This window comes from Mangifera indica, chromosome 7 (assembly GCF_011075055.1).
Source record: "Mangifera indica cultivar Alphonso chromosome 7, CATAS_Mindica_2.1, whole genome shotgun sequence".
Lineage (NCBI taxonomy): Eukaryota > Viridiplantae > Streptophyta > Magnoliopsida > Sapindales > Anacardiaceae > Mangifera > Mangifera indica.
Window position 1 is genome coordinate 2,942,887 of NC_058143.1, and position 144,179 is coordinate 3,087,065.

General features: G+C 31.6%; 12 protein-coding genes across 24 annotated transcripts; 5 read left to right on the top strand and 7 right to left on the bottom strand.

The window, feature by feature from the left end:
• Positions 1-4,644: 4,644 nt before the first annotated feature.
• Positions 4,645-9,540, top strand: LOC123220451 (F-box protein SKIP16-like). 5 transcript variants are annotated; one of them, XM_044642673.1, is made up of 6 exons: positions 4,645-4,663; positions 4,829-5,080; positions 5,930-6,643; positions 7,500-7,718; positions 8,348-8,454; positions 8,997-9,540. In XM_044642673.1, exons 2-6 carry the CDS (start codon positions 4,877-4,879, stop codon positions 9,073-9,075), a joined length of 1,323 nt encoding a protein of 440 aa, XP_044498608.1. In that variant the 5' UTR covers positions 4,645-4,663; positions 4,829-4,876; the 3' UTR covers positions 9,076-9,540. The 5 variants fall into 5 exon arrangements, with proteins under 5 accessions (XP_044498608.1, XP_044498604.1, XP_044498609.1 ...); XM_044642669.1 differs by having other exon boundaries at positions 4,653-4,724; XM_044642674.1 differs by lacking the exon at positions 4,645-4,663 and having other exon boundaries at positions 4,740-5,080; positions 8,997-9,104; positions 9,271-9,540.
• A 5,784-nt stretch (positions 9,541-15,324) lies between these two features.
• On the top strand, positions 15,325-22,112 carry LOC123220013 (probable transcription factor PosF21). 2 transcript variants are annotated; one of them, XM_044642001.1, is made up of 5 exons: positions 15,325-15,656; positions 15,998-16,743; positions 18,564-18,696; positions 18,905-18,989; positions 21,504-22,112. In XM_044642001.1, the coding sequence occupies exons 2-5, from the start codon at positions 16,034-16,036 to the stop codon at positions 21,875-21,877; spliced, it is 1,302 nt and encodes a 433-aa protein (XP_044497936.1). In that variant the 5' UTR covers positions 15,325-15,656; positions 15,998-16,033; the 3' UTR covers positions 21,878-22,112. The 2 variants fall into 2 exon arrangements, with proteins under 2 accessions (XP_044497936.1, XP_044497935.1); XM_044642000.1 differs by having other exon boundaries at positions 15,325-16,743.
• A 1,618-nt stretch (positions 22,113-23,730) lies between these two features.
• On the bottom strand, positions 23,731-35,879 carry LOC123220012 (electron transfer flavoprotein-ubiquinone oxidoreductase, mitochondrial). The gene is made up of 18 exons (XM_044641999.1): positions 35,239-35,879; positions 33,399-33,475; positions 32,812-32,918; positions 32,047-32,128; positions 31,864-31,972; positions 31,090-31,136; positions 30,898-30,972; positions 30,216-30,332; positions 29,786-29,854; positions 28,988-29,080; positions 28,576-28,678; positions 27,399-27,523; positions 26,881-26,930; positions 26,667-26,733; positions 26,151-26,230; positions 25,653-25,781; positions 25,494-25,560; positions 23,731-24,026 (listed from the first exon to the last, which is right to left on the bottom strand). The coding sequence occupies exons 1-18, from the start codon at positions 35,693-35,695 to the stop codon at positions 23,943-23,945; spliced, it is 1,938 nt and encodes a 645-aa protein (XP_044497934.1). The 5' UTR covers positions 35,696-35,879; the 3' UTR covers positions 23,731-23,942.
• Positions 35,880-36,682: 803 nt separating this feature from the next.
• LOC123221188 (protein STRICTOSIDINE SYNTHASE-LIKE 13) lies at positions 36,683-42,411 on the bottom strand. The gene is made up of 5 exons (XM_044643945.1): positions 42,342-42,411; positions 37,979-38,361; positions 37,605-37,889; positions 37,274-37,441; positions 36,683-37,205 (listed from the first exon to the last, which is right to left on the bottom strand). The coding sequence occupies exons 2-5, from the start codon at positions 38,347-38,349 to the stop codon at positions 36,806-36,808; spliced, it is 1,224 nt and encodes a 407-aa protein (XP_044499880.1). The 5' UTR covers positions 38,350-38,361; positions 42,342-42,411; the 3' UTR covers positions 36,683-36,805.
• Positions 40,614-42,391, bottom strand: LOC123221189 (RHOMBOID-like protein 13). Its single transcript, XM_044643946.1, has one exon. The coding sequence runs from the start codon at positions 41,887-41,889 to the stop codon at positions 41,080-41,082; it is 810 nt and encodes a 269-aa protein (XP_044499881.1). The 5' UTR covers positions 41,890-42,391; the 3' UTR covers positions 40,614-41,079.
• A 6,902-nt stretch (positions 42,412-49,313) lies between the features above and the next one.
• LOC123219929 (B-box zinc finger protein 25-like) lies at positions 49,314-52,059 on the top strand. Its single transcript, XM_044641897.1, has 3 exons — positions 49,314-49,689; positions 50,680-50,979; positions 51,528-52,059. The coding sequence occupies exons 1-3, from the start codon at positions 49,507-49,509 to the stop codon at positions 51,756-51,758; spliced, it is 714 nt and encodes a 237-aa protein (XP_044497832.1). The 5' UTR covers positions 49,314-49,506; the 3' UTR covers positions 51,759-52,059.
• A 7,555-nt stretch (positions 52,060-59,614) lies between these two features.
• Positions 59,615-60,871, top strand: LOC123220878 (LRR receptor-like serine/threonine-protein kinase GSO1). The gene is made up of 2 exons (XM_044643465.1): positions 59,615-60,034; positions 60,230-60,871. The coding sequence occupies exons 1-2, from the start codon at positions 59,615-59,617 to the stop codon at positions 60,869-60,871; spliced, it is 1,062 nt and encodes a 353-aa protein (XP_044499400.1).
• A 204-nt stretch (positions 60,872-61,075) lies between these two features.
• On the bottom strand, positions 61,076-65,020 carry LOC123221845 (protein YIF1B-A). Of its 2 annotated transcripts, XM_044644774.1 has the most exons (6): positions 64,863-65,020; positions 63,690-63,786; positions 63,170-63,342; positions 62,442-62,540; positions 62,198-62,349; positions 61,076-61,635 (listed from the first exon to the last, which is right to left on the bottom strand). In XM_044644774.1, the coding sequence occupies exons 3-6, from the start codon at positions 63,338-63,340 to the stop codon at positions 61,248-61,250; spliced, it is 810 nt and encodes a 269-aa protein (XP_044500709.1). In that variant the 5' UTR covers positions 63,341-63,342; positions 63,690-63,786; positions 64,863-65,020; the 3' UTR covers positions 61,076-61,247. The 2 variants fall into 2 exon arrangements, with proteins under 2 accessions (XP_044500709.1, XP_044500710.1); XM_044644775.1 differs by lacking the exon at positions 63,690-63,786 and having other exon boundaries at positions 64,863-65,015.
• Positions 65,021-67,763: 2,743 nt separating this feature from the next.
• Positions 67,764-71,867, top strand: LOC123220379. Its single transcript, XM_044642581.1, has 7 exons — positions 67,764-67,914; positions 68,914-69,023; positions 69,532-69,681; positions 69,789-70,024; positions 70,558-70,668; positions 70,860-70,904; positions 71,545-71,867. The coding sequence occupies exons 1-7, from the start codon at positions 67,821-67,823 to the stop codon at positions 71,702-71,704; spliced, it is 906 nt and encodes a 301-aa protein (XP_044498516.1). The 5' UTR covers positions 67,764-67,820; the 3' UTR covers positions 71,705-71,867.
• A 1,940-nt stretch (positions 71,868-73,807) lies between these two features.
• LOC123221640 (probable fructokinase-4) lies at positions 73,808-77,328 on the bottom strand. The gene is made up of 4 exons (XM_044644510.1): positions 76,845-77,328; positions 75,533-75,865; positions 74,253-74,369; positions 73,808-74,168 (listed from the first exon to the last, which is right to left on the bottom strand). Exons 1-4 carry the CDS (start codon positions 77,250-77,252, stop codon positions 74,037-74,039), a joined length of 990 nt encoding a protein of 329 aa, XP_044500445.1. The 5' UTR covers positions 77,253-77,328; the 3' UTR covers positions 73,808-74,036.
• Positions 77,329-121,116: 43,788 nt separating this feature from the next.
• Positions 121,117-127,693, bottom strand: LOC123220300. Of its 3 annotated transcripts, XM_044642420.1 has the most exons (7): positions 124,371-127,693; positions 123,756-124,262; positions 122,944-123,657; positions 122,011-122,826; positions 121,814-121,900; positions 121,496-121,674; positions 121,117-121,378 (listed from the first exon to the last, which is right to left on the bottom strand). In XM_044642420.1, the coding sequence occupies exons 1-5, from the start codon at positions 127,572-127,574 to the stop codon at positions 121,874-121,876; spliced, it is 5,268 nt and encodes a 1,755-aa protein (XP_044498355.1). In that variant the 5' UTR covers positions 127,575-127,693; the 3' UTR covers positions 121,117-121,378; positions 121,496-121,674; positions 121,814-121,873. The 3 variants fall into 3 exon arrangements, with proteins under 3 accessions (XP_044498355.1, XP_044498356.1, XP_044498354.1); XM_044642421.1 differs by having other exon boundaries at positions 121,117-121,665; XM_044642419.1 differs by having other exon boundaries at positions 121,117-121,674.
• A 2,717-nt stretch (positions 127,694-130,410) lies between these two features.
• LOC123220442 (probable disease resistance protein At4g27220) lies at positions 130,411-136,463 on the bottom strand. 5 transcript variants are annotated; one of them, XM_044642660.1, is made up of 6 exons: positions 136,086-136,463; positions 133,144-135,990; positions 132,563-133,045; positions 131,256-132,071; positions 131,118-131,167; positions 130,411-130,872 (listed from the first exon to the last, which is right to left on the bottom strand). In XM_044642660.1, the coding sequence occupies exons 2-5, from the start codon at positions 135,919-135,921 to the stop codon at positions 131,153-131,155; spliced, it is 4,092 nt and encodes a 1,363-aa protein (XP_044498595.1). In that variant the 5' UTR covers positions 135,922-135,990; positions 136,086-136,463; the 3' UTR covers positions 130,411-130,872; positions 131,118-131,152. The 5 variants fall into 5 exon arrangements, with proteins under 5 accessions (XP_044498595.1, XP_044498596.1, XP_044498597.1 ...); XM_044642661.1 differs by lacking the exon at positions 131,118-131,167; XM_044642662.1 differs by lacking the exon at positions 130,411-130,872 and having other exon boundaries at positions 130,884-131,167; positions 132,563-133,039.
• Between the last annotated feature and the right edge of the window lie 7,716 nt (positions 136,464-144,179).

Sequence of the window (144,179 nt, forward strand, 5' to 3'; positions counted from 1 at the left end):
GAGATGTTTTCGAAAATTATGACATATTGATTAGATTTTTCTATTATTTTATTAATACGATACTTGATATATGATACATAAAATTAAATTTTCAATATACGATATGTGATTCGGTTACTATTCTTATTTTATGAAATAATTTCTTGATTTCAAATTATTTTTTCATTTTTCTTTTAATTTAAGGTGAATTCAAACTGAGTTTATTTAGTTCAAATCTATTATTATATTTTAATTAGTCAAACTCAATATTGAACTCTTATTTGTAAGTGCGATTGACTTCCTAGTGTTTAATAACACTATTAACTTTATTGATAACATTGTTCATCTTATCAACAGTCTTTTGATAATACTATTTCTGATAACTATGAATCTAAATCACAAATTCGAGTCATAGATTCAAATAATAGACTGAAATTGAATTTAAATCAGACTCGAATTGAATTTAAATCAAACTTAAATTGAATCATTTTTATTCAAGCTAAACTTGAAATATCTTTAATTTAGACTAGATTAACTTGAGTTAAATTTGCACCAAATAATTTTTTATCGGAAGTAAACTCAGTCGAAAGGGTGTTCAAGTTCGAATTCGATTGGTATCTATCTCTATTTACTCTTATTATATTGATAATATTTCATAAAACTCTTTTAGAGGAGAGGTGTTTTGTGTGAAAAAGAGAAAAGAAGATTAAGTCAACAAGGGTTCTTAATAGCTGATTAGAGCATCCCTTATGACAAGATGAAACCAATGAACCTCACACCAGTATATGATGTATGTTATGGCTTGCACAGCTCGAAGGGTGAAGTCCGGCTATTGCCCAAGTCGTTAACTATATGCATGTCATATGTGTTACCAACGATAGATTTAAGTCAAATTAATTTAAGTTTGGTTCGTTGGTTTGCTCGAACAAATTGAATTCAAACTAAAGTGATTTTAGTTTGTTAAGCTCAAGTTTGGCTCGTGATTGATGTTGATGTCGAAACTCATTTTGTTGACGATTTTTTCTTCTTCTCCATTAATTCTTCCTCTTCTTCTTCAACAAATTCTTTTATTTTTTAACAATTTTCTTTTTTTTGTAATGATTTTTCTTGTTCTCCAATGGTATTGTTGTTCACTAGTTCGAGCTAGTGCTTATTTAGGTTCTCAACTTGAATTTTCCCTTACGTGCTATGATTCCTAATTAGTTGATTGTGTTATTAATTTTTTTTCCTTTTCGTTAATTATGAAAATGAAAATACTCATGGCTTTTAATATATTATCAAATTCTTAAATAAATTTAACCATTAACTTAATAATAAATATTTTTTTTCCAAATTGATAAAAATAATTTTAAACCTTTATTTAAATTACTTTACACTTATTATGATGGGCGTTACATAAAACGTATAATAATGCATTATTATTAATACCTAAATTAAATATATATAGTTTTATTAATAAAAAAAATACCTAAGAATTTATTTGTCTATTTTTGCAAATACAGTCAAGCAAAATTTTATATTAATTTTAATCTAAATTGTTTTTTCTTATTTATTTTTATAGTTATTAATATCTTACTATATATGATACGTATCTTATGATATGATATAATATAAATAAAAAAATGATACATATTATAAGATATGTCAAATTAATACGATACAGTAGATATATCATACAATATAATAAATATATCATATAATACAATATATATTATCGATACATTTTTTAGAGAAAATAATGATCTGGTAGCAGTGTATATGAGTAATTTTAAATTTTCAAAAGTGTTTGAGATATTTTTGAAAATTATAACATGTTAATTAGATTTTCCTATTATTTTATTAATACGATACTCGATATACGATACATAACATTAGGTTTTTAATATACAATATGATATATGATTCAACTACTATTCTTATTTTATGAAATAATTTCCTCATATCAAATTAATTTTTCATCTTCTTTTTAATTTGGGGTGAATTTAAATCAATTTTATTTGGTTCAATTTTATTGTTGGATTTTAATGTATATGGGGGAAGCAATGAATCTATACTTGCTAGGCTCTTGTGCAAGTGGTGAGACATGTTAAAGTTGGTGGAAACAATAAATCAACTAAAATGAAACTTGTTAACGACATATCTAAGTGAGAAGTGCACAAAAAATTTAAGTGAGATATAACAAATTTAAATCGAATCAACGATGAATAGAGATAACAGTACCAAAAAGGTGTGCACATGATTGAAGATGTGATAAAAGTGAAATAGCCTTGTCACATAAAGTTAGGAAGTTGAAAGACAGAGTGACAACGATGCACGAGTAGCAATATTAAGAGGAAAACAGGGTGGTAAAAAATTTATAAATTTTTTTTGCGATAATTATTATTTAGCTTCAGTAAATATAGAGGGTAACTTTGTCTTTTAAAAGATTTTATAAAATAATCAATAAAATTTGTTAACGAATTTAACAGATCTGGGGCCGGGAAAGGATGAACTTTTGTCTTGTCATCAAATTTGGGGTAGGAAACGGTCATTCGGCCCTTTGTAGGACAAAGAGCTAATTGGCGAAACGGCCACATCGCTGTGTGTGGTGCCAATAATTGAACATGGGGCTGGAATTTCGACTATCACTTTTATATTAATAATTTGTCATGGGGCTGCCAGTCTGGTGGGGTTTCTTCCTCACCTATTAAATGTTAATCTTCATCTCTTTCCTCCTTGAGAGATTAAATATAACCATTTGACGATGACACACACGTTATAAAGTTAAGATTAAGGGTAAAATCATCATTTAATAATAATATTTAATATTTATATCATTTTATCTCTTTAATTTAAAAAACTAATAATTTCACCTAAATTTAATTTTTGAAAAGTGACATTTTTCTCTCTACCTAAGGTTTCCAATTTCACCGGCAAATTTTACACCAACAATGACCGATCTTTCTCCTTCTCGGTGTCGTCTCTCTCTCCGATGTTCAATATTGAGTCGATAACTTTTGAATTTGATAAAATCCAGACGAAGAGTCAAAACTCTTCATCTGGATCTTCATCGTTCAGATGAAGTCAGCTTCGTTTAGACGATGACGACAGTCCAGAAGAGATCGATCTCCTCATCTGGACTATCGTCATCATCTAAACAAAGCCGACTTCGTCTGGATGACGAAGAGTCAATTTCGTTTGGATTTCGTTGAATCCAAACATCATCGATCTAATATTGAACACCGGAGAGAGAGATGACACTAGGAGAGAGAGAGATCGACCATTGTTGGCCGAAAATTCACCAGTAAAATTGGAAACCCTAGGTAGGGAGAAAATATCACTTTTTAAAACTTAATTTTGGGTGAAATTGTTAGTTTTTCAAATTAAGGAGGTAAAATGATATAAATGTTAAATATTATTGTTAAATGGTGATTTTACCCTTAATCTTAACTTAATTTTGGAGGGTAAGTGTTAGTTTTCTAAACCATAGGTGAGTGTTTAAGTTTTTGAAAGTTGACAGGTGAGAATTTCGGAATTGACTATACCTTGTGTGGGAATAAGTCTTTTGGCCTTTAATTTTTAAGCATGGTGCCCCACATAGCATTTCAAGTCTTATTGCATTTAATGTTCCTTAGTAGGCAAGCATTTTCAAGCCTCTCCATAAAAATTTTCTAACTTCATGAATAATTTTGTTAATTTATTAATATTTAATGAAATTTATTACTAATTTTTAATTACTATTAAAATATAATTTAATCATATAATGACATTTTAAAAACATATAAAGTCGACTAAATGTATTTCCCAACTAATGTTTTGATAAATTAATATATTCTTATTTTTTAAGATTTAAAAAATCAAATTTTTATTTATCTATCAAATTCAAGGTTAGTTTTAATACTCATGGACTATTTATGTCATTTTATTCAAATGTTATAATATCAGTGTAATTGATTTTCAAATTGTCTTTAAAGGTTTAGAATATTACAATAATACATCTACTGAATTAAACTATGAATAATATTTTGGGGTGTAAATATCATTTTTCAAAATTTATTAAGAGCAAATGAATATTTTCTCTATATTATTTAGGAAATTATCACATTCATTCTTTATATTCTAAATATGTTTAGCCCTAATAGTTATAATATAACATCTACATCTTTAATTTATTGTGTATCGTTCGTTTTTTTAATGATAATTACAATGTTGTAAACTAATGAGGGTTATGTTAAAATTTTAGAATTTCAATATACCCCTCATTAGTTTTAAAAAATTCAAAAACATCCTCACACTTTTTTTGAATTCCAAAAACCTCTTGAAAATTTTTTAACACCCCTAATATATTCAAAAATTATGTTTGCCTCCCAAATATAAATTAATTACAAAAATTATTTAATAAAAATTTGGGGGTAAAGTGTTTTTAAGTTTGAGGGTGTCTTTTTTCTCCTCGATAATTTTAAAAAAATATAATAGATTTTTTAAACAAATCTAAATGATGTGTGGGAAATTAGCTTTTTCAAACTTAATAATAAAAATTTAGCGTTTCGTCAAACTTTGGTTGGGACAAAAGCATGTATAAATGGGTAGTACTCTATAGAAAAAGAAAAACAAGTCTAGAGGGGTATTCTAGTTCAAATTGTACAACACCATAACAACATACTTTATTGCAGCCTCGTTGTCCACTGAGTTGACTTTGCTGCAGGTGAGTTCATTAATCCTGCACATAGTTATTATTGTCAGTCTCAACATATTGGTATTCTGTGGTATGGATGTCATGACATAACTTTTTTTTCTTCAATCTTTTTTTTCAATTTTGTTTGGGTTATGGTTTTGCTCAATTAATTTTTCAATTTTCTTCAATCTTCAGATTACAGTGAAAAAAGTAATACAAAACCCTAATCCGGGACACAGAGATATGGGTTTGGAGAGTGTTGGAGATCTACCTTTGAAGGAAATTTTATCAAAATTAGGCCCAAAACACACCGCTATTGTTGCTTGTTTTAACAGAGGGTTGAGGAATATTGCCTCTGAAGATTCTCTCTGGCGCAAATTCTGCAACGATGAGCTTGGTCTACATTCCCCTGTTAATCTTTATGGCAACTCTCTTCCCTCCTTTAAGGTTTTGTTTTTATTGAATTGAATTTAATTCTTATTGGGTTTGTTTTTGTTAGTATAGGTGATATATCAAGTGGGTTCTGTTTATTATTGTTTGTTTATTGTTTATTTGTTTTGATTTTTATTGTTTTGGGTAAGAGAATGGAAGAAATTGAAAAGGAAGAGATTTTTGGTGGAAATGTTGATGTGGGTCTTTCTGTTTTGCCAGTGTGTGCTCTTAGGAAGAATTAGATTGTTACCAGATGTGAAAATTCCAGTAAAATTACCGGAATAATGGTTTTTAGTGACGTGCTGCAACTCGTTTGTATCCTGTGATACTAGTAATATTCATGTTTATTGGTAACTCAGCAATGTGTTGCTTGTTGACGATGGGAGTAGAAGTCCCGTTGATGTTAATGCATAATGACTTTAAGTGATTTGAGGCATTGCATTATTATCCTCCAATGTGATATTAGTAGTATCAATGTGTGTTGGTTGCTCAACAATGTGTTACTTTGTTAAGGTGAGTAACAACCCTGATAACACAATTGGAAATTTGTTTTTGGTGACAAGCAATATTGCGCATTTGTATCCTTTTACTAGATATTAGTGACACTCAATGTGTATTGGTAACTCAACAATGTATGATCAGGTTCCATTAATGTTATTGTGTTGCTATCCTGCTAGTGTGACATTGTTCATTACAAAAAAAATTTATCTTTGCAGTTATTGCTTGTTTTGATGTGCTTTGCACCTATGGGATTTGTTTGATATGAAAAGCTTGTCTATCAACTTAAGCTTTTAGTACTTTTCCCACCAAGTTGTGTAGTAACAGTGTATCTTCACTGACTGCTCTCTTACTCTCTTTCCTCAGGAGACTTACCAGGCATGGCGGGAATCTTTTAATAGGTATCCCTGGCCTCTTGTTATACGTGTTAAAAGATGTTGCGATAGACTTAAAAACTGGTTGACCATCAACCTTCCAGAGGCAAAGGCTACACTTCGAAAGGGTGCATCAGAAGCAGATATCCAAAAGTTAGAGGAAATTTTGAAAGTGAAGTTGCCTCTCCCTACGAGGATTCTGTACCGCTTATGTGATGGTCAGGAATGCTCAGCTTATGATTCTGATTGTCCAGTTGGTTTGGGTCTTATTGGTGGCTACTGTTTTAATGATCGTTCAGTTAATGTGTGCCTGTTTCCTTTAAGGCAAATAATCAAGGGAACAATGGAGATTGCACGACATGGCTTATCTTTTAACAGCAGATCTAAGTATATCGTTGTGGCAGGTTCTTTGATACCTGGCTATAAGTTTTTCTTCCTCAACTGTACCGATGGCCAACTCTATGTTGGTACTAGTAATTTTCTTCCAGATGGAGAAATGCTTCCATGCGTTCCAAATAATCTGATAAATTTGCAAAATGCTAGCAGTGATCAGCAGCAGGATGCCATGCTACTATGGTTAGAAGAGCATGCCCGGCGCTTAGAAAATGGGATCATCAAAATTCGCAAAGAAGGAAATATCCGAAGTATTAACCTCTTTCCTGAAAAACCTCCCCTCTGTTCCACTGCTATAACCAATGGTGTGAGGGTATGTACTGTATTGCCTCTCAGATGTAGCTATTTTGACCTTAAGATTTTATAGAGCTGCATTATTATGTGTACCATGACACAGTTGTCTTAGATAATTCAAAGTGACATCAAAGAACCTTACTTAACTGAAGCCTTTTCTTTCTCAAAGTTAGCAGAATGTATTTATCATGTGTAAGGTCTAGTCATGTTGAGCTTCTTGCATTGTATCTAATCATATGGAAAATTTTTGTTGAGTTATTCATTTTCTGAAGAAACATACTGTTATCGGTTCTAGACTGCTGTGTTGTCACTGCTTTCTGATGCATGTATTGCAATAATGTACACACAGTTGACGATGAGTCTGATGAGCATATACAACCAAATTGATGGATCGGATGCATTCTTTTGAACTTTTGAAAAAACTGTTAAAAGATCATGTTTTTTCTATGAGTGGTGTGGACTGTAGACTCTGTTTAAATTATTTTGTGAATTAATTTTCCTAAGAAGAAGCATTAACTGTAGTCAAGCAAGCTAATTCTTGCTATGTTTTTACAGGGTTATACCTCTTTGACTTCAAGAGCAATTGTTGTTTTTTTAATGAGCAAATATTATCTTTTTCACATTTTGCATGATTGAGGAGTTTTGGATGAAATGCATTTTTTGTTCATTTGAGCATTAATTGTAATGTTTATCATCCTAGCTATTTTAAGCTAGGACAGGATAGGATATTTGCACACTCTAGCAGCTCCTATGTATTAAATCTATGGCATACGGAGGGCATTTCTTTGTTGAAAGTTCTATTAGTGATATAAATAAAAAAATTTTCTAAGTCATCTTTTTGGAATAAAACTAGTAAAAATTATTATCTACTACAGGTTCGTGCCTCTTCTGTATTTATTCCGGAGGCAGCTAACCTTCAAGATCATTCTGAGAAGTACTTGTTTGCATATTCAATCCGCATGTCCCTCATGCCTGAAGGATGCATCACTGGTGGCATGAATATCAGCTCCTGTCAGCTGCACCGGAGGCACTGGGTTATTTGTGCTAATGATGTTGTAGTTTCAGACATTAATGGAGAGGGTGTGATTGGAATGGTATGATTTACTTGCTATTTTTTCTCTGTGTATGTTCAGCGGAAGTTCCGTGCCACTTGTGTGTCTTCTTTTGAAAAAAATTAAGTGGGCTTAGTTATTACATTTATATTTTCATTTTATTTATAGGGCCACCCTTATTTTGAAGTCTAAATGATTTTCTTTTTGGTGATCAAATCATGTTAGATTTTTTCCTTACCGAGTAGAATTTGAATTTTTTCAAATCTGCAAAATAGTTCTGCCTTTGGCACATGTATTTTTAGGTTGTACTGTCAAAATTTCACAAAATGTATTGAGTAATTCAAATCACATGACTCACCGTAATCAAACGTCATTTCAAAGTATTTAACTTAATTCTATTGCCATACAGTAACACACTTGACAAACTACATATGGTTTTTGACAAACTAACAACGGACTTAATTCCTTGGTCAGTAGTCACTTAGAGTTGTTTGTAAGAGAGAGAAAAAATTAATAAAAAAGAAAATGATCAAATATTTCCTGAATATGCTGGCAAGTTTTTCATATCTTCAGTTTCTTGATAGTAAATTCATAATCGTACATTGACCATCTTAAAGATTGGCTTCCACGAGAAGCCTGGGATATCTCATTCTTCTCTTATATGTTTGCAGTCTCCCCTCCTGCGTCCAGGTGAGGAAGAATTTGTTTATGAGAGCTGCACACCTCTACCAACTTCATCAGGTTCTGTCAGAGGTTCTTTTACGTTTGTCCCTGGCAGGTAATTTATATAAATTCTTTATTTATTGAAGCAATTTTCATTAATTGAACTCTTATTATTGGTATAACACATAAAACATTAGTCCCATTAATATGTACCAACTGCTACCTCCCAGTTCTTGTTCAGAAGCAGTTAGAAAGAACTTGTATGTATATTCAGTAAAAAGTATTTGTGAAGAGAATTTTGTTCGGAAAATGAATAGGTCTATGATTTGTTGCGCAAAAAACTTATTCAGGCTTGTCCATTGCTCAGTCAAAGCAAGCCTGGGTTAATCGCTCGCATTTGTTGGCATATTGAAGAAGAGAATGTGTAACCTCCCCGGATTTTACTGTTAAACTGGTCGAGCTGGGGAGGCAAACTATCAAAGTTTTCATATTGTTAAGACCAAACCTTTAACCTCGGACATCATATCATATATACTATTGCCATTTTGGTTTTTGTCATTAATCTATATACTTTTGCTTTTGAACTGTTTGTCTCTGTAAATGCTCTAGTTTCCTTTATTGCTGTTCCCTAATGTGTCAATATTACTGTGCTTCCAGATTGGGAGACCCAAAAGATGGTCCATTTGAAGCCGAGGTGGCGGAGTTCTCCCTCTCTCGGCCAGACTACATCTTCTAAGAACCATGGACATATATATATGTATGTATGTATGTATGTATGTATGTTAATAAATAAGCAAATACAATTATTTGCATTCGTATATTTGACTTGCTTAGCCTGGTGGCTGTGGGAAGGTAGCTCCGTAGACGGAAACCTCATATGTAACCTGTTTACTTGTAATGCCTTACTTTGGTTACCACACCGTGATTTCGGATTGGCTGAACCTGCGGATCAGTCAGTGGAATGAAGGTCCAGGAGACATCGTTTGTGTGGCATGTATGCAGCTGACCACCTTCTGGATATATTGTGCAAATGTAACTGGGCAAGTAGTCCCTTCTCATGAACCTGGATGGTCCTTTCTATTTTCTTTCCAGATTTGCCAGATTGAGTGTTGTGAAGTATTAGTAACTTGTTGCTGCTTATTTGGACTGAAAAGCTCTTTGTGTTTCATGAAGTGGTTTGTTTGAAGTAATTTGGGAATCATTTTAAGTGCACTTTTATTTTTTGGTCTAGGTATTTTGGTGAGTTAATGGTAAGTGCCTATTGGCTTCGGATTATGGTTTAAGGGTAAGTAAAGAATTAGGATGCCTTTAACTTGGCCAGTTTGATGTATAATTTAGGATGCCTTTAATTTATTATTATTATTATTTTTGGTAAATGAAGATAATACATAAGATAATTCTGTTAGGATGCCTTTGACTTGGTCATGGCCCGGGCCTTATTGTTGATACGAGCCCATCTTTTGTTGGGCCTTGGTATGGCAAGACCCGTGGCATGGCATATTATGCCAAATTAGACACAAGCCGGCCTTGTCCTGTCTAGTCTAGCGTAATTATGAACATTTTTCATGTTTATTTTGATTAATTTTCTGATTTGCATGATCCTTAATGAGTTTGTGTGATTGCTCAAGTTTTGTGATTTGCATGTTTCAATGCAAATGTTTTCCCTAATCATGGAGAAAGTTATTTTACACCATTAATTTATGGAACATGTGCATCATTAATGCTGACATTTTTTGATATGTTTACCATTTTATTTGGTAATGTTGTGCTTAAGATCAAGAAATGTGAAGAGCGTACAACATTGTGTGTTTTCGTGAATCATTCAAATGAGGTATGACAATTAAGATGTGAGTTGTGTTTTCTTTCAAAGTTGGATTTGAGTTGAGTTGGTTCGGACTCGAAATATGATTTGATTTGATAGTCAATTTGAGTTTATATATCTTGGATTTGAGTTGAGTTTAAATCAAGAGATTTTGAATCTTTTTTAGTTGAATTCGAGCTAATCAGTTTGACTCACATCGGTTCACGAGTTCGGTGAATGACTCAATTTGATTTGAATTTAACCTGTGGTTTGATTTAAATTATGTTAAACAGTTGGTAAAATGATGTCATTTTGTTTATTGTTAAATAAAACAATATCGTTTTTATTAATGCATTATGGACTTGAATTATAAATCTGAATTATAAATTTGAGTAATAAATTTAAATTATAAACTCGAATCGAATTTAAATCAAATTTAAATTGAATTATTTTTATTTAAGATAAACTTGGAATATCTTTAATTTTGATTAGATTAATTTGAGTTGAATTTGAATAAAATAATTTTTTATTCAAAGTAAACTCAATTGAAGGGGTGTTCAAGTTCGAATTCAATTGGTATCTATCTCTATTTACTCTTATTATATCGACAATGTTTCATAAAACTCTTTAGAGGAGAGGTGTTTTGTGTGAAAAGAGAGTAGGAGACAAAGTCAGCTGATTAATTGGCAGTTGGTACCATTTCCTTGGTGAACCTACGTCAAGACAAAACCAATGAACCCCAAACCAATGTATGATGTATCTGATGGCTTGCACAACTCAAGGGGTAAGGGCGGGCTACTGCACAAGTCATTCCAGGTTTGTAAGTTGTGTCATATGTGTTACCGTGGGTGGATTTGAGTGGGACCGATTCAAGTTTGATTTGTTATTTTGCTTGAATAAATTGAATTTGAGCTAAAATAATTTTAGTTTGTTAAAATCAAATTTGGCTTGTGATTGTTGTTGACGTCAAAACTCATTTTGTCGATAATTTTTTCTTCTTCTCCGTTAATTCTTCCTCTTTTCTTCTTTTTTTTAAAACAAATCTTCTTATTCTTTAACAATTTTTTTTTTAACGATTTTTCTTGTTCTCTAATAATACTATTGTTTATCAGTTTGAATTGATGTTTATTCAAATTTTCAATTTGAATTTGCCCTTACATGCTATGATTCCTAATTAGTTGATTGTATTATTAATTTTTTTTTTCAATTTATTATGAAAATGAAAATACTCGTCACTTTTACTATATTATCAAATTCTCAAATAGATTTAACCATTAAGTTAATAAATATATTTTTTCCAAATTGATAAAAATAATTTTAAACCTTTATGTCAATTATTTTAAAGTGAAAATACAAAAAGAGAAATCTTATTTACACTTATTATGATGGGTGCCTCACAAAACACACGATAATGTATTATTATTAATATCTAAATTAAATGTATATAGTTTTATTAATAAAAAAATAAATAAGAATTTTTTTTATCTATTTGTGTAAATATTGTCGAGCAAAATTTTATATTAATTTTAATCTAAATTGTTTTCTCTTATTTTTATAGTTATCGATATCCTACTATATAGGATACATATTCTATGATATGATATGATATAATATAAATTAAAAATGACACATATCATGAAGTGTATCGAATTAATACGATATAGTTGATGTATCGTATAATATAATATATATTGTTGATATACTTCAAAAAAAAATAATGATCTAGTAGGGATATATATTAAAATTTTAAATTTTCAAGAGTGTTTGAGATATTTTCGAAAATTATGACATATTGATTAGATTTTTCTATTATTTTATTAATAAAATATTTGATATATGATACATAAAATTAAATTTTTAATATACGATATGTGATTCGGTTGCTATTCTTATTTTATGAAATAATTTCTTAATGTCAAATTATTTTTTCATTTTTCTTTTAATTTAAGGTGAATTCAAACTGAGTTTATTTAGTTTAAATATATTATTATATTTTAATTAGTCGAACTCAATATTGAACTCTTATCTGTAAGTGCGATTGACTTCCTAGTATTTAATAACACTATTAACTTTATTGATAACATTATTCATCTTAGCAACAGTCTTTTGATAATACTATTTCTGATAACTATGAATCTAAATCACAAATTCAAGTCATAGATTCAAATTATAGACTGAAATTGAATTTAAATCAGACTCGAATTGAATTTAAATCAAATTGAAATTAAATCATTTTTATTCAAGCTAAACTTGAAATATCTTTACTTTAGACTAGAGTAACTTGAGTTGAATTTGCACCAAATAATTTTTTATTAGGAGTAAACTCAGTTGAAAGGGTGTTCAAGTTCGAATTCGATCGGTACCCATCTCTATTTACTGTTATTATATTGACGATATTTCATAAAACTCTTTCAGAGGAGAGGTGTTTTGTGTGAAAAAGAGAGAAGATTAAGTCAACAAGGGTTCTTAATAGCTTATTAGAGCATCCCTTATGACAAGACGGAACCAATGAGCCTCACCCTCGGATATGATGTATGTTATGGCTTGCACAGCTCGAAGGGTGTCATTCCAGTCTTGTAAGTTGTTAGCGATATGTATGTCATATGTGTTAACAACAATAGATTCAAGTCAAACTAATTTGAGTTTGGTTCGTTATTTTGTTTGAACAAATTGAATTCAAACTAAAGTAATTTTAGCTTGTTAAGCTCAAGTTTGGCTCGTGATTGATGTTGATGATTTTTTCTTCTTCTCCATTAATTCTTCCTTTTTTTCTTCAACAAATCTTTTTATTTTTTAACAATTTTCTTTTCTACTTAACGATTTTTTTTGTTCTGCAATGTTATTGTTGTTCACTAGTTCGAACTAGTGTTTATTTAGGTTCTCAACTTGAATTTGCCCTTACGTGTTATGATTCCTAATTAGTTGAATGTGTTATTAAATTTTTTTTTCTTTCCGTTAATTATAAAAATGAAAATACTCGTCACTTTTAATATATTATCAAATTCTCAAATAAATTTAACCGTTAACTTAATAATAAATATCTTTTTTCCAAATTGATAAAAATAATTTTAAACATTTATGTCAATTACTTTACACTTATTATGATGGGTGTCGCACAAAACATATGATAATGTATTATTATTAATACTTAAATTAAATATTTATAGTTTTATTAATAAAAAAATAAATAGGAATTTTTTTGTCTATTTTTGTAAATACAATCAAGCAAAATTTTATATTAATTTTAATCTAAATTGTTTTTTCTTATTTTTATAGTTATTAATATCCTACTATATATGATACATATCCTATGATATGATATAATATAGATAGAAAATAATACGTATCATAAGGTGTATCGAATTAATACGATACAATACATATATCATACAATATAATAATATATCATACGATATAATATATATTATTGATACATTTTTAGAGGAAATAATGATCTAATAGTGGTGTATACAAGTAATTTTAAATTTTCAAGGGTGTTTGAGATATTTTTAAAAATTTTAATGTGTTAATTAGTTTTTTCTATTATTTTATTAATATAATACTCAATATACGATACATAAAATTATATTTTTAATATATAATATGATATATTATTCAACTACTGTTCTTATTTTATAAAATAATTTCTTCATATCAAATTATTTTTTCATCTTTTTAAGGAATGAACTTAAATTGATTTTATTTGGTTTAAATTTATCGTTAGATTTTAATTACTCAAACTCAATGTTGAGCTCTTATTTGTAAGTAAAATTGTTTTTCTAATGTTCAATGACACTATTGACCTTGTTAATAATATTATTTATCTTATAAACAATCTTCCGAATCTTCGGATGATATCATCTACCGCAATTTCTAATACAATATCGAGTGGATATAAGAAAAAGTAATCTTCCTAAGAGTACAATAGAATTGCCCACGACCCATCACTAAGTATGAGGGCATTTAGTCCTAAAAGTACAACAAGAGCAGGATATTTTATGTGTATGTTTTCCCCCTTGCCCTTTTAAGTAATTTACTTAATTTTTAAGCATGGTGCCCCACATACCAATTCAAGTCTTATTGCATTTAATGTTCCTTTGTAGGCAAGCATTTTTAAGCCTCTCCATGAAAATTTTCTACCATCATGTATAATTTTGCTAATATATTAATATTTAATAAAATTTATTTCTAATTTTTAATTATTATTAAAATATATTTTATTCATATAATGGCACTTCAAAAACACATAAAGTAGGTCAAATGTATTTCCCACCCAATGTTTTGATAAAATAATTTTTTCATTCTTTAAGATTGAAAAGTCAAATTTTTATCCATCTGTCAAAGTCAACCATTAATTTTAATGATAAAAAACTATTTATATTATTTTATTCAAATATTATAATATTGATGCAATTAACTTTTAAATTGTTTTTAAGGGTTCAAAATACTATAGTAATACATCTATTGAATTGAACTATGACCAATATTTTTTTTGGTATAAATACAATTTTTCAAAACTTATTAAGAGCAAATGAATATTTTCTCTATATTATTTAGGAAATTGTTCTATTCATTCCTTATATTCTAAATATATTATAATCCTAAAAGCTGTGATATAACATTTATACTCTTAATTTATTGTGTATCATTTATTTTTTTATCATAACTATAATTTTTTAAACTAATGAGGGGTACCTTAAAATTTTAGAAATTCAATATACCCCTTATTAGTTTAAAAAATTTAAAAACACCTTCAACCTTTTTTTGAATTCCAAAAACCTCTTGAAAAATTTTTTAACACCCCTAATATATTCAAAAATTATGTTCACCTCCCAAATATAAGATTAATTACAAAAATTATTTAATAAAAATTTGGGGGTAAAGTGTTTTTAAGTTTGAGGGTGTTTTTTTCTTTTTGATAGTTTTATAAAAGTATGATAGATTTTTTAACCAAATCTAAACAATGGGCGGGAAATTAGCTTTTTCAAACTTATTAAAAAAAATTAGGCCTTTCATGAAACTTCTGTTGGGATATAGTCATATATGCATGGATAGTATTTTATAGAAGGAAAAACAAGCCTAGAGCGGCATTCTAGTCCAAATTGTACAACACCATAACAACATACTTTTCTACACAGTGCTTACCATATTTTAAGCGTTACAGGCAGTACTTATTAAGAACTAAAAATCACAGCAAAATAATAATTAAAAAAAAAACCAAAAAATGTTCCATTTGTTCTCTCTCTGTATGAAGTAATCTTTCTCAGTTTCTCAGATCTTTAAATTATTTATTTTTAATTTCCTTTTTTCAAAAAGCCGTGTAGATTCTCTCTTTTACCATTTCATTTTTCACTTTAATGAAAAAGAAAAAAGAAATCATTTTTATAATTCCAAGAAGATCTTGCTAGAAAGAAATTCGCCTCGGATTTTCCCGGAAAGTTACCAAATTTCCTCGAAAGTTTTGGTTTTTCCTGCAGCCCGGATTGAGATTTCACTTGGGTCTAAGAGCTTCTAGGGTTTGCTCCTTCTTTGAATCTTCATTGCTCTGTTGTATTGTAGTTAGTTTTGTTCTGTGATTTGATAGATCTTTTTCGTTTGAAGTTTACTTGTTTAGGGTTTGGGTTTCTGTGATCTGTTTATACATTGTAGTTGAATTGAAATTTGTATTGTCAGTTTTTCTGGGTTTTCATTGAATACTTCATTTAATTTGGTTGTTCGTTGTCGTGTTGAATTGGGTTGAATTATATATCGGTTTGTACGTGTTGTTCTGTGTCAATATTGTGGCTTGATTAGATTTGTTGAGAAAGATAACGATTACTGATTAGGATTTTGTTCATATAATTGACATTGTTATTAGGAGGGTTTGTGGAATTTTTTTTCCTTGGGTGTCTAGATGGATAAGGACAAATCTCCAGGTCATGTTGGTGGTTTGCCGCCTCCATCAGGTCGTTTCTCAGGCATTTCTTCAACTGGGAACCCAAATTTTAATGTGAAACCTGAGCCAACTACGCCTTCACCGTTCCCACCACTAGCTCTAGGTGGTTCTAGCTCTGATGGGGGACATTTTGGTCATCAGTCTGATTCTAACCATTTTAGCCATGATATTAGCCGAATGCCTGATAATCCACCAAAGAATGTGGGCCACCGTCGGGCTCATTCTGAAATCCTCACTCTGCCTGATGATATCAACTTTGACAGTGATCTTGGTGTGGTTGGCGGTGCGGATGGGCCATCTTTTTCGGATGAGACTGATGACTTGTTGTCGATGTATTTCAATATGGATAAGTTCAATTCTTCAACAGCAACATCTGGTTTTGAAATGGGTGAGCCATTGGCAGCTCCATTTCCAGCTCCAGCACCGGCACAGGCACAGGCTACGGCTGCTGCTGGTGGAATTTCCTCTGTGGAGAGTGCAGGCGTTGGGTCGACTGAGAGGCCCAGGATTAGGCATCAGCATAGCCAATCAATGGATGGTTCGACAAGTATTAAGCCAGAGATGCTCATCGGGGGTTCAGAAGAGGCGCATGGTGCTGATACAAAGAAAGCTATGTCTGCTGGCAAGCTTGCTGAGCTTGCTCTTCTTGATCCAAAGCGTGCAAAAAGGTATGCTTTATTTGTTAGTTTTAATTTTACCTTTTCAAGCATGAAATACTTTTTTATGTGTTTGTGCTACTATCCTCTTGTTTATATGTAAAAGAAAAATAATCGTGAACTCTTTTCTCGAATTTTAGTGGTAAGCAATCATAAATGGATAGTTTTCTGCGGCTTTTCAAACATATCTGCTCTTTTTAGAGAAATGATGTTATCTTTTACCTCTGTTCTTTTACAAGAAACTGACTGATAAATGCAAAACTCTTTGATTATAGCTAATTGAACTGTAAAGTATTTCTGCATTATGTTAGATGGAATTCTATTTTCCTATAGGCACCTTTGGAATTATCCTAAGAGTATCAAAACTTAGATGACACTTAATCAGTAAAGCACTGTGTATTATTGGTGTGATCGGAAAGTAGGTGAATATGGATTCTGTTAGATTCCAAACCAAGCAACCCAATTTTGTGATAGAAATGAAGAAACCAACTCAACCTGTGCAATGCAATTAAGATTGTGCACAGGGACTGCTTTCATGAACTTTATGTTCAAATTCTAACACATTGAAGAATCTTAAGGAAAAATAGTGATTACACTTTTTATCTCTATCTATACTATTAATTAACCACTTAGCCAAAGCCAGATGTCCAATAGTTTTAATAATTAGCCAACTATTAGCCAGATCAACCATTTAAGTTTACAACATACCAATGTTTGTGCACGTAGTTTAGTAATAGAGATAGATCAATTATACTGAAGCACATATGTAGAAAGGGGCTAATAATTATTAAAAAATTTCAAGAAATGCATACTTCTGTGAAACCTGCAAATTAATTTATTTTTTATTAGAAACCGGCGGAAGTTAGATCTATACATTATCTGAGACTTCTATACTAGAACAAAGATCTTACCTGGCACTATATGCAATTATGCGTAGAAACACATTTTATAATATTATATATTTTGATCTTCATAAAAATTCAAATAGAATTATTTGGGTTCAATTTTGATAGCTAAGGCAATGTTTAGATACCATAAATTGAGAACGGTAACTTTTTTATTTTGGTTAATTGTATAGTTTCTAATTTCCAAACAATCAAATTGCAAGCTCATAACCTCCCATATATATTACTGCGAAGACCATGAGGCTTCAAAACTATTTGGACATGTAAGCTTTCCCTGTAAACAAAATTTCTGGTATTTTGATTTTGATGGCAATCTCTGCCTAGTATGTGCCCTGCATTTACTCTATCCTATTGCATGCCTTTTTTTTTGGTTATATGAAACAAAAGGTTTGTATTATCTTATAGGAAATAAAGTAGTGGACCAGGTGTACGCATTGTAAAAAACAAAATCAGCTGTATGATTTTGTATCTTTGGCAGTGTGACTAGCAAGTGAAAATAGATAAAAGAGTAATCCTTGCTTCCTAACAAATTCTTTCCAATTGAGTTGAATAAAGAAGAGATGAGTTTTGGAAATTCTTAGAATCCAACGACCAAGAAGTTGCTGGAAACCAGAGCTTGCCATATAAATTGCTGATTTTTATGTTATTGCTATAGGGAAGTGAGTAGTGAATCTATTCCATCGGTTCATGGCTCACTTTTATGCGTATCTTCTTTTAAATAATGATGCCTTAAGCAAGAACTGTAGGATGTGGTATGATAGAGTGCTTTTATCTTTCTTCATGAAGATGAAGATTCTTCTCATTCCTCTTTGTTTTTCTTTGCCCATTCCATGAACCATTTTATATGAGTGAAATAAGCATTCTGCAACATTACTATTTTACATCTTTCACATTGACATCACAATCTTGTTTTATGCAATGTGATAGGATCTGGGCAAACAGGCAGTCTGCTGCTAGGTCAAAGGAAAGGAAGATGAGATACATAGCTGAGCTTGAACGGAAAGTACAGACACTGCAAACTGAAGCAACCTCATTGTCTGCTCAATTGACTTTATTGCAGGTGAGTTCATTAATCCTGCACATAGTTATTATTGTCAGTCTTTAACATATTGGTTTTCTGTGGTATGGATGTCATGACTTATCTTTTTTCCTTTCAATCCTTTTTTTCAATTTTATTTGGGTTATGGGTTTACTCAATTATAATATTATGTTGAATATATTTTGCTTGCAATGAAAGTAATGGATAAAAATGTTCATCTTGTGAGCAGAGAGATACCAATGGTCTGACTGCAGAAAACAGTGAATTGAAACTGCGATTGCAAACAATGGAGCAACAAGTTCACCTGCAAGATGGTGAGGGTCTCTTGGGAACTCTTTTATAAAGACTAATATCCAGTTCCAGTTGACTTTTCTTATTGTTTTTCTTTCATCTTATTTCTGGTTTTAGTAAACATAGTGAAATCAATTGTATAAGTTAATAATTTGTATTATTTTTCCACGAGAATTCTAACTGAGGCAAGAACATTGAAAATACAAACACTTTGATGGTTTTTATTTGGAAACAGCTGAGGGTAACTTTTGTAGTCAATTATGTGGTTATATGCACACATACACACACATTCTATGTGAATGTCAGAGCGAGAGAGAGAGAGAGAGGATCTCTTTAGTAGAGGGTTTGAATCTTGACATGGTTCTATTTCATCCTCTAAGGTTTGACAATTTGCAACAGAACCTTTTATTATTTTGTTTCTCTCTAAGGTTTGACAATTTGCAACAGAACCTTTTATTATTTTGTTTCTATGTTTTATTTCCTGTTGTTGCCTATTAATCACTCTATTTTTGTGGGAGATTCTATTGCTAGAGTTTTTGGTTGCTTGTTGAGCATTCACACGAGCATGTGATTATTTTGTTTAACATTTTCTGTCTGTCTTCTGTTGCTGCCTTTATTGCTTCCATGTTAGCACCTTAACTTTATTGTACCTTTTCTTGATGTGGCCATGTGACATCATGTATTTGAAAGCCTTATTCCCCTTTAGGTGAGCTAATTTTTATCTAGAATTGACTTTGCTTATGATCCTATTATATTAGGATGATAAAATAATAGTCATAGTAATTGACTTGAGAGGTTCCTTAATTGTTTGTGGTGGTTATTTAGAAGTTTGATATACTTACTATAATTAATAGCTCACATGCTGTTTGTGGTGTTTATATTATGTGTGTATCATTATTATTTTCTTACATTGTATGCAAAACATTTTAACAACTTTTTACGGAATTATCTATTGTAAACCAATGGAATTTGTCTTTCATAAATTCTTCACACTTGCAAAAAGCTCTCTTTGATTGGAATTCGGAATCGTGCATCAGAATGTGGCTCTAAACCGTGAAATTTAATTTTATAATATAACATAATAGTTACAAAGAGATATATTCTCCTCGATTCTTAAACTATTTCTTTCTGTGTAAACATACAATTTCTTTTCTTTACAAGTTTCTGTCCTTTCTGTATGTTATACAACTGTTTTCATTGATAATCCGTTAAGGAGAGATGCATTAAATCTACATCTATACAATTTTGCTGTTTTACTAATGATTTTGTTTTAGTTGATTAATGTATTATTATGTCATTGCAATAATTTTGTACCAAACCAACTGTTGAATAAAGTTTCAGTGCCAAATTAGAAGGTGTTAATAAACAATCTTTTTGTGATTTGTGTTTTCATTTAGCTTTTCTGGTTGATAAACATTGTAGACTTTGAAATTTTGAACCTGTGAAGATATAAAATTACATACATTGTTTCATGTATGGATTGTTGGAATTGACTCATACATTATTTCAATCTTAACAATCTTTGCCTTTTTTCTATTAATGCTAATTTTTTTAGCTGCTATGACCAATTCAGTTTTTTATAATATGTGAATAAGATCAATTAGTTTGAGCGCATAAGTTAGAATTTATGTTCGACAAGGTGTCATTGCTTACCAGATTACAATTTTGTGGCTACTGCTCGCCCTTTTAACTGTAGTAACATAATGAAATATATTTTATCCTTTTTTTCTTTTGTTATAATTTTTTTCATCTGGAACTTATATATCCTTTGGTGTCTTTCTAATGACACGCTTCAGTGGTTTGTAATGACACGATAATTAATGCTTTCCAGTGTGGCTGACAATAAGCTGGTTTTTTTACTGTAAATGCAAAAATAACTTTCACATATTAAAGGTGTGCAGCTAATTTTTCCAGTTGATTTGCATAATACGTAGGGTTAACTTTTAGCGAATTTTCCCCCCGTGGAATAGCCTAGTTTAGATTTCTCATGAGGAAACAAAAGGTCTGGGCATTGATCTCCCTCACCATGACCTTGCTGGGGAAATGAATTTAAGTTGTGTATTTTTGTGGAGTGTGGTGGGGTGAGGTGCGCGGTTAAATATTTTCATATGCTAATGGTTTTCGTTGGCTGTGTGTGCCTCTATTTTAAGAAATTAGTCTCATTATTTTTGTCGTTTACTTCTTGTTTGTAATTATTTGATAAGAAGTTAGTTTTCTTGTGTTGTCATTTACTTGGTAGTTTCTGTAGATATGTTACATTTTGTCGCAGTTGCTTGTTATGGTTATGATTTTACCGGAACTTTTTCTGTATCCATAAAGATACTGCTATAAAACTGAATGGTATTCTGAATTTCCATATTTGGGGGCTTCTTAGTTGCTCGTTATGATTTTACCTTATAGTCTTATATTATTACCAGATACAGAAATATAATTGCTTTCCTTTCCACTCATTAACACAGCATTTATATTTAAATGTCTCAGTTTTATTAATGACTGCGTGCCATAACATTGTTTTTACCTTTTTCTGTTTTTGACAGCATTAAATGATGCGCTGAAGGAGGAAATCCAGCATCTGAAAGTATTGACTGGCCAAAATATGCCAAATGGTGGATCCATGATGAACTTTGCGTCTTTTGGAGCTGGCCAGCAATTTTACCCAAAAAATCAAGCTATGCACACTCTTCTAACCGCTCAGCAGTTCCAGCAGCTTCAGATTCACTCTCAGAAGCAGCAGCAGCAGCAACATCAGTTCCAACAACACCAACTGCATCAACTTCAACAGCAACAGTTGCAGCAGCAGTTGCAGGAACAGCAACAACAATCTGGGGACTTGAAAATGAGAGGGCCAGTTCCTTCTCCAAACCACAAAGATAACGCCTCAGATGTCAACCACTCTGCTGCTAAGGATTGAGTGAATTGGGCAGTTTTCAGGATCCTATTTAAATTTGTTGTCACATAGGATATTCTTACAATTTCTTTTAGTTTGCCTAGATACAACTTTATTACATTTAATTTTAGGCAGTGACTGGTTTTTAGTTGGAAACTAAATAATAAGAGTTACATATCATATTATCTGGTATAGTCTATTTAGTGACTTTGTTACAATCGTGTGTCACTGATTTATCTATTAAATCGCAATTTTGTGAGATTGCCGATCTTTCACACACATGTACAAACATGATTCAACCTCTTTGGTTGTCTTTTATTTACTTTCTCTCATCTTAGAGAGTGTGCCCTTTGTGATTATTCAAACGAAGAGCATTTTGACTGCTGATTTTCATTGTCTGTGAATATGTTGTCAGCTTTCCAAAGCAGGGTTGCAAGAGTGTTTTGATTGTTCTGAAAGGCAACTCGGCAACTGCCACAACTCTGCTAGCAGATGTTTATTCTATGGTTCCTTGTGTTCAACTGTTTTTTAGGTAACTCCCTGCCAATTTGGTGAGCTTTTCGTCATGTTTCTTTATTGGTCTAGTTCTTCTCCCAGTTGATTAAGGTTGCACAATACTTGTGCCTTTTGGATTTGTTTGGGTTACTTTCTAAGAAATTCTTTCTGGGTAAATGCTCTATGTAAAAATCCAGAGTCTTTCTTTTAAAAACATTCCGGGTATTTATTTGTTTTAGGGAAAAATTAAAAAAAGAAAAACTCTTCCTATTGCACTTTATGAAAGCACTTTGTTGACTGTTTGAAAATGTTTCTAAAGGTTTTCAAAAGCATTTCTAAACACATCTTGGTGAAAAATATTTATGCTATAGTTATTAGCCTTCTTTTTCGGGAGCCAACAATGTATATCTATATATAAAGTTTATATTTTGCTGAAGTTGAGATGCTGAAAACTGTTTGAAGAAGCTGATCTTGCATAGATTTTCTTTGGGGCTAATTCTGTCACCTCATTTTGAGCTTGAGGGAAATTCAATTGAATTTACCAGATTTAAGATGGTAATGTAATTTAACCATCAAACCTTAATGCCAGTCTAATCAAGGGCAAACGGGTATGGATGATACAATTTCTAACTTCAAAATAAGGTGGATTCGAGTTGAATCGGTTTTGGCTGAAAAAAGTGTCAGTAGTGCTCAATTCGGGGAAATCTTTGAATTAGATTGTGCTACTTCGGAATCTGATGGTGTTTTTGGTAGCACTCCAAGGAGTTGGTTTACTTTAGGACATGCTTCGTTTGTTTGCTCTACTCTTCTTCTTCGCAGACATTTGGCATGATGCTGGAACCCTGGTTAGAGATATTTTTGTTGGTATTGACTGAGATTTAGATGCTCAAGTGGACTTTGGAGCATTCCAAAAACTTGGAGATCCATTTTCTGTTCGTGATTTTGCATAAGGTACTGAAGAAATCTGGATTTAAGTCACAACCCTTTCTTTGATTCTTCTTTTTAAATCGGGAGATAATCCCAAATAAACTGGTATGGAAGCCGCTGAGCTTATGGAAACAGTTGACAAAACAAGCTCCAATGCCGACGACAATTTCAAACCGAGCTCCAGCGAATTGAAGCCACAACTGATAGTCTTCTATCAATTCAATAAATATTAATGACAACACAACAAACCCATTTTACTTTCAACATGCAAGAATGTTTATGTCGATATAGTTCGATATTTTTATTAGTAAATAGTAAAATTTGAATTTTTCAATAAAAAAATTGAAAAGTTCGATCCTTCGATTGAAAAATGGATAAAACAAAGTTCAAGAGAAAAAAAAAAGGATAATTTAAAATATGCAAGTGGTGTTATCTCCTAGCATGAATGTCTTCACTACTATAAATCAATCAATTGTATTTTATTTTTTTCATTTCTTTCTCCAAACAAAATCTTGTGCTTCTAGTGCCAGCAGATTCTAATTTTATTATTGCTGCAATGCAAATGAGCTCGTTACATGTAAAGTCTGCATTGAGATTGACTTTTTATTTCTGTGAAAGCTGAAGTTCTTATATTAGATCTTCATTTGCATTGGCATTTGCTATACATTTACATGACTGAGTAGCCTGGACCACCACCTCCCTCTGGCACTGTCCACTCTATGTTTTGCTTTGGATCTTTTATGTCACAAGCCTGAAATCATCCAAGTTAATGAAAAGTTAATTACAATGTGCAAAATAATGTAACTTTTGTGACATATGAAACATTACAAGGAAAATATGTTTCCAAATATAAAGTTGATTCTAGGAGATTCCGAAATTATTGCAGTATTTTTAGGTAAATCCCACATCGACAAAATGCGAGAGATAGTGAATATGTATGAACATCTCATATTGCTTAGGGACTATAACAATAAATTAGTTAAATAGTCTGTAAACTTATAAACATGCAAACAAAATCAAAATAGAATGTGTATTCAAAGCGAACAATATCTTAACACTGGATCAAAGTATTAGACCTTGATGTTACAATTATAACAACCTTTCTCCATTTTCAAAAATTTTTTGTAAACCCCTCTGGCAGAAGCAATCTTTACATATTCTTAGACCAGAAGGATCTGGTTATAACTAGATCAACTTCAAAAAAGGGGAAGGGAGCTTGTATCTGGGATCAAATACTGATTGATTAGAGGGTTCGGTACTATGGAACTTCAGATCAATGCAAACTTTGAAAGAACAGAAAAGGATAGTAGGATACATCCTTGTACTTGATGAAAATGAGATGAGGAAAAACTACAGTGAAAGTTCAATACTTCAATTCTACTACTTCTCTAGGTTAATAACGTCAGATGGCACTTCTAACTATGCTGATCACCTTTATGCATCATAGCATAAATAGAATAAATGGAAAGGAAAAAGAGGTGACGATCTTTATAATAAGGACAAGATTAATGTCATATAAGGATGAGGTTTTGATCCAGCCAGTGAATTTGCAGATGGTTTTGATATGGGTAAAAAAAATGATAGTGAACCAGTCAATTATTCCATCAAAACAACGTAAAACAAAAAAATAAAATTGATTTTACTGATAAAAAAGACCACAATAGGATAAACTAACAATTCGAGGAGTTACAACCTTCCAATTTCAGTCATTCGAGTTCCAGACACCAGAAACCTCCCTAATCAACCCTAAGGCTGCCCATAGCTAAGTTGCCCAAAATTGTAATTTTCCTCATCTCCTTTTACAAGTCTAACTACACTTTATATCCTAAACCTTACCTTCTAAAATTGGGGCATGTGTCCGCATAAACCCTAGTTCCTTGTATATAACAAGGACTAAAGCAAACTAAAAATAAAGTCCAAATCTACGAACATGAAGAAAGCTGCTTTTAAAATGTTAGCAATATGTAATAAACAACTTATCTACCTTTTTGACCAAACTGGATAGCAATTTAGATCAAATTCTGTAGTGCTTGAAGCCAAATGGTAAGAAAACAGATTTTAACCCAACAACCAAACCTACACATTCTGAATACATAGTTATGTCTTGAAACTGTTAGAACAACTTTTCCCCCTATACTGAGGGGCATCTATGCAAAAGTTGGGGCTGTGATGCATTCAACAAGTAATTCGAACTAGCATATATAGCTCCAGACATTACCTTGCAATGGAGGCAATTTTGAGCATTGATATGCAGCTTCAGCTGATTCTTGTCATCTGGGACATACCTTCATTTCATATTAAGATGAAAATAGATAAATTAGAGATTGATCCTGGCAAAGAATATGTGAAGCAAAAGCTATAATAGAATGCACATTACTCGTATACACGTGCAGGACAATAATGAGACTCAGGAGCAGCATACTCCGGCAAGTTTACAAGCTCTGGTATCTTTGGGTCCCTTAAGCGAAGATGAGGTGGCTGATCATGTTCATGATTTGTGTTGCTCCTAATAGGCAAACAAAGATAAATATATTATTGCTTTAAACATCTAACAAAGAAGAAATTGGCATTTGTCATCATCAATCAAGTGGCCCATTTTTTTTTCCTCTTTTTCTTTCCCTTCACTTATTTGTTGAATTGGTTTCAATACCACTATAGCCAGTCATTGTTGATTCAAAAGAATGAATAATTCTAAAAATTTTCCACCAAATCACCAACAAGAATGGTATTCTACCGCTTGGCCCACCTGCCTAAAAGTACAAATGAAAATTTGAACTTGTAACTGAAATCTAATTTCCTTTTCAGCTTTTCTGCATCATTTTAGTAGCAAAGAGATGAATTATGACTAGTGCAGAAGAGTTTGTTTTATAAAAACCTGTGTAGAGAGGTTGGTACATCAAAAGATAACACCCCATCAGGCTTTGGATATTGAACAGGTGAGTGTAGCCGAGAAACCTGCAGATGCGAAAACAAAAAATATACTTATCGATGCTTCACACCAATTGGGAGAAACAAAATATGATGCATCACATTCAAACCACTAAATCGGGTGATCTAAGTGAGAGTACCACAAATTAATTGACAATCAAAGAGAAAATATTGCAAACTTAAACTTTGGGATTTGTGGTTTCTTTTGACATGTATGTTAATATGAACGTGTATGTTTGACATAATCATGCTCATTCATACTAAAAGGAAGGTCAATTTTCCCTAAAATATTTTTTCTTCTGCCCAAATTTATTAGTGATGTTATCTTACAAATAATTGATAGTCTACAGAATTGTCTAACTAATTTAGCTAAATCAAATGTTGCTATGACTGAATAAATAGATAAATCGGTTGGTCAGGACGAGGTAAGAATCCATGTTTGCTTAAGCGGCAGTGTCCTTACATCCATTGCTTCATGATCAGGCTTCCCATGTTTCAGCGTGATGGGGGACCTTCCTTTTAGTATGTAGCTGCCATTCACAAAATTAAGCTGAATAAGGTTTCACAAAAAAAAAAAAAAAAACATAAGAATACTGACTGCATAATCTTTACACAGAAAAGAAATATATTGATCAACAGCAACAAGAATAAATATGACAGGCGGATAAAAATCTTACTGTTCTAAAGCACTAATCGCCAAACCAGGAAAAAGACCATACTCAAATGCCTACAAGAGAAAAAGACTCTTAAGATGGATGGAAACACTTCAATTTTAACTTAAAGAAGACAGCATTCCATAGTTCCATTATCTAAAAAAATTTAGCATTAACCAACATTCAATTTCATTAGCTCTCTTCAAAAGTTCAGTCACCACTGAGACCAGTCTGAAAATATGTTTTGTTTTAATTTACTTTGGCCATCTAGCGAGTACATAAAAAGTAATATAAGCAAACTGTTCCATGACATCCAAAGAATATAATGGATTAGCATGGTTACACTATAGTGCTTCATTTGAGAGCTAACTAAAACCAGATAAGCAAAAAGTAATCACTTGAGATTGGCCTTCAACAGGAAAGCTCAGGAGAGAATTAGAGAGCTTAAATTGCATATTAAAAATAAAACAAAATTGTGGGAAATCTTTAAAAATATAAATAATGAAGTTAAAGCAATGAGACATGAGAAATGCTTCACTAACAGGTCGGTAGTTTCGAGCTCTGCGGAGTTCTTGCCACACCCATGAATTCTTTAAATTATCCCAATAGGCTTCCATAGTCAAGCCCTCATGAATAGCACCAAATGCAGCTTCTGCTGCTAGCATTCCTGTAACAAACAGACAGAAAAATTACCATGTAGTTGCAATTATAGCAATCCAAATATATACTGCTACTTTAAGCACACATTGCAAGATTCTGGAATCCAAGTAATACACCCAATAGACAATTATTTGACTGAATCAATTTTTCAGCAATCCCATTACTGAATTACATAGTGTTCAAGCATCCAAAATGCCATGCCAAAAATTTCACATTCACTGCTTATTTCTCACCATTATGATCCATAGGCACTCTTTTAAGTTTTAAAAGTTTAATACAGAGCAACAGTGGAATGACTCGAAACTTGGCACCCACAAAGATCCTATGGAGCAAATAGTATTCAAAAGTGGGATTTCCCAATTGAAAAATTCTGTAGAACATCTATTTAAGAAATTAATACAAAAAAGTTTTCCACCAAATGCAAGTTGATCCATTCTACAGACTCTATTTAAAAAGAAAAGGAAAAACCAAAATAAAACGAACATTGCTTTAGATCATGGAAATTTCAGAGCACTGCACCAATACAAATTTAGAATAGGCATTACTCCTTAGAAGTTTCCCTTTTTGAATTTGTATAGCATTAATAAATAATCTCACATGTGTAAAAGGTGCAACATCAGGAATTCCATTAACTAAATGTAAGCTTATTTCTTCTTTTGATACAAAACTATAAACTTTCTATTAACATGATAATGAGCTGAGGAGAGATACTACTGGTAGGTTACTTGAAAAACTCAACCATCATTTTCTCAAAATTATAATTCCTCCAAGAGGAAGACAACCATTTTCTTTAATTATTTCTTAATTCATTGCAAGTACTTAGTTAAAGCAGGAAAAGACTAAGAGTTGAAGGATAAATTAACCGATATATCATAAAGAAGGAAAAATGCATAACATTAGTGATCATTGAATATTTGTGTTCAGTCTGAAATATCTAGATAAAAAGAACCTACCATAATTGTCAACCTTGCAGCATAAAATGTTTGAATTAATTCAAGGCACTTATCTTCACATGTTCAAGTTCAGGCTGAACAGCCAAAGGGTTGTGCCAGTGGTTACCTGATTTCATTGCAGTATGAGTTCCCTTTATTTTTGGTACATTTAAAAAGCCAGCTGAACATCCAATAATTGCTCCTCCAGGGAAAACTGGATATGGAATAGACTGAAATTTAACTAGAATCATATTCTTATATGCATAACATGTATATTATATATAATAAAAACTACAATCATACTGAGAGAACGCAAATAAAACTCGTAAGCATGCATCTACCAAAAATTCAAATTATAGGCAGAACTTATATACACATTTATCGCATTCTCCCTTTCCCAACCAACTATATTTCATTTCCATACAAATTGGTGATGCAAAACCATATTAGACTTCAAAAAGAGAAATATTTCGGCATTTTCTTTATTCAGGTGGACATTTCCAGTACAGATGGTTGGAAACAATAGATGTCTAATTTACCTGAAAGCCACCTTCATTTAAAGTGCGAGCTCCATATTGAATCACAGACCCACCTTCTAGAAGCTCTTTAATGGCTGGATGGTGTTTAAGTTTCTATCAAATGAAAAACCAATACAATAAACTGAGTCAGATTCCAAATAATTGTGCGCCACAGATGAGTGGTGTAGAAGGCTATAGATACACATCAAGTTCCAGGAAACTTTGATTTAGCAACCAAAGGTAGCGGGGATTATAAACAAAAAGCACTGGAAAAAAACTTATTTCAAAAGTTGTAAGGGGCCAGTCCTTTTTTTTCAACTGCAGTTTTTACAGGATAGGCTGGATTTATCAGTCTCAATCATTTTATGCAAAAAATTCTCAATAATATGGGTTTCTAACTCCATTGTTATCAGCCTAAAGCTACCTGCTAAGTCACAGCTCTGTTGTTAACCTTCACTAACTTCGTATACAGATGCAAAAATGCCACGAGTTCAATATCCTAATTATGCAGATCTAATTCAATAGGCCCCAAGCAAATTATAAGGTTTGCCACAATCAAGGGAATATTATATATGAAAGTTGTGGTCAATAAGGTAAGGAACAATAAAACACCAGAGGATCTAATTAGAAGATGGCCTTCGATAAACTGTACAATTCTGGAACAGATAAGAGGACAGACAGATGCTTTTCTGAAACAGTTAGACTCAGATATGTTAAGAATTAATAATTGAAATCCAAAGAACCACACAAACATGCACCACAAACAAAAATTGTTGGAAAATGCATTAAGTATATTCACAAAATACTTCTCTAGTTCACCTGAAATTCGTCGTAAGGACTGAAGAATGGATTGTGATAATTCAAACCAACCACTAGGCCAAGTGCAACCTGTATGCCCAACCAAAGCAACAAAATAACAAATAAGCAATTGTGATGTGGATCTGGCCCATATGCTACAATCAAGCTCCAACAACTATGGCCAAGCCTATGCTCATTCTCCATGCCATTCGGCCCTAATAGGCTTTAAAAATTAAAAGCCAGAATCATTATAAAAACACCAAGAATAACATAAAATATTGATCTTTCAAGATGTGAGTAATTGATTCTATCATAACGCTGACATGGTTGAACAATCACTTGAAAAAATTACTGAATCTCTTTTTCATCTCTACTTTTTTTCACCAGATAGCAAGAGATTAAAAAAAAAAGAAAACAAGAATCAACCGGAAAGGGAAATGGTAACAAATACCTGTCTATCACTCATGTGGTACAGAAATGATCCCCCATATGTCTTGTGATCCAAAGGCCAACCCAATGTGTGAATAACCGTACCAGGTTTGTGCTTCCTCTCATCAATTTCCCAAACCTGATCAAACACACCAAACAGAACTTCAGAAAGTTACTTTGTTTAGGAGTTTTATAAAACTCACAAGCCTATAATCAGTAAGATAACTTGAAGACCAAATAACTAAATGGTACAGAACACACACACACACACAGAGAGACAAGAAAAGGCCACCTCCACAGTTGACTTGCTCTAACTCCATATATTAGAACTTTTCTCTTTCAAGTAATAACACAAAATTAAGAAAAAGAAAATTATTCAAGTATAATACAGGAAAGAAAAGCTATTATAGTTATATAGATATATAATAAGTTGGGCATGCAAAATGTAAAGGCTGCTGATAATCAAGCATGCAGAAATGAAAAAAACGCAATATCATTATTAAGACATAAATGTATCCAGACACGCCAGGGGTATGTAGCTAGCAAAAGTGAATTATGTTAGATGGCATATATGATTACTTAAAATCTTATGAACCAACAAAAGAATGCTGTAATAGGGTATAAAAAGTTCAAAATAACTTTATATTAAAATCTTATGAAGCCAAGCCCAATGAAACATGAAATTCATATCAATTGTAGATTACCTCTTTAATTCCCAAAGCATAAGTCTGATGTTGTGCATGGCTCTTCTCTCTCAATTTATAATTTTTAATTATTTTCTGTCTCAAAGAAATTGAAGCAAGTGGTTGTTGTAAGCGTATAGGTTAAGCATCAAGCATTAGAAAATTGAGAACCTTATGGCAGCTCCTGCAGCAATAAACCATTTTTCAGCATACCTCTGATAACGATCCTCGACATCCTTCAGCTAAAAGTGTTACCCGGCCTGCAATTATTAACACATTATTATCAGTATAAAATTCATCTATAACGAAGGCATACTAACCAAATCCAGTGTCATAAGGCATTCCCTCAAGTCAATGACTTTTTTAACATGAATTAAAAGTAAGAAATGGACTAGATATCCACATAAAACATATAAGCTATAAAGGAAACAAATACTAAACAAAAACAGTAAATAGCATTAAATATATCTGCTATAAACCAGATGGAATAAAACCAAAAAAAATCCTTCAATATAAAAACAGAACTCTGGCTGAAGAATTAATTCTCTGTAAGTCCGTGAATAAAGAATAGTCCTAGAATTCCCAGGAGAAGAAAGACAAAGGTCAAGAAGCCTAAGCCTACCTCACCATTACTGTTATCTTTGCTATCTTCCTCAATAATTTGTTTCTTTCAATCTTGGAACAACACCAGAAAAGGGCAGATACAACATGCTCAGAAGATTTTTGGACTTTTTCCTCCTCTCACATTCAAGTCAATGATGACTCATATAGAACCTCAATCTTTAGATAGATGCAACTCAAACTTGCAAACATAACTCAATCGAATATTCGAATTGGATGACGAGTTTGACAAAATACCATCATACAAAGACAGCATATATGCAACTTTATTTGGTTAAGAGAAAAAAGTAGGATGCTACACCAGCTTGAAGATAACATAAGGAAATGAACCTCTTCATGTGTGTGTGGAAAGAGTGAGAAACCTGCCTCTTAATTCTACACCCTGCTGAAAAGTATCCTTTTTGGAACCATCTTTGGCAATTCCCATATCATTAGTTCCAATGCCAATAACATTATTGTTTGCATCGTACAGTATCTGACCAATTATAACTTGTCAGGTAAACATCTAATTACATATTGAGCATCAATAAAAGAGTGAAGTAGGACTACCTCACTGGCAGCAAAGCCTGGATATATCTCTACTCCTAATTCTTCTGCTTTCACTCCCATCCAACGCGCTAACTGACTTAAGCTGCATCATAAAACCCAGATATAAAGATTGTTGCCATAATCTTTGACTGCTCAATGCAAAGAGGAGTTGCAAAATAAAGCAGACATTATAAGAAAACAAGCGCAGAGAAATAATAAAGGAACACATGTAAGCATAATGACTCATCAAGTTCCCATTTTAACAAGAGGGGTTTTACAGAGATGAAGACGCTCACAACTTCAATTTCTTTAAAAAAAAATAAAAATTACAAACCAGCTTTATTAGAAAGAGGAAAAGGACTAGCAGAGTTTAAGCATCATACTTCAAGCTACTTTCTGAATCCAGAAGCATGCTTTTTTTCATGGACTCCGGAATCAAACAGACAGCTTAAGAACAAGTGGATTGAACCCAGAATAAATCTGCTAATATAATTTGAATTGCTTAGATATAAATCAAGATCATGACATAGAAGATAAGCCTAAAATAGAATTGGCCAGCTTTTCAGATATATTTATGACTTCATACACCGCAAATTGGCAGCTACAAAATTCAGTATATTCTTCAGAATTTGAGTATCAACAGTACCAAACACAAAATAAGCAAATAAAAAAAATGCAAGATTCATGATTTCTATTAATAATGTTGAGATGGCAATTAAGCACCTGATTAAAATTTTACCAGAATTACCTAAAGGAATACTCCAAGCATGCACAAGACATAGTTACCTTATAACATAGTTTCCTTTGTTATTGAAAGGAGATGGAAGAGAGTGTGCATGGTCTTTTGTTAAGAACCAAAACTTGTCAGAAGAAACAGGGACTCTGATTGGTGCCTGCAAATAGTTTGGTGAAGCCATACATTGAATGAAAAATAAGACGTGGTTAAAAAGTCTTTGTTTTTCCTTATCGACCAGTGAAGCACCCACATTACTAGTATTTATTTTGCAACCACTAGAGCAGATGTCCACATCTCAAGTCAATGTACATTCTGTTGAGTTTAAAGCATGAATAATTACAAGGGGACCTTTTGACCCAACTATATTATTTTCAATATTCCATATTTATCATATACTTCAAATTAGATTTCAGAGCATGTCAGTATGTGTATATAATCAAATTAAAGGCTGAAACGGTGAATCTAACTTTTATGATATACAAAAATTAAGCAACATTAGGAATAAGCAAGCTTGTGATCTTCATGTACCGGATTTAGTGATTCTCACATGTATATAACCTAAACTACATTAGATGTTACAGTGGTCAATTGCATATTATGCGGTATAGTGAAGAAACGAAAGAACTACAGAAAGCACCTCTTCCTGTTTCCAATTTGGGAGCAGTTCATTCAATGCCCGGGGTTCAAACACATTCCCAGATATGATGTGAGCACCTATAGTCACATGGAAATCATTCAGGCAGTATCTAGAGATTATTAAACTGCTATGCTGAACTTGCAGATTCTGAAACTAACAAAATACAAGATGACTAGCCTCAATTTAAGAATTCACTAATACCAAATGTATGGTCAAATAAGTATTTATTTAAACATTCAAATTAAACGGCCATGATGAAGCCCTTGATCAAACTTCTAGAAGTCATACATTGCAAGCATGAGGTAAAGCATCAAAGAACAATTCAGCCATTAAAATGAGTAAAGCAGAAATGAAGCCCTCTTTTTAAAGTCATATTTGAGTTACATTGAGCAAACTTTGTCAATCCATGTTATTCTCTGTGGATGTGGGTCTGTCATCTCCATGCCTACTTCAAATGCTATCCCTTAACTAGACATCAGCTCCCACAAACAAAACCAAAGAAGAAAGTTTCTCGGTTGAATTTCTATGAATAAGATACATGCACATAAATAGGAGAGATCGAAAATCAGTTTTAAGAATCTAAATCTGCTCCTTAATTTATGAGTAGGGCTAACTAATTACAAATGGTAGCTAAATACAATAATTTACAACACACACCATTGCAAGTCAACCAAGATAATTAGGAGAGTAATTCCTAGAATCCTGGGTGATTGAGGGGTATCTTCAACAAAAACATAACACACTTAAAAATGCAATTTCATTGGCTCATTGCATATAACAACTATTTCTTCTAGCACTTCATCGAAGTAATACTACCTATACCTTATTAGAAATGTATAGGTTTCAAAATGTGTCTGTAATTTTATCTTTGATATCTTTGGATAGATCTTGAAGACTGAAGTTTCTTCAAAATTTCCAAAATGAACTTCAAGGGAAATGACATAAGGGAAATTTTATATTAGCATCATAAATTGCAACATACAATGACAGAGTTTTCCAGAAAACACCATTCTTTGAAATGAATAATGCAAATAAGTTCATCTAATTCATGCCAGGAAATCAAATTATGACTGGATAAAAGTCAACTCAAATCTTTCCTATTTACCAAGCATTTAACCACACAAATCATAATTTCAACCAGAAATCTTATCACATTCACCGAATTAAGCACAGAAATGTAAAAGACTGACAAGTAATCCAGTGCTAAACACATACTGATGTAATCAGATATTTTGATGAAGCTATAAACTCAACTGCAGTAAATTAAACCCAACATAATTTCAGCTATGTGCATTATAGCCTATGCACCAATTTCAAACCTGAACTTACAATTCAAAGATTTTTTTTACCCTGTAGTGAACAACCATTAAATTGGCTTCCAGTGGTTTTTACTGGATGTTAGTCCTGACCGGTAAGTTAATATTATATATTAAAAAAAAAAAAAAAAAAACCTTAACAAGCCATATGTTAAGAATTCAAATCCTACTGATATGTCACAGTTCTAACAAGCCATATTTTAAGAACTTCTAGCACAAGATAAGCAAATAAAACGTACTAAGCTTATACAAATCAAGTTAAACTTCAGATCCTATTGAAGTGTCACAGGTCCAACAAATCTATCATTTAGCAACCTCTACACAAGATAAGCAAGTGAAACACTAACTAAGCTTAAACAAAACAATCCCGTGTGAACAAAAGAATAAAACTTTCAATCCCATTGATATTATACTGGTCCAATATGATACTGGTCCAACACGCCATATTTATCAACTCTGTCACATGATAAACAACACTCACTGAACAATTTCGTATAAACAAACTTCACAAAGCAAAAACATACCTACTTCTGCACCTTTCTCAACAACACAAACCGAAAAATCAACATCCTTTTCCCGGCAAAGTTGCTTCAACCTTATAGCTGCAGCCAATCCAGCAGGTCCAGCCCCAACAATGACAACATCATACTCCATAGCCTCCCTACTACTTTCACTACAAAACCCTCTCACGAAAAGCTCCGCATTCACAACCCAACCTCCACGTCCATCAACCCTCCTTAATTTTGACCCATTTGGCACGTACCCAGTTGAGAAAAACCTCTTAAAACCAACTTGGGACCACAAAAAACAAAACTTTTGATAAAAAGGGTGATTACATGAGTATCCATTTGGAGTTCCGGATGAAACCTTGGAACCCAATTGGTTATGGGAATGGTTAGATTGATTTAGAAGAGAGATGAGTGTCTGGTGGCGCCTGATAAGAGAGTTGTATTTGGTGGAGACTGGAAGAAACTTGTGCATGATTTGAGTTGATGATGATCAAGAGAGAGACAGAGAATTGGAATGCGTATAAAAAAAATTGTGTACTTGTGTTTGAGTTTGAAGTAGGGAGTTGTTTAGATTATGATGATGTGACGTGCCGTTGATATGATTATTTGAGACTCAAAACTGACGTGCCAACCTCATCAGATATTGGATTTCTTCGATCTTCTCCTTCCGTGCTTCGCTTTTCCATTTTTTTTTATTTTATTTTTATTATGTTGGTTATTTCTCTATTAATAATTATTTTATTTTTTATATTATTAATGTGATTTTGTTAGTTATCAATATTTATATATATTATTACTAATAATTATATATAAGATAATTTAATTATAATACGATATAATATATTATGAGATATATCGAATTAATATAATATAATAAATATATTATATAATATGATATATATTATTAATATTAATTTTAAATGTTTAAATATATTTATGATATTTTTTAAATTAATAATATATCAATTAAATTTTTTATTATTTTATTTTTTAAAAATTGTATTATATAATATTTAATATATAATATAACAAAAGCTCAATGTATATGTATCATGTTCCACAAATTAGGGTGAATAGTGATTAATTTTTTTTTTTTCATCCATCTAAACAACACTTTTCCACTCAAAACTTAAAATACGGAAGACTTGCATCATACTAATGTAAAGTTAACCATGGTAAGTAAAATTATAATAAATACCAATTTGAGTATTTATGTGGATATCAATGATAATATATTATCATATGATTTAACGTTATTTTATTTTTAATTTAAAATCATCTGATTGTATACGACACATCATCTTTAATACGAAATTAATATTCATCATAATTTAAACTAAACATTATAGTTTTGATATAAAATCGAACCGGTCCAAAGCCTAGATTGAATCCACCATTATGTATAAGTAATGGTACCCCCTAAATATCACAAACTTCATAAGCAAGAAAAAACGCAACAAATACAAGTCCTCATTTCATTTAATCATCAATAGTTTTACACAATTCCAAGTCAAGAACCCTAATTTAGAAGACCAGGAAGCAGCTGCTGTTACAACAAAATGAAGCTGAATTTATTTAGTTATCAAGGGTAAGGAAGTGTAGCAATGTGGTTATGAGCCACTGTTCCAATCCACAGCTTCCCTTGAACCTCTTTTACTTCACTCACAAGCTTCATCACCACTCCCTTTTGATCCTCAAGAACTTCCAGGATCTCTCCCTTTTCATTGAACAGTGAGATAACTGTGTACATTTTCATTCCCATCATCCTTGCCAGGATGCTCATTCGGATCGGTAGCCGGAAATAGACGCTTCTAATCCATGGATTATGTGTCAAAACTTCTTGTGCTGCAGTCCTGCAACAATCTATGGCCACCCAGAATTGGCCTTTCTCATTTATTCTTACATTGTCTGGAAAACCTGGAAGGTTTGCAACGAGTTCAACAGCTCCTGCTCTTGGACCCTCCATCCAGTATTTCATTAGCCTGTTGCAATATCAAACATTGATGATCAAAATGAAAAATTTACTACAAGAGAAATATTGAGATGTTACCTGCAATTGGTAGTCTCAGTGAAAAGCAGGAAGGATTGGTCTTTAGAAAACTGTACTCCATTTGGGAAAGCCAAGCCATCTAAGACTACATGAGTTGTTTTGGAAGGAGGATCATATCTCAGAAGTCTACCAGTTGCTTCTCCTTCCAACATGATAAAGAAATGGTTCCTGCTAACATGCAAGTTCCCATTACTACCTTGAAGAAATTGTTATCGGAAAGAACTTTATGTAAACAAATTTGATGTCTTTATTATAACATTCTCTCTTTAACATTTGCTCGCACTCTATTATGAATTTCACTTGGTTTCAAGTGTAGATATTGTGTGCTTACACTCTGTTGTATCTCTTGCTAGTGTCTGTGAAGAAGATAGATCCATTTCTATGAATGTCAAGATCATTGGCAAAGAGTATGGGCTTCCCTGCAGCTTGCGTTGCTAAAGGTGTAGCAAGTCCTCCTTCAGGTCCAACTACTAGTAAGCCATAATAAGCATCAGCTATGTACAAATCTCCAGTCTCCTTGCTGAATCTCAGGCCAAGTGGGCGACCGCACCATTTCTCGTGCTTCCATTGTTTAGCTGTGGTTGAGTCTACTCCTCTAGCACACAGCTTCTCTGACCTTTTAAAAGCAGGACTTTCAATATAATCAGAATGTGACCACAAATATGCATTAACTGAATTTGCACTAGTATATCTGGCAAGACTTACCAATTTGTTGTTACAATTGCAAATGTTTCCCATCCAATGTCCTGTCCCATCCATCTAACAATCCGTCCATCAGCTAATCCTGCATAGGGGCCACGCCCGAAACTATCAAATTCCAATGATTCTGGGCCAAAAACTTGATCAACAAACTCCAACTTCCCATCCCCCAACCGGCTGTTGTTGTCCCTTGGCCACTTCATCATGACCTGCTTGTACGAAGCAATATCATGCTTCACTGGCCTGAACTCATGGCCACCTACAGGACCCATGTCAAGAGGGTCCATTATAACAAATCCTAAAGCTAGAACAAGAAGCAGCAGCAATGGGTGCTGCAACAACAGAGTTTCATCCTTGAGAAGGCTTTTCTTCTCCATGTAAGGATGCAGCTGTTTGATCAGAAAGAATGTCAAGCCTGTCAGGAGTTTTCGTTGGACTTACATATGTTAAGGGTTGAGAGGTAGCTATCATGCATTGTTTGTGAAGCTTTTTGTGGTTGGAATTAGGTCATATATAGTTTTGGTCATGTTTTCTGCATTCTTTGTTATATAAGATTGAGAAATGTAACAGAAGATAAATTACTAGTTACCTAGCTAATCATCTAGCTCCATGCAAGAAAGTGTGTGCTGATTATCTAAATTATCGTGTTTCTAAGCAAATTCTTCATAGCTCTATGAGCAGTAATGAGCATGAACCACTACACATCTAACCAAGCAAAAGCTGCGTTTGCTAACAGTACACAGTTTTATTGATATGAAGTCGAACATCAAAGTTCTATAAGTAGAGTTTGTTGATTTCCACATCACTGAATTTCTGTTTTCCTGGATATAGATGAATCAGAAATTCAGGATTGTTAGCTAGTTAAACTCCTTGATTGAAAAATATGTATCCCTCTGCTATTACAAATACATATCACAGCGCAGGTTAAATTTCTGTAAATTATTATTGTACAGGTACCATTGATGTGGGGACCAGAGTTGTTCAAAATTTGCCTTTCTGTGCCAATATCTCACCTGTTTGCCGGTGAAGAACATTTAGATTAACACACAGATGTACGATGTTATTTTTTTAGCTTTTCCTTTCTTTTAAACAATGTTTTCAGATTCAAGGCAATGACCCAATCAAAAGACCGATCCCGGTCTGACCAGTGACATCAACATACATGATTAAGATTAAAAAGATATATATTAAACATATTTATTAGATAATATTAAACAATAAATATTGTTAGTTTAGAGATGCATATAATTTCTGATCCCAAGTTCGAGTCTCGTCATCCTCAATCATCAAGTCAGTCTGACCCGATACATAACATGTTCACGAACTTGTAATTTGTGGCTCTGGTTTACTTTTTGACAAAAAATGATAAAACAAAAAACAGCTCAGAAAAACAAAAATGATCAAGAAAATTTATAAAGCAAAACTGGATGCCTGAAGTGCAAACAAACAACGGTGAATAATCAATCCTTTGAGGGGGGTGGGGGGTTTCACCAACATCTTTGTGGAGAATTAAATGTCATACACCCAAATTTCCAGCAAACTTTCACTCATTGTTGCTCTGACTTAGTGTACTTGCAGCTCGACTTCAGTATAATATAATAAACCTTTAAAGTTTAAAATATTAGACTTAAATGCCTAAAAAAAATCTTCCTCTTTGATTTTAAATATAAAGACAATTGATAAATATATAAATTATGAGGTTTATCTATAATTTCTCAAAACAAGTTCGAGTCCCCACTTTCACTTTTGAGCTCAAGTTCAAATTGGCAACACTTGAGCTCTTTAAGTTCAAGCTTGAGCCCTATAACCACTCCATTGAGCCGATCTCAAGCCAAACAATACTCAGCTTGGTTTATTTGCACTCCTATTTGTGCTCCCTTGTAGTATTTAATGAAACTGGAAACCTATTTAACAGCCTCCCAAAAGTTTTATGAGATGCAAACAATGAAAAGTAGGACACCAAGAACAGACTTCTATGAACCTGAGTCACACTAGTATGATACCAATTGTCAATGTACTTAACATTACTACAGCAGCTACATTTGAAAAATAAGTTGCAGGAAATGAACCAACACAGAAGCCAAATGCACACACACCCTAAAGCACAATGGAGCCAATTCAGGATGAGGCAGTTTTTAGGAACAAACTAGTCTACTACAAAGGCAACAGGCTTTTGATTCTTGTAATCAAATCCCACTCTCAAGTATAGATAAACCTTAAAACATTCAACAGACATTCCATGAGACAACATTAACGATGGATTAATCCCTTCAACAATATACAATAAGTGAGATATACCTAAAGACTATCTAGCAATGCAAAACAGCAGCCATCAAACATCATGCGACAATTCAAAGTGACAAATCAACCAAAATAGCATGCTTAAAACTCTAACTTGAAGTTTTTTATTTATCAACTTGCTGGAGTGGAGATTGACAATGTAATGGGCAATGGATTGATCAAGTTCAAATCATTACAGCAGGACCGTGTAAAAGAACAAAAGTCCAAACACATATTGTCACCTAAATAGAGTATATGCATCCTCATTATTTAACTCACAATGATACAACAGGAAGTGCAACTACATCCAGCATCACTGCAATTGAGCTTCAATAATAATCCAATCCAATTTCAGAAAAGAGAAAAAAAAGAGTGAAAATATTAAAAGGAAAAATACAAAAAATTCTGTGATAACATACAATTTCCACATCCGAATTTGCTCCGTGTTAACTTCAAACAAACTCATTCTATCATTTCTTAGAAAAAAAAGGAGGGACAGTATGTAGACAGCAGATAATCGAAAATAAAAGATAGACAAAGAAAAAATTTTAAAAATATTATAGAAAAGAAGACACGTCTACAATTGAACAAAGTAGAAAAGAACAATGATAACTAGTAATCTCTCAAATCACATTGTGGCAACAGCATACATTTACCAATGGAAGAAGCCAAAATTCGCACCAAGAAGCATGTATAACCGGTAACATCTCAGTAATGTCAAGGCTAACCATCTGCTTGGCATGGTAGAATCTTATAGCATCATTACCGCTAACTGTTGAATGTGTAAACCAACAGTCAAGATATAAGGGTAAGAGCTTGACCAAAAGTTAGACAATTTCAATGCCTTCAGCTGGAATTGAACTCATCTGCAAGGTTCTACCATTTCCAATAAACCGGACAGAAGGAAAGGATGGATCTGTGACAGATTCTATCTCAAGAAAATTGAAATCATACGTACCAGACCGCTTCAAACTGTACACAAACACAAGCACAATCCATCCCAACATAGAAAGTGCCCAGTAATTATTCATCCCGTGAATCAAACCCCAAGCTATAGCATACCCAACAATGATTCCCGACAAATGCCCAAGAAAACTAGCTTGTGGAACAATAATAGAAGTGAAAATCAATGACTCGAATGGTGCAAAACTGATGGGTAGTGAAAGAAATCCAAAGAGATCCAACTTTGAAGAGGGTTGTTTCACAGAAAGAATAGTCATCCACCCAAAAACAACACAAGAGTACCCAACAGCAGTCACTCTTCGAAAATATTCAAGCTTAAATCTTTGTATCAATATATGGTACATCCCCAAGACAAGAGCACCGGATAACACAACTAAAATAAGTGTGTAGTGAAGATAATATGCCACGCCAAGACCCATATGCTGCAATTGTTCTACAACACCAAGACTCCAAAGTGCACTCATATTGAAAACAAGATGCAGAACACTTATGTGCGAAAAAGCTGACGTAATTATCCTCCAATGGTGCCCTTCTACGGCAGTTTCATAACTCAAACCCACATGTGAATACCCTATATTTTTCTTCTGTATATAAAACCATATTGCACTACATATTCCAATTATACAACTTGTAGCCGGTTTCTCCACAATCTCATAAAACAATGGCCTCCCCATTTATTCAAAACCTTTTCTTCACTTTCTCACTTAAAAATCCGCACTTTTCTCCAACACCAAAACCTAGCTAAATTTAATCAACAATGCCACATATTAAACACAAATTATAGCTCCATCAAGGCTAGAACAATCATAAACTTCAAAAACATCAAAAACCCAATTTAGAAACGTCCAAATTCAAGACACCCAGATCAAGAAAAACCGTAAAATGTGATCTTAACCAAGTCTGATCATAAATCAACATAAAACAGATACGAGTTTCCCTAGAAACAGACAGAAAGATTTCCCCCAGCAAGAAAGTGCAGAAAATTCAATGTACAACAATGGAAAATCTTAATAGTAACTATATATTAAGGTTTCTAATTTCAACAAAGGAATAGAAATCGGGGTTTTGAGGGATCAATGAAAATGAGGAAATTAGGGTTTTGAAGAGAGAAACTTCCGGTTCTCACCTTTGGCTGTGAAACGATTCCAAGTAGCGTCGTTTTGGCTACCTAGATTTTCTGGGTGTTTCTGTCACCGATTTTGATTATGTGCCATTACTTGTACCGGGATTGTATTGAGATTACTAAAATACCCTTGGTATTTTTTCAGATAAATTAAAATTCTTTTAAATTGTCTTTAATTTAAATTTTAAAGAAAGAAAGGGTTTTTACATTTGCTTGAGATCAAAATATAAAAATAAATTTAATAATAATGTAAGGTTTATTAATAATTAAAAAACTTTGTTTCCACTGTGTATATCACTGTTTTTAAAACAAAGGGCAAATTAGCTCTTCGATTGTTCGATCCATATATTGTTTTGTCGAATCAATATTTAATCTGGATTTTAAAACATTGTTGTATATCTAAATATTTAATATCTCACATGTGAATGTATGAATTATATTTTAATTTATTGTCGTAGTTAAGATTAATAGTTTATATCACTTTTAATTATTCAAAGACAACGTCGTAACATATTTTTAATAATTTTTATATCAAAATTATCTTTATCCGGAAATTATATAAATTGATCTTTTAGTAATATTATGTATAATTATAAAATTAAATACAAATGATGAGCGGGTGTCGAAAGATGGTCAAGAATGAGAGACGGTGTTAGAGAGGGAGAGACTTTGTCAGGAAAGCACTGGAAAGATAGTCTTTTCCTACAAAATCTCATTGAAAAATTAAAGTTATAAGAGAAAAAATATAACTTTTTAAAATTTAAAATTTGAGAAAAATTATTAGTTTTTAGAATTTTGAGAGGAAAATGATACAGAGTTTTATTTTTTTTTAATATTTCTAATTAAATAACAATTTTACCTTTAAAACTAACGAATTTTGTTAACTTTAACAGTTTATAGATAAGTATTTAAGCTTTTTAAATTTAACAGATGATAGTTTAGGAGTTCACTAGATCTTGAGTGGGATTAAGTCCTTTGGCCTATATAAATTGTTGCAAATACATTTGACAAAGAGTAATGTTATATGCACTTATAACGTACACTGAATTGATACTGATGATAATGTGTAATCATGTTTTTAAATATACGGTTTTGGATGTAACCCAATTATATTATGACATATTATCATTAATTCTCAATTTAATACTCATTATAGATATACATAATTTTATTTTCTGAGAAATAAGTAATGTTATATACATTTATATGGAATACCGAATTGAAACTAATGATGATATATTACAATATGATTGAATGTAATTTTATTCTTAATTCAGAATCAACCAATTATGTATAAATAGGTAAACAACAATGGATAATCGATTCAAATAAATTAACGTGTTATTATATCATTTCTATTTTGAAATAAGAATAACCTAAAAAATTAGATTACTCAATTATATAACTTGTTAATACATATTATTTGTCTACATAATATTACTCGTTAGAATTCACAACAAAAATCCTAAGGGTGCGTTTGGTTAAGGGTTTTTAAGATTACCTTGGTAATCTATCTTTTATTTCCTTGTTTGGTTTGTCAGTAATAAAAGATTACAGTAATCTTCTATTACCAATGCTGACGTGGCAGGTAATATAGGTAGTAATCTGATTACCACCTTCACCTTAGGTATTTAAAGATTACTGGGGTAATCTTGAGTTTATTATAGAAAAATTATTATTTATTAATTTTTTGAGATAAAAATAAATTTATTTTTAATTAATATGACAAATAATATAAAAAATATTTAAAAATAATTATATTCAAGAGCATTTAAGTAAAATAATTTATTAGTAATCTTTTATTACCTTTAACCAAACACAATAATTATTTATACCTATCAAATTTTATCAAACATAGTAATTATTTATACCCAGTAATCTTTTAAGTAATCTATCTTCAAGGTAATATTTCTATTTTAGTAATCAAATATTATCCAAACCAAACACCCCCTAAACGTATAATAAAACAACAAAATTTCCTTTTCGAGCATGGAAAAAATAAGAAGACAAGATGGGCATGTTGAGTAGGTCATATGGGTGTAAAATTGTCAAAGAAAAAGGATAAAAATCATTAGTGAGACCAATTTTAGTTTGAATTAGGTCGAGTTTAATTTGAAATTTCTTTCACTTTAATTTAGCTAATTGGAGTAAAATAACGATTCGAGCTCAAACAAATTCACCTCTAGCCATGATTTCTTTAGGTTGAGTGGCAGAGACTGGTGAAGGAGGAAGAAAGGCTAGAAAACCATTGTGAATGATATGGCACCGTTTAGACAATGAAGGCTAAATTATATGAACAATAATTTAATTGTTAAATATTAAACATATATAATAAATTTACAAAAAATAGTTATTAATTTTTTAAAAAATAATTATAATTATTAAAAAAAAAAAGCTCTTACCCATATCCAATATAATAAATTAATTTTCTTTTTATTATTTATATATATATTTTTCATTTTTTATTACTATGATGTCATCAATTAATTTCCACCTTAATTTAACAAACCATATAAACCAATTTCTCTAATTTTGAGAAAGAGAACTAATTATTAATTTGTTGTAACAAGACTACTTTCCAACACTAATTATTAATTAATTTCTTAATTATTTTTCTATATAAACTTCATCTTCATTCACTTCTTAATTAGCTTTTAATCCTCCCCCTAAGAGTTAGCTAGCCATTAACCATGTCCTCTCATCAAAATTATTCTTAATTATCAATATAACTGTATATATCGATCATGACAAAGACTCAAGTTCATTTAGTAATCCTGTTTAACGAGTCAAAACATCACAATCACAACAATAAGTGCAACAATCCTATGGAGCATGAGGGGTTGCAACTCATTCATGGAAAGGAGGACGATTGTGAAACTAGTAATCGACGTAATCATCAATATTGGCACATCAGAAGAGAGTTTTTGAAAAGTTATAAACTTTCTTTTAAACGTAAAAATGATTTGGGGTTTAAATTTAAGAAGATTAAAAGGTCAATGAAAAAGATCAATGAAGTTAGAATAAAAATCGTTTCAAATATCCATAAAAAGGTGTTGAAGAAAAGGATCAGATTTAGGGTTTATCGGATCAAATTTGCTTTGGCAACTTTGGCTAATTCAAGTCTTAGATGTTTTAATCCATGGTTGTACAAAACTAATAATTGCTTTGCTGATTAAGCAATTAGTTACATAATGGCCTTTTATTTCTTAATGTAATCGATTGAACTGAATTTGGTTGATGTGTAAGATTGGCTTTATTTTCACATTAAAATTTCAAAGTTTTGGATATTAATTCGAAAATATTTTACAAAATATATACACTAATATTTTTTGATACAGTATTAAAACGAAAGACATAACAATGAATTATTGAGTTAGTCTCTTTGAAATTTACTAGTTTAGTGGTTAGACTTCACTTAGTGGTGTAAATGAGTCAAGTTGTGAGTGGCTCGACTCGATTATTGTTGGGTATGTTGTTACTCAATTTGATAAGCGTATTAGCTCATTGTTTAACTTGAGTAAATATCAATAAACACCTAAAAAATTCAAATCTTACATTTACAACTAAAAGTCTTAGCATTGACTTTGAATTTGGAAATGGATGATTGATAAATGTTTTGGTTTAGGATTTAATATAATTTGTTGAAAGAAAGGAATTTAAATATAATTTTTTGAGTTAAACTAGAACTGAGTTTAAGTTAACCGTTCTTGTCTTAAGTTTAAATCAATTGTTTGTATCTTAAGCTCTAACTTGAGCTTTGCCTTAATGTACCCGAGTGGAGCTCCAAACCAACTACTATTCACCTAGCTTAATTTGAATGCACATATAATATCTTTTGATATATTCATATTAAAGTGAGAGGTCTAACGATAAATTATTAGGCTAGTCTTCTTGAAGTTTACTAGTTTGATGGTCAGACTTCGTCTAATGGTGTAAATGAGTTGAATCGCAAATGGCACAACTTGATTATTATTACGCCAAGTTTAAGTTTGTTGTTAGTTGGCTTAATTAGCTCATTAACTCAGACTTTTGACTTGAGAAATATTAATAAACTCTTGAAAAATTCAAAATTTACCCCAAAAATGTTTGGGCCCCCCTAAACAAGATTCTTCATCGAAGAAAATGATTTTAATATGAAGTGTTAAACTAATGACACTACAACTTCACATATTTCAAATCACGCAAGGGGAAAGTGTTTTGTGAAGGGCAACGTGGAGGCATTTGCACATGAAGTCACCTCACGGCTCATGCCCCAGCGAGTCCAATTAGATTTTATTGAGTCAAATTTTTCAGGCCAAAGAACCATTGCCCACCCAAGTTTTAAGATAAATATAATACATACTTAAGAGTTTTAAAAACTCAAATACTCACTTATAATTCAATGCTTATTAAAAATTTTTATTATAGTTATGGGTAAAATCGTTATTTTAATAATAATATTAAAAAATATATAAATTTGTTTTATTTTCCTTCAAAATTTTAGAAACTAATAATTGTATTCTTATCTAAATATTTTCAGTTTTGAAAAGTGTCTATTTTCCCCCACACTTGGTTTTTTTTCTCCCCTCTTTGACTACTACCTGTCTCCCACAAATCCTTCTTTTTGCTTCATTCGATCAACCGTCTCTCACTGTCAAAATGGTTGGTTGGTGCACGGGATGCAAAAAAGACACACTTTGGAGATCTAGAAAGAAGCATTGCATCATCGTCAGAAGGTAGCTCGAGCACTGGACAGATGTAAAGGTTGACATCGGCTCGGTTGATAGAGAGAGAAGTCACAAGAGTAATTTGAAGTTGAAGATGGGCATTTAAACTAAAGTTTTCAAAAGTTTGAGGGGTGGTTGAAATAGGAAAAAGATGGAAACCTTAGGTTTGAGAGAAAAAATATGACTTTTCAAAGTTAAAAAACTTTAAATAGGGGTGAAGTGTTAGTTTTTAAAGTCTAAAGGAAAAAAATAATGAATTATATATATTTTTAATAATATTATTAAAATAATGATTTTACCTTTCATTCTAATTAAAAATTTAATAGAAATTGACTCATAAATGAGTGTTTAAATTTTGAAAACTCTATAAATATATATTTATCTTTACATTAAAATTTAAGTAAAAAATATTCCTCGGACTATTTTTTCATGTTTAGGTTTTTCAATCTTAGTAATTATGTGACTTTGAGCTCTATATGATTAGGGAGCTCACTATTTTTTTTTTAATATTTAAAAAAAATAAAAGGACAAAAAACTATTGAAAATGTACTAATTGTAAATATAACTTAAAATTTTATATACTATTATATAATTGAATATATATATATATATATATATATATATATATATATATATATATATATATATATGTGCGTGTGTGTGTGTGTGTGTGTATCACAAAATACTTTGACATAGAAGAACATATTATTTTAATATTGGAAAATATTTTATTAAAATAATATTTTAATATTTTTTAACTTATTTTGTAAGATAATCAATCTTAATGGTTTTATTAATGATAATAAAAAAATATTCGAATAAAAAACACTCTAAAAAATTGCAAATAGAAAACCTAAACCTTTCAATATAATAGTAATAAATTTTCAATCCTCTTCTATAGAGTTAGAAGTGATTATTCCACGATAAATCATATGATAGAAATTAGAATCATGGTTACAAAAATTAAATCGGATATGCCATTTGGATCAATGTGATTGGGAATCGATGGTCAATCCAATTTGAGTGAGTAGTCTAACGGTATTAGTTATTGGATTGCTTTAAATCACGGTTTAATCAAATGAATCATACGAATTTACAATTTAACCATTGCTTTTATCATGATTTAAGGGCATTATAGGCATGGGGAGCATCATTATACCATATCTTTTATTTGTGGTATATTAATATGTATTTATTTATATAGTCCAATCAATTATACTAAGAAAAATTTGACCCGAATCTTTAATCGAGTCAAGACTTGATCCATTGTCAAAACATTAGTCGAAATCCAAATTTTATGATTGAGCTTATTTGTTTATTAACTTAATAAAACCACGGTATAGGATAATATGAAGTGATTTTACATTTCTTTGTTGAAAGATTTTCAAAAAAAATTAAATTATTATATTATTCTTAATTATTTCAATCTTCAAAATTATCGTATCACCATAAATTAACAAAATTTTAAAATGTCATTTTAGATATTAAATTTGTATTAATATTCTCCAATTTCTCTTTCATTGTCATTATTTACTTCTCGATTGACCACCCCACCACTACTATTGCCATCGAGCTATTACCTCTTTGTCATAACAAATTACCTCACACTCCCCACCATGTCTTTCCATTAACAAAACTTTTCTTTATCGTGGTTTTAATGACCACATTGAGTCTTGCTTGATCATGGGTTTAATTAAGTTCTTTTTTGATATCTGTATTGACAATTGGACTGAAAAATTGTTTCAACACATATATTCTTAATAATATCTAAACTATAGGTTAAATAAAAAAATATAACAAAACGAAATGGTATGGTTTGATGGTACATTCCAACCAATTAGGATATTGGTTTGAGTCTTAACAATTACAAAATTTAATATATTTCTCTTATAACCTTGACCAGCCAGGCTATATTCTCCCGAACATGATCCGTGTTTATATGTACATTATACAAGCTTTTCAATGTACATTAAATTTTAATAAGATGTCCCTTCGCCGATCAAACAGTCAAAGGTTCCTCAATCTTTTGACCAGCCAGCCTATATTCCCCCGAACATGATCCGCACACGATGTCCCAGTTCCAACTCCTTAATTAATGCCAATAAATTTGCCACCGAAAGAACACTAGTTCAATGTGGCAAACAATTACTGTGAGAGAGCCACACATGGTTAGCTAGATGATGACTGATGACAAGACTTATAGACTCTTAGGCCCTACATTGCTTTGCTGTATCAACCAGATTCCTTCCTTTTGATTTTCAAAATCTAAACCCTTATCCTCACTCCTCCTCCTCGTCCATTCATTCACCTCTTCCTGTCTCTTCCTTTAGGTTTTCTTAAAAGGGTTTAAGGATTTTTCAAGAAAAAGTCCTTCCACAGTCTCAAAATTTGATCTTTGCATCCACATACATCTCTCTTGAGTCTTGAATAAAAAGGGGTTCATATTATATCTTGAAGTCAAGATGAAGATTCAGTGTGATGTGTGTGAGAAAGCTCCTGCAACACTGATTTGTTGTGCAGACGAGGCTGCACTCTGTGCAAAATGTGACGTAGAAGTTCATGCAGCTAACAAATTGGCAAGCAAGCACCAAAGGCTGCTCCTTCAGTGCTTTTCCAACAAGCTTCCTCCTTGTGATATATGCCAAGTATATTATTTTTCTTACCCTTATTAGGAACTTTTGTTTCTTTTGTTTGTTTGATTCTTTTTGTTATCTTCTTGTTGAGATTATGTATGTATAAGAAAGGATTGTTGTTTTGAAATGTAGAAATCATATAGGTTCAGGCTTCTGTGTTGTAGGATTTCTTGTAAAATTTCAACAAGTGACCAGGGTATGATTTGTGTGTGACTTATCTTTAGATTAGGGTTATGCTTTTTAATGCTTTAAATTTAGCTTAAAATGAGGGGTATTTCAGTAGACTGTAGTTTAAGATCATGGTTGTGTAGTCGCTTTGAAGATCAAGTTCGGTTCCATTTGGTTCACTATTTTTCTGTAGTTGAATTTGAAATCTTGTTAGTAACAATTTAGGGCTGTATCCGAGCTGAGCTGGCTAGTGCTCAATGTCATTCAGTCATCAGCAGATCTATCTTTTTCATCTTTTCCGGCGACTTTTCATTGAAAATGGTGGCAGATCCTTCTTCTCCGGCGATTCTGCATTTTCTTCATCTCTAGTGAACTTATTCTTCCTCTCCAGCCACTTTCTGACAGCTTGTCCGGCAACTCATTGTTACGTAAGATCAAGTTGGACTTTCTAGGTTCAAGCCGGGCTTAAGCCAGCCCTTGTTCAGGCTTGGCTTGAATCTACCCCTAAATAACATCAATACTAATTTGTTTGCAGGACCTATAACCCTTGTGGTTTCGCTATCATCGCATGCATTGATACAGTTTAATTCTCTTCAAATCATATGGATTCACAATCATTGTTTCTTAGTTTCCCTTTCTTATGCCATGGCTTTTGCCAAAAAAATGGCCTCAGTAATAGTTTTTCTATTGGCACACCTTATAATTGGTTCCACTAATAGTATGCTTAGTATTTTCTTCTTTTTGCTGTTGGATTATGATTTATGCTATATGCTTTATTTCCTAAACATATCAAGATTTTATATCATTAATTTGTCTATGTTGTGTGATGTACAGGAGAAGACTGCTTTCATTTTCTGTGTTGAAGACAGAGCCCTCTTCTGTAAGGACTGTGATGAACCGATCCATTCAGCTGGTAGCCTTTCGGCAAACCATCAGAGGTTCCTGGCCACTGGAATCCGAGTAGGTTTGAGCTCTAGTTGCACCAAGGATACTGAAAGAAGTAAATTCGATCCACCTGATCAGAGTACACAACAAACTTCTGTCGAATTGCCTGCATTGCAACCATCAAGTGTGTCATCTCCATGGGCTGTGGATGATCTACTACAATTTTCAGACTTTGCATCCTTTGAAAAGGTAAGAAAATGCATGCATCAACTGTCTTGGAAAATATGTATGTACTTAATAAGCTAATATCTTGTTTATCAAATAATTGTAGTTACGGATTACTTGCCTATAGAAGCCAAGGAATTTATCTTGGCTAATTTTAAACTAAAGGTGTTGTATAGTGGTGACCCAAATTTTATAAAGGGTTATTTGAATTCAGGAAGTGCAAATTCAAGATGTGGATTTTCTAGGAGATCTGTAATGGTGGCAGAGAGATTAGGTCCATGGTGAAATTTTTTCTATTGATTGCCTTTTTTTCCCCCCCGAATTGGGTTTTCCATGGAAATACTTGTATTTCTGTGTTGAGTATTTGTGCATTTTGCTGTTCGTTTTCCTCAAATTTGGAGTTTATTTTGGTCTTAATTCAGCATATCCTTCCAAACACCGAAATTCTGAATGCTGAGTTGTCTGGTTGATTATCATGGATAAGAAAATCAAGTCTGAAACTTTGCATTGACCTTTTGCTTTACTTTTCAAATGTAAACATCTTTCTATAATCTCTTTTCTTCTCTCTGCAGAAAGAGCAACTCGAGTTTGGAGAGCTTGAATGGCTAGCCGACACGAGACTTTTCTGTGACCAACTTCCTCATGAGGCGCTAGCAGCGGCTGAAGTTCCTCAACTTCCTATTTCCCAGCCCAGCAATGTTCCCTCTTACAGAGCGATGAAATCCAGCATGCTGCACAAGAAGCCTAGAATCGAAATCCCAGAAGACAGCGATGAGTATTTCACTGTCCCAGATCTTGGCTAAACATACACAAACAGTCTCCACGCTGCGAGTCAATAAATTGATGATCAACATATATACCCTCATAAGTACATGTACATATGCATATACTGGATATACTAATGCATTTGATGTGTTGAAAGCTTATAATACATTTTAGGAGGGACAATGTTCTCTTAGCTTAGCAGAAAGCATTAGCTGGTTGATTCAGCTTCCTCTATTCTGATCCATGAATATGTATTTTGGTTCTTCTTTTATTTCTTCTTTTGCTGAAATTTCAAATACATGACCCCATAAGACGGTGAGGGGTATACTATTCACACTATCCAGTTTAGTACTATGCCTACTGTATGACTGTAAATGTTGCCTTGCATGTGTCTTGTGGTTTTGATCAATCAGTCAGTTGTTGAGATGGTTATTGCTCTTGTATTTCCGGCTCGAGCTTAACAAACGCAAACAAGAAATTCAACTAGAGAAAAGCTCTCCCTTTTTTAAGGGTGGATTCTAGCCAGGTTGGCTCAGAGTCGGCTTTATATTTGCCTTGAATAAGTCAAACTCGAATTAAAACTCTAAATTAGCTCGAGTTTGAGGGCTCGATTATTGCCGCTCAAGAATGCTTGCAAAAGTTGTTCCCAAGTGGATTTAATCGAGTTTATATAGGAGAAAACAAAAAAAATAATTATTATGCATAAAACTAATCATTTTAAATTTCCAAAAAATACAGAATTTGGTCGATCGGATATATTTTAGTTAACCAGATATGACATGACATTTTCTTGGCAACTACGTGGCATTAGCTGTTAAAAATTTTATTGTTTAATTCGATTAACCGAATTTTCGAAGCCAAAAACATGGCTTTTGGATAATTTAATAGCCACAAATAGGAAATTTAGTATGTAAATTCGATCGATCAAATTTTATTGCATTTTACCCTCAAAAGTTTCAAAAAATTAGTTTCTTCCCTAAAACTTTAAAAAATGACAATTTAACTTATTTTAAAAAATTTTGTCAAAACTAACTTTAATATATGAAATTTTAGTCAATAGAATTTTATAATTTCAAATGAGTTATTTAAATTCGATAAAAATTTGCTTAACTCATTAAGCTTGAAAAATAACATTTTAATCCAAAAAATTGAAAGATATGAAAACAAAATTTTAATAGAGCCTTTACATATACAAAAATACTCTAATCCAGATTAATGCTTATAAAAATATCTACCTAAAATTGAGTTTTCTTTAAATCTTCAAAAGTTCTTCATTTGAGTTTTGCCTTTGATTTCTGTCTTGATACTCCTTCAAGTGCATTAGATAAATTCTTACAATCTAAAGTAAAGTGATTAGTCAATATGTTTAAAATAAAAGTATAATGACTTCTTGAGTCAATAATCTCTTCCATTTTTATGATGACAAACACATATATATTTTAAGAAATTTTAAAAAATGTCAATGAATGTATTTTTTTAAATTAAGAAACGATTAATTTTTAAGAAAAATTTGAAAAAGTTCCCTCTGAAAAATCAAGTTTCCTCTCTAAATATATGCACCATAAACAAATGTCAATGCAATTCATATCAATGTCATATATCTAATATCAAATTTCCATATCAATCACAAAAACCTCAAAATTTTCAAATCATTCTCACATCAACTATTAAAATATCCACATCCATAGTCATCTATAATTAAATATAAAATATAACATTTATAAGTTATCCCCTTTTGTCATTATCAAAAAGGAATTAACAAAATGTATAACCAATAAGACAAAGGAAAACTAGAATCTATGAACATATAGAAAGGAAATATACTCACCAAAGCATAATCCATACAAAAAAGGGTAAAATAAGCATAAACATCAAAATAAGAGCATTAAAGTCTAAATAAGATAAAACATCAAATCATGTGAAAAGTCCAAATACACCAAAAAAAAAAAAAAAGAAAAACAAAGATAAACTAAGATGGAGGAGGTAGACGATGAAGAATCTCGGCTAAGCCTCCCATGATCATAGTGCGAAGATCAGCAATACTAGCATGAACATCAGCAATACCATCTTGAACATCAGCACGAAGACTCGCAAGTTCAGAAGATAAGACAGAGATAGGATCAACAGCTGAAGCGCCAGCCAACTTAGTAGAAGAACTCGCTCTAGTAGCAATCTTAGGTCTCTTGCCCATGGCACGAGCCTGCAACATAAAAGACTCTTGATCATCTTGTCCATCTAACCGATCCTCATCCTCCTCATCGTAATCAACATCACCACCAACACCACTAGCAACAACATCATCATCAGAAGCATTAGAAGTCTGGCGCTCAATATCAAAATCAACATCGGGGCCCAAACCACCAACATCATCATCTTCACTAGGTACCATCTCTGTCAGGTGCTTCCAAACAACACCTTGTTGACGAAATCCCATAGCACGGAGGTTTACAGCAGAATATGTATCATTAATTATCTCAACATCTAACTCATCAAGAAGAGAGATCTCTGCCTCCAAAAGTATCATGGTGATAATTGGGGCATAGGGTAGATGATGGGTACGATGAGTGAGAGTGGAAACCATTAAATAAAAAATGACACAGCTTAAGTCTATGGGTGACCCTTGAATAAGATGTGAAAGAAGATAGAAGTCAACTGCACTAACTTCATTAAAGTGACCCGATTTAGGTGCAAGAGTATATCCGATTATGTTATGCAAAATACGGGTAGATGGAGTAAGATGTTGATGGGGTGGACGAACTATCACATTATGGTTGGGATTGCCCGTCATAGATCGAAAGGCAGCGAGATATAAAGGGTCGGTAAAATGCCACCCACGGGGTGGAAAATAAGGACCCTGAACGACTGGAAGACCAAGAGTGACACGAAGGCTAGCAGGAGAGAAATGAATATGACATCCTTTAATATAAGTGGTAGCTTTGTTATGAAGCCGATCAAACTCCATGTTTGCATAGAACTCACGAACAAGAGTGGGATAAACACGACCACCTAAAGTGACATACCTAGTCCACCTAAGTCTATCAAATAGAATCTTAAGATTAAATTGGGCTAAAAGATCGAAATTGACCATACGGGTTTTACATAAGGCACGACGACTATAGCGATCAGCATAAGTCGAAGCGACGTGGGCAGACCGAAAACGGGTGCAATCAAAGGGAGCCTCCGAAGACTCATCTTGATCAATAGTGGTTAAAGATCTATCATGAACATTTCTAGACAACCGAGCAGCACGTCTAGAACTCCTACGAACCCTTGAATTAGGCATAATGAAGAAATTTGAAGATACACAAACGAAATTTACAATCTAGCAACTTAAGCTACTCAAGACACAAAAATAAGGTTTGAAACAATAAAACAGAGAGTAAGAGAACACATACCAAACTGAAATGCTATGAAATGTGATGGAATGCATACAGGCTCCATATGCACGTACAAGGGTAAAATCGTAATTTCATATGAACAAACATGAATTCAAAAAGTAAATGCACACCCAAGCTAAAAATGGCGAGAGGAATCCAATGTGGTGGCTGGAATTCAAAAAGGACGATCAGAAGAGGTATTTTAGGACCAAAGCTTAAATTAGGATGATGAAATTAGGGGTTCTTGAGTTAAGACATAAATTCACAAATTGATGGTTGGGAAATGTTAGATAGATGTTGGAACGGATAAATGTGCATTCAATTTTATCAAAAACAACAAAATTTGGGCAAAAACCGATTTTTTAGGGTTTATAGTTTTTGGAGATTTTGTTGAAATTTTAGGTAAGATTTGGTGTTATTGAAAGGGCTTTTAGATTAGAATATGTAGAAAGTAAGTTTGGAATTAATTTGATTGAAAAAAAAAAGCTTTTGAAAGTGATTTGTGAAGTTGCCGAAAATATGAGGTAAAGAGCAGTAGAAAAATTGAAATTTTTGGGAAGAAGTAAATGGGTTGAAGTGAAAAATCTGTTTCCCTTATATTGCTAGATTCGAGGAAAGAATACGGTCGACCGAATTTTGACAAATTCGGTCGGCCGAATTTTTAATTTGGTCAATTGAATTCTGTAGAATTTTATACATTTTGTTGTGTTATTTTAAGTATGAACAAGCCCAAATGATCTATTTATGCAATTTTAATTCAATAACATAGTAATTCAATGTCAATTTAATGCTAAATATGATGACAATTAAATTAAACACACAAAAAAACCAATCCACAAATAATTCATACAAGATTTTCTATCAACTATGGTCAAATATAATATGATGTATAAAACATACATTAGACATTTTTAGTTCAATCAAATCACTATAACCACAATATTATGTAAGTATAATTATTAATATGACAATTACATGTTACCAAATTCATCTATAATTTTGCAATCACGAACTAGTTTTGTAAAGAAGTTTGTAAATTGATTTTTTGTGGACCAAAGTCTATAGAAATATCATCGTTTTACACATGGTTTAGAATAAAAATGATGTCCAATTTTAAAATGCTTGGGTCTAAAGTGTTGACTTAGATTTTGTATAAACTAAAAACATTTATGTTGTCACACCAGATTGAGGTTTTAGAGAAGTTAACTCTATAATCTCTAAGAATTTGTTGTTTGCACAAGGTTTGAGTATAAAAATGAGCAACCTCGTTTTGATACAAATTAAAAGATCGAATGACCTATGGTGGGGTGTGAATTAGAACTTTAAAGCTATTAATCAAATTTAAAAGATTAATACAATTTAGACTACTTAATAAATGTTGACTAATTTTTTTTAATACAATTTATAAAATATATAGTGGTTCGATGCAACATGACTTACTTCCACTCATTCAAACTATTTCCTTTGGAGTATTCTACTAATTCTTAGTTGACAAAACCCCATCTAAGTTTTTTTTCAAAATACAAATAACTTTCAAGATGTTAATCACCTTTACAAGAACTAGAATTTAATTTCTCTCACTAGAAATCTTTAATCTCACTAAAAGTGAAACTCATTCTTTTATAATACGAAATTATAAGAATATTATGTTTAAAGCCCTCTCAAAGAGTGTATATGAAAGTATTAGCTTGATACAACTCAATACAAATGTATTATAAAAAATGAATAAACAAGAGTTTTGATTTGAATGAAATATTTAAAAGTGAATAACTCAAGAATGTTTTGCTCTCAAATGTATGAAAATTTTAACTTGCAAAAGTTATTTTCAAATGGATATGATTAAATTTATGTAAGAGAATATAAGTAAAGTAGTTTTTTGCACAAAACTTGCTGCTTTAAATTAAAAAAAAAATGCAGAATTTGGTAAATCAAATATATTTGGTCAAACAAATATAATGTGACACTTTTATAGCATTTATGTGGCATTAACTGTTAAAAATTTTATCGATCAATTCATTTGACAAGAAGAAATTTAGTTGACCGAATTTTTAAAAGCTAAAACATGGCTTCAGATAATCTGGTAGCCATAAACAGGAAAATCTAATCAACCTAATTCTATTGTACTTTGTCCCTAAAGTTTTGAAAAATCACAATGCCCCTCTAAAACTTTGAAAAATGATAATTTAACCCATTTTGAAAAACTCTTTCAAAACCAACTTTGAGATGTGAAATTTTAGTCCACAAAGTTTCATAATTTCACATGAGTTATTGAAACTTGATAAAAATTGGCTTAAATCATTAAGTTTGAAAAATGACATTTTAAACCAAAAGTTTGAAAAATATGAAAACAAATTTTTAAGAGAGCTTTCACATGCAAATAAATATTCTAATAAAAACTAATACTTTGAGACAACAAAATATTTACCTAAACTTGAGCTTTTCTTTAAATTTTTACGAATTCTTCATTTGAGTCTTGTTTTTTATTTTTATCTTGATATTCTTTCAAGTACATTAGATAAATTCTTACAATTTAAACTCGCACTTAAATTAAGTCATTAGTGAAAATAAGAGTACAATAACTTTTTGAGTCAACAAGACGAGCTTGGACTAATTTAGGCTTAGATCGAATATATAATATCCAGTTCAAGCTCGAATTTGTTTGAACTGGTGCATAATGTCATTGAAGGATGGTCAATGAGAGTAAATATATCATTGGCGAGGTGAAAAGTGTTTTTAGGAGGATGAGCTTTGTCATAAAGAAAGGGAAGGAAAGATTTTAGTCATTAATCGTTGATATGGTATCACCAAATGAACAAATGAGTTATCTTAATATGAGCTATCCATCTCTATTTTAGATGATACATTTGATATTAAGTCTCCTGATGTAATCAAACTTGATCAAGAAATCTTGTTGCTACCTAAAAATAGGGATAAATTTCTAATGCTAGCATTTTGTTGATGTTGTTGAACATAAATGATATTCACTAAAGCTAGTAAACAAATGATACTCGATGAGACTGAATGGTGGAAGGCAAAAGATGTTATGGCACTAAAGATGATCATAAAGATAGATGGTGGGTGATGAAAAAGATAGTTTGACATATAAGTTGAATTCGAATTGAGTTCAGTTCAAGTTTAACTTAAATATTAAATGACTAATTTGAGTTTAAACTCATTCAAACTGGTTGGAGATATCATTGAAACTCATCAATGAGATAAATAGTATCACCAACGAAGCATTTGAACCAAACTTAAATCAAACTATTAAACTAAAACTCCTACTTAAATTCAAATCAAATAAAGCCAAATACTAACTCAAGCTAAGTTGATTTAGTTCATATTCACTCCTAATGACATATAGATGGTTACTTAGGGATGGTAATATGAGCTAGTTTTAAAATGTGTTAGTATGTCATATTCATCATACAATTAAGAGTAGTACTTTGTGTACTCATGATTGGTATAAACATGTTACTAATGTCGAATTATTATTGTATGATTAAATGTTATTTTATCTCTAATTTAAAATTATTCGATCAGATGATGATACATCAACATTTACACCGCTCTCTGCATCCATTGTTATTACATAAAGTAATATTAATTCGATTAAACCTTTGCCTATTGAGTCCTATCAAGTCAAAAGGTACCACTTGAAATGGTAGTCACTAAACATTGAATATTGTTTGGTTAAAGAGAGGTTATGCAAATAGAGGTGCAATAAAATTGACCCATATATTATTTAATTTGAGTTTGGCCGATCAAATTAAGTTAAACTCAAGCTCATCAGAATGGTAAATTTTCAACTTGAGCTCTAGATAAAGATGGACTCTAGTTCAATCTGAAAATTATTATAAATCTCCTCACTTCTATTAAATTATTTAAACCTTATGTATTCCTTATTTATCCTCGTATTTAAAGTTAAGAATTAAAATTTTAAGATTATATGTACAAAATTTATTGATATTTTACTCGAACCAAACTATAAACTCACAAACTACCACACCGACCAATACAAAGCTCAAGCTCAACTTGAGAGAAAAACTAGAGCAGCTTGACCTTGAGTCCAGGGAGTTTGAACCCCTATATGCAAATGCTTAATTAAGGATTTTGGTCTGATAAGACAAATTTTGGAATTTTTTCAATAAATTTTCAAATATGTTATTTTTCAATAAACACTCCCACCTTTATGTTTGCAAGAAACCCTTCCATACTTCATCTTTCTTATGCTATTTTAACCACCAGGAAACCTGGAAATTTTTCCTGGGGGTTCTGAAAGAAGGTTGGTTGAAGCTGCTTGCTTTGCTGCACCAAACTTTCACAATTTAACTATCCCAAAGAGTTTCACATGACCACGATATTTTGAACATTAACTCTCTTTTGCAGGTCTGCCATAAACATTTCATGCATCAATCTCCAATCTTCTCAACCCCCTTATAAGAACACCTTTTCAGAACTAAAGAAACCAACAATCTCTAAACAATCTAAATACCCTGGAACCACAAATACCTGCAGATATGCCCTTGATCTTCCCTTCTGGTTTATATTCCATTGTTTTATTAGCATTTGTAGCTATGTTTCTGACTGTCACTCATTCGATCACTCTAGAATCTGATTGTGAAGTTCTTCGTTCGCTTAAAAGTTCCATTGATCCTAACACCATTCCAAGATCTTCATTCCTTGACACTTGGAACCTCACAGCAGATCCCTGTGAAAGTACAACGCAGTTTCTGGGAATTTATTGTACATACCCTGAAGACAATTCGAGCCAAAAAGTAATAGCAATTGATCTCGACAGCTATGGATATGATGGGTTTATAACGCAATCTATAGGAAATCTCACAGAGCTCACCACCCTCAGTCTAGGCAAAAACAACTTTCGGGGACCCATACCAGATTCTATTTCTAGTCTCAGAAAGCTCACCACACTTTCTAATGTCGGGAAATTTCCTCACTGGCAGTATCCCTAAAGGAATAACCATGCTTAAGAAGCTTGAATCCCTAGACTTGTCATACAACACCCTCTCAGGTCCAATCCCTGCCAATCTTTCAGGACTAAGAAGGCTAATCCACTTGAGTTTATCACATAATCAGCTCTCGGGCAGAATTCCTGACCTTACGGTGCATGGCAGCTTGATACATTGGAACTTGACAACAATCAGCTGTTAGGAAATTTTCCAAATTTCCCAGCAAACTTGAGGACTTTGTCTCTGAGCCAGAATTCATTATCTGGGCATATCACACCACTAGGGAAGCTTAAAAATCTCAAACTAATGGACCTGAGTTATAATAGATTTACTGGTACCGTCAGTCAGCAGATTCTAACAATGCCTCAATTGCTTCACATTAATGTTTCAATGAACCTCTTCTCTGGAATAGAGGTGATCAATTTTATAGGAATAGAAACACACCTTCAAGATATTGATGCCCAGGGGAATATACTGCACGGTCGTTTGCCAGCCAACTTAGTCACCATTAGCAACTTGACCTATATCAACCTGGCTCGGAACAACTTCACAGGGCAGATTCCAAGGGAATATGGGCTGAAAGTGGGCAACTCTTGGAAAAGCTTGTTCTTAGATCATAACTTTTTAACTGGATATCTTCCACCTGAGTTCAGAAACGCCAGAATGAGGATGAAAGGAAGTCTGGCAAACAACTGTTTAAGGCGTCCTACAAATGTAACATTGTGTAATGGTGGGCAAAGGCCAACTTCAGAGTGCGTTGAGAATGATAGACTGAGTGAAGACTTCTTCACGTCCGGAGGCAATTAGGTGATTACCTGCAACAGACTTTGTGAACCTGTTTATAACAATTCACTTTCACATGAAAATAAAAAAGGTTAAAAATATAATTTTCAACAAGTAGAAATTAATAAATTCACATAACTTTTTCCCTGGTGGATTTCCTGATCATTCATGTTGGATAAAATAACACAAACCAATTTAGATCTCCACTTTTCTTATTTCCAAAACACATCCAAAGAAAACTGTTGTCATTGCTAAGTCTGAGAAGAACATTAGAGTCAGTGATATGAATATAATGAATGAAATTATAACAAGATAATCAACTAAGAGCCAAATTGCCTGAAACATTTGAAAAGTTGCTATGAACATATTAGTTTCTGACTAGAGTATAGAAGCATGTAGTTTAAAATAGCCAATTAACAGTAATGTTGCCAAGCCACAAGAAAAGTGGGAATTGAGCAAAAGCAATAAAGATCAAGAGATAATGATGTCTGCTCGAATCTTGACTTCTCATCTCTACAAAGAGGACTCTCTTCATTGTCTTCACCAAGAAGATTCCCATGCACATGCAGGTCCAAAGGATCAACAAATAGTAAGAGTAACTCAACAGGATCCTCCCAAGAACAGCCAGACACATTCCTGTGAAGGCATAGCCAGCATATGCCACAATGTCCAGCAAAGGTGCCTCCCCACTACCCAATGAAAGCAGAGTTACTTTAAGCAGCATGACTTGCATAAACCATCCGAGCAATCCCTTGACAAACAACCAGCTTAGAGCTTCTGGGCTAAACCTGGCAGCACATGAAAACTATTATTTAAAGAACAAGTTGAATTGACAAGAGTGCAAAGAAATTTTCTTGCGTGAGGATAATTTTGGTATCACGCCATTATACTGAAAAATAACCACACTATAACTAAACTAAAACAAAAAGTCAATTGGCGGAGATAATTATGGTAGACACCAAAAGGCAAGGGATCAAAGGGATCTATGTCATCTGTGCTACCCTAATTCATAATTCCTTCAGTTGCCTTTATGCCAAAAAGCAAATTGATTTACAAAAATTAACTTTAGAGATTATTCAATTTGAAACCTTAAAATCAGCATAAACTTTCAACTTTTGACAAAATGTCTATTTCACTTCTCGAAACAAACAACAAAGCCTGACCTTGGAGAGTTACTGTTTCAGTATCAATTAGCAATTTAAAAAAAAAAAACTTATGCCTTTCCTATATCTACATGACAAGAAACAACAGTTACGAGGATAAGTGCTCAAAACAGACTAAACACAAATAAATAGGGACCCAACAATAAAAGAGAATCATTTTAATATCGAGAAGCCTGATCACACTCACTTTCCTTGGAGACCCAATGACAAGCCAGCAAGAATAACATAGGTGCCGAATGCCATAAATGGAATATACAAATCTGGCGCATTAATATCATAAACTGGTGGCTTGTAAGAAAGCCTGCCTCCCACGGGCTCAGTTATTCGTGTCCAATGGCCCTGATGGAGACAAAAAATGAGCAAAAACCATTACAGCAATGCCTGAGGGGATAAAAACCAATACTAGACTGAAGAAAAGACTCAGTGCTTACCCTGTGGAGAAATGGTAAGAGAACAACCTTTATCTTGTTCCTTACATATTGATCATTCACTTGAAAGTAGTATTGAGGGTCAGAGAAGTACCTACTTATCTGTTCATTCAAAAAAGAAAATGTCAATTATAACTACAGCACCTAAAATCCTACTTCAAGACTGGAAACAACAGACTATTGCATTGTAGAATCAAAGATACAAAGATTTACTCCAGTTATAGAAACTTTAGAACACATTCTCAAGCATGCCAGCACATTCCACTGATCATATGTAATCATGTGTTTCCTTATGGCACACAAAATTAAGAGAGAAGTATCGAGTCTCACAAACTAACATAAGGTGTATAAAATAGACCCAAATTTGGCTGTTCTATACAGCATTAATAAACTTGGTCAATGCCTTGAATGGCACTATGAACTTCAGGCCACACAAAGCATACCCTATTCAAACAGTGTAAAAAATGAATCAAGTTACCCAATACAAGTGTTTTGCAACCAAAGGTCTAGTTAATAAGTTCTGTAAGCTGCAGTGAGAATATCACTCAACAACATACCAACACAGTATCAACTATTGTCTGAGCATGTTTGAGAGCAAAATGAAATTTTGAATTGTAAACCATATATAATTCAACTTCGGAGTAACATCATTCAGCTTATTAAATATCTTTTTCCACAGATAAGAACAAAATGATATTTAAAATAAACAATAGACTTGGCAAGCTGCTTACATTGCTCTGCACATACTCAGAGCTGGACCCTAATATTTTTTCTCCATACGCACCCAATCCACCTCGGATAAGCCCTGAACCAGCTCCATAAAATGCATTTCCAAATGGACTGGGCTGTGTGTTTGTTGGTGGTCTTGGCACCCCAGGTTGCGGTCCCACATTGTTATACATTTCTGTAAGAAAAGGTCAAAACAACTTGATTGATGACAAAACCTTTTGGCATCTAGTATCTGTTAGAAATTGGAAAACTATTTGAAAGAGGTTTTATAATCCCACATTTAAATTTGATGTTTAGAATGCACCACTTCTCAACATTTCTAGAATTCCTCTTATGCCATAAATTCCAAAACAAGCATAAGAATCCTTTCAGCACTACAATTTGAATTTAATAAGGATTAAAACTTGACCTTGATCCATAAAAATAACTCTAATGCTAATAGTACACTCATAGCATCGAATCAAACAAATAAAAGAGCCAATTCTTTAAAATATCATTAGCTACAGATTCAAGAGTATTCACCAAATGCTGTTGCTGCTAGGGCACCCTTTGACGTAATACTCCTTTCTTCCTTTTATATGTTTGTTTGTTTGTTCATTTTTTACCTTCAAGACTTTATCTGTACAGTGCAAATCAGTCACCTTAATTAGAAAAGAATATATCAAACTAGTAAGCAGTCAAATCCATGAATTTGGAAAGATTCTCATTATTATATGTTTCATTACACAACTTCTGAAAAATAAATGCAACATACATTATAAAAAGAAAAATGCAACATACATTATAAAAAGAAACAGAATCACACACATAAAAAAAGAGCTTTCAACTAACTGCACAAATTACAAAACAAGATTTAATCACCACATGGCATCTATCAAAAACAAGATACTGTTCTGAAACCAACCCAAAGCACAATAGATTCCAAATTATCGTCAAGCATTCTTTAATAAAATCACACCTAACTTTAGTAACTCTGCTTAGACATTTAGCAGTTCAAACAACATACAAAAATTAAATCAAGTTCATCATTGATATCACCCCTACAATTCAACAAGAAGTTCTAACGAAGTGTTATCCAATTGTAACTAAAGAACTTTGATCCTATTGTAACTCAAAAACTTCAACTCTGAAAGCAATAAGGCAAGCTCTGAACCATCCATTTACTTGAATGCAAAGTCTTAGACGTTAACCAAGTTGACAACAGTAAATCCTACCCTTTAGCTCCAATTGACTAGACTTCCCTGAAATTTTAAATTTAACTCTTATTTCAAGTTAAATTCTCAAGTTACATAAGCCTCTTAACAAATGCATAACTTATGAACACAGAAACCCACTGTCAATCTTCCAAATTTACAACTTTTTACCCTCAAAAAGCTACAGAGGCAAAACCCCACATCCAAAATATAACTCTTAACCCCCTACAACCCACAACAACAAAGCCCCACTTCATAAATCAGCCTCCAAACTTCACAAGACCTTACCAATGATGCAAAAACCTCAAATTCTGAAAACCAAAAACACAACTTTATACAAACCATACCACTAAAACATCAAGCTACCATGTCCCAATTCATAAAATTAAGTTTGCAACTAAAAAAATTCAAATTTAAATCATCAGACAACAGATCAAGATATATTCACAAATCCTAATCAAACGAAACGAAATATAGACTGATTTGGATCTGGGAAAGTGACCTTGGAGATCATGTGTGGGTGGGTTTCACGACGCAAGATCGGAGCTCCGGTGGGGTTGACTTCGTGGCGGGTTGCTTTGAAGTCGAGGAAGCCACGTCGTGATGGAGAAAGTGCAGACTGAAACAGTTACAGAGAGGAATAGAAGGATGAAGTAAAGATGATATTTAATTTTAAAAAAATAAATAAAAAAAGAGAAGTGAGAAGTGGGAATCTCACGTGAATCGCTCGTGCCATCCGCCCTAATGGCTCCATGCGAATCCATGCCATTAAAAAACTTTTGGGCCTCGGCTTTGGACTTGCTTCGGGTCTAGCTTGACCCGTTTTATAACTTTTAAAATATATAATAGTTTAAAACTTGACAAATATTGGGGCACAGACTTAAATAATGTCTGTTCAAACTCAAATGGAATAATTTAATAAACAAATTACTTTGTCCAGGTTTGTTTAGGATCTGAATTTTTTTAGCAAAAAAATAAATATTTTGAGTTGAGCAATCCGAGCTCGAGCTTACTTGATTTAATTGACAATTTTATGTTTGAATGATTCAAGCTCAATTTAGAGATTTCATTCAATAGTTAGACTCGATTTTGAGAACTCTCTGGTATCCCTACACCAAAACTTTTTTTCTCAAGCAGATTTTCTGTTTTTTCAACCATTTTTTTACTTCAATTTTTTTCTTTTTTAATAATTATCTTTCTTCTTTGACAATTTTTTTCTATCATCGTTATTATCATTTAAGTTGGTTTGATCTCAAACTTAAATTTGACAATTCAAATTTATGTCAAGCTCTAACTAGTTTTTATTTGAGTTTAGTTCGAATTCTTCTCATTCTAGAGTCTCTATGTTTCTCATCCCTGCATCATTTGACCAATCACAAATTTTTACATACAATCATTGTTTTCAAAACCGAATCGAATCGATTAATTCAACCAATTGAATCGAAAATTGACTCCACATTTAGTCCAATCGATATTAAAAAATATTTTTCGTGTGACTCGATTCAACTTGGTCAAAATAGTTAAAAATCGGTAAAATCGAGTTTAACCAAAATTTATGATATTTTTATAAAATTTAATTATTTTTGAGTAATCTGATTATTTTATATTAGATTGGATGAATTTCTAAAGATTTGTAAGGAAAACAAGACTTCAAAAATAAACTGAAAAAAGAGAAAAAAAAAAAAACATCTCATATTCATTGAAATATTTTCTATAGACAATGACTTGTAGAATTATGTTTTTTTTTTTCTGTATCATGAGATGAAAACATTTTTTTCATTTAATTATTTCATTGAAATTAGGTATATAATTATCACTTCTTATAAAAGATATATTCTAATCATCATAGGTCAGGTATCTTGATCGATTTTGTTTTTTTTTTTAATTTTTAAACAAAATTTGTCTATTATAATTTGATAATAAGTTGAATCAGGTAATTCCCGACTGAACCAATCAAACTATAAACCAGTGAAATAATCGATTTGATTACCAATTTGGTTTTAAAAACATTGCACATAATTTACTAATTTAGAAAAAAAATTTAAAATTAAATTTAAAATTCCAAATGCTGAACATTTTCAATATAAAATAAGATATGAATATAATAAATAACTCAATAAAAAAATTATGGATATATTAGAATCAATGTTTTTAAAACCACTAAATCGATGAGCTTATTGGTTCATGATTTGATTAGACAATTAATCAGTTTATTCTATGATTAAATTATTATATATTTTTTTTAATAATTCAGACATTTATTATATTTTTAAAATTAAAATATATAAAACATATAAAATATAATTTGAAATATATTAATTACATAATTGACATTTCACTACATAAATAAATAAAAAAAACTAATTACAAATTGTTAATTATTATAGTTTTTTTAGTTCAATTGGTTTATCAAGTTTGACCAAATTTCAAATAAGTTAATATTTATATATGAATCAGACTGAATTATAAAAATTGGACAAGATTATAAACTAATTCATAATTTAACTGACCGAACTGACTGATCAGATTTGGTTTTATAAACACTGAATGGGATGTAACAATAATCTATTATATTCAACACAGCTAAAATAAATCATTTAGATGAACATTCATTAAGCCAAAAATAAAAATATATACATTTATTAATTCAATTAAATTAAAAATACAAAATCAATATAAATTGAATTAGGTTGGGCATAAGTTGAGAAAACATTTGATTAGATTATTTTAGTTTAAAAGAAAAAGTAAATAATTATATTAAACAATTTCATGGTATCTCATAAAGCTGATAATAGATTAGGTATTGGACAAACAACCTAGTATTTGTTCTTGTTTCCGTTTTTGTTCCGATAGAAAAAAAAATCTTTTTTAGTCGTTATTTCATCCTATTATTGATATAGAGATAATAGAGAATTTCGTTCTCTTTCAATAAAAAAATAGAAAAATAATAAAATATTTATTAAATATCAGAATATATTTATAATAATTTAAAATTTTTAAAAGTAATTCAATATTTACGGGGTTAAGGGATATGTTGGGGAGGAGATGAATAGAAAATATATTTATTTCCATTTTTAATTGTCGGGATTTCAACTATTTATATCCTTGTCATTGTCCTATTCTTATTTTTATTAGAAAATCTCCTATCCAATGACTCGGTTTGAAAGGTTGAATTATTATCCCAGGTATCATTAAATTTGTATGAATAAATTTAGAAAATTTGATTAGGCAATCCACCATCTGTGTTTGAAATAATATTTATTTTTTAATTCATGTCCAAAAATTAGGTTATTTATTATAATTATCTTAATTTTTATGGCGATGGTGGGTAACTTAGTAAATTGATAACATTTGAAATGACATTTTTGCCCCTGAGCCTTCTGCCCATTCTTACTGTGGGGTATCCATAGGAGTTGAAATATTTTCTTTCTGCCTTCAAACTGATTGCTTTGAAGTGGAAATGGAAATTGAGGAAACACTGAAGATACTGAACAGTTCTCTATATACTATCAAGTGGCGTCTGAAATCTGCAGCCAAGCTTCGTCTGGAAATTGGTTTAGTTCATAATCTCTGCTTCTTTCAATTCTTCATAATTTCTCACCATCTTCAATCGGTTCTTATTGTTCTTCATCTGTATTCTCCCTCTTGTTGTATGGTTTTCTGGGTACCCTTCAAGTTTTGACCTTTGATTTCTTTCTAGGTGTTTCTGCTTTTAAGACATTGGAGTTCATTTTCAATGATTTTGCAGTACTATACTTGTAGTTATTCTGTGCCACTGGCATAGTAGAATTCAAATTTTCAAGCTTTATTGGATAGAGTAAGACTACGTGTATGACCTAGAAGTGTTAGAGAATTACTTTATCCTTAATTCAAAATATCAATAACACGCAAATTAGTTTCATTGTTACCACGCAAAGTTTTATTGTATTGGATAATTTATTACTCAAAAACTTAAAGGTACTGCTTGTAATATGTAGAATTACTGTTTACCAATCAAGATTTCCATGTTACAATTATACGATTTTGTTATGTTTTTTTACATAACATTTTATATGATATTAAAAGTTTGCGTCTTGGAGAAATGGCTTTTTGTAACATTGGTTTTCATTGATGTGGAAGTGAAGAAGCAAAGAAGATGTTTGATGTCATTATGATTCATGTTGCTTTGGACTCTGATATATGTGAATTAGATTCTTGTTAAGTCAAGGAATTGTGTTCTGCTGTATTGCTTGGAGGTTAGCTGTTCAGATTTCCCAATTCAGCTTTGAGCTTTCTAAATTTTACTGTTGTTATCATTCATATAGTGAATTTTTTTTTAAGAGACAGGATTACTCGATGCTTATTTTCTTTGACAGGAATACTTGTTTGTGAGTAATGAACGATTTTTGGAAAGCTATATTTGGCGTTAACTTAATAGGATTTTGATTCTAAGTTTGATAGGCACATGGCTTTCTCATACTAAGGCCTTAGAATTGTATTGTATGCTTATTATTTTGTCATATGGAAAAGTTATTTAGTTGTGTGTTTACATTATTTGATGGATTTCTTTGCAGATTTTTTAGCGTTATGCACCAGAATGAGGCCAGTTATAATGGTTGACTATGGGGGAAAGATGCCTGAACTGCAACAACATCTATGTGCACTTCTTAAACTTTGTCAAAAGGTTTCACTTCATACCTCTACACTTGATAAATTGACAGTTCAGTTAGAGTTTTTACACTGCCTTTCTTTCATCATGTGCCAAATTTGATGTTAAAGTTGGCTTTCTATATGGTTGATTGTAAAAAGAATATGAAACCATTGACAGAAAAACAAGAAAGTCCAAAAATTGAAGAAGACCCTATGTGGCATTAAACATTTCTTTAATGTTGCTGTGAAACACATGTGCTTGATTGGTGCATACCATGTATCTGTGGGTTTGTTATATTATTATAAAAGATAGCATCAATTCATGCATGTATTCTAATTTAACAGTAATTAATTGAAAATAAAAGATAGCATTTGCCATTGTCAACTTGGCAACTCCCTAAACTTTTGGATTGGTTTAGTTTGGTGGAGTCAGTGTTAATCCACAATGCAGTCATTATTCTTGTTGATAATAAGTGTCTTTCTTTTTGTTCTGTTTGTTGAGAGTTATTGTCTATTAAGGATTATTATTTCATCCATTTCAGGAGTCGCCTGTTTTTGAGGATCTAAAAGTTATGATTATAGAAGATATGATATACTTGATTCATGTTAAAGAACTTGCTGAGCATGTTAGCTTAAGCTTGAGCTCAGAAGCTGATTTGCAGTTTGTGGACCTAGAACAGGATCCCCCTAAGGTTGCTTCCTGCTGTAAGCTTTATTATTGAAACTTTATTATTTCACTTTTTATATGCGCACTTTCTTCCTTCTTTAGTGATTTTTTTTTTTTTCATTTTTATTCTAGATGATAACAATAACCGAAAAAAGCTCTGTGGGAATGCAATTAATATCAGTTCAGAAGTTGTTCTCGTCACTTTTTCCACTCAATAGATTGAACAATGATGTTCTGTCCTGTGACCGAACAGATGATATGGTTAAATCCAAATCATCTGATGAGCCTGTTGCTTCTCAATCTTCTGAAGTTATTGATCTCAGTAGCTGCTTGCACAATACTGAGGTTACAATGCCAACTTTGAATGGGTAATTTCTTGAACTCATTATTGCATGAGCATGTAATTCTCATGAGAGATGAGATCATTGAGATGTACATATTTGCCCTGATCCGGTCAGATCTTCTAATTTTTATAGGTGTTTTTTACTTTTTAGCTTTTGGGAAGTTGATATGAATCTGAAATTTCCATAACAATGTAAGTTGTTTACAGCTAGTGAAATCCACACTGGAAATAGGCATCTTAAATCCTATTATTAATCAAAGCAGGTACAGAACCTGAAATGGCTGACTGTCTGAAAGGTTGTTCATAACCATAACTAGACTTCCCTGTTTAGCTCAATATGTTACATAAAAAGCTGCTTGTTTCATTGCCATATCCCAGAGCTATGAATCCTTTGTGCATTTCTGTTTAGAAGAATGATTTATAAATCATGCAATGATACTGTTAGCTTGTTGCGCTGATAGAATAGCTAATTAATCAATGCGCTTCAGATGCTTGTAAGTTAGTTCCATACAATTTCCTGTCTTATCATAGTATATAACTGTGTCTTTTGTGCTTCAGATGGCTTCTTGGTTATCCAGTTGTCTATTTGTTTGGCATAGAGCATATTGCTGATGCTATTTATAATCTTTCGACCAAGTCTCTTCGCATCTTCAGAATTTTAGTCTGCAGGTTTGTTGATTTTCATACTTCTCACACAAATATAATTTTCATGCTACAATCCAAAATTTCAATTCAAACCACTCACTAAATGATAACTAGTGGTCTATTATCAATGTCAAGTTTTCCAGGAAATTTAACTTTTCTTTTTCAAACTTAATGCTACAATGCAGTGTTGCTAATTTCAAGTTTTACTGTTGCAGGAATGGTCCTGCAAATAAAGGTTCTTCGCCAGAGGAACTAATGAGGTAATGCTTCGTTCCAGTTCTGAAACTTAGGCATTCAAAAATAGTCCAAACTAGATATAATGGGATATTTTGATTTTTGATTGCCGCTTTGCCTCATCTTAGTTCTTTCTTATGATAATGAGCTACAATTTCAATCGGGATGTTTTTGGTGCTTTGTTTATAATGATTTACCTCCAGTTTGATGGAAATTCTTGTTCTTGTTTGTTAGGATCTAATATTTTGTGGCACATGTCCTAATTCTAGAGGATAGGACTTGTTATATAAAGGTTAGGTAGGTTGAAAAAAAAATTAGTGATTTTGGCAATCTTTGGTTGTGGGCAGTCTTATGGCTGATTTGGGAGGTTTGCGACATCTCAAATGGTTGGAATTGCGAGGTCCTAGATACTCATTTTCTTCAATTTCTTGCTTTGTTTGAGTGAGAGTGTCCGTCTTCCTAACAATGTTATAGTTACCGTATGGCTGTCAATCTGAATCTCTAGTTAAACACCATTTTCGCATGAGTAGTATTTGTTGGAGACGTCAGGGAAATCTTTGTCCAAATATGTAATGCCTTAGACATGGTGATTGGCCAAGATTTTGATATCGACTTTGATATTCTCTACATGCTGAAATCAAGTTTTCTTTGAATATTGTTCTACAGCTTCTCGGTGCCTTATGATCTAAGCATGGGAGGGAGCAAAGAACCATGGGCAGAGATGTTTCTGGCTAAGATGCAATCAAAATGGGGAAAGTGCAAGCAAACTTGGAGGACCCTAAAGATGGAAGTTAATGAATGCTTTCCACAAGCTATTGCATTATAGGTCTATGAACCAACCCCAGTCTTCTCACTAGAAAAATTATGTATAGCAAAGTTTTCAAACCCGAATTGGACATTGACCCAATGAAGGATGGGGCTAATCTAGTTCAGCCGACTATCGAATCATTATACTGTTTAAGTAAATATAAAAAAACTATTTAAAACAATATTTCTAACATAATCATTAAATATAAAATTTGAATTACATTTACTTGAAAATGAATTTGGATTGATGACACGCATTCTATATCCATTGATAAGGTGTTGGGTTCAAGTCCGAGCAAGCATGGTAGACTTTCTCAAGTCATGCGATGGTTGGGATACGATAATTAAATCATTAACCGATAGGTTTGGGTTGATTCAATCGTATTGACCCTTTGTGTTCCCAGCAGACTAATTGGTCCGATCCACTTTCTAAAAGCATGACATATAGAACTAGAGAATCATCAAACTGCATGCATAGAGTAAGAGTATTGCACTTGGCATTGGAGATGGGTAAAATGTCTCTCAATGCTTTGTTTTTATTTACTCGTATCGGTGTTAACATGATGATTAAATTGATCTAACTGGACAGTTGAATAATAACTTTATACAATTTATCTAGATCAATTTAGTTTGATGCCTAAAACTGATTTTAGTCATGATGATTTATCACTAGTTTTTTATCAGATTGGCCAATTAAAGTTTTATAATACTAGTTAAAGTCTCACTTAATAAATATGAGAATGGAAAAAAATTATAAAAGTTATATAGATATAATACGGTAAATAATAAAAAATACGTTTTTAAGAAAAGATTATAAAATTTAGATACGGAAAAAAATACGAAATATATATATATGAGTTTACTATGACATATTATTAATAATATATTTATAAAAATATAACAATATCAATATACTTTTAGCACTTTTCACGGATCTCTTGATTAAAATCAATATAACAATTCATATGTAAAATCTTTAATTGGCTATTAAAACTAATATAACAGAATCCATCATATTCAGTGATTGCACTACCAGTTGAATAAGCAACAAGATTAATAAAATATCAGTGTCTTATATCAATCCATATATTAGACATTAAAAAAATTACATATATGACAAAATTATAAACAAATAAAGAAAAAAACAATAAAAGTTTACTTTTTCGGAAAATAGTGAAAATAAAAAGTTAAACCCAACAAAAAAAAAACACGGATTTGGTGTAAAAAAATTATGTATAAAAATTTTTACTGTTGTTATGAATGTGAACTTTATGTAATAAATAGAGAGGTTAAGGATTTGAAAAAAAAAAGGATTTTTTTGACATTATGATAATTAATTAAAGATTAAAAGGACACTTTTGTACTACTTCGACATTAAAACGACATCATTTTGAGTTTTTTAAAAATTAGAAAAAACATAAAATGAATAAAACGGTTGTTTAAAATAGAAAACGTTCAAAATATATGTCTAATATGTTATAGATTTAAAAATAAATAAAACAGTTGTTTAAAAAAGAAAACGTTCAAAATATATGTTTAATACGTTTTAGATAAAATTTAGAGAGGTAGATGGAAGTTATCTCTAATTTAAAATGATTCTTTCATGTATAATATATTATTATTAATATATAAATTAATATATACAGTTTTAAAATAATATCATGTATACATAATTTTTTTATATAATTTATATATATATATATATATATTACATTATTATTTAATTAAATATTACTTTATATTTAATTAAAAAATTATCTAATTAGATAATAACACATTAGTTATGTATAAAAAATGTATTAAATCATATGATATAAATATTTGTTGAACATATATTTAATTTTAAATATATAATTAATATTTAAAAAATATATTATTATATAATTAAATATTTTTTTATTTTTATTTTAAAGTCACCCAATCATTTGATAAAATACCATTAATGAATGTGCATAGTTATATTGTTAATTATTGAACTTTGCTTAAAATCTCAAGCACTTTGGTTAAAATTTAAGATTCTAATTTAGGTGCACCTTTACTTCCAAGGCACTTCAAATGTTGGCTTTGCATGTTACCCAGCAGCCTCTTTAGGAGGCAGAAAGTGAATCTAAAATACTGAAAATGACCCAAAAAAAAGAGTTTTTTATTAAACTAAAGCCTGATAACTCAAAGACTTTTCATCACTACATGCACCAGGAAAAAAAAAAAAATTAAAATGAAAGCGAAGAGGGTGAGAAATTTTTGAAAAGTTGAATGCCCTCTTTCATTGAAATCCAAGCCATCTTCTGTGGCAAACAACAAAACAGAAGAAGAAAAATTTTAAAAAGAAAGAAATTGAGGAATTAATTTTTTTAATATGCCCCTTTGATTAAGCTGAGGACATCAGCCTCTCTGGGAAGAGCTGGAATGGCTCCCTTTTTGGTGGTGGTTATGGCTCCACATGCATTGGCATATTTAAGTACTTCTCTCAGCCTTGCTTCGTCCTGTAAAAGTGACGAGGATGACTAGTTTTAATCTACAAGTAACAGCCATTGGATTGAGTCCAGAATCAAAGAACAAGAACTTACCTCAAGAAGGGAGTGATCATCAACAATCTTGCATAGTAAAGCACCGACAAATGCATCGCCAGCACCGGTTGTATCTACTGTGTTGACATGGAAGGCTTCCACTGCTCCTTTGAAACCCTACATTTGAGCAAATTTGAAGAATGAAAAATTAATAGTCTTAGAAAGAAAATCCAACCAATGACAGTTTCAGTGCAAATTTTGCAAGTGCAAACCCCTCTACTTCTGATCGAAGAATAATCCTATCTATAAAAACTATCGTAATAACAAGTGATTGAATGATTTTAAAATTAAAAAATAAATAAATAATCATATCATCTAATTACTGATAAGTTAGTGAAATTTGTTTGTTAGTATAATTTTATCTTTTGCGGGGTAAGATCCAACTACCAGCTACCATTAGGCAAAAAATATCAAAGTTGGTTGTGGGGCTGACTACATGAGTACCCCAGTGAATTTATGCTTCCTAAAAGCTTCAACAGCCTGTCCTTGAGGACCATCTAAGGGACATTATCTAATTGTCATCTTCAATAAGAAAACCCTTCTGATATGACTTTTTCATAAAGCTGACTAGACTTCATGTCTCTCTCTCTCTCTCTCTATATATATATATATATATTTGTCATTTAGTTTACACTGATACAAAAATACCCATTAAAAAATATAATTCAAACTCAGATCCACAAAATCATTCATGCACATGCAATTTGCCAGTTGTTAGGTCTGAAAAATACAGCTGCTAACTTTTCAAAGCTAGAATTCAAAATCCTAACAGAAATGGCCTACTTGACATGTCACCTGGAACTTGCTGTTCAATACAATATTGAGGTAGCTACACATTTTTAGAGTTTAATTCAACAATAAAACTATATGTATTTATTTTGAGTATATAAATAGATACGTATTTGAGATGTGTTATTGTATGATAAGAGGATTTTAACTTAAAGATAAAATAACACTCAATTATATGATGACACAAATATATACTCATTTGTGTATTTAAAATGGGTACACATAATTTTGCTATAAATTAAATGCCCAAAATTGGGATCTAGAGTTACTTGTAAAGGAAACAAAGTATTCAGAACTTAACCTACTTGATTCATAAATTCTCAACCAATTAGCCACCTGGGTACAAGTGGCCATCTAGATATACATTCATGTCCATCTAAAATTCACAGCTACCGACCCATTACAGCTAGAAGTCAAAATTTTAGGCAGCTAACAATTATTCAAGTTTCAACTAACACAACAAACGGAATAGAGAGATTAAGATAGCTTACCTTAGTATAGTACCTACAACCCTTTTCACCAAGAGTAACCAAAAGAAGCTTCAGGTTAGGGTGCCATAGCGACAAGGCAGATTCGTCATCAATCTTGTCACTACCAGTTAGGAACTCCAGCTCCACATCACTGACCTTGATCACCTCTGCCATGTCCCAAATGCTCAGGATCTGTGTGCGCGCCTCCTCGGGAGAGGGCCACAATGGTAGTCTGAGGTTTGGGTCGTAGGAAAGGAGGGCTCCTGCATCCTTAGCAACCTCCATTGCCTTTAAGTGAGCTGATCTACATGGCTCCACGATCAAACTTATTGATCCATAATGGAAGACCTTGGCCTGCATACATCAAAGTAATTAAAAAAATATAATTAAAAAATAAGATCATAATTACTCAACTTTAAACCCAAAAAAAACATAGATCATATAAAACATGTGGGCATGATAGTAGCTGAATCTTTGCATCAAAACCTAAATTTTAATATAATAAAATTTTTATTATTTCCTGAAAATGTTTTCGAATATTTATTTATAATGTTATTAAATTCATTTCAATAATATGTATGTTATTTAAATATTTAATTAATTATTTAGATAATATTTTATTCTCTAATTAGATCACACAGTGATGTATTCCTTGTTATTTAAAGGATAGACTAAAAATTCAAAATTAAATGATAAAATAATTTAGAAAATAATCAAATTATCTATATAAATAATTATAAGTTAATTAAATATTATTTATTATTAATATAAAACTATCTAATTATACATTAATAAATAAAAATCAAAATTGGACAATAGTGGAATCCAGCAAAGCGTGGGCCCACAGATGGGCCTACTTTTCAGCATCTGACGTGTCATTGTACCGTCATATTTACCACGTGATGTCGCCTGATCATCACAAATAGACAAACTTTGATCGTGCAGGATCTCTTCGAATCACCATCACAATGCCGCGATTGGGGCCCGTAATCGCTTGCAATAATTATGGATTTTTATAAAGAAAAATTTTTTGGGACGCCATGGTGAGAGAATCTTGGACAGAGTAGATGAGCCGCCCGTGAGTTTTACATTTCTCCCAAACAGTCCAAAGTCAAGATAGTTTTTGCACGAAAAATAAAAAACGAGAAACTACTTGACGGACACGATCCATCTAAAGCGCGTGTGCGCCAGAAATAAAAGTGAATCTCCATATACCCCCAATATTTTCCATCATGTGTTATAAACAACACTGTATAAATGGCTATCGAGGGGTGTTTTGAAGTGAAAATAAACCATAGGGGACTGGAATAACGTTTTACAGATAAAGACTTACGGATTTGATAAGCTCCAGATTCAACTCGTCAGGTCTCAACAGCATATCAGCACTGGGATTCCTATAAAACATGAACTCACGCTCACCATCAGCGCGTAGAGTCACGAAGGCGAGAGCAGTCCTGGCGCCTTGGTCAAAGTTGATGCCGTCGCCGCTGACTCCATTCTCCTTCAAGATCCCGGCCAACATGTGGCCGAACTCATCGTCGCCGAGTTTGCCGACGAAGGCTGCCTTGCCTCCGAGGCGAGCCACAGCGATAGCAACGTTGGCCGGGGCGCCACCAGGAGCCTTGAGGAAGCCGGGAGCCTCGGAGAGGGAGACGCCGGATACCGTCGGCACGAAGTCGATCAGCATCTCCCCGAAGGAGACGATGAGACTGGAGCCGGAAACTGCGCCGTTTGAAGCCATTGGAAGGGACAGGATGTAGAGTGTTATTCACGTATAGAGAAAGAGCGTAATGAAAAGGGAGAGATTGTGAAATGGATTGGGGGAGAGTATTTATAGAGGTAGATGAGGGAAGTTTGGGTTTGATTATAATTACTGAGAAATAAAAGGGGTATGCAAAAATTAAATGAATTTGGTTTTCATGAGGAAGATTTTTTTTTTTTTAATTAATTTGTATCAGTTTGTGACATGACACCCATATAAGAACCTCCCGCAGAATGGCTGGTTCTACATAAAATTGAGTCAATTTGATTAATTAAAATTAAATTTAAAATAATTTAATTTTAATTTTAATTTATGGTTCTTGAATTGATTTCTTTTGTAACAAAAAATTTTATTCGAATCAAATTATCTACACTTATTGCACTTGATTATTCAAGAATATTATTTTGATATGATGTTATAAGGTCTTGAATATAAACCTTCTTTTTTTGGGGATTTTATATTTTTACCATTTAAGTTATCTCTTCGGGTATCTTGAATTAATTTTGAGTCACTTCCGATAAGTTTTGTTTTGGGTTGTTTTGGATCAAACCCAAACCTAAGTTAAGTTCGATATGACTACTTGATGCAAGAAATCCAAGAAAAATATTTTTTTCGACATGAAAACATTATTGGACTAACATTTTTTGTAACAACATTTAGCAAAGCTCGACTATCTATTTGAGATGGAATTCGATTATTAAATTAGTAAACTTTATAGAAACTAGTCGAATAATCTATCGTTGAAATATCCTACTTCTATAAGAGTGTATTAGAAAGTATTAATATGCATAATTAAATTTACGTATTTGAATAATTATAAAACTCTGTTGGGTTACTAGATTAGATTACTTTCTCATATTATTAAGATAAGATTGACACATATTTTTAAAGTAATTAAAAGATAATTAAATAATTTTAAATCAGAGAAAAATTAAATGATATATTTACAAATGTTAAGCACCAAAAAATTTAATTATTCTTAATATTTTATTTAATATTTTCCCATTATGTAACATTAATAAATATCAATTAATAATATATTTCCATATTAATATAATATAAAAATATCAAATATTAAATGGTAGAATAATAATATTTTTTTATATTTTTATTTATTTTAAGAATCCTGAGAATAATAATAATATTTCAAGATTTAGGGATAAATTTTAGGGAAGAAATAAAAAGTAAATATAATAAATATTATTAAGTAATTAGATAATTTTAAATTACTAATAAAATAAATAATTTGATTATTCAATCATACAATTATTCAATTTAATTATACTAATTATATTATTACTTTATTTTATATTAATAAAAAATATATTAATTCAATTTAGCAACAACGAAATGACCTTATTATTTCCCAAAGCATGAAAAAGTAAGTCATTAGAATGATATTTAGAGAGCAACAATTCCCTTATAACATTCTTCTTTAATTGACTAAGGGATTGGTGGGTCACTTTCATTTATGGCTTTATATGGAAGTAATATTTTAAATACTAACGATATATATACATCAATACATATTTAATATATTATTATGTAATTAAATAATTTTGATTAAAAATAAAATAAAATTTAAACACATGATAACACATCCATATTTATATTCATTGTTAATGTATATAATATTATTCTTTACTCTAAGTCATCGGGGTATTATTGCAAGAGTATCGATGCACTAACATCGTTATTATTTTAATTGGTGGAGGGATTGGTGGGTATGTCTATCAATTGTACCTATTGAATTGGGTTTGACTTGTTTAAGCTTAGGACTGTAAAAAAATTTGGGTCCCAATTTCAAGATTGTTTATTTGGGTCTCAAATTTTTTGTTTAGGTATGGTTCATTATTTTTGTGTTTTAAGCCTATTTTAGGTCTATCCTTTGTAAAAAAATTTGCAAATGAACCACTATAATTTCTTGTAGGTTTAAAAAGCTTACAAAAATACCCTCGAGCCTACTGAATTGGGTTTGATGTATTCAATCTCAGGATTGTAAAAAATTTTGGGTCTCAACCTTGAGGTTGTCTATTTGGGTCTCAAATTTTTTGATTAGGTATAGTTTATTAAAATTTGGCCAAATGACTATTTTCTACCCAATGTTTGATGCAAACCCAACATTTTACCAATTAACTATTGAAAATCCAAACATTTATCTGTATATTAAATTTTACTGTTATTTAGGAAAAATTATTATTTAACAAAAATATTTAAAAACATTAAAAATTTATCACACTTCCATCCCCTAAGTTTAAAACTAACAATTTCTCCACTTAAAGTTTGAAAAACTTATATTTTTTTCTCAAGATTTTTTGAACATGCTACTAGTGGTTAAAGATGACGGTGACGATGACATTCTCCTTTTCTCCTAGTTTCTTGCTCAATTTTTAACTGTTACCAACCTAAAAAACAGATTGAAAAAGATGGTTTTTTATCTTTTTTCAAACCTAAACTCTATAATTTAATGGATAACGTTTTTTTGAGTCTATCTAATGCGTAAATTTCATTTAGCTCGAAATTAATTTTTCAAACTGAATAATCAAGTCTAAAGCCACGTAACCCAATTGGCAAACATATAGGTGGGTCACTATCACCCGTGGTTTTGCACTTAACTGTGACGAAATAAAGCGTGCCGATCGAGCAACTTGGTGTACACATTGCAACAAATGGGGTTGGTGAACATCACATATTATATTAACAATACGTCTCATCTAACATTCCTTAGGGGTGTTGCTGCAAAAAAAAAAGAAACTTTTTTTTTGCAAACTCCCCCCTGGCTCCAACCAATTCACAACGCTCACCCCACACCAAGTGATGAATGTTACAGAACCCTCGTTTAGGCAAAATATCAAGTGACCCCCTAGTTTTTCTATTGATCACATAGGCATTCTTAATTTAGTAATTGTATTGTGCTAATTTGACATAACTAGTGAAATAACTATAAAACCCTTATTCAATACGAGGATTCTGTTAAAGTACCAATGATGCAATGTAAGTATGTAACCACCCTCTTCCTTTCGAACCATTGTATGATTACTTAATAAAGTGAATAATATTATATATATCCGGTTTTGAGTATTCAATTGACTATTTAGATAATAAAATTATATCTACAAATATTTCTTACTAATTTATACATATAAATTGAGATGATGCTATACTAGGAGATTATAATTACTCATGATCACTATTCAATCATGTGTAAGAGAGGGACGACATGATCATGTTGACATTAATTTTTGTTTTAATAAAATAAAAAAACCCGTAATTCTTTTCGACATTTTCATATATACCATAATATTTTTTTTCTCTTCCATCAAATTTCTTTATAACTATTTATTCAAGCTTTATAAATAAAAAGCCATCTATGAAATAAATTTTGGTACACCCGTTATAATTCTATTATTATTTTATTTATATTCTATAAAAGTCTCTTGAAAATGATTCATTATTGCTACAATCTTACATTGAGGAGGATAATACGAAAAAAAGGGTATGATAGGGGACTAAATGGTTGTAATAAAACTATAGTGGAGGATAATGATAATTTCCATTAATAGAATACTATAGTCTATTAATCATCATTTTCTTGTCTCCACCACTTGTCTTTCACTTAGCTTTACTATTATAATATGAACTATTTTACCCACCATGGTGTGCAGTCTCATGTTGATACATATTGATATATTTGTTTTTTAATATATTTATATTGAAGTAAAAGATTCTAATGATAAATTGTTAGACTAATTTTCTAACTTGGTGATAAAAAGGAAAATCCAATGACCCACTCCGTCGTCTTCACCTTGTAATAGCTACCAGATCACCCCTAAAGATAACTTCAGCATCTAAGGGTTGTAGGCCAACCATAAGTGGAATTGCATTAGTTGTCCACTCTCAGATTGGTTAATTAAGGGTTGGAGGACACTTACTCATTTCTAAACTAGTGGTTTCAGAAGGAACACTAATTCATTTTTAAAATAACATTAATTGGATCAAATCGACTGATCTGATCAGTTTGACTGCCACTTGCTAGCAAAAAAATTATGATGCGTTGAAAAACCACTTTTAAAGGTAGATCTGATTGAATTGAATAGTTTGTTGAAAATTCAACTATTTTTTTAATTTTAATTAATAGATTAATAGATATCTCTTAGTCAACTTTACTATTATAATATAAACTATTTTACCTACCATGGTGCGGAGTCTCATCCCAAATGTCAGGGACTCAATCAAATCTACATTTCTGTACATAAATTTGAGTGTGTATATTTGTATTTTTAATATATTCATATTGAATTGAGAGATTTTAATAATAGGTTATTGAACTAGTCTCTTTAAGGTTTATCAACTTGGTGGTAGAAAAAAAAAATCTATAGATCAACCCTATCATCTTCATCTTGTAGTCATAGAAACTATATATATGAGATTACTCCAAAGATGCCTTCAACATTTAGGGGTCGTAAATCGACCATAAGACCCTACTCAATAAGTAAAATTGTATTAGTTTGCCGACTCTCAAATTGGGAAATTAAGGGTTAGAGAAGGACTAATAATTGATCATTCTTGAGACCAACATTCTTAATACCTGAACATGTTTTTAAAAATCAAATTGAATTAACTAATATAATTGGTTTGATTGTCACCTACCAGGAGATACGATTATAATTCATTGAAAAATCATTTTTGAAATTAAATTATATTGAATTAAACAATTCAAATAATTAGATCAAATAAAAACCTGGGTTTGACTTAGTCAAAAAAAAAAATCAAATTTTCTTAAAAAATTTATCGCTAGGATTTGAATCCAAAACCTCATGTCCAATTTCGAAAACATTGCCTAAGAGTTCACATTCCACGTGTTTGCAAAATTGCCAAAAAAAATTCCTTATCACAAAAAATGCATAAACCATTTTTTAATTTTAATAAATAAGTTGTGCCGGCAGCTCACATTCCACGAGTTTGTCCTTTATAATGTAAACTATATTCAAATATTTTAAATGTTTTCTTTGATCTTCATATTAATCATATGTTGCAAGTTACAGCACCACGTGGTGCCTTTGAAATATCTAAGAAATTTTGAACCAATTCAAATCCAGTTGGCCAAACACAACTAGGATCTCTGCAAGATTAAACATACCATGTGCTCAATGAAACCATCAAAGGCTCTTGGTTTTATGGTATACATCTTGCATTCAAACAATTAGGGTTTCTTATTGTTAAAAGAATGTTGTCAAATATTTGTTTGTAGTGATCTTTGAAAAAGGATGAGAACTTGTAATTTTACGTTATACCGACCTGGTAATAATGAAGAAAATTGTAATATCGAACATAAAATTTGTGATATTGATATAAAAATAAATGAAATTTTTGATATTATAGGATTGAAGCCTTTCTTCGATCAAACTCGAAGATATAATATTCATAAAGACAACTAATAAACAAATATTACACTAGCCCACAATTTTTTTAAAAAAAAAACACAAGTAGGACATGATGTATTCATAAACTATAAATAGGAAATATAGATTTATGTTTTTCATGATTTCCGCTAGGGGTGTTCAAAACCGGTTAATTGAACCGTTTTGCCAATTTTTTGAACCAAACCGAATTTTCGGTTTTAAAAAAATCATGAACCGAAATTGAATAGATTTAAAGATTAACTGATTTTGAACTGAACCAAAAATATCAATTAACTAAATCGAAATTTTGGTTAACCGATTTTTGAACCAAATTTCAAAAAATTATCATATTTTATTATTTTTTTCTAATTTTTGAAAATATATTCAATATTTTATTAAATTTTTTAAAAACCGGTTCGGTTTAGTTAACCGGTTTTGAAAATTATGCAAACCAGTAACCGAACCAAAAATTCGGTTTATATATATTTTTGAACCAGTATCTGAACCGATTTTTTGAATAACCTATTTTTCGATTTGGTTTTCGGTTTAAAGATCGGTTCATTCGGTTTTTGAATAATTTTGAACACCCCTAATTTATGCATTCTTTCTAACATTAAATAATAGTTTCTTCTTGTTTTAGAATCACTTCCTACAACAACGTCGATCAAACCACATACTTTTTGCACTTCACATAAACAGTTATACATATAACTATGAGTAATACTATGTGTACCCATTTTGGGTACACAAATGTATACACACTCATATGTGTCATCATATGATTGGTTATTGTTTTATTTTTAATTCAAAATCATCCAATCACATGATGACATATATAAATGTGTATACATTTGTGTACTCAAAGTAGGTACACATAGTTTTATTGTATAACTATAGCCTCCGCTAATATATATTCTTAATCGTGGATAGACAAAAGAAAAGGCATTACGTAGTAACATTTTCACTGTAAAACAATTTTAAGATTATGTTACTTATATAACATCATTATCATGGACGTAGGGTTTTGGTGTATTTACTTGAATTATGTTAAAAATAGGTAATATACTTTTCATTAGTACAAATATTATCACAAGCTTATGGCACTTCATTTATCTTATATTATTAATTTTTAAAATATGTATCTTCCTTATATAATTTTATTAAGTTGTTGTGATATGGTCCTATAGTTTAGGCCATACCAACTTTGTCTCCAAATTAACTTGTCGATGTTGCTCCAACACTATTTCAAAATAATAATAATAAAAATGTGTCATCATAAGTTTAAATAGCCACTATTAATGGATATAAAGAAACTGTCATATCATCATGTAATTGAATGATTTAATTATTTATTTTATCTCTAATTCAAAATCACTCAATCACTTAATAATATGTTTGTTTATCTGTACTTGTTAGTATTAATCATCTGTAAACTTTTTTTTACTAAAGTGTTCTTATCTCAAATATTTATACATATAATAAAACTATGTGTATATATTTTTAGTATATAGATGATATGTTATCATGTGACTAAATTATTTTAAATTAAAGATAAAATAACGCTCAATTACATGTAATGATTTTAAAATTGAATTGGACCGGTTGGTTCAACTAGTTGAACTGGAAACCAGCTTTAAGTCCGGTCCGATTAGTATAAAAAACCGGTTTTGTTATTGATTAGGTTAAATCTAATAAAAAACTGGGTTTGACCAGTTGAACTAGTCAAAAATTGGGTTTGACCAAATTTGACCAAAATTTTGAATTTTTTTAAAATTTTAATTGGATAATAAGTTGAATCGGTTGGACTATGAATCAGTGAGACAATCGGTTCAATCACCAGTCTAATTTTAAAAATATTAATCATATGATAATATATTATTTATATACCTAAATTTTATACAAAAAATATGTATACGTAACATTGTTCCTATGCATCTATATCCCCTAAAATGGTTCAATGAATAAAATCCAAGCATATCTTCATTTATTCCTGAAAGAACAAACAATATGTCCCTTTTTTCTCAATTTTTTTAGAATTAGAAAGGGCACCTACCAAAATTTGCGCAAATATAGATGTGACAATTAATTATATATAATCTTCCAAAGTAAAGTTGATGTATTCTTATACCTAAATTCCCTCGTAAATTAAAAGACACTAAGAAGTTAGTTTATGTATATATATATATTGTTATTCAAAATATAATTTAGAAAAACTCACTTATCAGAAGTTAATTTAATTATTCGTTAGGGGTTGATAGTAATTCATAAATATAGGGTTTATAAATTATCTATAAAATTATTTTTCTGCAAACTAATACAACTCTATGGCATTAAACCATATTTCATGTCAAATTATTAGACTCATATAGATTTGTTTTTGGGTTTCACATAAACGTCGTTCACCCAAAACATGTATACTTAATTACGATACTCAAACCTTCATAACTAAAATTCAAACTCATTGGTCAAACAATGTGAGACTTAATATAATACGGATAAAGTTATCAATGAATCATATTATATTTGTACATATAGATATGACTTAAAACCAAAGTTGGTGAAACTTTGAATCTAATAATCAGTCTCGCTACTATTATACTAAATAAGTCAAATGTTTGTTTTAGATATGACTCCAATAATTAAGTTTCGAACTCATACCCTCTTACTTGGAAGCTATCTCTTGAGGGCATATATGGTGCTTTACTTGATAATATGATTATTTTTTTTAATGAGAAACCCTATTTGGTAGAGTCTAACCATTAAACTGGTAAAACCTAGGAAGGCCAACCTAGCATCTACAGTTGGAACCTTCCACTTCAATACGAACATATTAAAAGATGTTTATATGTACACTCAAGTTTATTTGTGAAAGTTTAAAGTTGAACCTGGGAACCTTTGACTTTACGCTTGAAATTTCAATAAATTGTACCAACAAGAGGCGTGTAATTGAAAGGAAAACCCACACGGTGGGAGTGGACCCTTTGCTATTTAGAAATTATAGACACAACTTGAAATGAAGCCGTGGGTTATGTTGGTATGAAAATGAAACTTTTTGCTTGACTTTGAAGGGAAGGTGAAACTATGGCTATTTATTTATCTACTTTACATTTGATTAAGATTGCGGACCCTCCTTTCGATTGGAGGGTCCTTCTGTGATAAATTTTATTTGTTAATTAGGTCAAAATGAGAGCTATTTGGAAGAATGAATTATGAATAAAACTATGGAAAAGAAAACATACAAATTTGTCAAATTAATGTACCATTTTGAGTGTATATATTTGAAGTTTTATTGTCAATTCTATGTAGCTTTGGATTCAAGTTGAGTCAAGCCAAAACAAGAAACAATTTTAGCTCGACTCAAATTAGGATCAACCTATTCGAGTTTTAGTTTGAGCTAACTTGGATAGTGAATAGTTATATTAAGAAAAATAATAGTTGTTGAAGAAGAAGAATTGTCAGAAAAAAAAAGGATCCAATGCGATGATGCCGAGAAGTCTTGAACTTGAGCTAAACCAAAACTTCAACTTGAGTTCAACTTATTCAATCGAATATGGATTCAAAGCCTAGTTGACTTGGCTTGAATCTATCCCTTGTTGTATGTGAGAATAAGAGTGTTTTTTTTTTTTTTAAATGTATATTATACATTACATAGTATGCATTATGTAAAATATTTTGATGCTAAAAATCACACTGACAATAAGTACATCAGAGCATGGGTATGATTCTTGATATAAGAGATTGATAACAAAGTGAAAGTGTTATTTTTATGATGGTTTAACTTACTACTGAAAAGTTTCTGCCTACCATTATGTTATTGGTATTTGAGTTTATAAATTGATAACGTAAGAATATGAATATTTAAAGTGTCGTATCATTGATATAGTTTTCAACATCAACATTTTTTTTTATATATATAATTTCGTTAAAAATCAATAAATTAATATAATATTTACATTATTTTTTCTTTTATATATTCCAAAAATCACGTATCATAATAAATAAACAATCTTGATATTTTATTTATTTTGGAATATGGAATAAAACAGAGGTAGGCTAGCTCCTTTTATTGCCATAATTGGAGAAATTATCATGTCCTTATCCTTGTAGAATAAAAAAATAAAATTCTAAGATAAAGTTAATTTTTTTCAATAATGTCATTATTTATTATATTATATTATATAAAAATATAAAAGAATCGAAAACCTAAATATTTACTCATCTAGTAAATTTTATTGTTATTGTTTGGAGTAAAATTATTATTTAATCAAAATATTTAAAAATATAAAAAATTTATCACATTTTCACTTTCAGATTTAAAACTAATAAATTCTTTCACTCAAAGTTTAAAAAAGTTTATATTTTTCTCAAAAAATTTTCCAACATATTGTCAGCAGCTGAAGACGACGATGAGAGCAGCGTTCTCCCTCTCTCTCGGCTTTTTTTTCAATCTCACTCTCAGCCATCACCAACCAAGAAAACTGATTAAATAAGATTGTTCTTCATCTTTGTTTAAACTTAAACCCTATAATTTAATGGATAACATTTTTTTGAGTCTATCTAATGCCCAAATTTCATTTAGCTCGGAATTAATTTTTCAAACTGAATGGTCAAGTCTAAAACCACGCAACCCAATTGATAAACATATAGGTGGGTCACTATCACCCGTGGTTTTACGCTTCACTATGACCAAAAAAACTTTTTTTTGCAAAGTCCCCCCTGGCTGCAACCAATTCACAACGCTCAACCCCACACCAAATAATGAATATTACAGAAGGTTCCTTTAGGGAAAATACATGTGACCCCCTACTTTTTCCATTCATCACGTTGGGATTCTTAATTTAGTAATTGTATTATTGTGCTAAAGTAAGTGTTTGACATAACTAGTGAAATACCTATAAAACCCTTATTCAATACGAGGTTCTTGTTAAAGTACCAACGATGCAATGTAAGTATTAATCACCCTCTCCCTTTCGAACCATTGTATGATCACTTAATAAAATAAATAATGTTATATGTATACAATTTTAAATACCCAATTGACTATCTAAATAATATATAATATTCAATCATATGATGACACATCATTTAAATATTTAATTAATATTTAAAATTGAGTATATATAATTTTATTATACTAAAATTATATCTTCTTACTAATTTATACATATAAACTGAGATGATACCATGTTGGGAGATTACAGTTACTCATGATCACTATTCAATCACGTGTAAGATAGGGAACTAAATGGTAATAATAAAACTATGGTGGAGGATAGTGATATTTTCCATTAATAGAATACTATAATTATTAATCATCATTTTCTTGTCTGCACCACTTGTCTTTCACTCAGCTTTACTATTATAGTATGAACTATTTTTGCACTTCACAGAAACAATTATCAGATTACATTACTTATATAACATCATTATCATGGATGTAGGGTTTTGGTGCACTTAGTTAAATTACGTTAAAAATCAATTCTCTATTTTTTTTTGTATTCTTACATCGAATTCTATAACAGTTAATATACTTTTCATTAGGCCAAAGGACTATTTCCCACCCAAAGCATGCGGCTTTTTCAAGTTTTCTCTCTTTAACTTTAAAAATCTCAAATACCCACCCAGAAGCAGTTAAAATTAATAGAACCCTAACACCTTAAAATTTTATCTCTTCCCCCCCCCCCAAATTATAAAAATTAAAAAATTTCCCCCAACTGAAATTTAAAAAAATGATAGTTTTCCCCTAGGGTTTAGTTTCTAGATCTCTGATGTCAAATCTGGCATCATTGCTGGCAGTCTCTCCCTCCTGAAGCTTTCTCTCCTTCTGACGGTCTCTTCTACCCATTTGGATGTCCAATCGATGTCAAATAAGACGTGAAAAACGAAGATCTTTGTCGAGAAAGACGAAGAACTTTATCTTAGAAGACAAAGCTGTCATCTTCCATGCCTCATTCGACGCCGATCAGACATCTAAATAGATGGAGAGAAATCACCGGAGGCAGGGGAAACTTCAGGAGGAAGAGACTGCTGGTAATGATGCCAGATTTGGCCTCAAAGATCTGAAAACTAAACTTTAGGGTGAAAATGTTATTTTTTAAAACTTTGGTTGGAAAAAAATGTTTAGTTTCTAAAGTTTACGAGAGGAAAAAGAGATTATATTTTAGTTTATTTTTAATGTTATAGATAAAATAACGATTTTGCCTATACTACTGTTAATTTTAACTAGTCATAGGTAGGTATTTAGAATTTTCAAAGTTAAATAGGAGAAACTTAGAAAAAAAACATACTTTGAGAGGGAATAAGTCGTTTGGCCTTTTCATTAATACAAATATTATGACAAACTCATGGCACTTCATTTATCTTATATTATTAATTTTTAAAATATATATCTTCCGTATATAATTTTTTTACGCAGTTGTGACATGGTCCCATAGTTTAGCCAAACTAACTTTGTCTCCAAATTAACTTGTTGACATTGCTTCAACACTGTTTTGAAATAATAATAATAATAAAAACATGTGTCATCATATATATAAATAGCCACTATTAATGGATATAAATAAACAAACATATCATCATCTGATTGAATGATATAATTGTTTATTTTATTTTTAATTTAAAATTACCTGATAACACATTAATTTATCCATACCCGTTAGTATTCAATCATCTGTAATTTTTTTTAAACTAAAGTATTCTTATCTCAAATATTTACACATATAATAAAACTATGCGTATATATTTTTGGTATACAAATGATGTGTTATTACGTGACTAAATGATTTTATATTAAAGATAAAAATAATACTCAGTCATATGATAACACATCTTCTGTATACCTAAATTAGATACAAAAAAATACGTATATGTAACATTGTTCTTATACATCTATATCCCCCGAAATTGTTCAATGAATAAAATCCAAGCATATCTTCAATCATTCCTAAAAGCACAAACAATATGTCCCTTTTTTCTCAATTTTTTCAGAATTAGAAAGAGCACCTACCAAAATTTGCACTAATCTAGATGTGACAATTAATTATATATAATCTTCCAAAGCAAAGTTTGATGTATTCTTATCCCTACATTCCCTCATAAATTAAAAACACTAAGACATTAGTTTTTATATATATATTGTTATTCAAAATATAATTTAGAAAAACTCGCTTATAAAAAATTAATTTAATTATTCGTTAGGGGTTGATAGTAATTCATAAATATAGGGTTTATAAATTATCCGTAAAATTATTTTTCTGCAAACTAATATGACAACTCTATGGTATTGAATCATGTTTCATGTCAAATTTTAGTCAATATTATACGATTTAGACTTATATAGATTTGTTTTTGGGTTTTACATAAATGTCGTTCACCCAAAACATGTATACTTAATTATGAAACTCAAACCTTCATAAACTAAAATTCAAACTCATTGGTCAAACAATGTAAGACTCAACATAATATGAATAAAGTTATTAATGAATCATGTTATAGATATGACTTAACATCAAAGCTAGTGAAACTTTGGATTTAATGGTCAATCTCACAACTATTGCACTAAATAAGTCAAAAGTTTGTTTTAAATATGAATCCAATAATTAAGTTTTGAACTCATACCCTCTTACTTGGAAACTATCCCTTGAGGGCATATATGGTGTTTTACTTGATAATATGGTCATTTTTTTTTTTTTTTAATATGAGAGACCTTATTTGGTAGAGTCTAACCACCAAATTGGTAAAACTTGGGAAGACCAACCTAACACCCACAGTTAGAACCTTTCACTTCAATATGAACATATTAAAAGACATTTATATATGCACTTAGAGGGCATTTGGTTTGGGTAATGTTTTATTACTAAAATAGAAATATTACCTTGAAGATAAATTACTTAGAAGATTACTGGGTATAAATGATTACTATGTTCGATAAAATTTGATAGATATAAATAATTATTGTGTTTGGTTAAATGTAATAAAAGATTACTAGTAAATTATTTTACTTAAATGCCCTTGAATATAATTATTTTTAAATATTTTTATATTATTTGTCATATTAATTAAAAATAAATTTATTTTTGTCTCAAAAAATTAATAAATAATAATATAATTATAATAAAATCAAGATTACCTTGGTGATCTTTAAATACCTAAGGTAAAAGTGGTAATCAGATTACTACCTATATTATCTGTCACGTCCGCATTGGTAATAGAAGATTACTGTAATATTTTATTACTGACAAATCAAATAAGGGAATAAAAGATAGATTACCAAGGTAATATTCAAAAACCCAAACCAAACGCCCCCTTAAGTTTATTTGTGGAAGTTAAAAGTCAAACTTGGAAACCTTTGACTTTATGCTTGAAATTTCAATAAATTGTACGAACAGGAGGCTTGTAATATAGAAGGAAAACCAATAAATTGTACGAACAGGAGGCGTGTAATATGAAAGGAAAACCCACATGGTGGGAGTGGACCCTTTGCTATTTAGAAATTATAGACACAACTTGAAATGAAGCCATGGCTTATGTTGGTATGAAAATGAATTTTTTTGCTTGACTTTGAAGGGAAGGTGAAACTACGGCTATTTATTTATCTACTTTACATTTGATTAAGATTGCGGACCCTCCTTTCGATTGGAGGGCCCTTCGGTGATAAATTTTATTCGGTAATTAGGTCAAGAATGAATTACGAATAAAATTAGGGGAAAAACACATACTAATTTGTTAAATTAAGGTACCATTTTGAGTGTACATATTTGAAGTTTTATTGTCAACTATATGTAGCTTTGGATTCATGCTGAGTTGAATCCAAACAAAGAACAACTTTAGCTTAACTCAAATTAGGATTGACCAACTCGAGTTCAAGTTTGAGTTTGAGATAGCTCGAATAGTGAATAGTTACATCGAGAAAAAAAATAGTTGTTAAGGAAAAAGAATTAATGGAAAAGAAGAAGAATCGTCGGAAAAAAAGAAATTCAGTGCAATGATGCCGACAAGGTCTTGAACTTGAGGTAAACCGAAGCTTTAACTCGAGTTTAGCTTATTCAATCAAATATAGATTCAAGGTCTAGTTGATTTGGCTCAAATCTATCCCTTATTATATGTTGGAATAAGAGTTTTTTTTGTTTATTTGGAATATATATATTATTTTGTTAATGCGTAAACTCTAGATGTTTGTGAAAAAATCAATAAATTAATATTATATTTACATTATTTTTTCTTTTATATATTCCAAAAATCATGTATCATAATAAATAAACAATCTTTATATTTTATTTATTTGGAATATGGAATAAAATAGAGGTAGGCTAGCTCCTTTTATTGCCATAATTGAAGAAATTATCATGCCCTTATCCTTGTAGAATAAAAAAAATAAAATTCTAAGACTAAAGTTAATTTTTTTCAATAATGTCATTATTTATTTTATTATATTATATAGAAATATAAAAGAACCGACAGGTAGACCTGGCCACGGGCCGGTTTGGCCTGTGAACCGGACCAAAACCGGCCCGAATAAACCCGGAACCGGAACCGACAGACCCGGAACTGGACTGAACCGGAACCGAAACCGTGGCTCTACGGTTCGATTCCGGTTCACATAAATTGGAACCGTAGAACCGCCGGTTCACACCGGTTTATGAACCGGGGGTTTACTGTACTTAATCGGAAAAAATTTGAAATTTTTTTGAAATTGTTTTGATTTTTTTTTGAATTTTATTTAAAAAGGCAACGGTTCCCTGCGCAGGGAACCGTTGCCTTTTGAAGGAAAAATTGCAGGGGACCGTTGGTCCCCTGCAATTTTCAGTGAAGTTGCGGGGACGTCCCCTGCAATTTTTGGCATTTCAATTCACCCCCCCTTTTCTAATTTTTTTCAAAAAAGTTTTTTTCTATATATATCCATTTAAATTCTATTCTCTCAAATCTCAATCTCTCTACTCTCTCACTCAATCTTTCAAACTCTCATTCTCATTCTTTAAAATCTTAATATTCTCTCAATCTTTCAATTCAATCAAATTTTCTTAAATTTAATTAAATTCTTTCTTAATTTTTTATTAATTTCAATTTCAATTTTTTTTATACAATTCATAATTAATTATAGAATTTATTTCTATAATTAATTTTATTTATTATTTTTTTATTATCTTTTATAATTAATCATATAATTTATTTATATAATTAATTTTATTTATTATCAAAAAATGACAAGTAGTGGAAATTATAGAATGTATTAGAATTGACGGTTCAATATCGGTTTCGAACCGAAACCGTCGGTTCCGAACCGGGGCCATGAACCGGAACCGACGGTTCCGAACCGTGGACGAACCGTCCTGTTACGGTTTCGGTTCAGGGTCCTTATATTTTCGAACCGTGAACCGGCGGTTCCGAACCGAAACCAGCGATTCATGAACCGTGGCCAGGTCTACCGGCAGGTAATATAAGCTATATTCTTGTATCTTAAGCTAAAAAGATTTTGATTCTCTTGTTACCAACGTGATGTTGATAAAATCAGAAGAGAAGCCTAACTAGTTGAAAAAGACACATAATAAACTTAAATTAATATTTTAAAAAAATTATTAAAACCAAATAAAGGGGACATATTTTTTTGGATATTAATTAAAATAAATATTTTTTTGATCTTTTATACATATATAATCATTTTTTTTTAATTATACAAATATAACTACTTTTTAATTAAACTTTCTTTTAAAAGGAAAATATTTTGAGAATTAGGATTGGCCGGATGGGTTGGCCGGCCAACCAATTTAAAAAAAAAATTGGTTGACTAGGTACTTAGCCAATTAGTCAACCACTTGACCAACTAATTTGTTCGTTGGGTGTTTGACCGACTAACCAATCATTTGACCAACTTTTCATTATCAAAATCGTCAAAAAATTTCATATTTTAGATATTTTATATTTTAGACAATATATGTATAATATGAAAAAAATGACTATAAATATATACAAGGGAAAAAAAAACACTATTTTAAATCTAATTGCAAAATTTAATCATAATACTACAAAAAGTCTAATTGCAAAATTTTGTACCTTCTTTTAAATATCCACGCAATTCGTGATAACACAATTATACTAAGTTGAGTTAAAAATTCAATATTTTGGTATAAAGTTGGGTTTATTCGAGGGATTTGAGTTGAATTCAAATTCAAATTAAACAAATTGAGTTTAAATCAATTTGAACATTTGATTTCGAGTTAGTATGAATCAAATCTAAAGTAAGATTATTTTTAAGCCAGGTTAGACCTCATTTTTTTGATTTTAAGTTGAATTTCAACTGAGTTTTCAAATTTGACTCAATCTTGAACTAAACTTTGTTTGAATTAAATCTAACCCTAATTCTTATCGAAAACATTATTCTCACTTAAATTAGTATTCTCATCATCTCGATTAATTGGATAAAAGGTCCTTTGATCACGGGCGTTTAGCTTGGAAAAGAATTTAAGAAAGGAAAAAAGAAAAAAAAAGAAAGACAACTTAAGTGATAATCTTAAGGAATAATTATCAAAATCTTGACAAATATTTGAGTAATACTATATACATTAACACTAATTTATATACGAATATGTATATCATTATATGATTAAGTGTTACTTATTTTCTATAGTAATACTATACGTAAAATCAAATCTCACAAATATGCAAACAACCTGATATGGTAGTATACGGTTAGGTGATTTTGAAGTAATATAAAAAGTAAATAAATATATCACACAATCATATGTTGCCATTTGTTTGCACATATAATTTTATTCAAATTTTTAATTTAGAATAATTTAATCATATGAAAATATACTGTTATTGGTACACAAATTTTTGCTCATTAATCATAAATATTTATATTAATATTTTAAATCAATTATTTTGTATATAAAATTTTTTTGATTATTTGAATCATATACCATTCCAAAAAGGGGTGGATTCAATAACTTGAGCTTAATTCAATTTGAAAGAATCAAACTCTCTTTAAATAGTAATAAAATTGTTTTAGCTAATTTGAACGAAACTTTTTCATGTTCATGAACTTGTGAACTGGACATTCATAAGCTTAAGTTCGAGCTTGAACTCGATAATATAAAACTCGTTACTGTTGAGTTGTCAATTTAATTCAACCCAACTCAGCTTGAATCCAATGCTAATTCTGAATATTCTAAGGAGGATTACACTTGGCTTTCTTCAAAGTCATGACAATCAGGAAAGTTGTCAACTTGAGAGTCTGGTTCTCTTGAGGATAAGCATTCATCTCCATTTCTATGGTTCTTCATCTTTTTCCATCTTAGCAACACCTGGAGAAAAGCCGTGATGTGGGGTGGTGGAATCCTCGCTTTTCCTTTTCCAGTCCTGGGAGACTCTGTTGGAACGCTCAAGATATCAGCTGCAACATGTCTGGAATACAGTTCCATTCTTTCATACTTCCTCCAATGGAACCAGGTAAAAAAGATTACGAAAGAACGGTCGTTCACAACCGCTGATGATCGATTTCTGCAAAAAATTAAGGATCAGTAATCCTTTTCAGAAGTCAAAACAAATGAGTTCTTCTTTACTTTTATTTCTCTGGAGCCATAAAAGATGAAGTCTCCTACACGTTTAAAAAGTCCCTTACAGAATCTATGTAATATTCTTGGCCATCTGGAAATGTTAGGCGTGAGAGTTCTAATTGAACTGTAAAAGCAAATATGAGATGAGTTCTTAAACAATAAAACTATGTACATAATTTTATACATAAATAATAACGTATTATTATATGATTGAGTAATTTTAAAATTAAAAATAAAATAATACCCAATCATATAGTGACACGTTATTGTTTTTGTATAGATGGTTTGTTTGTCTGAATGTACCTTATGTCCAATTCTAGGGTAATTAATTAAAATAAGCAAAATTTTAAGCGTTTATACGTTTTTAGGCCACCCTAGAAAAGTTTTACCAAAATAAGCAAACCGTATTTTTTTTACCCTTTTTACCCTTATGTTGAAAAACCAAGTAAAAATATTTTTTCTGAGAATATGCGTCGGTTTATGACGGTAACGATGGTAGCTAGGGATTTTACAGTGAAACCCTAAATATGTCGAATGTATATGAATGTTTTTGAATGTTTCGAACACTTAAAATGATGTAGTTTCGATGTTAATGAATGCCTAGAAGTGTAGCCGTTGAGAGACAAAAGGGCAAAAAGTGAACAGTGTCACGCAAACTGTGAACAGTGCTACGCAAACTGCGCAAATACTACTCACATCGCGCAAACTGCTTGCAAAATCGCGCAAAAAATATTGTTCATAGACTATGATATCTACTTTTGCGCGATATAATCAGTGTTTGTGTGGTGTAAACAGTGTTTGCGTGATTTGTACAGTTTGTGCAGCACTGTAAATTTGCGCAGTTTGTGTGACACTGTAAATTTGCGCACTTTTGTCTCTCAACGGCTACACTTCCAGACATCCTTAACATTGAAACTACATCATTTTAAGCGTCCGAAACATTCAAAAACATTCATATACATAATTCGACATATTTAGGGTTTCAGTGTAAAATCCTTAGCCACCATCGTAACCACCATAAACCGACGCACATTCTCAGAAAAAATATTTTTACTTGGTTTTTCAACATAAGGGTAAAAAGGGTAAAAAAAATACAGTTTGCTTATTTTGGTAAAACTTTTCTAGGGTGGCCTAAAAACGTATAAACGCTTAAAATTTTGCTTATTTTAATTAATTACCCCCAATTCTAATATAAAAGTCCAAAGATCCTATTGTTAAGTTTTTTCATCTTTTTGGTTTATACATTCAGAAAGAAATGATAATGTTGTCATCTAGAGGTACATGGTGTTTGAAGGAGTTTTCACCAAACTTGAATGTCAGTTTGATTAAAAAAGATACTTACATTGTCAAGATCATTATAACTTGAATGTGATATGTATTATTTGATTGGCTCAATCACTTTATATTTAAAGTGTCGTCAAATTGAGGTACATCACCTTTGCATTAAATGCATCATATTTCAATATTCAAATTGTAAAATATAAGTTCCGACTGTTACCACCATAGAATTCTTTATATGTATCAATTTGTAAGGAAGATTCATCTTAATAACTTTCCCAACAATAAGATGGATTCAAATTACTTTATACCTGAACAAGGGTTAAGTTAAACTCAATTTGAATTCAAAATAATTAATTTGAGATCAAACTCAGCGTATTAAAATCATCAAAAGAGGAAAAATAATCACTAATGAGATGAATACCATTGTGTTTATACCGGAGCAACGAGAGGGTTTAAGCCGAACAGAACGACAAAATGAACTCAAATAGTTCAGAATCCACCCGTACTATGCATAGGTAACTTTGTGGTGTATATAACAGTCTTGTAGATAATAAGCTAATTGGGCTTAACTCGGAAATGGTCAGGAGTTGGCCCAAAAACAAAGCAGATTAAACTCTCTCTAGCCCATTACAAATTACATTTTATATAACATCAAAAAAAAAAAAAAAATTATAAGAATATAAATAAAAAGATTATGAAACCATAATTGATGATATAAATTTACCATATCATATTTATCATTTAGCAGCCGGCCCTAGAACCACACACTATGGCTTTGCCTCCTCCATACAAACCATGAATTCATAACAAAAAGCCACCTCAAAATCCCTTTCAGAACCCACAAAACCCCTCAAAAACAATGAAAATCTGATAGAATTGTAAGGCAAAGGAGCGTATTTCTTAGCAAGTGCTCCAAGAAAATATTGAATGATGATATGGGAGGAGTGGGCTGTCCATGTATCATGCAATCAAAGAAGTCAAGTGCTTGGTTCAGAGAAAAGTTACCTGATCTACTCATTCTTTGAGTGATTTATTAGGTGGGTTTCAGATCTGTGTTCTGTTCTTCAAAGCCATATGCCACATATTTGAAATACTCTTGATCTAACAAGATCATACTTTTTACTTAATTCATTTAATTAATGATAAAGGATGATGTCATTGGTTCTGGTATAATTGGTTCAATTCTGAGAAGGAACAATTCAACTCAAATATAGTTTTAGTTTTATTGTGGTGGAGATTCGGAGGAAGGATAGATCAGGCAACTTCCTCTGAATCAAGCACTTAGAGTCTTTGATTGTATGGTGATTCATGTACAGGCCATTCCTCTTTGTATTATCATTCAATAGTTTGGTTGGTGTTCTTGGTAAGAATTAGGCAGAAGAAAAAGCTTTGTAATGTTGTTTTGCTTTACAATTCTGTGGTGCCCTTTGTTGCCAGATTTCATGGCTTCAACTGTTAAATTATAAGGGTTTTAGAACTAGTATCTGTTACTGTATTAGGAAATATCCAATCTTAGCCCAAATTACTCAAATGAAATTTATAATAAAATGATAAGAAATATTTAATAACATCAATTCAATAAGGAGGTCAAAGGTCTCTGGTATCCCTTTGCAGCGGTAAAATCCAGATACAACTTTGCAGTGAATTCCATCACAAAGAAAAACAACAAAGATTGTGCCAAATAATGAGCAGAAAAAATTGGAATATGTAAACAGGGTTTAGTTTTAGAAAATTTCAGCAATTTGATACATTATCGTGATGACATGTAATCCAAAATTTATATTTAATGGTTAATTATCCATTTGTTAGGGGTTGATAGTAATACATAAATATAGGGTTTATAAATTATCCATAAAATTATTTTTCTGCAACTAATACCACAACTCTATGGCATTAAACCATATTTCATGTCAAATTATTAGACTCATATAGATTTGTTTTTGGGTTTCACATAAACGTCGTTCACCCAAAACATGTATACTTAATTACGAAACTCAAACCTTCATAAACTAAAATTTAAACTCACTGGTCAAACAATGTGAGACTTAATATAATACGGATAAAATTATCAATGAATCATGTTATATTTGTACATATAGATATGACTTAAAACCAAATTAACTGAAACTTTGAATCTAATAATCAGTCTTGCTACTATTATACTAAATAAGTCAAATGTTTGTTTTAGATATGACTCCAATAATTAAGTTTCGAACTCATACCTTTTTACTTGGAAGCTATCTCTTGAGGGCATATATGGTGCTTTACTTGATAATATGGCCATTTTTTTTTAACGAGAAATTCTATTTGGTAGAGTCTAACTACTAAACTGGTAAAACCTGGGAAGGCCAACCTAGCATCCATATAGTTGGAACCTTCCACTTCAATACGAACATATCAAAAGACATTTATATGTACACTCAAATTTATTTGTTGAAAGTTTAAAGTCGAACCTGGGAACCTTTGACTTTATGCTTGAAATTTCAATAAATTGTACCGACAGGAGGCTTGTAATATAAAAGGGAAACCAATAAATTGTACCAACAGGAGGCGTGTAAAGGAAAGCCCACATGGTGGGAGTGGACCCTTTGCTATTTAGAAATTATCGACACAACTTGAAATGAAGCCATGGTTTATGTTCGTATGAAAATGAAACTTTTTGCTTGACTTTGAAGGGAAGGTGAAACTATGGCTATTTATTTATCTACTTTATATTTGATTAGGATTGCGGACCCCCCTTTCGATTGGAGGGTCCTTCTGTGATAAATTTTATTAGTTAATTAGGTCAAGAATGAGAGCTAGTTTTAAGAATGAATTATGAATAAAACTATGGAAAAGAAAACATACAAATTTGTCAAATTAACGTACCATTTTGAGTGTATATATTTGAAGTTTTATTGTCAATTCTATGTAGCTTTGGATTCAAATTGAGTTGAGCCAAAACAAGAAACAACTTTAGCTTGACTCAAATTAGGATCAACCTATTCGAGTTTTTGTTTGAGCTAACTTGGATAGTGAATAGTTATATTAAGAAAAAGAATAGTTGTTGAAGAAGAAGAATTGTCAGAAAAAAAAAGATCCGATGCGATGATGCCGAGAAGTCTTGAACTTAAGCTAAACCAAAGCTTCAACTTGAGTTCAACTTATTCAATCGAATATGGATTCAAAGCCTAGTTGACTTGGCTTAAATCTATCTTTTGTTGTATGTGAGAATAAGAGTGTTTTTTTTTTTTAAATGTATATTATACATTACATAGTATGCATTATGTAAAATCTTTTGATGCTGAAAATCACACTGACAATAAGTACATCAGATCATGGGTATGATTCTTGATATAAGAGATTGATAACGAAGTGAAAGTGTTATTTTTATGGTGGTTTAACTTACTATTGAAAGGTTTCTGCCTACTATTATGTTATTGGTATTTGAGTTTACAAATTGATAATGTAAGAATATGAATATTTAAAGTGTCGTGTCGTTGATATAGTTTTCAACATCAACATTTTATATATATATATATATATATATATATATATATATATATATAATTTCGTTAAAAATCAATAAATTAATATTATATTTACATTATTTTTTCTTTTATATATTCCAAAAATCACGTATCATAATAAATAAACAATCTTGATATTTTATTTATTTTGGAATATGGAATAAAACAGAGGTAGGCTAGCTCCTTTTATTGCCATAATTGGAGAAATTATCATGTCCTTATCCTTGTAGAATAAAAAAATAAAATTCTAAGATAAATTTAATTTTTTTCAATAATGTCATTATTTATTTTATTATATTATATAAAAATATAAAAGAATCGAAAATCTAAATATTTACTCATCTAGTAAATTTCATTGCTATTGTTTGGAGTAAAATTATTATTTAACCAAAATATTTAAAAATATAAAAAATTTATCACATTTTCATTTCTAGATTTAAAACTAATAAATTCTCCCACCCAAAGTTTGAAAAAATTTGCATTTTTCTTCAAAAATTTACCAACACATTGTCAATGGCCGAAGACGATGATGAGGGCAATGTTCTCTCTTTCTCTCGGCCTTTCTTTCAATCTCACTCTCAGCTATCACCAACCGAGAAAACTGATTAAAGAATATTGTTCTTCGTCTATGTTTAAACTTAAAACCTATAATTTAACGGATAACATTTTTTTGAGTCAATCTAATGCCCGAATTTCGTTTAGCTCGGAATTAATTTTCCAAACTGAATAGTCAAGTCTAAAACCACGCAACCCAATTGATAATCGTATAGGTGGGTCACTATCACCCGTGGTTTTACATTTCACTATGACCAAAAAAAACTTTTTTTTTTGCAAAGTCCCCCCTGGCTGCAACCAATTCACAAGACTCACCCCCACTCCAAATAATGAATATTACAGAAGGTTCCTTTAGGGAAAATACTGTGACCCCCTACTTTTTCCATTTATCACGTTGGGATTCTTAATTCAGTAATTCTATTATTGTGCTAAAGTCAGTGTTTGACATAACTAGTGAAATGCCAATAAAACCCTTATCCAATACAAGGTTCTTGTTAAAGTACCAACGATGCAATGTAAGAATGTAATCACCCTCTCCCTTTCGAACCATTGTATGATCACTTAATAAAATAAATAATATTATATATATACAATTTTGAGTATCTAATTGACTAGCCAAATAATATATAATATTTAATCACATGATAATATATCATTTAAATATTTAATTAATACTTATAATTGAGTACATATAATTTTATTATAATAAAATTACATCTATAAACATTTTTTACTAATTTATACATATAAACTGAGATGATACCATATTGAGAGATTACAATTACTGCTGATCACTATTCAATCATGTGTAGGGCTGGACTCGAGCTGAGCCAGCTTGAGCCCGGCTCGGTTGAGCTTGAAACGAGTCGGGCTTGGTTGAGCTCGATCAAGCTCGAACCGAGCTTGAGCCCGCTCGGTAGATTTTTTTTAAAAAAATTTTATACAAAACGACGTTGTTTTGAATAATATATATTAAAAACGATGTTGTTTTGATAACGAAAAATGAGTCAAACCGAGCTGAGCCGAACTCGAGCCCAAAACGAACCAGTCTTAGCTGAGCTCTAGTTGAGCTCGAATTGCCCATATATGAACCGAGCCGAGTTTGTCGGCTCGAATCCACCCCTAATCATGTGTAAAAGAGGGATGACATGATGTGTTGACATTATTTTTTGTTTTAATAAAATAAAATAAAACCCACAATTCTTTTCTACATTTTCATATATACCATAATATTTTTTTTTCCGTTCCATCAAATTTCTTTATAACTATTTATTCAAGCTTTATAAATAAAAAGCCATCTATGAAATAAATTTTGGTACACCCGTTATAATTATATTATTATTTTATTTATCTATAAAAGTCTTTCGAAAATGATCCATTATTGCTACAATCTTACATTGCGGAGGATAATACGAAAAAAGGGTATGATAGGGGACTAAATTGTACTAATAAAACTATAGTGGAGGATGATGATATTTTCCATTAATAGAATACTGTAGTTCATTAATCATCAATTTCTGGGCTCCACCACTTGTCTTTCACTCAGCTTTAATATTATAGTATGAACTATTTTTGCACTTCACAGAAATATTTATCAGATTACATTACTTTACATAACATCATTATCATGGATGTAGGGTTTTGGTGTACTTAGTTAAATTACGTTAAAAATCAATTCTCTATTTTTTTTTGTTTCTTACATTGAATTCTATAACAGTTAATATACTTTTCATTAGGCCAAAGGACTATTTTCCACCCAAAGTATATGGCTTTCCAAGTTTTCCCCTTTTAACTTTAAAAATTTCAAATATCCACCTATAAACAGTTAAAATTAATGGAACCTAACCCCTTAAAATTTTATCTCTTTTTCCCCCCCTAAACTTTAAAAACTAAAAATTTTCCCCCAACTGAAGTTTTAAAAAATGATAGTTTTCCCCTAGGGTTTAGTTTCAAGATCTTTGATGCCAAATCTGGCATCAGTGCTAACGGTCTCTCCCTCCTAAAGCTTCCTTTCCCTCCGACAGTCTTTCTCCATCCATTTGGTTGTTTGATCGATATCAAATAAGATGTGAAAAACGAAGAGCTTTATCGAGGAAGACGAAGCTGCTGTCTTCCATGCCTCATTCAACGTCGATCAGATGTCCAAATAGGTGAAGAGAGATCGTTGGAGGTGGGGGAAACTTCAGGAGGAAGAGACTACTGGTAATGACACTAGATTTGGTGTCGGAGATCTGAAAACTAAACTTTAGGGGGAAACTATCATTTTTTTAAACTTTGGTTGGAGAAAAACTTTTAGTTTTTAAAGTTTGGGGGAGGAAAAGGAGATTATATTTTAGTTTATTTTTAATGTTATAGATAAAATAACAAATTTACCCATACTACTGGTAATTTTAATCAGTCATAGATAGATATTTAGAATTTTCAAAGTTAAAGTATAAAAACTTGAAAAAACAACATAATTTGAGAGGGAATAAGTCGTTTGGCCTTTTCATTAATACAAATATTATGACAAACTCATGGCACTTCATTTATCTTATTTTATTAATTTTTAAAATATATATCTTCCGTATATAATTTTTTTAAGCAGTTGTGATATGGCTCCATGGTTTAGCCATACTAACTTTGTCTCCAAATTAACTTGTTGACATTGCTTCAACACTTTTTCAAAATAATAATAACAGTAAAAATATGTGTCCTCATATATATAAATAACCACTATTAATGGATATAAATAAACTAACATATTACCATCTAATTAAATGATATAATTGTTTATTTTATTTCTAATTTAAAATTATCTGATAACACATTAATTTATCCGTACCTGCTAGTATTCAATCATCTATAATTTTTTTTAAACTAAAGTATTCTTATCTCAAATATTTATATATATAATAAAACTATGCGTATATATTTTTGGTATATAGATGATATGTCATTACGTGACTAAATGATTTTAAATTAAAGATAAAATAATACTCAATCACATGATAACATACCTTTTATATACCTAAATTATGTACAAAAAAAATATGTATATGTAATATTGCTATTATACATCAATATCCCCCAAAATTGTTCAATGAATAAAATCCAAGCATATCTTCAATCATTCCTAAAAGCACAAACAATATGTCCCTTTTTTCTCATTTTTTTTAGAATTAGAAAGGGCACCTACCAAAATTTGCACAAATCTAGATGTGACAATTAATTATATATAATCTTCCAAAGTAAAGTTGATGTATTCTCATACCTAAATTCCCTCGTAAATTATAAATGGGTAATTAATTAAAATAAGCAAAATTTTAAGCGTTTATATCTTTTTAGTCCACCCTAGAAAAGTTTTACTAAAATAAGCAAACCGTATTTTTTTTACCCTTTTTACCCTTATGTTGAAAAACCAAGTAAAAATATTTTTTCTGAGAATATGCGTTGGTTTATGGTGGTTACGATGGTAGCTAGAGATTTTACAGTGAAACCCTAAATATGTCGAATGTATATGGATGTTTTTGAATGTTTCGAACACTTAAAATGATGTAGTTTCGATGTTAATAGATGCTTAGAAGTATAGCCGTTGAGAGACAAAAGCGTAAAAAGTTAACAGTGTCACGCAAACTATGAACAGTATCATGCAAACTGCACAAATACTGTTCACATCGCGCAAACTGCTTGCAAAATCGTGCAAAAAATACTGTTCACAGACTATAATATCTACTTTTGCGCGATGTAAACAATGATTGCACGATGTAAACAGGTTTGCGCAGTGTAAACAGTGTTTGTGCGATTTGCGCAGTTTGCGTAACACTGTAAATTTGCGCAGTTTGCGTGACACTGTAAATTTGCGCGTTTTTGTCTCTCAACGGCTACACTTCCAGACATCCATTAACATTGAAACTACATCATTTTAAGCGTTCGAAACATTAAAAAACATTCATATACATAATTCGACATATTTAGGGTTTCAGTGCAAAATCCCTAGCCACCATTGTAACCACCATAAACCGACGCACATTCTCAGAAAAAATATTTTTACTGGGTTTTTCAATATAAGGGTAAAAAGGGTAAAAAAAATACGACTTGCTTATTTTGGTAAAACTTTTCTAGGGTGGCCTAAAAACGTATAAACGCTTAAAATTTTGCTTATTTTAATTAATTACCCATTAAAAATCACTAAGACGTAGTTTTTACACACACACACACACACACATATATATATTGATTGTTATTCAAAATATAATTTAGAAAAACTCACTTAACAAAAGTTAATTTAATTATTCGTTAGGGGTTGATAGTAATTCATAAATATAGGGTTTATAAATTATCCATAAAATTATTTTTCTGCAAACTAATATGACAACTCTATGTCATTAAACCATATTTCATGTCAAATTATTAGACTCATATAGATTTGTTTTTGGGTTTCACATAAACGTCGTTCACCCAAAACATGTATACTTAATTATGAAACTCAAACCTTCATAAACTAAAATTCAAACTCATCGATCAAATAATGTGAGACTTAATATAATACGGATAAAGTTATCAATGAATCATGTTATATTGTACATACATATATGACTTAAAACCAAAACTAGTGAAACTTTGAATCTAATAATCAGTCTCGCTACTATTATACTAAATAAGTCAAATGTTTGTTTTATATATGACTCCAATAATTAAGTTTCGAACTCATACCCTCTTACTTGGATAATATGGTGCTTTATTTGAGGGCATATATGGTGCTTTATTTGATAATATGGTCATTTTTTTTTTTTAATGAGAAACCCTATTTGATAGAGTCTAACCACTAAATTGGTAAAACCTGAGAAGGCCAATCTAGCACCTACAGTTGGAACCTTCCACTTCAATACGAACATGTTAAAAGATTTTTATATATACACTTAAGTTTATTTGTGAAAGTTTAAAGTCGAACTTGGGAACCTTTGACTTTACGCTTGAAATTTCAATAAATCGTACCAACAGGAGGCTTGTAATATAAAAGGGAAACCAATAAATTGTACCAACAGGAGGCGTGTAATATGAAAGAAAACCCGCCTGGTGGGAGTGGACCCTTTGCTATTTAGAAATTATCGACACAACTTGAAATGAAGCCATGGTTTATGTTGGTATGAAAATGAAACTTTTTGCTTGACTTTGAAGGGAAGGTGAAACTATGGCTATTTATTTATCTACCTTACATTTGATTAAGATTGCGGACCCTCCTTTCGATTGGAGGGTCCTTCTGTGATAAATTTTATTCGTTAATTAGGTCAAGAATGAGAGCTATTTGGAAGAATGAATTATGAATAAAACTATGGAAAAGAAAACATACAAATTTGTCAAATTAACGTACCATTTTGAATGTATATATTTGAAGTTTTATTGTCAATTCTATGTAGCTTTGGATTTAAATTGAGTCGAGCCAAAACAAGAAACAACTTTAACTCGACTCAAATTAGGATTGACCTATTTGAGTTTTAGTTTGAGCTAACTCGGATAGCGAATAACTATATTAAAAAATAGAATAGTTGTTGAAGAAGAAGAATTGTCAGAAAAAAAAAGATCTGATGCGATGATGCCAAGAAGTCTTGAACTTGAGCTAAGCCAAAACTTCAATTTGAGTTCAACTTATTCAATCGAATATGGATTCAAGGCTTAGTTGACTTGACTTGAATCTATTCCTTGTTGTATGTGAGAATAAGAGTGTTTTTTTTTTTTAAAATGTATATTATACATTACATAGTATGCATTATGTAAAGTCTTTTGATGCTGAAAATCACACTGGCTATAAGTACATTAGATCATGGGTATGATTCTTGATATAAGAGATTGGTAACGAAGTAAAAGTGTTATTTTTACGGTGGTTTAACTTATTACTAAAACGTTTATGCCTACCATTAAGTTATTAGTATTTGAGTTTACAAAATTGTTAACGTAACAATATGAATATTTAAAGTGTCGTATCATTGACATAGTTTTCAACATCAACATTTTATATATATATATAATTTCGGTAAAAATCAATAAATTAATATTTTATTTACATTATTTTTTCTTTTATATATTCCAAAAATCACATATCATAATAAATAAACAATCTTTTTATTTTATTTATTTTGGAATATGGAATAAAACAGAGGTAGGCTAGCTCCTTTTATAGCCATAATTGAAGAAACTATCATGTTCTTATCCTTGTTGAATAAAAAAATAAAATTCTAAGACTAAAGTTAATTTTTTTCAATAATGTCATTATTTATTTTATTATATTATATGAAAATGTAAAAGAATCGAAAACCTAAATATTTATTCATCTATTAAATTTTATTGTTATTGTTTAAAGTAAAATTATTATTTAACCAAAATATTTAAAAATATAAAAAATTTATCACATTTTCACTTCCAGATCTAAAACTAATAAATTCTCTCACCTAAAGTTGAAAAAACTTACATTTTTCTCCAAAAATTTTGAGTCTATCTAATGCCCAAATTTCATTTAGCTCGGAATTAATTTTTCAAATTGAATAGTCAAGTCTAAAACCACGCATCCCAATTGGTAAACGTATAGGTGGGTCACTATCACCCGTGGTTTTACATTTCACTATGACCAAAAAAAACTTTTTTTTTTGCAAAGTCCCCCCTGGCTGCAACCAATTCACAACACTCACCCCCACACCAAATAATGAATATTACAGAAGGTTCCTTTAGGGAAAATATCATGTGACCCCCTACTTTTTCCATTTATAACGTTGGATTTCTTAATTTAGTAATTGTATTATTTTGCTAAAGTCAGTGTTTGACATAACTAGTGAAATGCCTAAAAAACCCTTGTTCAATACGAGGTTCTTGTTAAAGTACCAACGATGCAATGTAAGTATGTAATCACCCTCTCCCTTTCGAACCATTGTATGATCACTTAATAAAATTAATAATGTTATATGTATACAATTTTGAGTACTTAGTTGATTATCCCAATAATATATAATATTCAATTACATGATGACACATCATTTAAATATTTAATTAGTACTTAAAATTGAATATATATAATTTTATTATAATAAAATTACATCTACAAACATTTCTTCCTGATTTATACATTTAAACTGAGATGATACCATATTAGGAATCATGTGTAAGAGAGGGATGACATGGTCGTGTTGACATTATTTTTTGTTTTAATAAAATAAAATAAAACCCACAATTCTTTTCGACATTTTCATATATACCATAATAATTTTTTTCCCTTCCATCGAATTTCTTTATAACTATTTATTCAAGCTTTATAAATAAAAAGCCATCTAAGAAATAAATTTTGGTACACCCATTATAATTATATTATTATTTTATTTATATTCTATAAAGCCTCTCGAAAATGATTCATTATTGCTACAATCTTACATTGCGGGGGATAATACGAAAAAAGGGTATGATAGGGGACTACATGGTAGTAATAAAACTATAGTGGAGGATAATGATATTTTCCATTAACAGAATACTGTAGTCTATTATTCATCATTTTCTGGTCTCCGCCACTTGTCTTTCACTCAGCTTTAATATTATAGTATGAACCATTTTTGCACTTCACAGAAACAATTATCAGATTACATTACTTATATAACATCATTATCATGGATGTAGGGTTTTGGTGTTCTTAGTTAAATTACGTTAAAAATCAATTTTCTATTTTTTTTTGTGTTCTTACATTGAATTCTATAACGGTTAATATGCTTTTCATTAGGCCAAAGGACTATTTTCCACTCACAGTATGCGACTTTTCTAAATTTTCTTTCTTTAACTTTAAAAATCTCAAATATCTATTTATGAGCAGTTAAAATTAATATAACTTTAATTCTTTAAAATTTTATCTCTTTTTCCCTCCCTAAACTTTAAGAACTAAAAATTTTCCTCCAACTGAAGTTTTAAAAAATGATAGTTTCCCTTTAGGGTTTAGTTTCTAGATCTCTAACACCAAATCTGACATCATTGCTGGTTGTCTCTCCCTCTCAAAACTTTCTCTCTCTCCGACGGTCTCTTTCCACCCATTTGGATGTCCAATCGATATAGAATAAGACGTGAAAAATGAATAGCTTTGTTGAGAAAGACGAAGAGCTTTGTTGAGGAAGATGAAGTTGTCGCCTTCCATGCCTCATTCAATGTTGATCAGACGTCCAAATAGGTGAAGGGAGATTGAAGGTAGGGGAAACTTCGGGAGGAAGAGACTGCTGCTGGTAATGACACCAGATTTGATGTCGGAGATCTGAAAACTAAACTCTAGAGGAAAATTATCATTTTTTAAAATTTTGGCTGGGGAAAAACTTTTAGTTTATAAAGTTTAGAGGAGGAAAAGAATATTATATTTTACTTTATTTTTAATGTTGTAGATAAGATAACTATTTTGCCTATACTATTGTTAATTTTAATCAACCATTGATAGGTATTTAAGATTTTCAAAGTTAGAGGAGGAAATGGTTTTATTTAAAATAAGGTATTTAAGATTTTAATCAACCATTGCCTATACGTATATATTTTTGGTATACAGATGATATGTCATTACGTGATTAAATGATTTTAAATTAAAGATAAAATAATACTCAATCACATGATAACACACCTTCTGTATACCTAAATTATGTATAAAAAATATGTATACGTAACATTACTCTTATACATCTATATCCCCCAAAATTGTTTAATGAATAAAATTCAAGCATATCTTCAATCATTCCTAAAAGCACAAACAATATGTCCCTTTTTTCTCAATTTTTTCAGAATTAGAAAGAGCACCTACCAAAATTTGCACAAATCTAGATGTGACAATTAATTATATATAACCTTCCAAAGTAAAGTTGGATGTATTCTTATACCTAAATTCCCTCATAAATTAAAAAACACTAAGACATTAGTTTATATATATATATTTTTATTCAAAATATAATTTAGAAAAACTCACTTATAAGAAATTAATTTAATTATTCGTTAGGGGTTGATAGTAATTCATAAATATAGGGTTTATAAATTATCCGTAAAATTATTTTTCCACAAATTAATATGACAACTCTATGGTATTGAATCATATTTCATGTCAAATTTTATTCAATATTATAAGATTTAGACTCATATAGATTCGTTTTTGGGCTTCACATAAACGTCGTCCACCCAAAAGATGTATACTTAATTACAAAACTCAAACCTTCATAAACTAAAATTCAAACTCATCGGTCAAACAATGTAAGAGTTAACATAATACGAATAAAGTTATCAATGAATATTGTTATAGATATGACTTAACATCAAAGCTAGTGAAACTTTGGATTTAATGGTCAATCTCATAACTATTGCACTAAATAAGTCAAAAGTTTGTTTTAAATATGAATCCGATACTTAAGTTTTGAACTTATACCTTCTTACTTGGAAACTATCCCTTGAGGGCATATATGGTGTTTTAATTGATAATATGGGTATTTTTTTTTGTAATATGAGAGACCTTACTGGGTAAAGTTTAACCATCAAACTGGTAAAACTTGGGAAGACCAACCTAACACCCATAGTTAGAACCTTTCACTTCAATATGAATATATTAAAAGACATTTATATATGCACTTAAGTTTATTTGTGGAAGTTTAAAGTCAAACTTGGGAACCTTTGACTTTACACTTGAAATTTCAATAAATTGTACCAACAGGAGGCTTGTAATATAGAGGGAAAACCAATAAATTGTACCAACAGGAGGCGTGTAATATGAAAGGAAAACCCACATGGTGGGAGTGGACCGTTTGCTATTTAGAAATTATAGACAAACTTGAAATGAAGCCATGGCTTATGTTGGTATGAAAATGAATTTTTTCGCTTGACTTTGAAGGGAAGGTGAAACTATGCCTATTTATTTATCTACTTTACATGTGATTTAGATTGCGGACCCTCCTTTCGGTTGGAGGGCCCTTCTGTGATAAATTTTATTCGGTAATTAGGTCAAGAATGAGAGATATATGCAAGAATGAATTATGAATAAAATTAGGGGAAAAAACATACAAATTTGTTAAATTAATGTACCATTTTGAGTGTATATATTTGAAGTTTTATTGTCAATTATATGTAGCTTTGGATTCATGCAGAGTTGAACCCAAACAAAGAACAACTTTAGCTCAATTCAAATTAGGATCGACCAATTCGAGTTCAAGTTTAAGTTTGAGATAACTTGAATAGTGAATAGTTACATCAAGAAAAAGAATACTTGTTAAGGAAAAAGAATTATTAGAAAAGAAAAAGAATTGTCGAAAAAGAAGAAATCCAGTGCAATGATGCCGACAAGGTCTTGAACTTGAGCTAAACCGAAGCTTTAACTCGAGTTTAGCTTATTCAATCAAATATGGATTCAAGGTCTAGTTGATTTGGCTCAAATCTATCCTTTATTCTATGTTGGAATAAGAGATTTTTTTGTTTAATGTATATTATACCTTACACAATATGCATTATCTAAAATCTTTAGATGTTGAAAATCACACCAACAATAAATACATCAGATCATGGGTATGATTCTCAATATTAGGGATTGGTAACGAAATGAAACTGTGAATTACACATTGTGATTTTTATAGTAGTTTAACTTATTACTAAAAAATTTATGTTTACCATTATGTGATTAGTATTTGAATTTACAAATTGATAATGTAACAATATAAATATTTAAAATGTCAAATCATTGATACAGGTTCTCGACATCAACATTCTATTTATATATATATATATATATATATATATATATATATATATATATATATATATATATATATATATATATTATTTTGTTAATGCGTAAACTCTAGATGTTTGTGAAAAAATCAATAAATTAATATTATATTTACATTATTTTTTCTTTTATATATTCCAAAAATCATGTATCATAATAAATAAACAATCTTTATATTTTATTTATTTTGGAATATGGAATAAAACAGAGGTAGGCTAGCTTCTTTTATTGCCATAATTGAAGAAATTATCATGTCCTTATCCTTGTAGAATAAAAAAAATAAAATTCTAAGACTAAAGTTAATTTTTTTCAATAATGTCATTATTTATTTTATTATATTATATAAAAATATAAAAGAATCGGTAGGTAATATAAGCTATATTCTTGTAACTTAAGCTAAAAGGATTTTGATTCTGTTGTTACCAACATGATGTTGATAAAATCAGAAGAGAAGCCTAACTAGTTGAAAAAGACACATAATAAACTTAAATTAATATTTTTAAAAAATTATTAAAACCAAATAAAGGGGACATATTTTTTTGGATATTAATTAAAATAAATATATTTTTTAATCTTTTATACATATATAATCATATATTTTTTTTTGTATTATACAAATATAACTACTTTTTAATTAGACTTCCTTTTAAAAGGAGAATATTTTGAGAATTAGGATTGGCCGGATGGGTTAGCCGGCCAACCAATTTGAAAAAAAATCGGTTGGTGGGGTACTTAGTCAGTTAGCCCACCACTTGACCAATTAATTTTTTAAAAATAAATTTGTTGGTTGGGCGTTTGATCGACTGACCAACCATCTGATCAACATTTCCATTGTCAAAATTGTCAAAAAATTTCATGTTTTTACCTCATATCTCAACCTTGACTAAATGAATTTCCTAAAAATATTTTATATTTTAGACTATATATGTATAATATGAAAAAAATGACTATATATATATACAAGGGGAAAAAAACACTATTTTAAATCTAATTGCAAAATTTAATCATAATACTACAAAAAATCGAATTGCAAAATTTTGTACCTTCTTTTAAATATCCACGCAACTCGTGATAACACAATTCTCCTAAGTTGAGTTAAAAATTCAATATTTTGGTATAAAGTTGGGTTTATTTGAGGGGTTTGAGTTGAATTCAAATTTAGATTAAACGAATTGAGTTTAAATTAATTTGAACATTTGATTTCGAGTCAGTTGAATCAAATCTAAAGAAAGATTATTTTTAAGCTAGGTTCGACCTCATTTTTTTGATTTTGAGTTGAACTTCAACTGAGTTTTCAAATTTGAGTCAATCTTGAACTAAACTTTGTTTGAATTAAATATAACCCTAATTCTTATCGAAAACATTATTCTCTTTGAAAATAGTATTCTCGTCATCTCGATTAATTGGATAAAAGTTCCTTTGATCATGAGGGTTTAGCTAGGAAAAGAAAAAAATAAAAAGAAAGACAACTTAAGTGATAATCCTAAGGAATAATTATCAAAATCTTGACAAATATTTGAGTAATACTATATACATTAATACTAATTTATGTACGAATATGCATATAATTATATGATTAAGTGTTACTTATTTTTTATAGTAATACTATATGTAAAATCAAATCTCACAAATATACAAACAACTTGATATGATAGTATACGGTTGGGAGATTTTGAAGTAATATAAAAAGAAAATAAATATATCACACAATCATATGTTGCCATTTGTTTGCACATATAATTTTATTCAAATTTTTAATTCAAACTCATTCAATTATATGAAAATATACTGTTATTGGTACACAAATTTTTGCTCATTAATTATAAATATTTATATTAATATTTTAAATCAATTAATTTGTATATAATTTTTTTTTTGATTATTTGAATCATATACCATTCCAAATAGATTTAATAACTCGAGCTTAATTTAATTTGAAAGAATCGAACTCTCTTTAAATAGTAATAAAATCGTTTTAGCTAATTTGAATGAAACTTTTTCATGTTCATAAACATGTGAATTGGACATTTATAAGCTTAAGTTCAAGCTCGAACTCGATAATATGAAACTTGTTAGAGTTGAGTTGTCAATTAAATTCAACCCAACTCAGCTCAAATCCACTGCTAATTCTGAATATTCTAAGGAGGATTACACTTGGCTTTTTTCAAAGTCATGACAATCAGGAAAGTTGTCAACTTGAGAATCTGGTTCTCTTGAGGATAAGCATTCATCTCCATTTCTATGGTTCTTCATCTTTTTCCATCTTAGCAACACCTGGAGAAAAGCCGTGATGTGGGGTGGTGGAATCCTCGCTTTTCCTTTTCCAGTCCTGGGAGACTCTGTTGGAACGCTCAAGATATCAGCTGCAACACGTCCGGAATACAGTTCCAATCTTTCATACTTCCTCCAATAGAACCAGGTCAAAAAGATTACGAAAGAACGGTCGTTCACAACCACTGATGATCGATTTCTGCAAAAAATTAAGGGTCAGTAATCCTTTTCAGAAGTCAAAAGAAATGAGTTCTTCTTTACTTTTATTTCTTTGAAGCCATAAAAGATGAAGTCTCCTACACGTTTAAAAAGTCCCTTACAGAATCCATGTAATATTCTTGGCCATCTGGAAATGTTAGGCGTGAGAGTTCTAATTGAACTGTAAAAGCAAATAAGAGATGAGTTTTTAAATAATAAAACTATGTGTATAATTTTATGTATAAATAATAACGCGTTTTCATGTGATTGAGTAGTTTTAAAATTAAAGATAAAATAACATTCAATCATAAAGTGATATATCATTGTTTTTATATAAAATTATGCACATTAAACTGTTAATTTTTAAATGGTTTGTTTGTTTGAATGTACCTTATGTTCAATTCTAATATAAAAGTCCAAAGATCCTATTGTTAAGTTTTTTCATTTTTTTGGTTTATACATTCAGAAAGAAACGATAATGTTGTCATCCAGAGGTACATGGTGTTTGAAGGAGTTTTCACCAAACTTGAATGTCAGTTTGATTAAAAAAGATACTTACATTGTCAAGATCATTATACATTGTATGTGATACGTATTATTTGATTGACTCAATCACTTTATATTTAAAGTGTCGTCAAATTGAGATACATTACCTTTGCTTTAAATGCAACATATTTCAATATTCAAATTGTAAAATATAAGTTCTGACTGTTACCACCATAGAATTCTCTATATATATTAATTTATAAGGAAGATTCATTCTAATAACTTCATCAACGATGAGATAGATTCAAATCAATCTATATCTGAACAAGGATTGAGTTAAACTCAATTTGAATTCAAAATAATTAATTTGAGATCAAACTCAGCGTATTAAAATCATCAAAAGAGGAAAAATAATCACTAATGAGATGAATACCATTGTGTTTATACCGGAGCAACGAGAGGGTTTAAGCCGAACAGAACGACAAAATGAACTCAAATAGTTCAGAATCCACCCGTACTATGCATAGGTAACTTTGTGGTGTATATAACAGTCTTGTAGATAATAAGCTAATTGGGCTTAACTCGGAAATGGTCAGGAGTTGGCCCAAAAACAAAGCAGATTAAACTCTCTCTAGCCCATTACAAATTACATTTTATATAACATCAAAAAAAAAAAAAAATTATAAGAATATAAATAAAAAGATTATGAAACCATAATTGATGATATAAATTTACCATATCATATTTATCATTTAGCAGCCGGCCCTAGAACCACACACTATGGCTTTGCCTCCTCCATACAAACCATGAATTCATAACAAAAAGCCACCTCAAAATCCCTTTCAGAACCCACAAAACCCCTCAAAAACAATGAAAATCTGATAGAATTGTAAGGCAAAGGAGCGTATTTCTTAGCAAGTGCTCCAAGAAAATATTGAATGATGATATGGGAGGAGTGGGCTGTCCATGTATCATGCAATCAAAGAAGTCAAGTGCTTGGTTCAGAGAAAAGTTACCTGATCTACTCATTCTTTGAGTGATTTATTAGGTGGGTTTCAGATCTGTGTTCTGTTCTTCAAAACCATTCGCCACATATTTGAAATACTTAACTGATGATAAGGGATGATGTCATTAGTTCTGGTATAATTGGTTCAATTCCGAAGGAACAATTCAACTCAAGTAAAGTTTTATTTTCATTATGGTGGAGATTCAGGGGAAGGATAGATCAGGCAACTTCCTCTGAATCAAGCACTTAGAGTCTTTGATTGTATGCTGATTCATGTGCAGGCCATTCCTCTTTGTATTATCATTCAATAGTTTGGTTGGTGTTCTTGGTAAGAATTAGGCAGAAGAAAAAGCTTTGTAACGTTGTTTTGCTTTACAAGTTCTATGGTGCCCTTTGTTGCCAGATTTCGTGGCTTCAACTGTTAAATTATAAGGGTTTTAGAACTAGTATCTGTTACTGTATTACGAAATATCCAATCTTAGCCCAAATTACTCAAATGAAATTTATAATAAAATGATAAGAAATATTTAATAACATCAATTCAATAAGGAGGTCAAAAGTCTCTGGTATCCCTTTGCAGCGGTAAAATCCAAAGACAACTTTGCGGTGAATTCCATCACTAGGGTTGGATTTGAGCCAAGCCTAGTTCGAGCTCGGTTCGGTTCATATATGGTTGGCTCAAGTTTGAGCTTGAGCTCGATCAAGCTCGGTTAAGGCCGACTTGTTTTTCGTTATCAAAATAACGTCGTTTTTAATATGTATTGATCAAAACGATGTCGTTTTGTATCAAATATTTTAATTAGAAAATCTGATGAGTAGCTAGGGCTCGAGCTCGAGTTTGATCGAGGCTGGCTTGTTTCGGGCTTGACCGAGCCGAGCTCGAATTGGCTCAGCTTGAATCCAGCCATATCCATCACAAAGAAAAACAACAAAGATTGTGCCAAATAATGAGCAGAAAGAATTGGAATATGTAAACAGGGTTTAGTTTTAGAAAATTTCAGCAATTTGATACATTATCGTGATGACATGTAATCCAAAATTTATATTTAATGGTTAATTAGGTAAAATTGAATAATTTTTTTAATAAATATTTTAATAGTATACCCATTCGATCATCAGTGTAACTTAAAATGATTATTTCATTAGGTCAATATCTAATCATTGATGATCGAAAATCACTTGATAGGTATTGACAAAATAATTATCATGTCACTATTGTAGAATATCAAACTTTTCATCTTAGGAAATTCACATCTGCGTTTTAATATTCAAGATCTAACAAGTTACTAATTTCTTTTCCCAAATCATATAGCACTTGCCAACCGCTATACATTAAAGTTGTGCCATCCCCATCCTCTTTTGTAAAATTAATAAACTAGAAATGAGGATCTATATACACCAGTTCACTAAATGCTCCTTTATATCCAGAGACGTCAATGGGCCGGGCCGGGCCGACTCCAGCTCGGCCCGTTGGGCTAATGGGCCGGGCCCGAGGCCCAAACAGTAATGGGCCTTCGGGCCGGCCCTTTAAAATATAAAAGCCCAAAGCCCAGCCCATATATTAACGGGCTTTAAATGGGCCAGGCCGGGTCTTATTAAATGGGCCAGGCCGGGCCTATTAAATGGGCCGGGTCGGGCCTCCATAAATATTTAAAAAAAAGTTTTAATTAAAATTTTTAAACACAAATTATTTTTCAATTATTAAAATCGAGGACAGTACCCCGAATATTTTATTTATAATCCCTCACTTATGGCGGAGGAATACCGTGGTTACATGATAAAAAATATTATAAATTGTTAATAAAATACAAATAAATTAATTTACATATTGTATAAATTACAAAACATAAATAAAATTTATCTACTATATAATATTTATTTATTCATCTTCTACATCCAAATCTTTGAATTCTTCAAAGACATCTTCTGTCACACGATTCTGTAATTTAAAATCAGCTTCGATCCAATCTTTCATGCACATTATCGCTTCGACCATATTTGGATGTAAATTGGATCGTCTATCATCCAGCACACATCCCCCTGCACTAAAAGCGGATTCCGATGCTACATTGACACCGGAGGTGCTAGTAAATCTCGAGCCATGGCTGCAAGCACAGGAAAGGTTTCTGCCTTGTCTTTCCACCATGCCAAAACATCTAGTTTTTCAGCATTATATCTTTGAACAATTTCAGGATAATGGTCAATATTTATATAATTGTAAAATTGACTATAATTTGTACTTTGACTAACAGTTTGTTTACCTTTGCGCAATAAAGACCATATGCGTGACTTTTTTTTACCTGAACTATCAGAACTTACCTCTGGTATAGAACTTTATCCAGTTTTTTCATATTTTTGTTCATAAATACTATACATATCAAATAAAAATTCTTGAACATATTCAACAGAATTTACATTGCTATTAATTGACAAATTTTCATTAATAACATCAAATAAATTTTGTAATCCATTAGTTTTTGCCCTAGGATCTAAAATAGTAGCTGCAGAATAAAGTAAAGGAATTTCACTCCAATATTTTTTAAATTTTTGTTCCATTTGCATACATATATTTTGAAAAGTATTATGAGAGTGACGATACCTATGTTCTTTAAAAATATCACTTATTTCTACCATACTATATATTATAGAACAAGTTGTTGGATAATATACACCTGAGCAATGATCTGTGGCTGTTTTCAATGGCTCTAACAAGTTCATTAAAGCCATAGCTATTTCCCAATCTTGATCTGTCAAAAAAATAGGATCTTGCGAATCCATTAGTTGGGTATTGAAGTATCGTGTTATAGGAACTTCATACCCTTCGCATGCTTTCAACATGAGATATATTGAATTCCACCTAGTGCTAATATCTATTTTTAATTTTTTTCTTCTTAACCCCATTGATCTACATAATTGATGATATGTTTGTACCCGTGATGGGGATGATGAAATATATGCAATGGCATGTCTAATTACTTCTAAATGTTTTTTTGCCAAACTCAAGCCATCTTGAGCGATTAAATTAATAATATGACATGCACACCTAACATGAAATAATTTTCCATTAAATGGAGGAGATAAATGATTATACATATATTCAATAACTTTATTATTATTTTTAGCATTATCTAAAGTAATTGAAAAAATAGAATTATTAATTTTATATTCATCAAAAATATTTGCTAATGAACGATAAATTGCAAGACCATTATGTGGATATTCTAAATTTCTAAATGCAATAACTTTTTTGCATAATTGCCAATCAGAATTAATATAATGAGCAGTTGCACAAAGATACCCTATACGTTGATTTGTAGCAGTCCATAAATCAGAAGTTATTGAAATAACACCATTAAAATTACTTAATTCTCCAATAATTTTTATTTTCATTAGTTCATAATTTCTCAATATATCTGACCTAAGAGTTGACCTAGGAATTCTTCTAAATGCTAGTTGAATACTATTTTGCATCATCCATTCTAAAATTTCATCTTCTGCATAACTAAAAGGTTGATCAGAAGCAACGGCATACCTGGCCATGTAATCTTGCACCTTCATTTGATCGTACGTAAAAGTTGCCATTTCTCCCATATGTTTAGAACCGCTCGGACCTCCTGCTGAAGTGGCACTTGGACTAACAGCTCGCGATCTGGTGAATGCAATTTGTTTTTGTCCTCTAAGTTCATGTGGAATTTTTTTACAGTAATCAGTAACATGTCAACGAAGATGTCCCGTCCCACTTGTACTTGCACATGTTAAACAAGAACTGCAATGTTTGCATACTGCTCGACGAATTAATTTCCCCTCTATTATTTCCTCTATTTTATCAAAGTGTTCCCATACCATTGATGTTTGTTTTCTTTTTCTCTCTGTCGAACAATGCGAACCTGTACCCGTACCACTTTCACCTGTTGGTGCTCTACCTATCCCATCTTGTGCATCATCAATAATATCATTAGCGCCAACATGATAATATTCAAATGGATTGAATTCATTTGACATTGGATCCATTTGTAATATTTTGTAATGATAAAATTAAAATAAAATGAAATTAAAAATATAATAAATAGTTGAGATTGAGAGTTTGAGAGATTGAGAGTTTGGGAGATTGAGAGGTTGAGAAATTTGTAATTGTAAGTGAAAGTAAAAATGAAAAATTGAATAGGTTTTTATAGGAAAAAATCAATTAATTAAAAAAAAATTTAAAACAAAGTTTGGCAACGGCTACTAGCGCCAGTAGCCGTTGCCAACGGCTTCTGCCTCTGCCTTGTGGCAGAAGCTACCCAATGACTTCTGCCATAAGGCAGAAGCTAGCCAACGGCTTCTGCCAGGCAGAAGAGTTCTGCCTGGGCTTCTGCCATTTGGCAGAAGAAAAAATTAAAAAAAAATTATATATATATATATATATATATGAACAGTGCCGGGCCGGGCCAGGCCAGCCCATGGGTTTAATATTAAAGCCCAAGGCCCAGCCCGATAAGCCCATGGGCCCGACCTGACACGCTACAGTACCGGGCGGGCTTTGTCGTGCCCGGGCTTTTTTTCGTGCTTCGGGCCGGGCCTCCATTCGACTCGGCCCAATTGACGTGTCTATTTATATCCCATTACCCACCCAAGCAGATTGTCAATCTCCATCACAAAACAAAAAACGCTTTGGGAAGTTACTACTTTGCCCATGGACATAGCTTGATGTACTGCACTTTCAAACTTATGATCATTAGATGGTGTGCAAACGCAGTCTCTAAGCTTAGACACTTTAGCAATAATTTTATTTTGTAAAATTTTTTCAAATTATTTGAAAAATCCCAATGAAATTTATTTAACAAAGCATATCCCGAAACAATTGTCCCAATAAGAGGATCTAACAAGTTACAAATTGAACCAATTTATGTCTTGATTATTGTAAAAATTTTGCCACAGGATTTGTGTCCTTTAATATATTTGTATTGAAACGAGAGATTTTGATAATGGGTTGTTCGCCTAGTCTTTTCAGAGTTTATTAATTTAGATGTAGCAAGGAAAATCTATAGATCAGTCCATCATCTTCACCTTGTAGAAACCATATTTATGAGATCACTTTAAAGACACTTTGGTTTGTTTATAAACCACATAAAATTTTAACCATTTTAAAAAAAATTTACAATTCAAACCAAATAAATTTTGAACTTAAATCAAACTAAACCATAAATTTCTATTAATTCAATCTGGTTTTACATAAACTCCTATTGAACTACCACTTGGATTTAAAAGACATTAAATAGGAATGATGTAATAGTTTTTCTGTTAAAAACACTAACTTGATTAAAGGTAGATATAAATTAGATTGAGCCCGGACATCTTTTAACTTGAGTTTAGTTGAAATAAAAAATAGTCTAGCTCAAATTTGTTGAACCAAAATTAAATGTGACTTAAGTTTAGTTTGAACAAACAATGATTTAGTTTGAATCCATGATTTAAGTTCGCAACTTATTGAAAAATGACAATGTTATTTTATCCAATAATGAGCAAAATGATATCGTTTTGTAAATAAGTCATAAACTCGAACCTCCAATCTAAGCCAAATGTGAGCTATGGATTCAAATTGTAAATTTAAGTCAAACACTTCTTAACTTAAGTATAACTCGATTTTAAAAACAATCTAACTCTTCTAACTTGAATGCAGTTTGAATTCAAACTGAACCAACTTTAAAAACAAGACAAACACCCTTTGACTTAAGTATAACTTGATTTTAAAAACAAGTTAACTCTTCCAACTTGAATGCAGTTTGAATTTAAACTGAATCAACTTTCAAGATCGAGCTAACTCAGTTCAAATCCAATTTTAGACATGATCATTTTGGTGCATTGATATGAACATTTTATATGATGCCATAAACAATTTGCATGCTAATGTGGACATCTGCAACCGACAGAAACCTTAAATTATATTCTTTTCCTCAAATTATATCCCAAAAAACCCACGAAACACACCCAAAATAAACAAAACCCACACAAAATACACTTAAGTTGACCACATCGTAAATTATCAACTCTACCAGACACGTGATGGTACTAAAGACTATTACTTCCATGTCCTGTCATTTTTCCTCGTCCATACTGGCCGCCACAATAATGCTATTCCATGTTAACATGTCTGAAACAACTTTCATAATTTGAAGTGAATGTGAGCTACATTTTAGAATTAAGGAAAAATGATGCCCTGTTTACAGTTACCTGAGATGTGGATGTATGTGGTTTCTAAAATATGTTCTCTTTCAGCCATTTGCATGGTTTTTGTAAGAGCTGAGTTCGTGTTTCTCCTAAAGGCAATCAAGAAATCAATGTGGTTGAAAAGATCAGAACTGAGAAGTGTAAATGGTCAACAAGCTCATGAATTTCTATCACTGCACAATCTGAAACAAAATCTCTTAGAATTTCCATTATATAAAATACAAGCCAAACACAAACACAAAATTATCAAATGAACACAAAACTGTTGAAACTTATAGAGGAGCAATGTCACAATGAAGATACAAACGAAAGGTTTCTCACCATTGAAGTTGAACAGAAGGAACGCGAACCATAATGTCCCGAGCTCCGTAGAAGATGAACTCAGTCTTCATCAGAAGTTTCAGCATTCTGTAACCATAGAGCACGACATATTCAAAGTGAATGAAGGAATTAAGTACAAAGAAACTAAACTAAATTAGATAGACTTTGCTCAAATTGCTCAGCAAATTGAAATGTACCCCTCTTTTATACAATTGATGTATGGTTGTATTAAGATCACCATCCCAACGCCATATATCCGCAGCCCAGGTCTGCTGTACTTCTTGTAAGTTTGGTGTGCTTAAAGTTCCTCGGCAGAAAATATTTATTTTGGGGCATTCCATTACAAATAATTCTTCCAAACATGGGAATCTGAAGGCATAATTACCAGAACAGAAACTTTTAAGACTTTGTAAACGAAAAAGTGTTAAGCTCCTCAATTTACAAAACTCAATCTCAGCTTCTTTTACATCTCCCTCATTTGCTACAACTTCTGTCATCAGTTCACATCCACATATCTTCATTTCTTTAAGTTGAACAAGAGTTTTGGCTGTTGAAAATGCTACTAGGTTCTTCAATGTTTTGCAAAACCACACTTCCATAGTTGTTAAATTGTGGAAAGATGCTGAGGGCGGCACTAAACTGATCAAATTATCACACCACCATACATCAAGAATTTCAAGATTTGGAAGAACTGTGCCTAGTTCTGACTTTTGGTTCCACAAATACTTCAGATAAGGAAGTACAAACAACTTTAAAGTTTTAATCTTTGTCAACACCTTGGCATATCCCTCCACCTCTTCATGTGAGAATATCTCTCGGCATAAAGCATAACTTAGAATGAGTTTTTCCAAATTGTGAAATCTCTGAATAGAATAAAGTGGAAAAACATCTGATTCATCTTTCAGAATGTGAAGAACTTCAAGTTTGCGAAAGAGGTAGTCTGGAAATGCGCCTTGCCATATCATTGCGAAGACCTCTCCACCTAATTTTAGCTCCTCCAATTTTAGGAAGACCTAGGTACAGATAAAGAAGTAAGTTGAAGTTGATGCTTCTCTAACAATTTCATAAAATACACAGTATTTCATACCATACTTGAAGCGGAGGACAAAAACAAAAAGGTCTGATGATACCTTCTGAGCCAAGAGGAGGGGTTGTTCAGCTGGTGCATTAATTTCTTGGTTGCTAAGAAATTTTGAAGAGAATATCTTCACATTGCCACAATCATGCACCTCCAACTTTTTTAACTCCAGCCATTCTGAAGTATGTATTCCAGGATAGAAACATTGAAGTTGTTGCAGCATTGAGAGTTTGAGGAAGGTTACCCGTGGAAAGACAAACCTAACAGTATCTTCTACCCTTTCTTCTTCTGAAACAATCTCCCTCACACCGCAATTAACCATCTCAAGCTCTCCAAGTTCCAAAAGGTTCCCTGCAATGGAGGCTGGAAACAGATATTCTAGACTCTGACATCCAGAAACTCTCACTATGTTTAGCTTTGGAAAGGAAAACATTACTTGGTGGTCTTTTTTCCACACATGCCTCAAGCTTGGTAGACCATGGATAACCAATTCTCTTAACTGAGCTTTAGAACGTCTTTCTTCAAAATTTAGCATCTGCAGATCAAATATCTCTTCTAATAAACCACAAGCCGTAACAGTTAGAGATTCTAACTGCCACAATCTTTCACACACATTAGAAGTTAAAATAGTCAACAGGTTATCACAGTTGTGGACTTCAATTACTTTCAGTTTTCTAAAAGATTGCGTGGAGAGTTGGCTGTCCCATATCATCTTCAAGTTATCCATGCCAGAGATTACCATTTCCTCTAAGCTTGGTAATGCAACCTATAGGATTCATGCCATTGAGAAACTGATATTATTGCTAATACTATTCAAAGTAATTGAAAAACTTTCATCCAAGTAAACAACATAATGTATTGTACCTTTCCATTGAAGAATGGTTGAGTCTCCTCTGAATCTGTGCCTATATTTGTAAAGATGAATGCCTTGAATTGAGGGCACTGCTCTATCTCCAACTGTTTCAAAGATGGAAATTCAATGTAGTTTCCTGAGCAAAATCTTGTAAGTTTTTCTAGATCTTTTATGACCAAGCATTCCAAACAAGGGAAGATTATGCCCTCCCTTTCTTCTTCTTCTCTTAACTCTGAAAGAGGGTCGTAGATTGTGATTTCGTTACTCTCTTCTTCTCTCAACTCTTCCATGATTATTATCTCTTCCAAAACATCACAGTGGCATATCTCAAGGTGTTGGAGGTTCATGAAGCTTGTGGATATTGAAGATGAAAAGATATTTTTTAATTTTTTACATCCACACAAGATCAAATGTGTTAAATTCTGAACGGAAGAAGACATTGACGAAATTCGATTGTGCCAAATCTTTTCAATGGGAATTTCACCGAGTTCCAACACCTCCAACCTGGGAAACAGAACCTACAGAAAGCTCTCGTTTCAATATTAATTCATTCATATAAATGGAAAAAGTAATAACATTTTTTAATCAAGGACATATGACATCTCTAATAATTAAGATTAACTTACCCTTTCACTGAAAAGCGGCATGTCTGAACGTGACTCATCCTCTGAAATGCCTTCATTGGACTGTGAGGTAGGAAACCTCATTAAGCTTCTAATATGTGAAAGAGATTTTAAGGACAAGGATCGTATCTGGCCTAACTCAGTCTTATCAATCACTTCACTGCTATGGATTTCATCTTCTCTTTCGGCAGTAAAAATCTCCAACAAATTCTTGCATTCAATCGCCTCAAGTGTTTGAAGTTGTGGTAGGCCTCTGGCAAAGGTCAATGAGAACAAGTCCTTCAAATTATCACACTTCTCCACCTTTATGATTTTTAGATTGCAAAATGACAATGTAGAGAATTGACCATAAAATACCTTCTCCAAATTACTCAAATTGTGAAGAAAGAGCGACTCCAAGTTGGGAAAAGCATAATGAGGGTTCCGGTCCATTGAGTAAGCAATACACCGAAAGGAGGAATTATTCTGGATGTGGAGATGCTTCAGCCGTGGAAAACCCTCTTCATCTAATTCAAAAAGAGCATTCTCGACATCCTGCAATTCATCTAGGTAAAGTTCTTCAGTCCCATTCAATAGCCTGATTATCCCATCCTGTTGCAAAATGCTAGAATTGAGCTTGAGTTTCAGTGTTCTGGAAGTCCCATAATCATCAAACCAGTCCCACTCATTTCCTAAGAATATTTTAAATCTTTTCAACTTCTTAGATAAAAGATCTCTCTGTAGAAAATTGGCATCATTAGTATGTATTTCTAAAGATGTCAATTTAGACAAATGCTGCAACTCATCAATGCTAGCATTTCTTCTTTCAGAGTTGCCGTCTTCAGCTTCCCACTGAACAAAGCTGTTACCCATATACAGTTCTTCTAAATTACACAACCTTGATATTACATTTGGAGAAATAATTTTTAGTTTGGAACAATTGCTCACATCTAGCATCCTCAGCCGAGTCAAGCCACTCATATCATTAGGCAAAAACTTAATATCAGAATGGGATAAGCTAAGGATTTCTAGGTTCTTCAAGTCTCCAATACCAACTATATTTCCCAATTTGCACTGATCGAAACACAACGTCCGAAGGTTTACAAGGAGACGAAGCGAGGAAGGTAGTGACAATAAGTGTATTTTTGTCAATTTTAGTACACTAAGCTTTGTCATTCTTGTGAAAAAGTTTTCTGGAATTTTCACAAATGGATTCCCAGAAAGTAGACTGAAAAAATTCAGTTGCGGACATTCCAAACCTTCAGGAAGCTCTGTAATATTACTGTCATGTATAGAGATTGCTTTGCAGCTTCTAAGTGCATCCATATCTATTGCAGTATCTTTTCTCAGTATAAGAGCATGTAGATCTCTTTCTGCAATTGCCATGGCAATACGAAGAACAAGATCATGAATGGTAAACCATTCACTTGAATGACCATCAAGCAACAAAGAAGAGCTTTTGAGTTCATAGACCAAATGATATGTAATATTCTGTGCTTCTTCCAGCGTACTAGCTTCTTCAAATAAGCCCAAACCCATTCCATATTTCAACAACTCCATAATGCAAACATCATCGGAATGCTTCACTAGACTAGAAAGCAAAAAAGTTGACTTGAGTTTCTCACTTCTTAAAAAATCATAACTGAACTTTATACTTGAATAGACCGTTGCAAGAAACCCAGTGAAGTCATTAAATGAAAGTCTTCGCAGAATTCGCAATTCATCCCGCCATGTAGATACATCCTTGCCTCTTAAAGACATGGCAATTGAATCAATGGCAATAGGCAACCCTCCACATGCCTTGGCAATGTCAATTGCTAAGGACTGAAACTCCTGGTTCTCTGCATAATCACCTACTATTTTCTTAAATAAACCAAATCCTTCTTCTTCATCTAAAACACCAACAGTGAAAATACATTGAGAACCCATCTTGCTTACTACTTCTCGATCTCTTGAGGTTAGCAATAATTTACATCCCTCATGATCATCTCCCACAGGAATTCCAACATCCCTCAAATCAAGACTTTCCCAGATATTATCTAATATTACAAGCATGTTCCTCTCTTTCTTCAATCTATTAAGTAGCTTACTTGCCCTACCATGTACTGTCTCCTCACGGAACATCAGTCCTAGATAATCTGCAATGTCTCCTTGAATTTTTTTTATGTTTGGAGTCGGGGTTACCTCGACAAAAATCACAACATCAAAGAGCTTGTTTGCCTCAACCAGAGCCGCAACTTGCTTCAGTAGCACAGTCTTGCCAATGCCACCCATTCCATGCAGCCCAATGATGTTGATACTATTATCCTTCAATGCATCGTGTAAACAATCCAAAGTGGACTTCCTTGATCTGAAGTTCTCATAAGCTTTTGTAGAAGTAAGCCAGATGTTGGCAGGAATGATAGGGTAAGAAACTCTACCGGACACTTCTTCTCCCCGGAGTTGAGTAACATCTTTCAGTAGCTTCACTGCTTTTTTGCCGAGACTATAACGGGCTATCAGATCAGGACACAACCCAAAGAAACATCGGGTATTTGCTTTCAGTTCAAAGAATTCAAATGTCCTGAGATTATGGACAAGCTTCTGAACATCATCCAGCCAATGTAAAACATCCTCAAAAATCGCTTCTCCATTTCTTTCGGCAGCCTTCATCATATTCTGCGTATGCTCTTCGGCATCGGTCAACTTCTCAACTTCATTAATGAGATTCTCATAGTATCTCTTATAGTTGAGCAGATAACTAATCGGGTAAATTTCAGCCGCAGTAATCAAGCTAGAAATCTCCTCCGGAATGGGACGGGAGGAAATTTCAAGGAATTTTTTCCCTTTAGATAAGAGAGAAACTATATCCTGGACTTTCCTGGCTGATTTCATACCGAGCCGATAGCGGGTTCCAAAATTAAGACAAAACCCCCCCAAAAATCTATTGTTTCCTTTCCATTCATCATCAATAATGGTCCTTGTGTTATGAATAAGCTCGTCCACTTTATTCAGCCACTCCACAATTTCAATTCCTATTTGTTCCCCATTTCTTTCAGCAGCCTGATTCTTGTGCAGCACGCGCTGTTCGACAAATTTCAGCCTCTCAAGTTGAGCCTTGAGATTCTGAAGGTCGCTCTCGTAGTGCCAAACGTAGTGCCAAAGAGACTGCCCTCCGAAATAATCAGCGAGGAATCGCCAAGTGCTAACAGTCAAACTGGAAATCGTATTCTGGCATAGCCGCTCCATTTAAAAAGAAAAGAAGACTACTCAACAAGGCAACCAGACTAGAATGGAGAAATATGAACTTTTTTGGATCTGTTGCTTGAAAAAAGCAAGGAGGATCAGTAAGTAAGAGGTGGCTGCTAGCTGTTCTCGACAATGGTATTATTAAAATTTCTTCCTTCATGTGAATTTAAATAAATTAATTTACCCAAGACTCCAACAAAGTATTGAATAGTACTCTCCTGCCGTCTTTCTCGTGGATAGTATTTGTGAATAAAGAGTGTTAATATTTTATTATTTAACTAAATGATAACACATTAATTCGTTAGTTAATATCTGTTAACACATGAAATACCACTAATAAAATATTACATATAAACCAAAAAAATAAAAAGAAAAGAAAAACCTTATATGTAAGTAAATTGATCAATTGGATTTCCCAACAAAACTTATATTATTTCAACTCCTTTCCAATCCCTTACAAAATTAATAAAGATCCTAAAAATAGCAAAATAAACTAACCATATCCCTAATATTTCACAGCAAACATATTATTAGAACTTGCTAAATGACTTTTATCTTCATTTCTGTGGAGATTTTGAGCCTTTCAAACTGCAAACAAGTGCACATGATACGCTTAAATACAAAAGTAATATATTATTATCAAGTTGCTGGATGGCTTTGTCTTTATCCTTAACCTGCATATGTAAGGTTAAAATACTTTCCATTAAAAATGTTTAAAAATTTGTAGTCTCATCCATTGGCATAAATCATGACTAAGCCTTGGTTGACTATGATCATGACAAGCACATAGGCTTGTGCGGTCCAAGGCAATTTGCATCATCCTAGGTTGGATCTGGTAAGACACGCAATATCCTATGTGTGATTAAACTTAAATACACTGTTTCAAACATAATCTAATTAAGATCACACATAATCAGTACAATTCAGATCATCCAATTTTTTTGAAGTACAAAAAACATTAACCCTGTTATATATATTTTGTAAATTAATAAAAATATCTTTTTATTAAGAAAAATCATATCTAAATCTTAATGATTGAGTAAGAAATTGTTTTTCAAACTTAATGGTTAAGAAAATTACGTTACAACAAACCTTGGGTTAGAAAATAGAATTCATTCTTTTGAATCATTCGTTACAACAAACCTTGAGATTAGATGAAGTAGAGGTCAATATATTTAATTAGAGTAATTTTATATGCATAATAAATTTTATTATCTTATTCATATAATCTGATGTGATATTATTGAATAATTTTAAAATAAAAAAAAGTAAACAATTGAATCACTTAATCATATATTATCAATTCAATTTTTATGAATAAATTAAAAATACTTATTTATATATATAATTTTATTTATATATTAAACATCTAATAACGCAAAAGAGTTCAAGTCTGAGCTTTTATACTAGACAACAATTTCACCTTCAAGTAGCTAGGAACCTTTGACCTGGTTTCTAAATCTTCCAACTCCTATCTTTCTTCAACATGGTTAATCCAAAAATGTTTCAAAGGGTTGCAAGTTGAGAACCAGCAAATTAAGGTGGAGAGGAAGAGGACGCATATACTTTAATGTTTTTGTACATGAAGGTCATTAATTGACTCACCAAGTTGTTGTTTAAAATCATGAAATTTGACTTAAACTTGATATGTGTGAGCAAGATCACTAGATTAAAACTGTTGAATGCAAAAATCCCAAAGGTCCTTGGCACTTTCAAATTGGCCAAAGATAATATTGATGAAGGCTACTGAACTATTTGAAATCCAAGATATTCTTGGGATTTAACATGCTTCTTTTGGGGTTTGTACCTTTTGTTGAAGGTATATCCCTAATCATGTGACCTTTTAAGAAAGTTGTAGATGGATTGGACTTAATGATTGTAATTGGTGTCGACTAGGATGATATATGATGTAAAAAGAGAAATTTTTAACCCAAAGTCTACAGAAACAGAAAAAAAATATTAAAACCATAGTGGATGGCTTTGATTCCATGATAAAATATGAATAAATTGTATTTATATTATATGAATTCATATACAAAAAGACTAGTATTTACGCTAATATACAATGAAGTGCAAAAAAAACAAAAAAATTAATTGATTGATTGATTGGTTATATAATTGATTGCTTTAACAATATGATTGTATTAAGGTCATCTTTCAAGTACCCTTCATCTAGTGCCCAGTTTTGTCTTACTTCTTGTAACCTCGGTGCAGAAATGACATCCATCTATACTCATTTTTAAGAGTTGCGTAAGACTTTTGGCTGGATGATGCTAAAAGGGATTTCAATCCTCTGCAGTACCATAATTCCAAAATTTAAAGATTTTGGAAAGATACTGAAGATGGCACCAAATTAATCAAAACGTCACACCGCCATACTTCAAGAACATCAAGATTATGAAGAATAATGACCATTTCGGATTCTTGTTTCCAAAAGTACTTGAGATGAGGAGCGGCATTCTCGTCATTTATTATTATGTTTAGTTGTGATGTATTGGTTACAGACTTACAGTTTGAGACACTGTATTTGTTTATGCAAATTTCACTTGTGATTTTGTATTTCAGATATTATGATTATTGATATGGATGATTTACTTATTGTCATGGATGATTTATTTATTGTTTTATGATTGGAGATATTATCAGTTGAGTTATCCTTATTCACCTTTTTGCATGCAAGTTATTATTAAATGTTTATCATGCTTTAAATTATGTTGTATATTTGAATAAAAAATTTTAAGTATACACGTCTCTTTGGATTTATATTTCATCTAATGATATGTATCTAGAGAGGAATGTTATATAGCCCAAATATCGAAAATAAGTGCAATAAATATATTTTGACAATCTTCACTTTTATTTTATGCTTCAAACCGAATCTACTATAAAGTTTTAATATCTTTTCTAATTACATTTAATATCATGCAGAGTTGAGGTATGTGAATTAAAACTAAGTTAAGTTTTAGTTTGCACATTTGTTGAGCCTTGATAGAAAGATTTGACTTGCTTCTTGTCCAAATGCCACCTAATTGTGGATGTCTTCTTGTTGACATCGATAGACAGGAAAACTAGAGTACTATCAAGACTGTAACAGTATACTAGACAACAACTTCACCTTTTGAAGCAGCTAGGAACCTTAAACCTGGTCTCTAAATCTTCCAGCTTCTATCTTTCTTCAACATGTTTAATCCAAAAATGTTTCAAAAGGTTGCAAGCGGAGAACCAGCAAATTAAGGTGGAGATGAAGAGGCACATCTACTTCGATGTCTTCATACATGCATGCTCATCAAGGGATATGCTACATAAATATAACACAAGGAAAATGTCACAAATTAAATCTTACTCCAAGTGGTGCACAAAAGGATGATCACATTACCCCTCGACGACATTGTTCAATGACATTGTGTCAGCTCAAATGAGCTGGTGCTTTCAATGTGTCACTGGAGGGTTTCAATAAGGTGAACAATGTTGCCGGAGGGATGTATAGTTTTACTAACGAAATAAACATTGTCATTGGATAGACAAGAAACTTAGTTAGAGCACCAGATCAAGATTGACTCGTTCGAACCAAGCCATCTTCAACAGGATCCACCCTAAGGAAAGCGATAAAAGTTTTTGAAGAATCTTATGATATAACAAACTACAAAGTAGATAGTTCATCAAAAGAAATGAAATGCATACCTTTTCTTTATGCAACCATTGTATGGTTGTATTAACGTCATCTTTCCAGTACCCTTCGTCTTGTTCCTCGTTTTGTCTTACTTCTTGTAACCTGGGTGCAGATACGACTCCTGGAGAGAAAATCTTCATCTTGGGACATTCTGTCACAAATAAATCTTCCAAAGATGGGAATTTGAGCGTGTAATCTCCAGAACAGAAACTTGTAAGGCTTTGTAAATTTTCAAGTGACAAACACGTCAATTTTCTGAAAACAATCTCATTTTCTGCCACATCTACCTCACTTGTTATAATTTCTGTCATCATTTCACATCCATCTATGCTCAATTTTAAGAGTTGCACAAGACTTTTGGCTGTGGATGGTGCTAAAAGGGATTTCAATCCTCTGCAGTACCATAACTCCAAGATTTTAAGATTTTGGAAAGATACTGAGGATGGCACCAAATTAATCAAAGCGTCACACCACCATACTTCAAGAACTTCAAGATTTTGAAGAATAGAGTCCATTTCGGATTCTTGTTTCCACAAGTACTTGAGATGAAGAAGTTTCCATAACTTCAAATTTTGTATGCATCGGAGCATCCCGGCAAATCTCACGACCTCTCCAAATGAGAATATCTCTCTATACAAACTCAATCTCAGTTCAATCTTTTCTAGTTTACGAAACATTTGAAGGAAACCAAGTTGGAAATCTTCTGACTCATCATTCATGACTGCGAGAATTTTAAGTTTTTGAAAAAAGTTGTCCGGAAAGTGGTCCTCCCGTATCATCGTTAAGTCTTTTCCACTTAATCTTAATTCCTCCAAGTTGGTAACTACCTGAAAATCATCAGACAAAAGTTGGAGTTCCTTCAAAAAATTTTGTAGAATTTAGTAATTTTATGTAAATGTTATCATAGTGAATACTCAAGCTATGACTAAACCATTGCTTTAAAAACCAGACCAAATGGATTGGTTTGATTGGGAATAAAGAAAGAGTCTCATAATTTTTAAACTCGATTGTGGGTTTTGAATGTGGTGAATTACAATTGAATTGGTTCAACCCTATTGATTCATATTAACAATTTTTTTTTTTTAAATTGTTTGGACTCAAACTTGAGTTTAGGTTTTAGTTAGGGGTGCGTATAATTCGATTCAAGCCATTAAATTGAATCAAACCGTTTAAAAATTATGATTTAGTTTGTAAAATGGTTTAGTTTAGGTTAGAATTTTTTAAACTGTCTTTTTTAGTTCGAGTTACAGTTTGAATGATTTTGGTTTGTGACTTATCACAATCTAAATGAAGAAGAACAAGGAAATGAGTCTTGTACCTTTTCCACCTTGAAGAGAGCTTGTTGCGCAGGGACAATGACCCCCGCCTCGTCAATTTCCTCAAAGCTAAAAGATTCTGAAGCGAATATATTTACTTTGTCACAACCGCTTAACTCCAACCTTTTTAAAAATGGCCATTCTGAAGTATGTCTCCCAGGGTAGAAAGTTCTAAGTTCTGGTAGATCACAGAGTTTCAGATAGGTCACTTGTGGAAAGATAAACGCAGGGGTTGCCTCTATTTCGTCTTCCTTTGTAACAATGTGTTCCAGAGCCATGCAGTTACATATCTCCAGGTGTCGGATTTGCACAAAACTTGTAACCAAAGAAGATGAAAAAAGAAACTTTAATTTATCACAGCCTCGCACAATCATGCTTGTTAAATTTTGAAAACCAGACGGTCTTGGGAGTTGGTCAGGCCAAATCTTTTCACAATTAATTGCACAAAGCTCTAAAGCCTCCAAGTTATGGAACATGACCTGCCTCTGACAGAGAAAATTATTGATAATGACAAGTATAACAAATTAATACAAAAAATGAAAGAGCATATTGATAAAGAACAAGTTGTTGTTAACTTAATTACCCGGGTAAAAAGAGGCAACGATTGATCGAGCACATCCTCCAAAATTATTCTATTGGTCGAATGAGACATTACTTGACAACAGAAGCTTGTGAGCCGTGGAAGGAATTTTAGAGTCAAGAAGCGTAATTGACGAAAATCTATCGTATCAATCACTTCAGCATAGTTAACATCCCCTTCTCTTCCGATAGTGACAATCTCTTCCATATTCATGCAATTAATCAACTCCAATGTTTGAAGCTTTGGAAGGCCTCTGAGAGTAGAGATTGACAAAATGTTTCTTAATTTATCGCAGTTTCTCACTTTAATCGTCCTTAAATTAAAGAAAGACGTTGCTGTGAGTTCACCATGACATATCTTCTCCAGGTTCATTAAATTACGAAGAAACAATGATTCCAAGAGTGGAAATGCATCACAAGGTAGTGGCTGCACCGAGTTGACCATACGCAGAATGTGGGGATTGTTTTGGATATTGAGAAGCTTCAGCTTTGGAAAGCCACCTGCGTCTAGATCATTTAGAACATTCTTCACACCCTGACCTCCATCTAAACAAAGTTCTTCGGTTTCGTTCATCTGCATAATAATCTCATTCTCCAGACGAGTGTTGGGATTAAGCTTCAGCTTTAAACTTCTTTTGTACTCATACTTGTTGTGCCAGTCCCATTCATCTCCTATGAATATTTTGTACCTTTTCATCATTTCAGGGAACAAACCCACTGGTGGGTTCCTGGCATGCCGAATATGAATTTCTAAAGAGGTTAGTCGAGACAAATGCTTCAACTCTTCAAGGCTAGCATTGCTTGTTTCTGTGTTGATTCCTTCCAATTCCCATTCAGCAAAGCTATTACCCATGTACAATTCTTCCAATCCGGTTAAGCTAGATATAACACTTGGTGAAATGACCTTCAGTTTTGAACAATCACTCAAATCTAACAACCGTAACTTGGTTAATTTACCTATTTCTTTAGGTAACTGCTCAATATCCAAACAGAGAAGGCTAAGGATTTCTAGTTTTTTCAGGTCTCCAATACCAGCGATGCCTCCCAGTTTGCATTCATCTAAACAAAGTGTCTTAAGGTTTATTAAGGGAGGAAGTGAGGAAGACAGTGTTGATAAATCCATTTTCTTCAAATTTAAAGCACTTAGCTTTGTCATTCCTGTAAAAAAGCTGTCAGGGATTTTGAAAATAGCATTCTTGGCACGCATATAGAAAAACTCAAGTTCTGGATATTCCAACCTTTCAGGAAGCACAATAATGTTACTATCATGAATGCTGATTGCGTTGCAACTTGTTACTGAATCCCTAAGTAGCCAGTCCCTTGGAGTAACCTCATTTCTTAGTGAAAATACATGTTGGCCTCTGGATGCTATTGATAAGGCAACATGATGAACAACAGCGTGAATAGAAAACCATTCACTGTTGCGACCATCAAGCAACAAAGAGGAGCTTTTGAGCTCATGGACTAATGAATATACTTTATCTCGTGTTTGTTCCAGAGTGCTGATGCCTCTATATAAACCTAGACCTGTTCCATATTTCAACAAGTCCAAAATGGGAACATCATCAGAATATCTTATTAGACTGCAAAGCAAAAATGTTGACTTGAGTTCCTCATCTTGTAAATGTTGGTAACTCAACTCTATACTTGAAAAAACCTCCTCAAGCATTCTAGTCGATTTCCTAGAGGAAGGATTTCTCAAATTCCACAATGCGTCCTTCCATGCAGATACATGTTTCCTCCTTAATGCTCTTGCAATTGAAACAATGGCGATAGGCAGACCTCCACATGCACGGACAACTTCAATTGTTAAGGATTGTAAGTCAAGGTTTTCAATGGGATCATCCACTATTTTCATGAATAGACTATAAGCTTCTTCTTCTTTTAAAACACCAACTAAGAAATCACGTTGAGAACCCATCTTACTCGGTACATCATGAATTCTTGATGTCAGCAACACTTTACATACCCCATGGTCATAACTTAAAGGAATTCCAACTTCCTCCAAATCACCCAGACGTTCCCAGATATCATCTAATATTAACAGGATCCCATTCCTTTGATTCAAGCGCTCACGTAGCCTCCTTCCTCTACCAGCTTCATTTTCCTCTTGGAATATCACACCTAGCTGATCTGCCAAGTCTCCTTGAATCCTTCGAATGTTCGGAGTTAAGCTTACCGTTGCCATAACCACTTCATCAAATTTCTTCTCTTCCATGGCTCGCCTGGCAACTTGCTTCACTAGTGTAGTCTTGCCGATTCCACCCATCCCATACACCCCAATTATGTTGATATTATCAGAGCATAATGCATTGTATATATCATTAAAAATGGACATTCTTGACTCAAAGGTCTCGTAATCATTGAAATCTCTGGACCATATATCCCGTTGAACAATGCCGTACGAAACGCTTTCAAAATTTCCTTCTTCCTTGAGTCGAACGACAGCCTTAAGCTCCTTCACTGCTTCCTTGTAAATCCGAGATCGGCTCACTAATTCGGAACATCGTGTCTCATCTCTAGCACGATTAAGGTACTCTGCCCTCTTGAGACACTCTTCAACTCTCCCCAGCCACCTCTCAACATCATTTCTTGTCCGTTCCCCTTTCCTAGCAGCATTGTCACTCATAGCCACAATTCGTTCTCTAAGATCCTTCAATTTTTCTACTTCCTGATTGAGTTCCGTAAGGTATCTATTTTGGTGGAACAAACAACTAAATAAGTTTCTTCCTTGCCAAAATCCTATCTTGAAAGCTTCTGCAAATTCGGAGAGTTCCACCATTTTCAACCAATGAGACAACGAGAGTCTTACCAGATGAAGGGATACAAGATCAGACGAAGAGAAGTAGATCTGGAAAAATATATCAAGAAATGATACAACCACTGCAATCAAGCGCAACAGATCAAGAAATTGTCATTCAAAAAACTTATTTTTGGTTTTATTACCTCTTCAACATGAATTGGACCAACTATGCGCTGGTCTCCGCTGCCGCACCCACTAATTAAGTCGACTGAGAAGCTAGTTCAGGCCCACCAAATAAGCTTCGGCGACTCGACGAGATAGATCTGAAGTGAATTTGACGTTGACTTGAGTTTTCTGACGCTGACTTGAGTCTTACTCCATTATTAGTCAAGTTACTCACCCTTGTGGGCTAATATGCAATTTTTATGGAGAGGAATCGGATGAATATTACCAGGTATTAGAGTAAGGGCTTAAATCCTCTCCCACGATATTTGCTGGGTATAGTGGTTACGAGGCCGGTCCCTAAATTCGAGGTTTCACCTACTTTTAGCTCCGAAAAAATGCTTTCTCAGTTATTGGAGTTCCGGGAGGTTGGCTTTACGTTCTGCAAATTATTAAACTTTATTCTATTATGTACAATTTGTTTTTTTATGTAAATAGATAGATATTTAATTTATATATTACAAATAACAATAAAATTATACATATAAATAAATTATATGAATTTATTTCATAGAAACTAAGGTGGTAATTTGTAATTGAAGAATGTGATTGTTTAATTTTTTTTCACTTTAAAATCACCCCTATCAGATTTTATAATGTTATATTTTATAAATAAGTTTGTATAATTTATTTATAAATATAGTATTATCTAAGAAATAATTTTTAACACTGATATGATTGACCAACCAAATGGTGTGAAAGAGTTATATTGATAAGAATTCAGCCCAAGTAATGCAAGCAAGCTCCAACACCTCCACCTTCCTCAAGACTTGCTTCCACCAAATAATTATATCTTGTACCATTTTATAGCGCAACTTTTAAGTGAGGTCTTTGTATTGTTACTCAAGACAACCCTTAACTTTTTAGTCTAGTTCCCTTATTCCTTTCTTTTTCTTGCCTAGATACACAAGCGTGTGCCTTTAGAAACATGGGGGTGTGTCCCCTTAATTTACTTGCACATGGCAACCTTTTTGTGTCTTCTCCTCGTATGCTCCTATTCATCAACACACAAGCATGTATTTGGACTAACATGGGCATATGCCCCTTTAGATATTTATTCAACTCTCTTTTTTTATTCTCTTTCTAATAGCACTATTTCTCAGGGGTATTTTAGTTATTTCACTCCACAAACGATCATAGACAAGCTACACATGAGAAGTTTATATGTCATAGTTGACCACTAACCACTGAATGACATCTAACGATTATTGACTCATCGAGAAACATGAGCTAAATCTAGGCTTTGCTCACACGATCGTGTGTCGAATCTAGAATGTAGAAAACATAGAGTTTGAACCCTAATCTAGTCTCTATACAAAAATCCGTTCCTCACAACATTAGCGACACACCACTCGTGTTTTTTTATGCCTGAAAGGCCATCAACACATTCAGTCTCTTTCTTAAGTCTCATAATATTACACATCAACTATCTTATCCCTATACCCCTTTCCAAAAAATGTTGTTGCTGAGATGAGACACTATGACATAGTGAAAATAGGTCGTTATCTCTTATTACAAGCTAACCTACCCCTACCTTTTGAGTGGAGGTTTTTTCTACTGTTGTGTTTTTATTAACAGGTTGCCCATACCACTACTCAAGAATAGGAGTCCATTTGAAGTTCTTCTCTAGCACTATCAAGACTTGGTTTGCACACCTCTATAAGTTTTATGTTTAAGAATTGATTTATGGCTTTTGTTTTCAAGTTCCTTGATGGAAGAAAATGTTAGCATAAGTTTTATATTTTATGGAGCAAAATATTAGTATCCATATGTTAGCACTTGAGGTATAACTCATAAAAGATTACATATGAACCAAAAATATTAAGAAAAAAAATCCTTTATATGAAAATCAAATTAAGTGAATCGATCAATTAAATTTCCCAACATAAGTTATATTATTTAACCTCCTTCCCAATTCTTCACAAAATTAAACAAGATCTTAAAAATAGAAAAAATAAAGCAATCATATCCCAAATATTTCATAGAAAAATTATTATTAAAATTTGCTAAACTGCTTATATCTTCATTTTTGTAGAGATTTTGAGTTTTTCAAACTAAATACAAGTGCACATGATATACTTACACAAAAGTGATATATTTTTGTCAAGTTGCTAGATGGTTTTTTTTTTTAAAAAAAAATCCTTACGCCAAAAGGGTATTTCCTACCCAAGGTTTAGTGAGATGATAAATTGTCATCCGTTAACTTAAAAAAAATTTAAATATTCAGTTAGTTTAAAAGTAAATTAATTATTTACCTTTTTTATAACAAAATGACCTTGTAAAGTGTTTTGGTTAGACAAAAACACAAATGTCTAAATCTCTCAGTAATTTTAATAACTGTCTTCTATTCACAGAGGTATGCACCTCCAACTGTACAATCTTCTATCAACAAGCAACTCCTAAACAAATACAAATTCTAAAATAACCCCAAATTTTTGCAAAATAACCACATACAATTAAATTACCCCAGTCAACTTCAATCAGTACCCCAAAACAATTAGCAAAGGAACAAACAAATTCCAAACCAAATTGATGTCACAAGAGGCTATGCAAGGAGGGGACAGGCTGATGGCATAGTGGTGGAAGGGTGGCGGTGATGGGCTAAAACAATGGTGATGACTAGATTTGCAACAACAACAACAACAATGGCAGTGATGAACAATACAAGCAATGTTTGGTAGTGCAAAAACTTTTACGAAATTGAAGGGGACAATTGTTGTAATTGGTGGATTTCAATAGGCAAAGAGTGGATTGAACAGTGTTGTCGATGAACAGTGTTCAGAAAGTAGCGAAAAGTTCAACAAGTGAAGTCCAACTCACATGCCCTTAATTGTTAAAATTTACATGGATCCTCATTTGTAATATTGAGTGTAGCTGATAGGGGTAATTTTTTGTAGTTATTTTGTGAAAGTTAGAGATTTTCTTGAAGATTTGTGTGTCTCTAGGAGTTGCTTGTTAATATTGCGTAATATCGCGTATCTCTGTGAGTAGAAATTGTTTTTTGAAATTATTGAGAGATTTGATTGTTTGTGTTTTAGCCTGGCCAAATTACTTTGCAAAGTCTTTGTCATGAAAAAATGGTAAATAAATAATTTAATTTTAAACTAACATAATATATTGACAAAATTAGATAATGAATGAATATTTAGGTTTTTCAAAATTAATAAGTGAGAATTTGTAATTCCATTTAACCTTGGTGGAAATAGTCTTTTGACCTTATTCTTAACTAGGGTTGGACTCGAGCTGAGCCAACTCTAGCTCGAACTCGGCTCGGCTCGGTTTGAGCCCGAAACGAGTCGGGCTCTGCTTGGCTCGATCGCGAGCCGAGCTTAAGCTGGCTTAGTAGATTTTTTTTTAAAATTTTTTATATAAAACGACATCGTTTTGATTCATATATACACAAAACAATGTCGTTTTGATATGAAAAATGAGTCAAATCGAGCCGAGCCAAAAACGAGCAGAACTCGAGCCACCCAAAAATAAACCGAGCCGAGCCTGAGTTGGTCAAGCTCGGCTTGAATCCAACCCTATTCTTAACACACTTAAAAGTTTAACACGTTTTTCATTAAAAATATTTTAAAAAATTGTAGTCTCAAACATGGGTTTAATCATGACTATGTCTTGCTTGACTATAACCATGATAGACAGATATGTTTGTGCAATTCAAGGCAATTAGCATCATTCTAGGTAGGATTCGATAAGATTGTGATATCCCTACGTGTGACTAAAGCCAAATCACATTATTTGGTGTGCAATCTTGCTAAGATTGCTCATGCTCAACACTATTCAAATCATATGATGTTTTAGAAATATAAGAAACATCAACCCTATAATATATATTTTATAAATTGCTAAGTACATCATTTTACTATGAAAACTAATATCTAAATTTTAACAGTCTATTAAGAAATTGTTTTTTAGACTACATGGGTAAGAAAATCTCATTACAACAAACATTGGTTAGGAAAATATCATTAACTCTTTTGAATCATTAAAAAAGATACAATTAGTGACTATTAGTTTTATATTTCAAGGAAAGACAAATTTGGCATCTAATCCTCCTAAACACAGCATTATATATATCCTTTATATCCGCTCCTTCTCCCTCTCCCTCTTTTTCTTTTTCTTTTTCTCTACTTTCCCCCGTCTTCTCCTTGTAAGGGGCCTTGAGAATAGATTTCTCAATGGTAACATAGAGGTTAATAAATTTTAAATAATATTATATATATAAATAAATTTTATAATTTTATTCATATAACTTAACATGACAATATATGATTGAATGATTTTAAAATAAGAGAAAGAATAAACAATTACATTATTTAATTATATGTTATTATTTTAATTTGTATGAATAAATTAATAAAATTTATTATACACATAATTTTATTTATATATTTAACATTTAGCAACTCAAGGAGATTTCAATCCGAGCTTTTATAATGACCATGAGGTGGGATCTAACCTTTGATGAAGACTAAAAATTTTGGATGCTACTTATTTGTGTTTGACTAGATGCAGTTCCTACTGTGCCAAATTGGAATGTCCAGATCTTTTGAATAATCATTAACATTGATTGTGAAAGAAGGTGATCATTTAACTCCAAAATTTGAGGAATATATTATGAATTTGAGTAAAACAATATAAAATATAAAAATTATAAAGTTGACATAATTTTATTAAATACTACTGAAAATAGTTAATAAATATAATTTGAGAAAAAATTGATGAAACTAGAGAGTTCAAGAGTTGAAAGCATGAATGTAGCATAAAAAAAAAAAAAAATGAGGCAATAATGTTTTGTGAATATGAGAAGGATGTTGGAGTAGGTGTTCTAGAGCTAATCTTCTCGATGATATAAATTCGTAAAGAGTCATGTTTAAACATTCAAGTGACAATCTTTATCTATAAGTGTATATGTTTACACGCGTGCTTAGATAAATGTCCTATGCTTAGTAGAACCAAGTTTTTAAGAATTTGATCAAAACATAAGCTGTTTTAAGTATTGGTTATGGTTAAACTAGTTAGACCATTTTGACTAGTTGGTCAAACTGGATTTTTAGTTTTGTGTAAAATTCTAAAAAAAAAAAATTAATTAGATGTTCTTTACACACTAAATTTTAATCTATGCATAATTTTCAATTAAAATTCTACAAAACACGTATTGAAATATTATTACAAATTAATTATATAACATAATTATTACAACACAAATCAAAACAAAAATCAAACCTACTACACTAAGCAAAACACTTAAACAAACTGAATAAAACACAAATCATTCACCATTCTACATATCATTAAATATCAATCTAACAATTTATGCATTCAATAAAACATAATATCAACTAACCAACATAACCATTTTTGAACAAATGATATTCAATCCAACAAGTAATAAAACATATCAAATTTAACATTCAACAAAACATAATTGGTCTAACGTAAAATTTAATAAGTGAGTAATTGGTCATTTTTTAAGATTAGTAATAGTAAAAAATCATGTCATCACTCTTGTTGCACCTTCCATTATTTGTTCATCTTTTACACCATACTCTTCAATAGCATCATCTGTAAAAATTATAGTTGAAAATTTCAATTTTTTTCAATATAAAAATTAGTCATTTATGCAAATGTGTAAATGTTTTTGTAATTGTCAAAAAAGAAGTTTTTAGCTGGAACATTATGTGACAAATCATAATCGGTTGGATCATTACCGATGTGAATAGACCCTTTTCCATTAAGCATTTGCTTAAATTCATCTACATTAAGTTTATTGAACTCCTCTTCATCATTTACTCTTTAGAAATCAGTTTTATCAATACTCTTTTAATCAATTGAATTAACATTTGTTTTTTTTGTAACATAACCCAAATGGCCAAAATGAAAAGAAGTAAAGAATTAAAAAAGCAATATACCAATACCCATTAAATAAGATAAAATCATATGTAAATTATTGGATACAGGTCCACCAATGACAGATTGACCAGATCCAGTTTTCTTAACTGTCAAAGGGTAGTTATTGGTGGTTAATAATTGACAGTTGGACACTTATAAAAAGTCCTAATTGCCTCCCTAAAAGATATATTAAGCTAATTTTTATTATTAGAGAACAACATTCTCTCCTATTTTCTCCTACCAATGTAATGCACAGATCATGTCTCCTTAATTGAAAAGCAATACGTAGTGTAAATTGAGTCGTGGGAATAGAATAACGTCAATACTTTGCATCGTATTCAAAAAAGCTTTATCAAAAAGTAATCCGGATACTCAAATCTGTATTTATTGATTTCACAGAATTTGATCCTGGCATGTTTAATTATTTTCCACATTGGTATCAGAGCCTAGGATGCGTATTTGCTATGTTTTTTGTGAATCGTATTGCATATATTATGCAAATTAGAATCTGTATATTGAATTTTGTTTTAAAAATTCATTTTTGGGCACAAATTTAATTTGACCAAAATTGCATGAAATTGGTATTGGGAAACGTGTTGGATGATTGATTGGAATGGTATTACATATTTTAAATTGAAAAACGACTTGAATAAGCACTAGAATCTATGAAAATTGACCCAAAATCGAGACCATATACAAACCAAGGCTCACCGTCGACTAGGCTCCAAAAGCCCTATGGTGTCATAGTTGGAAAGTCACCGAAAAATGGCTAATTAGAATGACAAAAAACTAGGGTTCATCATGTAGAATCGAATCGAAATTTGATTACTCGACCCTTTGGTCAACGAGTTTGTCAAGACTCATCGGTCAATGGCTCAACTCGTTGAGTCAACTGGGTTCAACCTGAACTGGTCAATGCCTATTGGGTTAGTTGATCGATCGACAGTTAAATAGTTAATTGTACCATTGATCGATGCGTGTGTGAGCATAGAGGAACGTGTAACACAATCTCAATGCATGCAAGTGTGTGAGGCATGTTTATCTTATTCTTGGCGTGTGAATGCACGTGCAGCTTATTTATGGTGAGTGGAGGTGAGTGCAACTACAACTTGGTGTGTGAAGGAGTGTATGGACTTATCTTGGCTTGTGATAGTGCATGAATACCCCTTTCTAGCGCGTTTTGGAGCGTGAAACATGTTTTTCGATCCTTAGAAGTTATGTAGTACTCAGATTTGTATATGAGATGTGTTCCATGGGTCTTGCAACACATAAAGACATGTAATACGTCATTCCGACTCTCCAAAAACACATATTAGTGTTTCGAAATACATGTTTTTACTTCAAGCAAGTTTGTTGACTAGGGACCATCACATTATATGTCGAAACTATCAATACTTTGTTGAATTCTCTTAAGTGAAAAAAAGATAATATCTATGCATGAATATGAGCCCCGTAATTAATAATCGTGTTTAGGACGAGAATTTGAAATCTTTGGGATAGGTGGATTCATTATAGCTTACTATAGAGCAACGCTTAATAATGTATAAAGGGATATCCATTACTTTAACGTTATTCCCAAAACTAACATAATGCGAGGTATTTGACCTAACGTAAATGTAATAGAGACTTTATCATGGATAAAGTGACTCAAACATCAATATAGGTGGATGAAATGGTCCTTGTCAAAATAGATGATGCATTCGTTGTCTCATATATATTTGTTAAGTGGGAGAATTCTGAGATTAGTAGAATTTAGTGAAATTCTCATCCAAAATTAATATTGATGCAATTAGTTTAAAGTTTAAAATATCAAACATTTGAGTAATAGAAGATGATTGAGAACATAGTAAACTTTCTATTCTGTCTCTTCTGTGAAATATTTTAAATTTTAATATATAGTTGCGATAATTGATGTGTATTTGATTGCATTTGATAGTGTTGTATCTGATAGATATGTCTCTGTGATCTAGTTAACTATAACATCTTAGAAATGATGGCTGATTTGAATGAGAATGATACTAAATAAAAAGAATTACAACGTGTGACATTTGAAATGCACAATATCTTAGATGAGCAAAAGGCTTTGGAGGCCATAGATTAGGTTAAGATTATGGAACTAAAGTCAGCTATGCATAACCTAATATATGAACAACTATGCGTAACCTGATCTATGAACA

Excerpts from the sequence above, each read along its gene's own strand:
- LOC123220451 (XM_044642673.1), top strand. The coding sequence starts at position 4,877 with ATGGGTTTGGAGAGTGTTGGAGATCTACCTTTGAAGGAAATTTTATCA. Across the intron at positions 6,644-7,499 it reads CTATAACCAATGGTGTGAGG|GTTCGTGCCTCTTCTGTATT; the intron begins GTATGTACTGTA and ends TATCTACTACAG. Across the intron at positions 8,455-8,996 it reads TTTACGTTTGTCCCTGGCAG|ATTGGGAGACCCAAAAGATG; the intron begins GTAATTTATATA and ends CTGTGCTTCCAG.
- LOC123220012 (XM_044641999.1), bottom strand. The coding sequence starts at position 35,695 with ATGCACAAGTTTCTTCCAGTCTCCACCAAATACAACTCTCTTATCAGG. Across the intron at positions 26,231-26,666 it reads CTGATCATGAAGCAATGGAT|GTTTCTCGGCTACACTCACC; the intron begins GTAAGGACACTG and ends TCGCATCTGCAG. Across the intron at positions 25,561-25,652 it reads TGTCCTGCACGTGTATACGA|GTATGTCCCAGATGACAAGA; the intron begins GTAATGTGCATT and ends TATGAAATGAAG.
- LOC123220379 (XM_044642581.1), top strand. The coding sequence starts at position 67,821 with ATGGAAATTGAGGAAACACTGAAGATACTGAACAGTTCTCTATATACT. Across the intron at positions 70,669-70,859 it reads TTCAGAATTTTAGTCTGCAG|GAATGGTCCTGCAAATAAAG; the intron begins GTTTGTTGATTT and ends TTACTGTTGCAG. Across the intron at positions 70,905-71,544 it reads TCGCCAGAGGAACTAATGAG|CTTCTCGGTGCCTTATGATC; the intron begins GTAATGCTTCGT and ends ATTGTTCTACAG.
- LOC123220878 (XM_044643465.1), top strand. The coding sequence starts at position 59,615 with ATGCCCTTGATCTTCCCTTCTGGTTTATATTCCATTGTTTTATTAGCA. Across the intron at positions 60,035-60,229 it reads AGCTCACCACACTTTCTAAT|CTTGATACATTGGAACTTGA; the intron begins GTCGGGAAATTT and ends GGTGCATGGCAG.
- LOC123221189 (XM_044643946.1), bottom strand. The coding sequence starts at position 41,889 with ATGGGGAGGCCATTGTTTTATGAGATTGTGGAGAAACCGGCTACAAGT.
- LOC123220013 (XM_044642000.1), top strand. The coding sequence starts at position 16,034 with ATGGATAAGGACAAATCTCCAGGTCATGTTGGTGGTTTGCCGCCTCCA. Across the intron at positions 16,744-18,563 it reads GATCCAAAGCGTGCAAAAAG|GATCTGGGCAAACAGGCAGT; the intron begins GTATGCTTTATT and ends GCAATGTGATAG. Across the intron at positions 18,990-21,503 it reads ACAAGTTCACCTGCAAGATG|CATTAAATGATGCGCTGAAG; the intron begins GTGAGGGTCTCT and ends TGTTTTTGACAG.
- LOC123221845 (XM_044644774.1), bottom strand. The coding sequence starts at position 63,340 with ATGTATAACAATGTGGGACCGCAACCTGGGGTGCCAAGACCACCAACA. Across the intron at positions 62,541-63,169 it reads CTGAGTATGTGCAGAGCAAT|ATAAGTAGGTACTTCTCTGA; the intron begins GTAAGCAGCTTG and ends TTGAATGAACAG. Across the intron at positions 62,350-62,441 it reads TCTTACCATTTCTCCACAGG|GGCCATTGGACACGAATAAC; the intron begins GTAAGCACTGAG and ends TGTCTCCATCAG.
- LOC123221188 (XM_044643945.1), bottom strand. The coding sequence starts at position 38,349 with ATGGAGAAGAAAAGCCTTCTCAAGGATGAAACTCTGTTGTTGCAGCAC. Across the intron at positions 37,890-37,978 it reads GCAATTGTAACAACAAATTG|GTCAGAGAAGCTGTGTGCTA; the intron begins GTAAGTCTTGCC and ends TGCTTTTAAAAG. Across the intron at positions 37,206-37,273 it reads ACTGAGACTACCAATTGCAG|GCTAATGAAATACTGGATGG; the intron begins GTAACATCTCAA and ends ATATTGCAACAG.
- LOC123220300 (XM_044642421.1), bottom strand. The coding sequence starts at position 127,574 with ATGGAGCGGCTATGCCAGAATACGATTTCCAGTTTGACTGTTAGCACT. Across the intron at positions 124,263-124,370 it reads TGCCGCTTTTCAGTGAAAGG|GTTCTGTTTCCCAGGTTGGA; the intron begins GTAAGTTAATCT and ends AGCTTTCTGTAG. Across the intron at positions 123,658-123,755 it reads AACCATTCTTCAATGGAAAG|GTTGCATTACCAAGCTTAGA; the intron begins GTACAATACATT and ends TGAATCCTATAG.
- LOC123220442 (XM_044642660.1), bottom strand. The coding sequence starts at position 135,921 with ATGGTGGAACTCTCCGAATTTGCAGAAGCTTTCAAGATAGGATTTTGG. Across the intron at positions 133,046-133,143 it reads CGTTGCCTCTTTTTACCCGG|AGGCAGGTCATGTTCCATAA; the intron begins GTAATTAAGTTA and ends TTTCTCTGTCAG. Across the intron at positions 132,072-132,562 it reads CTCTCTTCAAGGTGGAAAAG|GTAGTTACCAACTTGGAGGA; the intron begins GTACAAGACTCA and ends GATGATTTTCAG.
- LOC123221640 (XM_044644510.1), bottom strand. The coding sequence starts at position 77,252 with ATGGCTTCAAACGGCGCAGTTTCCGGCTCCAGTCTCATCGTCTCCTTC. Across the intron at positions 74,370-75,532 it reads GTTGTAGGTACTATACTAAG|GGTTTCAAAGGAGCAGTGGA; the intron begins GTAAGCTATCTT and ends GCTCAAATGTAG. Across the intron at positions 74,169-74,252 it reads ATGATCACTCCCTTCTTGAG|GACGAAGCAAGGCTGAGAGA; the intron begins GTAAGTTCTTGT and ends TCACTTTTACAG.
- LOC123219929 (XM_044641897.1), top strand. The coding sequence starts at position 49,507 with ATGAAGATTCAGTGTGATGTGTGTGAGAAAGCTCCTGCAACACTGATT. Across the intron at positions 49,690-50,679 it reads CTCCTTGTGATATATGCCAA|GAGAAGACTGCTTTCATTTT; the intron begins GTATATTATTTT and ends TGTGATGTACAG. Across the intron at positions 50,980-51,527 it reads ACTTTGCATCCTTTGAAAAG|AAAGAGCAACTCGAGTTTGG; the intron begins GTAAGAAAATGC and ends TTCTCTCTGCAG.